Source organism: Amblyomma maculatum, chromosome 8 (genome assembly GCF_055883805.1).
Source record: "Amblyomma maculatum isolate TAMU_Amacu chromosome 8, ASM5588380v1, whole genome shotgun sequence".
Taxonomy (NCBI): domain Eukaryota; kingdom Metazoa; phylum Arthropoda; class Arachnida; order Ixodida; family Ixodidae; genus Amblyomma; species Amblyomma maculatum.
Window position 1 is genome coordinate 84,821,422 of NC_139351.1, and position 131,452 is coordinate 84,952,873.

A 131,452-nucleotide genomic window follows, 5' to 3' on the forward strand; every position below is an offset into this window, starting at 1 on the left:
TTGGTGCGCGGCAATATAATTTTTTATGCTTGTATGCAAAATGACTTATTCATATTACGCGAACGATGTAGTGCGTAGTATACGACAACAGGAGGCGCATTCTCGAAATAAGTAAAACAAAACTTTTCAAATCAAACAAGCCATAAATACCACTATTCACAAGATTGCTGGTGCCTTCCGTTTGCTTTCGTGTATAGGTATCATGCCGTGTGAATGATGCCCTAAAGAAACCACTTTTTTACAGGCGCTCAGATTGGTTCGTGCAATGTTTGGGCCCACATTTGATGACTGAGAAAGACCTGCGTTCAAGGCAGTGGTGGACTAAGGACCATGGAATACTTTTTAACCGCTTCCGTTTTATTACAGGCTGCCATCTGAATCGGCGTTGTACCGAGAATGGTGTATTTTTTCAGTGCTTTCAAACCAATTCGTCACCTCCTCCTCGCACCGCTTTTTATTGAGGAATTTGCGGGCTTGAAATGAAGTTTAACCAGAATTTATTTCTCCTTTTTATAATTTAAGACGGATGAACTTCGTCACTACCATCACTTCCCTGACTACGCTTACGCCTCTCCCGCAGCCCCCCAAGTGACCCGGCCCTCTCTTTACCCTGGCAAACATAAGTGGTGTTTAAAATTACCTATGTGAACTAAAAAAAAAAGAACTCTTCAGACATCACTGCTTTCTTCAAAAAGAAACCATGTCTTTTTGGTGGCCCCATTGTTTTATTTTCCTTCCACATGTAACTTCAGTGTGAAGTAAGACTGCTTCAATTCGATACGAGCTTGTTGCTGCCCCAGCTAGATCATATGACCAAGCTATAATACAGCGGAAATATTTCATGGGTGGCAGTGGCGTCATTTTCTTGCCCTTTTTATGTACTACTTAAACTAATGCTGGAATTACAAGTGCACGTAAAGAACCCCAGGCGGTCAAAATTTCCGAAGCCCTCCACTATGGCGTCTCTCATAGCCTGAGTCGCTTTCGGACGTTAAGCCCCATAAACCAAACCAAACCAAACAATAATTTTTTTTGCGTACTAACAGGCAACCATCGCTGATGAATTCGCTCATAGTGTTTTATTGGCGCACACCTTGCATTCATTCAGCTATGTGTAAATGTTTTTACATTCTTTAGATAGGCCGGTGTGAACGCAACCGATTTATATGCGCAACCGATTTTATAGCCGAACTACTAGTATTTTTCAATATACAGCGTGTTTCTATTATGCTCTCCTTTTTTTGTTTTTGAGCTGTTATTTCCACCGATTTCTTTCTTTGCGTAATACTTTGTTCCCGTTTTGTCGTTGCAAAAGCAGGTGACAGAGTACCCGCTTTTCTAGTAAAAGTTTGGAAATTTCGTATTATTTGAATACAAGTTTTGCTGGAAAGAACGAAAACGTTTCAAACCTGATAACCTCGCTTCATGTTCTCGATAGAATGCACATTACGTGAATAACTAGTACAGCACGCTCCTGTTATCTGCAACGACCTACTCGGTACTGAAGTTCAATAGTTTCTAAACTTATTGATTGATTTATAGGAAAGGAAAGGCGTGGTAACTGTCTCACCTGTTTTCTGTGGACACTCCACCGTGCCGTAAGGGAAGGTAGAAGATGAGAGTTAAAGTGGAAAGAGAGAAGCCGTAGTGGAGGGCTACGGAGTAATTTCGACCACCTGGGGATCTTTAACGTGCACTGACATCGCACAGCACACGGAGGCTTCCGTTGTCCACAAGCGAATGTGGTGACGAGAGAAAGCCGCGCGGAAACCGAGCTCCAAAGTAATAACCTAAACAAACAAACCTACCAAAAGCATGTGTGTTTGCATCAGTCATTAATATCAGCACAAAACATTCATGATTCTTTCTTTTTGCGTTGCAGACGAATTGTACCTCCACCTCAACAGCCAGTACGGCCTATTGGCAACGAAGCCCGTCAATTACATATCAACCCTGTGCCTTTTAAACCGTTTGGCATCCGCAACCCGTGCACCTGTTCTCTGGGGTTCGCTTTCTGTGACGTCAAGTATACGTCAGATTTGTCTGTCGGTGGGGCGTTTACAGACCGAAGGTGTACAAACCAGTCTGAGACAAAATGGCTTGGAAAGAGCTCATTACACACATATAATGCAGAGCACGGATAAAACAAACACCCTGAAACGTTCACAGCTCTTCCATCATGCTTCGTTGCAACAACCAACAATCAGTCTATACAATATTACCGCCAGAGATTTCAACGCCTCCTGTGAAATTAAGGTCTCCAGAACGTCTAAGCGAAATAGGTACAGAATTGCGAATAATTTTTGTTGGTAAGCAAAAGTGTTTGGTTATGAATCTGCTGCCAACAGCAAGTTTTTAAAAATGGGCTGCAGCTTTGTGGAATGATTAGTAGTTTCGCGACTAGAAATACAAAACATATGGTGGGCAGATTGCTTAGTGGCGCCAATGTTTCTTGCCTTCAAGAAAGCGACTACGAAACGTGATTACGAGTCGCCGTATCTACACAACACTACTCTCGAACTCGGCACTTGCAACATGGGGGCTTGGATGCTTCTTGAAATTCTAAGATTATTTCATATTATTTATAACATCTAAGACGTAAATGATACATGGTAAAATAAAGGTTCACGGATCCAAAACAAATACAAGCTTCATTGAGCGTAAAAATATGTGTCACCACCCCTTTGGGCATAACAGATTTACTTCGGTACCGCCATATATATGATCAGATAATATATGTGAGTTTCTTTTACGCCTTAACGTTGCTAGATGCGTACATGGCTGAAGCAGATGCATTGCACCCTCTGGCATTTTGTAGTTTGTGCAGCTGAATGGCTAGTGCACTGAAGTGCAGGTGAGAAATAAGCATTGAATCATCTATGTCAGAGCAGTTTCAGTGTATGGTGCTACGGTTTATTCATAGGTCAACAGGAGCAGTTCCTTACTGCATGAAAAACCTTTCCCTAGGGTCCTCTTGCGAATGCCTTACCCAGCAAGCTGACCTCTTTCTCACGGCACGTGGTTGAACTTTATGGGGTCAATGCTTATGGGGCAGTCATTTTAGCTGCACCCCGTCACGGCTAGAACAACAGCCTGTTTTCAAAGCGGTTATATGCTTGTATATAACCACGCCTCACTTTCATGTTGCATTGGTAAGGTTTTGCGAGCATGCACTTGGTTTGCGCAGCTTTGTTGAACATAGAGATTACCTTTGTTCCCCTGCCCAAACCAACACCTCCCAGATTACATCTCGGTCCGGGTTGTGTTGACTGAACCCGGTTCACTTGGCTGCCCGGAACAACGCCTCTGCGCACGTCGTCGTCCCGTGGAGGCGGATATGAAAAAAACAGCATAAAAATGATGAAGGGAAGGCCCATGTACTTGGCTCGGAGACGGGAGAATGGGTTTCAGTGCGCCGCCTCTACTGTGTTTACACAGTTGAGCCCGTCTCCGACGGGGCAGCGACTGTTTCCATCCACCAGCCCCATTTTATTCGCGAAGAATACTTTTTTCTTGTTCATTCCGCTGTGATGTCCATATCCACTACCGGTCCTGTAGGCCTGGATCTGCCATGCGAGCGTGCAAGAAGCCCATCTCTTTCAACGTGTTGCATTCTCCTAGACAAAAAAAAAAAAAAAAGTCGCTCTATGAGGAAGTGACGGGAGATAGAAAGAGCAGGATCGTAGACATAAACAAGGCCCCGAACGAGTGTGCAAACACTAGTGGAGACGCTTGGCGGTTGCCAATACATATAATTTACCGTTCCGACATCCAAGTGCAGCTTTCTTTCTTAATTCCATAGTTATTAAAGCACATAATTTTTATAAATATCGCCTCAATGTTACTTTTAAAACAGAAATTATGAATAATGTAACAAATCTTAAGAATTTAGCAGAACTAAGGAAAAAAGAATCAGTCTATCCAACAAGACGTGGAGAAGAACCGACAGGGCCGACACTTCGACTAATCTTTGTAGGGAATGCCTTCAGTACACTCTTCCATCTCTTATAAATAGGTATATCCACATTAACCTCGATTTGTTTTCTTTTCCACGTCGTGAACTACATAATTCGTTTTTGAATAACATGGTTTAAGTTTCATTATGTATACATATTGCTGTTTCGTGTATTCTCCGGTGTTTGCTTAATGTGCTTGTTTTTAAAACTGTATAAACTCTTGTGTTGCTTCCCTGCCAATAATTAGGATAGTAGACTCGTGCAGCTTTTTCTACGATTCCTGCATCTGTAGTGTTAGATGGGAAATAGACTTTGACTTTGACTTTCTTGAGATAGGAGCCGCACAGCGCAGCGCATAAAGGACGAATCAGCCAAAAACAGCATTGGAACAAATTGTGCAGTTTGATATCAGCGATACACAAACAACGCACTCTCACACGTAACACTGAGCTCTCACTCAATGGCATGTTCGTCCCATTTTGTATTTGCCCCGCCGTCGCGGTGCAGCGCTCAAATGCTGTGCACAAGTATGCGGGATCAAATCCCGGCCACTGCGACCGCTTTCAGATGGACGCGAATGGCAAAGCGCCCGTGTACTGTGCGGTGTCAGTGCAGGTCAAAGAACGCCAGGTGGTCGGAAATTTTGGTGTCCTCCGCTATGGTGTCTCTCTTAGCCTGAGTTGTTTTAGGACTCTAAACGCCACAAACCAAATCAAACTAAGCCAAACAACATTTAAGCACACTAAGGTTCACGTTTAAAGGTGTTACCGATATAACGGTAATGCCTCCTCTTAGGGGCTCCTATTGTGAATACTCATTAGGGTGATAAGCGTGCAAGCATACCAGTGATGACTTAGGCAGGGGGTCCACATCTCCCCCCGATTAGCATTTTGCTGCAAGCTTTACGCGATGTCGCTTAATCGATAATTATTTCCTTTGAAATGGCACATATGCCAATTACTCAAAGCCCTAATGAAGCTACTACATTATGTGAAAGACCGCCCGTGGCAGATTAAGCCATGTAGTATAAACAACGCACCTGCGTGGCATAATGTGATTAGGTGTCGCTGCGCTTACATCAGGCGACCTGTGAAGTTGCAGCACGGATTAGCGGCCTTCTTCAAATTGTAATATCAACAGAGTATATTATTAATTGACAGCGCATACAACTCGAATGAGCGAACAGGCGTCTCTATTGCAGTCGCCGTTATCCGGAGTTCAGGAATATATGCGGAAAAAATACGGCAATTAGTATTACAAATTTGTCGCCATAGGGATATCATATCATAGCATAAAATCAATACCGTGCAGTTTATCATCACACAACGCTATCAAGCAACGCACCATACCAGGTTGTAGATCAATGTACTGCAATTTTATTATATCCTGGCATCCTTTGTACAAGCATTTCTTACTCGCAATCGCAAGGAGAGTTGTGTCGTTTATCTGGTCACCTGTTAACAAACACAGAGCAAAAAAGACGCACAGTTGCAGAAAAAGCAAAGGTCTTCACTATATACCATCGTTTCTGCCAAAGTCTCAGTCTCTCGCGATTCGCCTTTTCTAAGATTCAGTAAATGCACAATGTGCACCCTTTATAGATTTCATTTTACTATCCTCTTTACATTCGGGTGATGGAGTTATTATGCACAGAGTCCGCACTCTCAGGCTAATTTATTGCACGGAGTCTGCCTGTGGGGTATTGAAATACACGCCAAACTCCCCGCGTGCTTGCCTCGTATATTTCCTGAACATAGCGCGCACTCAGGCGCAGCTAAGGTGGTTATTCACACGATCCCAAAAGCTCCCTTGCCTCTCCAGCACATCAAATATTGTTCTTGACCTTTCACCCCAATGCAAATGTTACAAATATTCGTATTTCGTACGAAACCTCGACTTCTACGAAAGGTTTTGGAGGGATACCTACGTTCAATAAACTGCAAAAGCTTAAAATACAAAACAAGACGCTCGTCCCGCGAGATGCTATAGAGAAAGAGAGAAAGAGAGAAATAGAGCAAACGGAAAAGCACTGAGGTAACCTTGTTGATGCCAAGTAGTCTACCCTACAAGTGGAGAAAGGGGAAAAGGTAGCAAAAGGAAAGAAAATACAGCAGTGAAATGACATGTGCTATAGATTCTTGTTATAGCCGCTACGTCAGTATGCCTACGCGTACGCCCAAATACGACTCTTTTTTTCACAGTAGATGTTTTCTTCATTGCTATCTCTGGATGGAAGGCAAGCGGTCTGACTAGCATATTGCTCCGCCATCTTCAGTAAGGCACTCACCCCTGTCTTTACTCAAGCGCAAGTAGTTGCTTCACTGAGACACAAGTGTCTCGTGGCCGAACGGGGGCATGACAGAAAGAGGACACAAACCTCTGAGAATAGTGCGATGGGCCGCAAAAGCTTTATTGGCTACCAGACCCTGCCTGCAGTGATTCATCGAATGAGGAGATGAAGGATAAAGGGGTGGAGGGCACGCATAACATGGGATGTGTCATAGAGGTCAGAAGATCTAAGGGATCTTCATCCCATTGGGGAACATGTAGTGAACAGAGACCAATTGCAGGAACCCTGCAGCAGTCTCTCATTTTCTCTAGCTTGTCCTTCGTCTGCCACCCGCACAGTAATGTCTGCAGGCACGGCTATGGACACGCTATCTTTGCTTCCAAATAAGTACAAAAAAAAATGACGAGGGCTTTTATCAGGCCAACAGCAAGCTCACGAGACGTCGCATTCGCGACAGTGTCACCGCTCACCCTCCATCGGGATTTCCGCTCTGAAGTGCTCCGGGCTTTTTGATCCGTGCCTCTTGGAATAACGCTCGAGCCTCCAAATGAGCGTCACTACCCGTATCCTTGGGGCACGGCCATTGACGACGCAAGGAGTTTCTTATAGGGTGTTTATTTTTTGACATTCCCTTGTTTGGCCTGCGTTGGTAGGGATCTATCTTGAGTCTCAGGATCTCATGCAATGCGGCCGGGCTGGCTAAAACGTCTACAGGCGGCAGACAGCAGCCTATCGGGCGTGTCGTGAATGGCTACCGTCGGAAGCACGACGTCCTTGAACATCGGCGTGAAGAAGGCTGGCCCACGTTTGCGCTCAAGCACGAAGGAGGCGAGGGTAGCTGTTGAGTTATTCTGAGGCTGCCTTGCTTTTTGACGCCAATCGCGATGTTTTTTGTTATGATTCTGACATCCGGCATTAATGACCCCTTTTGACTACTCGGCGGTTGAAATGAACTGCATGTATTGGTAAAATGGCCCTAACAATTCCATGGCCGCTGAAAGACAGAATTTGTATGCAGTCGTAGTTTTTTGCTCAAATGTTTTTTAATGCTTACATTATGCTATCACCAGTTTTGTTAATGTGTGTATTGTGTTCTAGTTCACTTGCTGGAAATTTTGTATTGCACTCCGTTTATTTTCTGAAACTGCCGCCTTTTGTTCGTTATAAGTTATGTAACCCCACTCCCCTCTATAATGCCTAGAAGGATGGGTATGTAAAATGAATAAATCAGTAAATAAATAAATTTATATCCGTTTGATCAAACAAAGAGAGGATATCTTCTTTAGTTTAAGTGCTCTCGCTTTGTCCGATTTTTTTTTCTACATCCTGATCAGACGTCACGCCCATAATCGGCCGCATATGCCCTTTGTAGCGCTACGGTATCCGTATTTGATCTTAAAGAAGTCCTGCTAAAGTAACATGTCTCTCATTGTCTTAGCCACATTTGCGCGGGTTCGCGAAGTAAGTGAGCTGTTCTGCGCCGCCTTCAAGTTCGGTTGCTTTGTACAAATCGCCATTCTGCTAATGGCGGTAAAATAACTCCCAATTACTTCGTGCTTTACTGTCGGACAGATTATTTATGTGTGCATTCAGTTGCGCATGCAACTTCCTCAGTATGCGGCAACATTTCATGCTTGCTCCTTAACACTTAAGGCACACTGAATACAGTTTCAAAACCTCAACCATGACGCTGTTAACATTCTGCATACATTATGTGAGAAGATTTGGACAACCCTGCAGTGGCCACAGGATTGGAGGAGGTCAGTTTACATCCCCATTCCAAAGAAAGGCAGTGCCAAAGATTGTTCCAACTACCGCACGATCGTGCTTATTTCTCATGCTAGCAAGGTGATGTTGAAAATACTCCAAGGTAGGCTGCAGCAGTATGTGGATCGGGAGCTTCCGGACGTGCAAGCTGGGTTTCGCAAGGGCAGAGGAACTAGAGACCAAGTTGCCAACCTTCGCTGGATCATGGAAAAAGCAAGAGAGTTCCAGAAACCCATCTACTTCTGCTTTATTGATTATGCGAAAGCGTTTGACTGCGTAGATCACAGCAGATTGTGGCAAGCTTTCCAAGAGATGGGAGTTCCAATTCACCTCATCTATCTCCTCAGGCCACAGTCAGAACTGGGCATGGTCTTACTGATTGGTTTCCGATTGAGAAAGGAGTGAGGCAAGGCTGCATACTGTCGCCCTGTCTATTTACCCTATATGCAGAGTGCATCATGAGGAAGGCCGGTCTGGACGAGTCTTCAGCTGGAGTGAAGATTGCTGGAAAACGTATCAACAGCCTTAGATATGCGGATGATACCACTTTAATGGCAGAAAGTGAAGCGGAACTCAAGAGACTTCTGATGCGCGTACAAGAAGAGAGTGAGAAGTTTGGGCTTAAACTGAACATTAAAAAGACAAAGATCATGGCGTCTTGCCCTATCAAGTCCTGGAGCATCAAGGGACAAGATGTGGAAGCTGTGACAGATTTTCTCTTCTTGGGCTCCAAGATTACCTCGGGAGGAGACTGCAGCCATGAAATTAGGAGACGCCTGCTTCTGGGAAAGAGAGCAATGGTTAGCCTTGACCGCCTAGTAAAGAACAGAGACATTAGTCTGCCAACCAAGATTCGTATAGCTCGTGTTATGGTCTTTCCAGTTGTGATGTATGGATGCGAGAGTTGGACTGTGAAAAAGGCTGACCGCCGAAGAATTGACGCGTTTGAATTGTGGTGCTGGCGAAGACTCTTGAGAGTTCCTTGGACTGCCAGAAGATCAAATCAGTCAATATTGTCCACCATAAACCCTGACTGCTCATTGAAGGGTCAAATTCTAAAGTTAAAGCTCAGCTACTTTGGTCATCTGATGAGAAGAGAGGAGTCGCTGGAGAAAGATTTGATGTTGGGAAATGTTGAGGGTCACCGGAGAAGGGGTAGGCAGCGAACGCGATGGTTAGATGGCATCCTCGAGGCACTGCAGATGAAGTTATGTGATGTTAGGAAGATAGTGAGAGACCGGAAAGCGTGGCGTGATATGGTCAATAGGGTCACGAAGAGTCGGACACGACTGAACGACTGAACTGAACTGAAAAAACAAATCATATTTTGTTTGCGACCGCGGTCCTCATAACAGCGAAATTTTTGTTTTTGTTTGTTTACCGTCTTTTAGACAGCCAATAAGATATTGCTTCACCGTTTACAACGCACAGCACACCACAATATATCGCCGATTGCGTAGCTACGCAGCCCGTCGGCTGCAGTTTGAATGCAAAATAGTTTGCCACCACAAATTAGGTCATTTGTTTTCTACTATTTGAATAGAAGTGTCCAACTCCGAAAAGCGAATTGGATTTTTCTTTTGGGTGTTTTCTTGGGTCTTCGTTTTTCAGTTGTGTTTTTTCATCCAATAAGACAATGTTTATTGAATTCCGTATTTCTTATAAATATTTGCACGCTGAAATGTTCGTTCGGAATGTTCTTGAGCAAGTTATTGACGTCTAAATTTAAAATATCAAATTTAAGGTAATTTTTTTTTCATCAGCAACAAACATTTTAGTCGAAATGGTGTAATCGGCATTCAGGGGCTAACTGACTACAGATGTATAACCGCAAATAAAGAAAAAAAGATGCGATTTCCTCTTAAAACGGAGCACTTCTATGGGTAAAAGAGGCCTATTGAATAAGTGCATCTGTCGCCATCGTTAGCCGAATTTTGCACATAAGCTGCGAGCGTGGATTCATGTCTTGTGCGCGGATCCCAGATCCTAGCCCACAACGCCAATGGCTCATAACGTGTAATCACGGGTTACGTTTCCTCGTTTCCAAGCGCATTTCGTATGTTTGAGTCAGAAGGCGGAAGAGTTAATAAATAAAACTGTCTGAACAATGACGTCCGGTTATTCTGGCAACCAGGCTTCAAGTTACTACAAAGAGCCATTAAACTGACATTTCTACGCCAAGAAACTAAAGGTGCAGTTCTGACTTTCCTCACTGTCTTACTGAGATCCCAAGCAGACTGCATGAAAAAAGATCATGAAGAAATATCTATAGGAGCTACATCTCAAAAATGTATTTCTGTGCGTTTTTGACAACACACGGAGTTTAATTCTGTTTTTTAGTTCGTGCTGACAGACTGAGCTTCTCCTCAGCTTTGAAAAGGTGTCCTTAAGTTACGCTTATTAAGCGCAATATTAAAATATCCCTAAGCAAAGAATGACTACCTGCCACTATTGTCGGCGACTTCGCTCAACAAAAATTTATAAGCACTACTCCCACTGAGTCTAGAGATGTGAAGAGAAATGCAGTGGTTTGATCTCTACTTGAGATTGGTAGAGTGAAGGAGAGTGAAGCTTTGAGCATTATTCAATGGAGCATAAATCAGGAGCGCAGGACGCACATCAAGAGAAAACAAAACAAATCAGGAACGTGTCATCATTATGAAATATTAAGGAAACATCATAAAACATAAAAAAAAATCCTAGACTACTGTGCAATCTGATTTGCAGAAATGCAAATGCCTAAGCGTTGCTGGTGCACCTGGTGTAATACGTTTGCTCTCACTACCAATTAATGCACTGTCAGTACAATTGCTAATGGTATTGTCACTAATAGCAGCGTCTTTGTCATCACTATACTATCATCCTCATGTGGTAGACAGGAAGAATTATGCTGCGCGCTACAGAGCCTGGGCGTAGAGCAGTTACTTAAAGCGCTCGGCTGGGTATCCAAGGGATAGAGGTTCGAATCCCGGTAGAAACAGGATTTATTAAAACTTTCTTCCTCACGGTAGACTGGTCTATGACGTCACCAGGTGATGACGTCACAATCCCATGGTATCCGGCGGAATCTCGCGAAGTGTGGCACTTCTCGTGGTCGGAGGAGTAAGGTCATAGCCGCAACTGCTAGCCAATAATTGCTTTCGCCTTAATAGTTTTTGCATTACAGACAGTAATTGATGTCTGTGGGTGTATGCGGAAGACGTACCGGTAATTTTCTTCTTCATTTTGACCTTTTTAAACGGCATATAACCACATAGAGATATCGGCCGATTGTGACAAAAATATTCGAAACAATCGGTAAATTTTGAAGAGTGCATTGATGAAAAACGATGGAATAAGAATTGAACAAAAACAACAAACAAAATCTTTTGATAGAAAAAAAAGATCTCGAAGAAATTTAAAACATTTAATTATGCGAATCATGAGAAATCCCGCATATTTAACCTTTGGCGCTCGCACCAAAGATAGTAAAACTGATATAGAGACAAGGGGAGGCCCAACCTGGAGAGGGGAACCTCCTGGTAAATCTTTCTCTGAAGCGCGGACTTCTGGCAGGAGAGGCGAAAATGCTGTGTAGATTCAACTTTCCCGCTAGAGCCACACTGTGTTATCGGTTTCCACCTACTTCGTCACAGAAATAAACTCAAACTGGGAATCCTGCACCTCAGCATTGTCATTGACACCGCACACATCCTTCTGTTCCTTCTTTTTGACACGTGTGGCGGGCGGGGCCGGTGGTGGTCGCTTCTTCTTCCTGTTCTCCTTGTGCCAATCAGCTTCGCACACCTACTGCTTATTCTTGACGCGCCTGGCAAACTTTACTCGTACAGGTTTATACCTCCGCAAATATGCAACGTTGCCTGGCACAATGCTGCACAGCCTTCCAGTCAAACGCCTACACTTTCCCTCCACCATCTACGCTGCTCATCTGGCTTGCCTCCTGGGACCTGCAATGTCCTGAGGTGAGGTAGAGGTGAGGTTGAGGTGAGGTGAGGTAGAGGTGAGGCTGCGGTGTCCTGAGGTGAGGTAGAGGTGAGGCTGAAGAGAGGTTAAGGTGGTATGTAGGAGTCGGTTGCGCATTGGAACCATGTTCTACGGCTGCGTTTCCTTGACGTTCGAGGACAGCCATATGTCAGAATTTAACTACAGCAAACCATGTCTGGTCATAATTATTCGAGCTTCCGCTTAGTAAACAAGGTTATCTAAACGTGTCTAACCAGGCTTAGCATACAGCGTATCCATGTATAACAGAACTGTCGCTTGAATAACCGGCCTTCGCCGAGCTAAGGCGCACGAATTCTTTTAAACCAAATGACATTTTGTATGGCGCACCTAAAAGTGAGAGAAATTAGACATTCTAAAATACCTTCTAGTATAGTCAAAATAGAAAATATTTTCAAGATCAATGCTGACTTCTAACACGAAAAATAGGCAGCCACTGGGGAATGATCTCAATACGGCCGAATGAGTGCCAACATGGGTTGATGCATACTTGTATCTATTCCCAAATAGAATAAAAAAGATGTGATCAACTAGGCCTAGTACGAATTTTGTTGTTGGGAGAGCCGACGATTTATTCATCATGTATTCATAACTAAATGGCTAATCACCTCCTCTTCAGGGATGACGGAAAGCACCAATTGAGGTGTAACAAGCCATAAATGAAGTAACGTTTTTAGCGTGCCTCGCACAACATGGTTATAGCGTTCACTGCGAAAATTATGAGAAGTGCTGGGTGCTTCTGCTGTTAGTATTTGTTAATGCTCCAGAGGGGCTTGCATGAAGCCGATCTGGTATTCTGGAGATAACGTAAATTCCTTACTATTATATTATGATAGCGTTAAGGTGTAAGCCACTTAAACATCATGCTACCTCCAAAGACGAAATTTTTTTATTGGTTGAGACTGTAATTGCGTCTTAGAGCTGGTGTGACCATAAAACCCTAATGACAAGCCACCGGTTTAGGCATGAAACACAAAAAAAATGTTCCGTTCGAAGCGCCTAAAAATATGCGCCTCTAGCGCAACCCTAGTGTGTGTAAAGTGACGTGCCAACGAATGGCGCAACAAGACATCTTCGAAGACCAACAGAAAAATACAGCTCAGAATCAAATTCTCGTTAATATCTTCATCGTTTTTTTTTTACCTGAAATCGGACGCCCTACCAGGCATAGCGTAAGGACTCTTGCGCCAAAGATATTTGCGGCCCATTTCTCGCCCATGTACCTTTTCGAACGACTGAAATCATCTATTCTGAAGCACGTTTCCTATCTGCGATCTTACTGAACAAGGGTAGAAGGGGTAGCCTCCTTTTTTGCAATGTTTCAAAACGTGTTCCTTGGCCTCAACATATCCGCGCCAATAAAGGTTTATTTTACACACGCAGCGTTCATGTAAGTTTTAAAAAGCCGGCAAGCGGTACATCATACTTCAATGCCTCGGTTCCAGAAAATGCATATGTTTAAAATTTCCTAAATGAGTGTGGCGATCAGTCACACGTTATGCTTTATTGTTTTGCTTGTAGAATGCTTTTCTATTGCAAAAGCTTGTATAAATTTGCTTGTACTATTACTTCAAGAAAGGTTTGCGACCACGCACTAAACATCAGCGGTAGCTGAAAAGGAACAGCTTCGATGGTGACCGCAGTGCTTAAACTGTTTTAACTGATTAGGCCTAACAAGAAATAGCGGGCAAAAAAAAAAAAACAAGTGAAGACTGTTTCAGCGTTATGCTCATCAAGACGTCTTGGTTAATAGGGAGGAGACAGCACTGGCATTGGCACCTTTCTGCCCCTTTTTTTCAAATAATAATAAATGTCGACCAAACATAATTTCGCTTACCTGGCTAAGAAACTGAATTTATAGGCAATATAGAAGAAGAAAACTTACATGACCATGATGGAAGCACTTTTTTGAACTCCCAGTGCATTCGCTTGGCTGGTTTCTTTCACCGAATCTCGTGACAACTCGGCCGAAACAACTACAGCTCACCTGATAGCACCTTTTTAGGTCTTTAAAAGAAGCACAGCAGTGCCTTTTTTTTCTCCAGGCCCATCCTGCTGATAGCTTGGAGCTCTACCGGAACCTCATTAAACTGTCCCGACGCCACCTGGCTTTAAAAGGAAGGCCAATTTTATTTTTAGTGGAGAACACCAAGCCATAGCAAGGTCTTTTCTCATTTTCCTCTCTTCTTTTCTCTCTTGTCTGTTTTCTTTTTCTAAAAGCATATGAGAAAATCCTGAAGAGCACATAAAAAAAAAACGGCAATACCGCAGACAATATGTTCATCCATGCCAAAAATTTCATTTTAAGCGGTGTTTGGAGAACCCTTATGTTCGGCTCCGTCTTTCAAATGAAATAAAATAATATATGCAGCCCCAAGCATGAAGCCTGATTACGGTTTTCGCGTATGAACTTGATGCACTGTCTCCAAACAAAATGGACCTTCTCATTTACAAACCTGAGATCTTGTTACCTTTTGGTAGCAGCTGGGTTAGCCGGTTCTATAAACTGATGCTGCATGATTAGCTTCTAATGATATCAATGCATACGCCTGGAAGTTTGTTCATATTACTGATAAAGCTTAGTCTGTTAGTAAGAGCCGCATAATGACATGGAAGGCATTCAGAATAGAATACATCTATGTGAATGCTAGGTTGTTTAGCTTTTTGTTTGTTTGTTCGATAGCCAACACTAAACACCAAAACGTCAACTGCCACTTCAGATTAAGATCCAGTGTAATGAGTATTGACATATGGGGTGAGATCCTGTATCGAGAGCATTATGAAGCACAAAGCACATCACAACGTAGGCGACGAATCGTTTTCCTTACGGTAAACCGCATATGCGGATGATGAGCTCAAAACACTCGGTTCTTGAATTTGTGATGTTTGGTTACCTGAACAGAATGTATGTACACTTCAGGCTATAAAGTTGTCAGCGCGAAACGCCGTTAGTGTTTATTTGGGGGTGCACGCTTGTAACGATATGAGTAGCCCTCCCAAGAAGGCTTTTATATCCAACACAACGCAAGATTGTGAGTTGGGATTTGCAGGTAAAAGCACAGCTTCGTACACGTTTGTTTACAACAGCGGTTTCTTCAAGTCAGAAATCATTCCAGGCTGCCAGCGAGAACAGTCCAAAATATTTACTATCTATCATACGTTACTCCCAACTTCACACAAGAGAGTACCTAATAGGGGCAAGCACCACAAATTTTTAGCCGAGTTGATCTAACGTAATGGTGCTACAGCAGGGAGCACGCGGAAACCGGAGGCTAAAAGAGGCGCAAAAAAAAAAAAGAAAAACATTGTTGCATCTTTTTTATTCCTCTCTCCAAGTGCCATAGCGCCTTTTCACCATCTAAAATAAGGACGAATGACGGCACAGGAAGAGTTCTCGCCCAAACACACAAAAGTATGCAAATCGCAGGCAGTGGAGTTGCTATTAGAGAAGATATCGATATTCACACTTTCGCACTGTTGTCATTATGGGTGCCGTCACAACGGAAATGATGTCACTTGCCACATAGTAGTGTCTTCAGAAACGGCATCCTAGAGTGACAGCAGGGTTTCAGCGCGACTCCTGTCCAAGCTTCACAGCATCAGAAGACAAAACACTGCACTCACAAAGGTCACTTCCTCACTTGATCCCCATTATGGCGTCGACCGAAAAAGATAGGCGCGCCTTTTTGTCCCTGCCTGCCGGTGGCGGCGCCGAGAGGCTCCCTTCCGGTTGTACTGTCGCCACCGGAAGTGGAGATTGTGACGACACTTCGGCTGGCCCTTGATGAAACAGCGTTGCTTCCGTATGGGGCGACGAGCTCGACATCCGCTGCATTGTCGGTGGTGGAGACACGTTCAGAGGTAAGGGGACACCCCTTCGTGCGGCGACTTCCGCGAAAAGAACGCTATTGGGACCCGACACTCTGGAAGCGGTCGACAATTCCGGTCTTCTCGGGTTAAGCGCCGTCCCAGCAACAACCAGGTAGGGTGCAGGGGATGCCGAGCTGTTGCTTGAGGAGGCGGCGAATCTGGATTCATCGCAGTCCAAGAACGGATACGTGGGATTCTCGCTTGTCGAACTGCTCACACCGCGGGAGCGTATGTAATTTTTCCAAGACGCATTTGGTGTTAGGGTAGAAGGGATAAAAGAGAAAGGGGAAAGGAAAGGAAGAAAAAACAAGAGTAAGGCTTGTGCACTCAGTAACGAAATATATTTCCCGTCACATGGCCTGAGAGAAGTGTTGAAACAAAATGTGATATAAAAAGAACAAATTGGGAAAGAAGAAAGAATAAAGATTTTCAAAATCTCAGTTGGATTGGGGGCGCTGAACTGCACACCCAAAATTGTACAGGAGATTTTTCTACTCCTGATCTCTTTTTCGTAGCCTTGAACCGACGCGGCGAGTGAAATATTTGAAGGAAACATCGGAGTGCATGCGTGTTCTTAGACAAGTAGTGATTAAATACACGACCTAATATACACACTCTAAGCCCAACGTTTATTTTTGCGTTTTTTGCGTTTTTGCGTTTTTGCGTTTGCGTTTTTTGCGCTTTACGATCTTAAGAAACTCTGTTTTGTTCAGAAAAACAAAAACATTCTTTTTTACTACTACAGAACGATATTGTCACCTTAAATTATAGTGTTTTTAATCATAGGACGACATCACGAATTCAAATCAGTATTTCCTAGAATTGTTACTGAAGGACAGTGCCAGTGGCTATTTAACGAGTAATCAAAATCAGTTTGGTAGGCAAAACATCATTCGGTAATCTGGCTAGAAAATTAGATGGGTTTTATAAAACACTTCTCAGTGGTAATCCACCCATCTGCTCAATCCTGCCATGGCGAAGTAAGGCCCCAAGGTAGTCGAAGCGACATAAAAAAATGTTAAATTCTTCTCAAGTCAAAATAAAACTTTACCATAACGAAAATCTTCTAAGGACTAGTTCCTGCTGGGTATGGAAACGTCACCAATACATACGCCGTAACTCATCCAGTCAACTGTGAAAGCGGTCATGCTACTGTGTCTGGCATAGTAAGTAAAATTAGATCTTAAGAGGTAAAATAACCATCATTTTCTTATGTGTGCACAGCATTTATTTTTGCTCTCAGATGAACACCGGACTCAAAAGTTGACGGGCCGACTAAGTGTATGATTAAATAGTGACTGACCAATCGATTGATTGACTTATTCAGATACTAAGCGACCCATGGATTGACATATTTTTTTGATTCTGTGACTGAATACTACATTTATTTGTTCACAAAACAGTTTCCCTGCATGGCTCTTGACTAAAGGCTTCCGCGCTCTTTCCTGCTCTGGTTTTCATTTGATGCATACTACGATTACCACCAGTACGCAAGGGAAAGCTATCTACACTTATCCATAACGTTTATTCATTTTACTAGTTATTTTTATTTAAACTTTCTTTCTTAGAGCTTCTCTAGGAAAGTGGGAGCTAAAGGCGTAGAAACGCCTGACGAGACATCGGCCCCTCAAGAGCTGGCAAACCATTAGGACCTTTTTATGAGGCTCCCACAAGTGGCTGATTTTTCACGCACTAGTCATTCATGCCAGCAACATTTTTCTTTCTTTTTTTCTTTTCAGAATTTCTAATTTGCATTGGTTATTGGTGATACACAAGCAAATTTAAAAGATTTCCTGACAGCAACCGTATACCTTTCTAAGCCGCTTACTATAATTAGAAGCCTCACCTGCCATTACCGAAAGAAGACACCGGTTCTATCATTGAGATCCCGCTTCGAAAGGTTCCAGGCCCGGCCGTCGGGTGGCGCGCAAAGCTCAGCATCCGGAAGTGATGGCGCAGAAGGGCCTCTTCCGGCGTGGGCACAGGCGGGGCGGGCAGTGTGTTCAGTCCAGGCGGCACCCCTGTCGTTAACGGCGCCGGAGGAAGGAATGCAAATCCCTGCTGGTGCTGTTGCTGCTGGGCAAGTGCTGCCAGTGCCTGTATCAGTTCTTGGTCGGCAAAGCACCGCCTCCGGCGCATTCTATCCTGAAGACGCAGTTGCTCGGCGCTCACGTAGGGACAGTATGGGGGACCTGCGAACATGAGGACAGAGTTCAGGGTGGAGTGGGTTCAATAAGCAATTACTCTATTTAGATTGAAATTCAAGCCTGTTCTTGTCCACTAATTAAATTTTAATATATACGTCCAAACAGAGTATGCATGATAACAATATTTACCGCTCACTTATACATGTTTGGATACACATTCCTACCCGTATTAAGTACAAGTATTATCTTAATACTTCCACCACTTCGCTACCTACCTTAAAATGCTGGTCATTTTGATGCTGTTGAATATTACTTGATTTTTCGGCTTAATTTTCTTTGCATAAGCTGTCCTACTCTAAATATCCAGGTCATAAATCATCCTCTGAAATTGTCTCTTGAGTTTCTTAGGAATGCGATGTCATCAGTGAATCGCTGATTGCTGCGGTTTTGTCATCAACGTTTATCTCTAACTGTTTCCCATCCAGACCTCTAAATATTTTCTCTAAGGAACCGGTTGCCTGTAATGACGAGACCATATCTTCCTGCCGAACACCTTTTCTTATAGGGATTTTCTAATTTCCTTTATGGAAGACTATATTTTCACAGTAAAATGTGTTGCGGGGCTAGTTGGTTCATGTCGTAAACTTACGTAAAGCGCTACAGAGACACCACAATCAGACAAGATAGACAGAACAGGGCGCTTCCTGTCCTGTCTATCTTTTCTGATTGTGGTGTCTCTGTTCCGCTTTACATAAGTTTAAGACTATGGTTGTTGCGCATCCGACGCAAGTATCGGCTCAGTGGCAAAAAGAAATAGCTAGGAAAATAATATGGGATACACAGCGCATTTTACAGGCATGTTAAAATTATGAATACCAGTCTGCGAGCATCTCTCAAGAGAAGACTGTATTATAGCATTAGCGTATTAATACTGACCCACGGGGCAAAAATGTGGAGTGTTACGTGAAAGGTTGAGCTTAAGTAGATGAACACACAGAGTTGTAAAAGGGTGGATATAGACGTAACTTTATGAGATAGGCAGAGTGCAGAGTAGGTTAGAGAAATAAGTCGAACTAGGGGCATTCTAGTGGAGATCACGGTGGAGAAATTGGCTTGGGCAGGACATGTAGTTCGAAGAGAGGATAAGCGATGGTCTCTAAGGGTAACAAATTCAATTCCAAGGGAAGGCGTAGCCATTGGCGGCAGAATGTTACGTGGGCGCATGAAAATTGGAAGTTAGAGGAAAACTTGGGCACAGCTGATAACGGCGTGGTAATTGCAGGAATACGGGATCGGCCATTTTTCTGCAGAGAGTGTTGGCAAGGTGGTGGTGATGATGATGATGATGATGATGCTAATGGCGTGCATGTTGAAGATGACGGCTAATAACGAATTATATTGGTATATATCGCGTATTTTTCATATTATTTAATTTTATTATTATCATGAATTTTATTATTCGGAATGTAAAATGATCCCGATAATAAACCGTGGTGACTAACAGCTTTCCAGTTTAGGCATGCCCCCTTGTTCACTGCGTCAGGGCTTCATCATGAGTATTAGATGGTGGTCTCTCCTTTCCTAAAGCACGGTAGATATTTATTGCCCCTATTTGGACATAATGGAGCTCATTATTTTAAGGCAAGGGCGGTGCATCTGCTATTCGCAGCAGCAGCTGTATAAAGATTTGAAAAAGCATACCACCAAGAATGCGCACATTGTAAATGGCTTAGAATACGCTACGGCTACATAATCCAAAACCGCACGCAATACTTGGGATTTACAATAGCATCATAGAATGGAAAATGTAAAGAAAAATCTTTAAATCAATTTCAGCAAAGAAACTATCGATATACAGCCCTGAAAAATGAATGCCATTTTTCAGGCTATACAAAGGAACGTATCTAATATCTACCGCCTTTAATCGATTACATGGTATTGCCTGCAAAGCAAAGAGGACAATACCAACGAAAAGTTTTCGGTTTCGGATGATACCAGGGAATCTTCATTATCTGTATAGTTTTGAAAAGTAACTTTAGAGGCCCCAGACCACACGTGTAGAAATAAAGGTGGACGAACTCTTGCGCTACTGAAGAAGAAGAGGAACAGGACAAAAGTTTGAAATATGCTCAGGAACGTCCTTCTGCTTAGTTGTTGAAATTCCTTATATATATGTCTCTCCTTTTACTTGGTGAAAAAAAAAAAACATTACTGGCGTCGTCGCACCAATCATTCCTTTCTCCTTGTGATAGCGAGTGCACTCCGGTCGCCTTAACCACGTGATCATTATTCGAAACCTCTTCCAAGCTCCCCTCCCACATCAGAAATCGTCTTTACGTCTTTTTGTAGCTAAATCCACAATATCACGTTTATGGAATTGTGCAGTTCGTTCAATATTACTTTTTTCATCGGTCCTTATTATTTCCGCAAATCTTTCCATGTACCTAACTTGTCTCCGTCATCTCATTCCACATCCTACGTGCGTCTATACGTGTGTAGACCACCTGTCCAATGCTGCAAATAGCTTGTATCACTTAGGACAAAGCTGGGCTAAGGAGACTCCTTTCTTCAACCTTACCTGACTCTTACCACTTCTCAGAAGTGACTATGATCATTCTAGACATCCGTCATTTTCACGCTGTAAAGCTTTGCATTGCATACTCTAGAAATAGCTCTCATTTACTGTGACCACGTTTTTATAATGATCCGGGTCTTCAGGTCCTGGGGATGAAAAAACCTAGGAATTAATAAAACGCAATCAAATAAGTATTATTTTACAGTAACGAAGAAAACGTTATTCAAGGGCACGCAATTTTTAGTGGTGGCCTTTTAATATTATTCTACTTATCCAGCCTTCACATGAAAAAAAAAAAAAAACATCTGAAAGAAATGAACGGTGGGTTCCCAATTGTGAGCTGATTTCTAGTTTATGCATGCATAGAGACCCATGTTTCCGAACTCTGCTCGGTTCGTCACAGCTAGCACTGGTATCTGTATCAAGGCCTTGGATCTCCTCATCCAAATGGACGCATTGACGAATCTGCTGGAGACCATTAAATTGAAACTGTAATATGTATATTACAGAGTAAAATAATGAAAAAATGGGCGTGTCTCTTCCAGAGCCTCGGACATTTGTCCCGATCAAAGAAAGAAAAACAAACAAAAAGAAATCGGTAGAGGACGTGTCCTCCAAGCACAGGAAGACAGACTTGTCACCTTGGTGAGTGAAAAACGGCTTCAGCTCGAGGTCGGTGCCGATATTAAAGCAACCAAAGGGCTCCGTGTCCTTGGTCCCACATATTGATTCTAGGGTGGGGTGCATAGATATATGTTCCCACGCTCTGACGCCTCCTCACTTCTTCTCACGCTGTATTTATTTTACCCAAGCAATCCTTTCCGACTGAAAATTTTCTTTTTCTTTTACCTCTACAATCCTTCCATCTTCCTGCCAAGCCCAGCCCCGTTCTTCAATTTTTTTTCTGGCATTTTTATCTCTAGACGTAATATGCCGAAAAACTTGAGATATCTATAATGCATAATTTATTGGGGTCTTTATAGTTCTCGCAAAAAAATAGCAATAAAATACGCCACTGTTTTCGACAGAAGGACAATATGGCAATATGTCTTCAGTTTGTTTAGTGCTTTATAGGTTATAATGTAGGGAAAGCTATGTAGAACATTAGAATAAATACCTCACGACTGCATTCAGAAAAATATAGGATCGTCAAAAGCTGTTGATACACTGGTGCACCCCATATTGGCCGAGCTCGGCTTCCAAGGTATCAAATGATAGATGAACAACAGAAATGAAGTGTTTACCCAAATTTTTATATCGTGACACATTTTTAGGAGGCCCTTGTCAATGCAACATTCCCTTTTTGTACAAGCGTGGTGGCTGGGAAGGCGTGTTGCAATATAGAAGCAGTTGTTATCGACCTACCTTGGCACACGCCACTCTCTGACGTCATCGAAGACGCCAAAGCAGACTTGTGTATCGTCTGCAGCCTCCGCTGGTGAGCCTGTTTTCGACGCAGTGCAGCCTCGGCTGTTCTCGTTCGGTCAACAGCAGCTGTGGCTGTTTTGCCGTGGCTTGCTGCTTGTTGCCTGCAGTAAGTACAGGGCGACAGCGAAAAGTTTGACCTATGCAAGAGACTTAATGCATGCAATAGTTCTTTGCCTTCCTTCCATAAAGTGAGAATACGTGTTATACCATGATAACGACTATTTTATAAGATGAAAAAACAACAAACAAATTAATAGATATGTCGCCATCGTGGTCGTGGTCGGAAACTACATGATTCGACGTGGGTTTTTTCTTATGTGCATGGATCACGGAGGCCCTTCTAAAGGGGTAGTTACTTTAAAAATGCAGCAAACAGCCCTTTCGTTGTTGATGTCACAAATTGGAGTCCACCAGTGGGGAAACATTTTAAATTCAGTTTTCTCGGCCACATACGAATTTTTTCTCGCCAGGCAAAATGATTGCACGAGGCCCTAACCTACATTTTGTATGGTACAGACTAGTTGCAGGATAAATTGGCATTTATTACTGGGATAATTAATTGTATTGTATCCACCCAATTAGCCTTTCATAAAACGACATGTTGCCGTGACCCATTTATCTGCGGCTCATCATCCCTCGCATTGCTCCAAAATTAAATTTTCTCGAAAGAAAAATGCCCAGTTTTTCAACCGCATTTTGTTGTCTGACATCAATGAGGGAAAGTGAAAAATTGCTATTTGTATATTTTATAGCAATGGCGGATTTTACGCTTCACTGTTCTTGCCTCGTGTGGGATGTGCTATTCTTTCCCACTATTAAAGTATACAAGGTACTCTTTTGGCTTTGTTTTTTTTTTTTTCTTTCAGAGCTTGGAAAGAAGCGTGCAACTTGCTATGGCCACACGTTTTCAGTTATGAAAATTGATGAAAAGCCTAAATAGGGGCTTTTTTCTCTAAAGTCCGAGGCAATTTCTGCTGCCGGCAAGACCTATGTGGTCAATGCAATTTCCGTGCAATGGGGGCCAAAGGCTGTAACTTCTCTACTGCGGCAGTTAAAACAAGCAGAATTTCTCACGACCGGTCTCCGCGGACGAACCTAAAATGTCAAAGCGTCATCTAATAGCGTCTTCTTGCAGTGCATGCCAAAGCACGCATACCAGAACATCCACTGCTACAAATCGGCACCTTAAGTGCAGTCCTGAGATTAAGCGATTCCATCTTCAACCGAGTCAACGTCCTCAAGCCATTTGTAATTTCACTGAGGTGCTTCGTTGGTGATATGGTTGCCTGAGGCGTATCGTCCTCGCAGGCTACTATTTCAACGCTCTTCATTTCTAGATGTAAAACAAAGGATTACCACACTGTGCATGGTATCAAAAGGAAAGGAATGTGTGCTTTAAAACGACTAAAACCACTCTGATGCGAACTATTCTCTTTATCGGTGCTAACCAAATCTTTTAACGCTTTTTTTTTTTTGGTTCGCAAAGAGCATTTCTGCTGTACTTGCTATTCAGATAATCACAACATCATTTCTTCTTTTACCTGACCTACTACTCATAAAACACACCAAAAAGAGAAAAGTGCTATCGTTACAGCTTTATCTGGCCCAGGTCACAATCGTTTGACAGTGACAGACGCCTACTCTGTGCATTTCATTTATATTTCAGAACAAGAGTATAGCATATACAATAAAAATTAAGATTTATTTCAAGTCAATATGTCTTGTTCAATTGAAATAGTACAAGTATGGAAATAATAGGAATAAAACAATAATAATAGTTACTTTTTTTTTCTTTCAGGAAATGACTTCAATATGTCCCGAAATGGTGGGCGATGCCGAAGAGTGTGACACAAAGGCGCTGTGTTCTTCCATAATTGTGTACGCACTCATTCGTCCCTTGTCATTTGATACTTCCACTTGAAAGACAACATGGCTTACGTATATACTCGCCCTTTCTTAAGCCGTGGCCGGCTCAGTAGCCTCTCCTGCTGGGAAACCAAAGATAGGGAGTTCCGATCTCCGCACGCAATTTAAAATATTGCAGTTCACACTGCATCTTCATTAATGGGTCTCTTCCGCAGAAAGCTGTGAAGCACATTGGAAATGAAGACCACGTGAGATCCGCCTGCACGATGTCTTTTGGTCAGCGCATGCGCGACATATAGGGCATCAACTTCCAATTCTCACCACCAGGCTTGTTCGTAACAGGGGTTCGAAGCAATCACTGAAGGAACTCTAAAGGGGAACAAAAAAAAAATGGTGAGTTTATTCCGTGCTTTTTGATTCGCACAAACAATCTCGTAATCTCTCGCATGCGCGCAGTGAAAGATGGCGTCCCGGTGAATGTCTCGTATTATTCCTGGAGGCTCTGAAGTCCGTCCGGCGTCGTTACTGAGGAACACCATACAACTCGTGATAGGTGCATAATAAATAAAACGCATGAAATGAAAATACGATACGGGCACAAACGTGAGGAGAACCCACGATGAAGCAAGAAAGTTAGCTTTCCAGGTTGCCGCATTAGGCAGCTATTCCATCTTTGCATCCTCTTCATCTTCATTACCACGAAAAGCACCAGCGAAACGTAAGGTTGGACTCTGTACCAAAAACGTTTTTTTTTTTTTTTTTTAGATATCACTGCAGCATGAAATCGCATACGTTAAACAATACTTTTCGCTCTGTGCATCGCTGTCTTCACCAACTTCCGTTCATGCGCAAGTGAGTCTGAAACAATGACCAGGCAGGCATTTGCATATACAAGTCGAAAATGGAACGCATGCAGCATTCGTTGGGAAGGCGTGCCGCGCAACAGGTGCTAATGGCTTTTCAAAACGCTCACATCGTTGCTGTAGCAAAGACCAGAGTCTGCACTCGCAGCCCCGATCCGGAGCCTCCTACCGCTCCACATATCTCTGCGGCAATTTCGAATCAGCTCACGCGGGTTGATGCGGCAAGCCTATAAGCTTAGCTGGAGCTTGCAGTTTCTTTACACGACATGGATATCTGCATAAAGTTAAAACGTATAAACGAACGGGGTGAGTTTTACTTTGCGGTACATATGGTGATTTAATAGTTTTGCTTCCACGCACGACGTCCCGGTTCATGTCAGCATTACGGGACATTTGAAATTGTCGCTCAAGGCCACGTGCCGTGTGGCCATGACCTTGTTGACCAATCAGGAGTTTCTTGTGAGCACGGCTGACCGATGAGGGAACAATGTCATGTTTTCCTCTAAACTGGAGTTTTCTTAATTTTATCAATTTTTTACACAGGAACATGTGGAATGTAAGGCCTACAGTGTGCCATTTTTAGAATACTTTTGCCCCGCTTTTGGGGCGGATTCATTTTCGTATCGATAAACTATCGAAATCCATCAGCGATATTTCATTTTGGATTTATGAATAACAAAATTTGGCAGCCCGGCCTTGATTACAACAGACGCCATTAAAGAGAGCAACTTCGGTGATTAACGAGCTATGTCATCCACCAAGGTGACATGTAGGCTTGTTTTAGTCGGATTTATTTCGGCATAAGATGTTAGAGCAGGTTTAAATAGACTGTTGGCGAAACGTAAAGCGCACAGTTAGCTTAACTGCACATAGAGGCATCACAAGAATCTCCAAATGGCAGATTCTTCTCCGGTTTAGTTCTGTGAAAGGACATGTGATGCTGAGTACCGCGGTGCGAACAGTTCAGGAAGAGGCAGGGAAAAGCGATTTGTTTTTCATAGAAATCCAAAACCCAAAGATATAATTGAAATAAAAAAATATTCACGCCGTCTTTTTTATAATTTTTATTTTCTTTCAGCGTTTACAAATTCGTCCCCGCCTGCTGTCACACAGCTGAGCTGATGGACCCAATATAGGTATATGGAAACAATTTTTCATTGGGCTGCATTCCTAAAACGCAAAGGCATCAACTAGCCGAGTTTAGCATTCTTGTGCTTCAAGAGACGACTGCGATGCCAAAAATAGTTTCGTGACAGCGCGAAAAAAACAGAGAATGCAGTGGTAAATAGCAAAGAGCAAACTTAGGCCTAGCTTCGATTACGGTCGGCTTCACCGACTGATCGATTACTTCAACAGCGGAATTCACATTGCTTGCACTTTCCGTTTTAGCACGGTAGCGTTAAAGGTCGCGTTACTTCGTTTTTAATTTAACCATACCTCCGCTTTAAGGGACATTTGTTGTGCGCATTCTGAGGTCCGTCGACCCAATACGACCTTTTAACGCCACCCGCCGCTACATCATGCCAACCACTACTCTCTGACACACAGCTTCATTGACTGAATTCACAAAAGTTTATCACGACACCACGAAATGTTGTTTCTCTGCCCTTGGACAAGGACACATAATCACAACGGGTGTTTACCGCACATGTAAGCGACGGAAATAGATATTAAACCACGTGGTGAATTTGAAGTTTCCCGTGCCACAAAAAAAAAAAAAAAAATCTGGTACTTTCTTCGTCGTCATTGTCCGTAAAAGAACACTCCTGACTGAACACTAAAGTTCACGAAAAGGACAGAACATTCGTATTAACACTAAATTTCTGACGAGGGTTGCTGCAATTAAAAGTATGTAATTAGTTGTGAAAGAATATTTAGGTCAATTTTGTGGAGGTGGGAATCGACCACAGAAGTCCTGGGTTGCTAGGCGCATGCGCTCTTCATAACCCACTATTAATTTCTGGTTCAAACTTAATGAAGGTTGGCCTGATTGTGCAATGCAAGTAGAGCTTACAACACAACCGCGTCCTACTGTTAAAAGGAAATCTTGATTAAGCGTCTCCATGTTTCAGGCAGCCACCACGGAATTAGCTGAATAAAAGATCACGACAATAACACGTTTCATACCATGTACAATTATTAATAGGTGAAGACAGTACAGCGAGACCTTCCAACAATCAGAAAAACCAAAGCACATCGGTAGAGGATCAAAGTAACTACAGACACGGCTTAAAAAGCGCATTTTTTTCGCCGATAAATAGGTGTGTCACGCGCTTGAGGCACGTGTTTTTGTTTTTGTTTTTTTTTTCATTGTGTTGTCCCTCATGCACGCCTGTCAAATTCATCTTTACTATGCCCTCAAGACCTATAAAATTAATTTAAAAATGAAGCGTGATAAAATATTTAGGTGTGCGCATCTTGAGTAAAATATTGCCGGACTATTGCAGGAGTAGCCAGCTTCAAAAATTTGTTACGACCCATCGACATTATTCCCAGATGCCCTCGTACCAAACTATAAGCCACGAATATTAAGACTTTCATTGACGTGAGGTTGCTCTCTGTCGTGTTTTGTGCCGAGCTTACACGAGCGAAAACCAGAATTTCAATATTTACCCAAACAAGAACTAATGTTAGAGATCCCATAAAGTTTCTTTCAAAGTTCAATCGTTCAAAGGCGGTGGGGTCTCTGCGTATGACGTCATAAATGCACGTGAGAAAATGAATTCGTTATGCGCTGGCTGCCTAGGAACACGCCGAGCTGACGGCGTGGCCGGCTACCCTCCCGGTGGCATGTACCAAACTCGCCACCAGGGACGCGGCCGTTGATTTGCACGCAACCTCGGCTGGCGAGTTTTCAGAGAGACGAAAAAGTTGAGTTTGCTTTCTCTCTATTTGAGCCAACAACGGCTTTAGCGGCCTAACAAAGCTTTCTGCAAGAAAAGGGAAATGAAAAACGACTATAAATTGGCTTGCCTCGAAGAGGCTACGCAATCGAAAACGGGTGAATAATGACCCCTCCCGTCCCCCCCAAAAAATCATTTATTTCCTCCAATCTATAGCACAAGCTTCATTAAAGATTACCTAGAGCAAGGCGTCCGGAGTTTAAAGCACTTTGCAGCAATAACTAGAAAGCACACAGTGGGAATGGCGAATGTTGGCAACTAAATTGTTATATAACTGAGCTTTTCTTTTCTCCTTTAATAATATGTGCATTGCCGCCAGGAGGAAACGAGATCACGGGTTAGAAAGCGGTCTACGTCATTAACGTTTAAGTTTTTAACAGAACAAAAAAGGAAAATGTCTACGTCCATTACTAAAGCAATATTTATCTGGGAAACTTTTAATCTCAAACAATAGTGCGCGCTATAATTTTCGCACCAACATGGACGAACATGCACTGGTCAATAAATGCTCAAAAATCGAAATGGCAAAACAAAAGTCTGCACAACAGGGAAGTCATGGTGCAATATAAGGAGAACAGCATTCACCCGTATTATATTTCAGATAAAATAAAACAAGCTGGAAGCGTCAGTAAATGGTAACAGATCACCGGCATTGAACAAGCCGTGCGAACGAGGCTGAAATAAATCTGAAAAAGCAGCGGCGAGGTAGAGGATGTTCGACAGCGTGAAATTAGTGGGATGGTTTCGCGTGCAAAAGACGATTGGGCCGGCAGACTGCAGGTAATAAAATCTCCAACCTCGTTACCGCCCACGGCAAATGAAGTCCTATATTAGGAACTAGAGTCAATTATTCTGCCCCCCTTGCTCTGGATTTTTTAACGTCCAGAAAAAGCCACAAATATTATTAGATAGGGTGCAGTCGCTCAATTTAAAGAAATCTGGAGTCGTTGATGTAAAACCAGCAGAATCATTACGACGCGGTATGCCGTTCATTTTCGGAATTAGATTAGGTGCGTTTTTGTTCGTGGGCTCTTAATATAAATGACCGTCGATACCAACCGACGTGGTGCGGTCGTTAAGTAAATTGACCGATCTTATTATGCAAGTGGGGCCGAGGACTTTAAACACAAGGGGAACAGTTAGGTGCATTAATCTTCATTGTTTGCCGCCTTATCTCACCATGGGTGGGCTACGAGTTTGGCCATTAAACGCCCACAGCACGTAGTGATAATGATGTGGTTAAGTGGACCAGCGGTTGGAATTACTAGAGCTTGGCCGTCCATGCAGAGCCTGTAGCTGGAAACAATTCCTTCGGTGTGAAACATCTTAGCGAGTTGTTCCTATTAATATTTTTTTACTGTTCACATGCCTTTGTGGCTATCGGGAAGAGAGAGTTAGTTCACTGTACCCTACAAATAAGATTTCCTACAAAATATAGCAGGTTTCCCTGCAAAATATCACCAAGGTTTTAAAGAGGACAGTAGAGCCTAAAGGAATAAAACCAACTTAATGTTGTTAAGGATATCGTGGCCCAGCGTGCCGTATCTTTTCTCCTTACAAACATAACTAATGTTTAAACGCGACTTGTCTGACCTTTCATTACTTGATTCAGGAAAAGAGTGACAATTTAAAACCCGTAAACTCTGTTAAATAACATCTTACCTAAATGTTAGCAACAAAATACCGTTAACAGGCTTGTCTACATCTTTTTTAAGAGAGCGACTACGAGACCAGCTACTGGGGCTTATATCTAATTCAGCACGGATGCGGCGCAGAAAATGGAAATCGCTCACGTTAAAAGTTGACTTTGGTCTTTGAGACGCATTACCGGAAGCTGAATCAGCTACATGCTAGCATTGGGTAATTTGTTTTTCATTGTATGTGTTATGTTTAAGGGTCGGTAAAAAAACCCTTCACGTAGACATACTTTGGTGCGAGCACTCGTTAATCTGCAAAAGTCCTATTGAAGTACTTCGTCTGTATTGCTTAGCTTTGAAGAAAGATTAAACTGTACACTAGGCTGAGTGATTCTTAGCCCCCCTGGGCAGATTTCATTGCACTTGGATACAGAATGTCCTTTTTGAAAGCATGGTTACCCTGATTAGGACACTTGGCATAACATGAAACTCGGTTCATAAGTCAGAGACCTGCAACTTAGTGACAAGAATAAGAGCCTGATTCATATAACTCTGTTTATGAGAATGCAGTAAATGCTGATGTGCACTCAAACGCATTCTTAACAAAAGAAATTTATTTCATAACGTCAAACTACTCTAGTATCATGTAGCATGCATATGTAAAGCTTCTTTCAGACTTTTCTCAACACTCCCAGATGTGAACAGTAATAATAGCAAACCCACCAGCTACACAGCAACCACCACAAATATAGCATGCACAGTCCTAGACTCCTCGAATACAACCTCAAAGAACTCATTGTCAACCTCTCATATACACGTCTGGCTACTACCACCACGTATCTCAATCCTTGAAAAATTGGTAAGCTCTCAAACTCAAAAACAACTCTCACCAACAGTCACCCCTCACAAGTGTTAGCTTCGGAGCAATGCTGTCCAGAACCCCTTTAGTGCATGAAGAGTACGAATGCAATTCAAATAGTACTTCTCGAAATAAGGGCGATTCTCCTCCCCACCTGCTATTTGAATTTGAAGTAAAATTTACAATACGGCGAAAGAACACGACAAAGTAGGGGATAACATTTGTAATGCTCTTTTTAGAAAATCATTAAAAAATCAATGTTTCAAATTTCTCCTGATATACGAAGACTGGCACAAAAGCTACCGCTGGCGTTAACCTCTGAAAAAGTGAGCAAGAAACAAAACAAAATAAAAAATGGGAGCACGCAACGTTAACAAATGTTTATTCGTATAATAAACATCTTATACAGGCATAGTTTTAGCCCTAATAAAAGCTTTCGGTGCCATTAAGTACTTTGGGTTCAGGGCCGATTTCATCAGTGTTTTTTTTTTTTTTTTTTCAGAGTTATTTCACAGAACGGTTGCTGTGCGTTAGAACTGCGAATAAATACAGCTTAAAGAAAGCAATAAATTTCTATGTTCCGCAAGCAAGCGTGCTGGCCCCCTAGAATTCAATATGTATATCTATAAATTGGATTTCGAGAAAGGAACGTCTCGTCAAGAGTCTTCTAGTATGCCGATGATGCAGCGCGCCCCTTATTTCGCTCACTTTTATGTCGGGTTTAAATATTTTTCATAAGATATGTACAACTTAGTAGACTGGATAGTACTTTCATATATTTGAATGTACAAAAAAATAAAACAAAGCTTATCTGCTTCAGAAACCCACGCAAACGATTCCTTTCAAGTAATCGCTTGTTTTTCATAGCTCCCCCCAGCGTAATCCACAGAAAATAAAATACCACAAAAAATATTTGATGAGAATACAACAATAAATATTCTTGCATATTACATCTGCTATAGGTTTCGAGCGCTGTTGATCATAATTTAAAATTTGAGGCGTAAAATGATGATGTATTTAACGCGTCATAATACAACGCTTTGGATGAATCCTTTCTTACCTATTTTATTAAATAATATGACACTTGTTTGGATTGCACATGCAAGTTATAAATCGCATAATTAAAGGTAGTAAACAGTGCAAAATATGTTAATACATTGCAGCCGTTTGTCAAATGGAAGAGGCAATGCAATAGGTTTGGGATACTGGAAGTTCAGTAAATATTTACTGTTCATTACTGGTACATTATTACTTTACAAAGAAAAGTACCTGTTAAAAAAACTTCGCACTTCGGAAGACCATAATATACATCAAGGCACAATACTTTACCAGTTACGGCAAAAGGTCAATGATTATTACATGTCATAGATAACTAATACACTTGGTGAAGATTGTGACATTAAAAAAAAATGACAGGAGAACATCAATGAAAAAATGATTATTTTCCTTACAGACAAATCGCTGGCGGTCGTTTCCAAGTTTAAGGTCGTTGTTCGATCCCGTTTTCATACCAAAGAGTACATATTCTGTAACTCGGTTGTCATTTTTCTCATGTAAAGCAAATATTATAAAGTTTTTTTTCTCTCGTCTTCTTCTCCAGGCGCATAAGTCATCATTCAATACTTCGGTTGTTTATAATATAGTGCACTCGTAAATAGTTATTCATCCAATGTGATTATTTTCTGCCAAAATGTTTTAACACTTGGTGAGCACTGAGCTGCATGGAAAATCGACAAGTATTCTACGCCGAGGTTGAACATGAAATAAAACTTGTGTTCCAACAAAAGGCGATTAGATGTTAACCTGATGCGGTGCAGCGTAAGAATGAGTAAATGAAGGTATGTTAGTATAGTAAGGTAGCATAGTGACTGTTTTACACTGGACAAATGCAGCATTCGCCGTAGATGTTAAGTGCTTTCTTGTCCATGTAACATAGCATGCCAAGCCTCGACCATGCCAAGGCTGTGACTCTAAGAACCAGTCTGTACTATACTTAAAGTGTAACCTCTCAGCGGAAAGCTCGATATTGTCTCTCTGCGCCAATGATCCAATCTGCGGTGTCCTATCAGCGTAGGCCCTATTCATTTCACGCCGGTCGCACGCGCGACCATGACATTAAAAGCATTTCAGCGCATCACGACGCGGCTACGAGAGGGGGATAATTCAGCTGTGTACTACAGTGTCCGACTTTAGTACGAGAGAGCAATAATTCAATTTTGTGGAAATATTAGATAATGGTCCGTGCCCCAAAGCATCGCGGAAGTGCTTTCTCTCCAGTTCATCTCTTGATGGAAACAGGGTAGAGAATGGGATTAAACTAGAAATCTTAAACTCCCATGATGAGTGTACGGTGCACTACCCTTCGGTGCAGGGTTTAGTGCCTCAGCTCACATCATTATTGCAGCTGTCAGAAACATCATCATCATCAGCAGCAGCAGCCTGACTATACCTACTGCAGGGCGAAGGCCTCTCCCATATTTCTCCAATTAACCCGGTTCTGTGCTAGCTGCATCCACTTGCCCCTGCAAACTTCTTAACCTCATCCGCCCACCTAACTTTCTTCCGCCTCCTGCTACGCTTTCCTTCCCTTGGAATCCAGTCAGCTGTGAGAATATATATCTGCAACGCAGGTTCCACTTCGACATCAAAGCTTTTAGTAAATATTGTCTATATGGCCTAAATAAAGGCAATCACAGGATAACTGCAAAAAAAAAAAAAAAAAAAAAAAACGTTTGTAACTATGGAGTATTGTCTGTGGCGTCCTGTGCTGAGTCGACGATCCGAGCAGGAAACAAAAACAGCTTTCTAATGCTTGATTATATAAAAAAAAAGTTGTATAAAGCAGAATTTTAGTCATCATAGATTGCTTTTGTCCGCTTTTCGATGGGGCGAAAGAATTTATTTTGGGCATCGCTGCAGACTTGAGTTATATGCGACTACAGCATCTATATTCACGCTGGCAGCGGGATAATAGCAGGTTAAACTGACGACTGCTTCTTAGTCGTTACCACCAGGTATCGTGGCTTTACCTTCAGCTGGTCATTGGTTAGTAATCACTTGCGTGAGACGCGTGATGTAGCATTAACTAGCCACTCATCAATTTCAGGGAAGCCATGTCATCGGCCACTGCAGGGAAATCTCCCCCCTGCCTCTTAGGCCAATAGGGTGCAATTTACGGAGAAAGCGGGTGTTGGGGGAGGGGGGGGGGGGGGAGTGAAGGGATGGACCGCTGCCACTCATTTCGCAAAACAGGCAACAATGCAACTCAAGCGAAAACTCAGAAGCACACAACTAAAACAGGTAGTTCCAAATATCCAGACACCTGTGTAAGACAGTATACTACAACAATTTTGATGGAGATTTCATGCCATTATTTTGGTGTGTATTTTACATTTTATTCTTTTTAACAGCCGCGAACTATGGCATCATTTGGCAATTCGTATTTCAGTACAGCTTAAGTTTGTAATTTTTTCTTACAATTTCTGCATGACAGGCTTTGAACAGAAAACTTTCAGCTGTCTTCACTCTATAATCTTCATGAAGCGTGAAGACCGAAACATAAAGGCGAGGGAAACGAAGACACTAGTTCCGTCATTGAGAGTCAATGCAACAGACTGAATTCATTGATTGCAGCCGACACCATTATGCAAGAAAAAAAAAACAAATAAAGACAGAACGCGGAGACAAGAATGAGAAGGGCTATATTCCCCAGAGCATGGCAGCCAAAATAAGAGCGAAAAGTTATAAAACAGATGGAGCTTATGGCAGCCGACTCGAGGGAGTAGTGCCCGAGCAAAGAGAACTGATTCGTTTCCCTCTAGACTCCTCTGCGTTTCATTACGTCTCGGTTCGTCCCGTTTTGCATTTCAAAGCACGCACACTCGGACGAGAGCAGATGCGTCGTTAGCGAGATTGACCGACCTCATCATTCCCAACAGCAGCGTAATGAAGCCCAGGAAACACACTTGCTCCTAATGCGGCGCCGTACCAGTCGATTTACTTTATTTCTTTGTCTCTCTCTCTCTCTGCATTCCCTGCAACTAAATCCTTACTGTACTTTTATCTGCTTTCCTGATAATTTATTTGCTAATGTGCGCGTGGTGACAGGAACGGTCACTGCCACAAGCTATCCGCAATAACGATCAGTCCTGATGTTAGACCGGTTCATTTGATTTGTCGCTACGTTCGCTCCTATTGGTGGGATTAATTGCTTTTCGCGCTGATGTGCTGTTTCGCTTTTCCGGTCTTGCGCTTATGATGGACGTACTTAAAAGCCAGATTTGTTCGACATAAACCGGCTTCGGTTGAAAAAGGCACAAATTATGAGGCTTTTACAATGATCGGTGCCGGATTTGTCCTCTTTAAATCTGCGAATATTGAAACGACTCCTGTTACCTAGGATTTAGAACCAGAGGGTGTAAACAACAAATGGTGTTCCTGAAGGCTCAGTTATCGCTGAAAACCTCATATAAAAGCGAACTTTTTAAATGGCAGCAATTTTACCCTAAAGCATATATTCGGCAAACCAATCTCTACCACCCACTTTTAATAAGACGCCAACCTAAGCTCTTGCCTTGTTTAATTTAGAGCGCTTGCTGACGCCGGAGACCTGATCTTTGTGTAGGCGGGCGCGCGAAACTTTAAACTTTTATTGTGCGCGTGCTTCATTTCGGCTTTAAGCTTCATCGGATTTAGGCTGCCAACGCACAGAAACCTCCCAGGACTAAGGAATGTCTACTTCCTTCAAGCAATCCAGCTAATTTAAGCGCCCGTCAGGGAAGATGTTAAACAATTCTCGAATGCATGGTTCCATTACCATGTCTGAAAATGTTTGAATTGCACGATTTAAACTTACAGGCATTGTTACCTGAAGAAATTGCTCAACGACAGCCATAGACAGGCGCTAAATAACTACGTTCAACTTAAACTGGTTTTTAGCTATAAACATTGCATCTTTTATCACCAGTATACAAGCCACGTCTCTCGGCCTAACAGTTGGTTTGGTTTTGTGTGGTTTAACGTCTCAAAGCGACTCAGGCTATGAGAGACGCCGTAGTGGAGGACTCCGGAAATTTCGACCACCTGGGGTTCTTTAACGTGCACTGACATCGCACAGCACACGGGCGCTTGCTTTTCGCCTCCGCCGAAAAGCGGCCGCCGAGGCCGGGATTCGATCCCGCGTCCTTGGGAACAGTAGTCGAGGGCCTAACAGTTGGAGCTTCTGTAAGCATATGTTGTCATGTGGTACCGCGTGTGGTCAGTGGTCATCACGGAAGCCACTGGTTTGGGTGATGAATACTCAGAAGGTTAATCGAAAATGATGTCTTGTGAATAAAATTAGGACAAAATTTCTTTAGTCATATCTTGTGGTATGTGGATAGCAATATTGTGCAGCGCTCTGCTATGCAGCAAGACAGGTAATGAATTCTAAAGTAAAATAATGGTCGTTTCGGGAACGCGTTATGGCTTCCACTGGCTGGTATAGTTGATATTCCAAATGAGAAAGTTTATAAGGAAGCGTCAGCGACTGATTGCTGTTGGCCAGCGTGGTGTTCGGTCTAATCTGCATTGTTTTTGCCCTCTGACAGACTATGACCCTTGCCGACATAAACTGTTCATTCTATGCCGAAACTGATACTATTCTCGTAGTACTGAGCTCGGCAGGAATACATTTTGCGCCTTAGTCTGTATTTCGCCGCGTGCGGTCATAGTATGACGGGGATAATAGACGGGGGATAAGCGGTATATGAAAATGCAACAACGCTGCAGACTTCATTTCGTAGATACGTCCCAGGCAGTGACTCTGCTAGTCTCCAAGCTGTCTACGTTTAATCCTTAGCTCCTAAGAAAATGTTAACATGCAGAGAATGTTAGCATGAGAATGTGAACATGCAAAGACATTGTAAATAGCGAGGGTGAGCGACTTCTTTTGCAGTGTAGGGCTTGCACCAATATTGCATACCACGATTCTGCGACGTGAGAATCCTAGGTAGAGGCGAGCATCAAATAGCTCGTGAAACTCTCGAAGTCATACATAAAAAACCAGTTGCGAACTGTATCCGTGACACATCGGTTTTCCTTTAAGAGGCTGAGCAAACATTTCTGTCACGGCTGCTTTTGATAAAGTAGGTACTTTTCTTTGTTACCTTGTGCGCGTAGGCATTATCCCAGAAGGCTATATATGTCAGCTGCTTTCACGAGTTTAAACAGGTGGGGTAAGCGCTCGCGTTAAACTCGCGCGCGTGTTGAATACCCCGTTATGGCAAAAATCACGTTACACGTTCCATTTCACATCCCTTAATTGTAATTATACCTTTATGTCTCTTCTAGAGCACCTTTGTGAGGGAGATAATCACGCTGAATGGAGGTTGCTCAAACCTATTATCAGCATTTGCCTCCCGATTATACCGAAAGAGACTGTCAGACGAGCATGCATTGGAGTAAAGGATTATATGGCATTTAGTGCAACATTTTCCGCAGATTGTAAAACTCTATACATCGTGCACATTTTAATATATTTAACCAGTCTGCTGCTAGGTCTCTTGAGCATGTCTTGCAAAACAAATTGCGCTCGTTCGCACCTAATTTTTCTTAGGTACTGACACACGCTGATGGAAACATTCAGAAGGCGGCGCTGCATATGAACAAAACACGATCTCACTCTATGTGGAAAGAGCAGAGATTCGTGCTGTTCTGTTAGCCAAAATTTACACAACTACGGCATCTCTGCTGACGTTGTTGTGTTGTGAGCACAAGTATTCTTAGGAAACAGCAAGAGTCTTTAGTTTTCTGCAATCATCTTACTACTCCCCGTGACAATGGCACATATATGTTAATAGCATGACATCGCAGGAGACGCAGCCGCCAACATTTTGACTCATTTGTTAACAACCTTGCGCAATTTCAGGGTCAGCTGCTGTGGAAATTAAAGTGTTGAAACAACTAAATAAAGAAAATGAAAAAAGCCGAAATTCTCTTCAATATCTGGTTCACATGCTTTTTCCGCATAACATTGAGGACCCTTGGATACAGTTCGGATGTTTTGCCATAAACAATTAGGATAGATATACAGAGGGATTTAGGCTGTCCCAGATTCTTTTCATGGGCCTCAACGTTCATTATGAACATTATTTTAAATGTATATTGTTGGAAATGCAGTTACGTGGACGTTACGTGGACGTCACGTGGACGTCACGTGGACGTGGACGTTATTAGGATGAAACTTCCGTCACCGACCGAAATGCCAAATATTTAGATTAGGGTTTACCACTGTTGCTATGAGCCTAGAGTGAAATATTTGACGGGCAGGATCTAGAATTTTACTTCGCCTGCACAAAAGCAGGGTTTTCGAAATAGCCTAATTTGAAATCACCTAGCCATGCTTGCACTCCCCGCTCCTCCCCCCACAGCCCTGAAAGCACAGAGTGACAAAAAACATAACCACAATCAACATTTAGTAAAATTTTTACTGAAATATTGTATACACGGTTCATGGCAGTCTTTATATAGAATTTGAGTAAAAGTGCCGCTAAATTCACTAATATATATAGTGTGAATCAAGGCTAAAATAAACATTTGGTTATCTCTTATCAAACGAATGCTCCTAATCTATTCACTAGAAGCGAACCTCCCATCTGGGCATCTAAGGGCTTTTCGGGTGAGTGACTCCGATTACACCGCAAGCAACAATGTGTCCAGAGCCGCCTGTCATGCGGCTTTCGGGCGAATTACCTCGCCCCAGGTCATCCTCCAAGGCATGGATCTGCGCAAGAAAACAGAGCGAAGAAGGGGTCACGGAAAGTAGTGAAGTATCAAGTGTACTGCATTGCAAGAATGACACGGAAAAAAAAGTCTCACTGCAAAAATAATTTTATGCTGGGTAGCGTGTGTCAAAGCACGTCTAAAGCGATGGCATGAATAAAAAATGCTTAATCGCAGGTGCCATGGTTATTTTAATAATTTTCTGACAGTGAAGTTTCTTTTTTCTATCAGGCGTGCACAACAAACCTTTACATATCTTGGGCTAGCAAGACAGAAATGGGTTCGCTGCATTTCAACTCCAATATCAATGTTGACAACAACTTGGAAGTGATTTTGTATTCTGTTTCTCCGTGCTCACTCAAAAATTCAAGAACAAGGAAAGGGATGATAATGCTAAATGTTCGTTTCACAATCTAAGTGCATGTAGCAGCAGGCATAAATTTTTTTAAGACAATTTTTCTACACTAATGAAGGAAAAGATTATCAACATGGACCACATATCACCCTTGGGATACAAGCTCAGAAAACAACTGAAAGCCGTGGCACTCGTAAGCATTATCGCAGAGTCCTCACTTAAGCCGGTCACACCTATGGGCGATGGCCATATCCAGTCTGCATGATAACCAAGTATGCGAGCATGAAAAGGCTTAGGGCGACATAGCAAATATCGTATGACAAATAAAAGTATGGCAAATAGCCCTGCATGCACAAACTGCGGGTGCGAAGAGACTATAGGCCACATTCTTTGTAAGTGCCCCATATACAGCGAGGAAAGACAGTGCCTATGCCGTGCGCTGGAGCGTCTAGATGGGCGCCCACTAACTGAAATTAGGATCCTAGGTCCCTGGCCACAGCGATCGTCTGCGATGAAGGCCTCCCAGGCACTGCTCCGCTTTATAAAAAACACAGGACTGATCGAAAGGCTATGATTTTTTATGGTTTGTGATATGGGACGTGACATGTATGATGTAACTGTACTGTCCTCACCCATCCCTCTCTCACCCACAACTTTTATACCCATCTACCCCTCTCCCCCAGTGCAGGGTAGCAAACCAGTTCCTTTACCGGTTAACCTTCCTGCCTTTCCTCCTCATCTTCCTCCTCCTTAGGGCGACATTGACACACGCAAGTAAATTATGACCACAGCCGGAACAATTTTTTTGCTGTTTACGATGAGGTGCAGATAATTGTTTTGACATTTTACAACTCATTTCTCTGCTGACATAGTACGACACACTGAAAACGTAGGCGCTTTGTTCCCAATATTGTTCCTGTCCAATCAACTTTCTTGAGAGACGATGAAGGACAACAACAAGCAAGTCTCACTGCTCGAACCTCAGACAGGCTTCGCGTGCCACCTAAGCTCTGCTCTATTCCTTAATACCTGCCTCGTTCTAATCTATTTCTGGCATTTGGTCTTGCCTGCGCAGGCTAGATGGCGACTGCTAGCTAATGCCCCTGAGTCTCTTCCTCTCCCCTCATTCCTACTCCTAGACCATTCCGACCAGCAGCGGCCGACCGCGATCTACTGTGAGCACAACCAACAGGGGACGCCTGTTTCAATTACGCGCCCTGCATGCGAGGGCTTAAGTGTTGTACTGAAGCAGGCATCCAAACAAGGCAGAGGACGATCCCCGGTGGTTTCCAGAACTTGTTAGGCGAAAGGATTAGGGAATGAGAACCAGCTCATTTCCGTCGTTGTCCTCATGCTTATGGCCTTACTTTGCTTGCGAGCCAAAGAAAGCCAACAACTGGCGATATGTGCGTCACAAGATAATGTTGTGATTGTGCAGAGAACCAACACATTGAGAAACTGAGAAGGGTCAAACAAACAAAGAAAAAGAATAAACAAAGCACTGATATTTTTGTCACCAACAAACCCAGCGAATCGGGAATGAGTCGCTACCTTTCTGACTCATGGAAAAAGATTCTGGCACTATATTTGTTGCGTGCAGCCTGCCCTAGAAGAGGAGCGAAAGTATGACACGTGTCGCATTGCTGGAGAACTGGATGGTGAACAACAACAAGAAATACTGCTGAAAGTTTAAAGAACGAAAGTGGGCGCATTTTATACAGGCTTGAATGGCATGGGCAATGTAAAAAGTGAGATGATAAAATATGCACTTTCTAAAACTGTATTCGAAAGCAATTGTATTTAGCCTGTCTCGCACAGCAATTTCTTACAATTGCACCTAAATTATCTACACTTGTTCTTGCGTAGTCTTAGAGATGAAGTAAATGACATTTATCGGTAATTAAATTGGCCAACGATCCTATTTTTAATGCATGGATTGCATTATCTAATACATGAAGATGAAGCAAAGGATAAGAAACAATCCGCATACGGGGTGCTTACCGAGAGCTGCTCCCTGTAATTATAATTTCAGAACCAGCTACTGCCTGAACCTCAAAAAGGGTGCGGTCCAAGCAGAATGTTTTTCCTGAAAACTCTACCTCTGCTGCTGGTCATGTTTCACTACAAGCTGGAGTTTACTTAAGCCAGTAGAATGTACGTGAGAATCGAGTAATAAATAATTATTTTTTGACATTGAAGTTTGCAACCTTGTTTGAACGATGAACCGGAGATCACATCCCATGGAACCGATTTATCAAGCGCCTTATAAGAGCGGAAGCCAATTTTTCAATCCACTGTCGCGCCGCTGAGATTGCCTGCTGTCAGCTGCCGTTGGAAACTAATATTCTCAATCTCGTTGTTATGTTGTTATATTTTTGTTATTAGAATGGGTCGCAATTTCTTCGTTGTCAGGTTAATAACTTCATACGTGCTGTCTCTAAATCGATGTTTTTATACCACGTAAGCACGTGTTCAAATATGTGATATTTACACACCGACACTAGCTGTACACAGAATGTTTGAGTGTCGCCCAGTCTCTAACAAAAGCTCCCTTTGCGCTTCCACTCTCCACTGCTATCCAATTACTATGTGCAAAGCTGCCAGGTGCGGCGCTGTCCTCGTTAAACTTGGTGAAGTCGTCCGTAGTTCTGATGTTCTTATTCCTGCTCTTTAGCATAAGTTCTCGCAAGCTGGTGTTTAAGACCTCACTGAGTGGCAATGTCAAAAGATGTAAAACGCCTCCGTCAATAAATACATTCTTCGTTAAACCTGAGCTAAAGAAAGATTGTTGCACTGAAATTCAATTACCTAATCAACGGAAGCTTTCAAGTTGAAGACCTTCTGTTCAAGCGAGTTCTCTAAATTCGGTGTGAAGAGCAACTTTTCTTAGAAACGAAACTACTGGTGTGCGAAAACTCGTTTCGTGGTTAATTAGGACCTCTAATTTCATGGGCTTCCCGTTGCTAGCAGTCTCAACATTGGGAAGGCTTCAGACGAGTACTGGACCTGAAGGGACGCGATATGGAAACATGACGATTTCCTGGAGGTTGCCAAACTCATTACTTAACCCAAAATATTGATCCAGTATCAAAATACAGAAAACGAATGATTTCTTTCAGATGATGCACACCGATAAAAAAACCTCAGATGGGACAGCAGCCGCAGGACATCAGTAAAGCATACTAGAGATTTTCTCTGCTTTTGCACGCACCTCTTACTCTACTCATGGCCATAATCTCATCGCACGATTGCAAGGCATTACATATGAACACAATTTCTCCAGTGTAATTTTGCGGTTAATAACAGGAAAACACTCTTCGTATCAGCCTGCAGCATTTTCTTGAAGTTACAATGAGATCCCGAGAGAAATCGCCATTTGTCAAAGCCTTTTTGTGTCACGGAGTTTGGGACCCACATACGCGAGCATTACAGAAACTAGTCGTAGCACGTGAACACATAGTTTACAAAATCCTTACACAATGAAACCACCGACGAGATTGACTTCGCCGACCTAAATGTCATGCTGGAAACAATCATTGAGAGCTGCTGTTTCACAGCTGAAATAGCCTGATGCGGCAAAAATTTGTTTGTTTTTTCTCTTTCAGTTTCTGGAAAGCAAGAGGACGCTAGAATTCTACAAAATGCTGCCAGAAGTGATAAGATAAAATGCTTGGGAAGGAAAAGCTACACTTCATTACAATAGATTTCAGCTGGCAAACATAGAGAGGGGGTGGGGGAAGGGTGTATTTGCGAAAAAGAAGAAAGACTCACGTAGCATGCAAAAGCTAAATAATGAGAGCTTTAGAGAAAGAGCAGGTAATGCTTATTCTCTTATCGCGGAAGGTAATGAAGGCAAGGTAAACGCAGCCAAGCAAATTATCCAAGAATCGCCAGAAAACCATTCAGAGAATATTACACCCAATAAATAAACAAGTTAGAACAGTATTTGCTGTCTACAACGTATCAGCTTTCTCCTAAAAGGCCCGAAGCATTTATTACCCGCCTTCTGCGGTCATAGGTACATAATTGGATATATTAAAAATAAGGTTATTGAAGTCACCTAATTACTCAAATAAGAAAGCATGTTGCTGTTCGTATTAGGTTTAGAGCTTCCTCGGCTCAACAAGCGGGCTTATTGAGTCTTTAAAACGAAAAGCTCTAGAATCCTGGACAGTCATGGGGGCATATATAAAAGATTATGTTAAGAAAACGACGATTGTCCCTAAGATTACAGTCTAAATTTTCTTTCCAAATGATCGATCACCTGCTGAAATTCCGGCGACAATAAACAGGGCAGTATTAAGTTATCTTGCATGGTCGACCCACGGTGCACGTAACACTGCTTGTACCTCGTACGCTAATCCTACATACGTACAATGTCGTAAATAGCACAGGACATGTGACAGGCGTTTCACGGTGTTAATCACTTACACGGACATCTGATAGCTGTGATACTGGTGCTTAGATGAGAGGGTGGCGAGGAAGGCCCAAGATGTTGCCGATCATTTTGCTCTCTCTCCCTCTCCCCCTCTTTATCTCTCACCCCTCTTTATCTCTCACCCCTCTTTATCTCTCACCCCTCTTTATCTCTCACCCCTCTTTATCTCTCACCCCTCTTTATCTCTCACCCCTCTTTATCTCTCACCCCTCTTTACCTCTCACCCCTCTTTATCTCTCTCCCCTCTTTATCTCCCTCCCCTCTTTATCTCCCTCCCCTCTTTATCTCCCTCCCCTCTTTATCTCCCTCCCCTCTTTATCTCCCTCCCCTCTTTATCTCCCTCCCCTCTTTATCTCCCTCCCCTCTTTATCTCCCTCCCCTCTTTATCTCTCTCCCCTCTTTATCTCTCTCCCCTCTTTATCTCTCTCCCCTCTTTATCTCTCTCCCCTCTTTATCTCTCTCCCCTCTTTATCTCTCTCCCCTCTTTATCTCTCTCCCCTCTTTATCTCTCTCCCCTCTTTATCTCTCTCCCCTCTTTATCTCTCTCCCCTCTTTATCTCTCTCCCCTCTTTATCTCTCCGCCTGACGATTTTCCTGGTGGAAGTAGGGGTTTGTCTGAAATGCCTTCTATCTGCTCTGAATTTAAAGTTGGCTTCTTCCAAAGCACGCCTGTCCAAGGTAATGCACGCTTCTCAGTGCGGTTCTCAGTGCCAAAAATGAATACGACGCCACTTACCCGGTCATTTGATATTCGCCCGCATAACAAACAGAATAGAACACCTTCAGGCAAGAAAATTTCTAAAAAGATTCTGTAGTACTCGCCTCAAGCTTATGAACACTACACCAAACCGCAATTCAATATCACTGCAAGTGGAGGTGTATCCTAGTTCCAACATGTACGCTAAAAACGTCGGCACAAGGTGTTTACCTGCAAAATTAGCAGAGATGGGAACTCGCGCATTTAATTTGCAAGTCTATTCCAGCTTTAAATAATTCACTCTTCAGTTAAAACAGCTACTCTGCGCTGCAACGTAAAATCTATTGGCAGTTGGCAGCTTTGCGTTGTCCTTAGTCGCCACCTAACAAACGCGGTCTGTTAATAGGCGAGTTAAAATGCCTGAACACATTTTAGGCATGCACACTGCAAGCAACAATCATTTCTCTATTGAGAAAAGGCTCTAAGTACTCCTCAAGCTTTTTTAATTAGCATTCTGTGCAAACGTTTATGCCCCTTCTCTTTACAAAGACATAATTCTATCCTCCCTGTAAATGCCACATAAACTTAACACCCCCCCTCCCCCACAAAAGCCTTAACTACAAACACTAAGTGGCATCCCATCAGTGGCCGCTACTGTAATTGTCTGGTGCTCTTGACAACTGCATCGTCTTGATTTGCGAGTGACGCCCAAAGCGTCCAAGCCAGTTGCTTAGTGGGCAAGGCGGCCGTGCTCTTTAACTGAGTCACTGAAACTTACAGCGCTAAAAGGCGAATTCCGTAGCTTCAATTTTTGTATATTTGAGTCTCGTAACTTCCAAAAGTGGTCGGTTAAACCTGCCATCCGGAACTGGATTTGTGAAACGGTGGAGGAGGAACAAAGCCAAGCGTTTATTGAAATGTACATAAAGGGGATAAGGAACGGTCGGACCGAACCACTTTACCTAGTCGGAATAAAAAGGATAGAGGAAGCTATGGTAGGCACCACAGAAAGCTTTTAACATCGCTCGTTATTGAACACTACGCATCGGATTATTCTGTACTGAAGCATGACAGACTTTTCTCGGCAACTGCATTTCACCTTCAAGTAAAAAAGATTAGCTGGGGTTTAGCTTTAGTTAAGCCCGGTAGATTGCGAAAGCCTTAATAGTGGCTACGCTATAGTTCCGTTGTCATTTTTCTGTTTCTTGAACGCGTCGTTGCCGCATAGTTGCATTCCTACGTTCTTGACTGCTGAGCGAATATGCCGACAAAGAGTCTTCACTGTTCAAAGCGTCCATAACATTCCATTCGGAGTCGTCAGCGGTTGAGGACAGTTCAATAGAAGCAGGCGCACTCGTCTAGCTGCATCTTGAGCCCGCCCGTCGAGCAAGACGCTGTTCCCGTTCTTCACCTGTCTCTGTAGCCCGCTGTCGTTTCCTGGCTGTCATATGGAGACAATTACAGACGGGTTCATACCCAAACCTACTCATACTAAACAAAATGCACCCTACTATATATGCTGACAGATGTCCGTGGTGCGATGAAAAACCAACACTATATCACATCACATGGGCATGTCAAAACCTAGATGTGGTCCCCAAAATTCGAAACCCGAGTGCGGAACAATGGGAGACTCTGCTGTCCAGCGACCGCTGCGAAGACCAGCAAGGTCTGGTACAGCGAGCCCAACGGGCGGCGGCACCCAGCGGAGCCCTGGACTGAGGACAACCGACCATTGTGGAAAAGTGGACGAAGTCGACGGAGAAGACTCTTGTGGATACAATAAGCAGACATCTCTGAAGACGTCCAAAAACCGCCAAATAATATAGGGCTAAATAAAGTTTTCCCTCCTCCTCCTCCTGGCTTCATCGAGACGGCGGGACTTTTCTTTCTTTTTATCAGGACGCATAGCGAATGTCTCAGCTGAGCAAGCGCGAGCATTTTTATACCCATCGTTTTCCTCCTCCTCCTCCTCTCAACTTTGAGAGAAGAGGTGACAGCAGTGCCTCCACTCGGTAGCAGCGCGGTTCCAGCTGCAGTGCGCCGTGCCTACCGACCGCCACCACCCGACGACTCGACTTGGTAGCCCATTTCTCGCAGCTGGTATGACGTCACAGTGACGTCATCATCTCATCCGCGGCGCACCGTGCCTACCGAACGCCGCCACCCGACGACTCGACATGGTAGCCGATCTCTCGCAGCTGGTACGGCGTCACACCCATCTGGGGTCATCAGAGGTCAAACGTGCATACCGACCATGGCTACGCGAAGGGCTTAAAATAGGAGTAGTAATGCTTTCGCTATAAAAAAATCACTTATTTACTCCCATGTAAACTTTACTTGCTCCAACGAAAACCTAACCCTTCGCAAGGCGTTTGGTCCTGTCTTGGAAGCACACGTAAGGTAACTAACGAGACTATAGCCTCAAAAGAATATGTATTTATACGCTCATACGTTGTGATGTATGGTATTTCTCGTGTGGTAGATAAACAAGTTTTGTCTGTGGGATGACAGTATTTAACTTGGGAGTGGTGCAAAAATTAAGCATCACTAAGCTTCACGGTTGTACTGAGTGTCAAGCTGCGCATGTATCTCGCGTCTAAATACTTACTATGGCAGACCTTCCGACAATAGAATTTGGCCCGTTCAGAGAGACAAGCCGGTCCTTGATGGTAAAGAAGACTTCCCCGCGAGAGTCTGCCTCGACGTTTCCCAGGTCTCCGACGTGGCGAACAACGTCGACACGAGCTCCGTGCCAACTTCCCCGGCCCACGTCAAAGTGTGGGCCCGTGCTTACGCAACCTGCGTGGGCAAAAACGTGAGGTTGTGAGACTGTCCCTGTCTATTTGTAAAACGTGGAATAAAAAAACATGTGGATAAAACAAAACAACTGAGAGTTGGACATTCAGGGTACCCTGCGTGCGCGTGAATATGTGTGTTATATAACTGCAGTCATGTTTTTGAATACTGCCGTAAATTTAAATATAGAGAATACTTTTTGAAATAAATAAGGCATACAAATATATTGGCTATCTATTGTAGTTTATTACGATGGAGGAGAAAAGGGCACAGATGCATGTGTTTCACTCTCCTTCCATGCTCCTTGCCCTCATCAAATTTCGAATCGCGACCGACGAACATGTTCAGGGTTTCATGGTATATATGTGGCGCCACCAGGCTGTTTTTCTTTTTTTTTCATTTTATATCATGAGCAGTCTTAGCATCGGCTGTCACACGCTCATACATTGACAATGACGAAGACCGACTTTTACGCTTCTTCGAGACCATTGTAGCCAGGTTAACTCTCTTACACTTAGAATTACACTGAGCCCTCCGCTACAGGGACTCTGTTGTAAGCCATGGGTGGTTTTTGGACATTATACTTGGCACATCAAACCAGCTTTGAGTGCCCTCGAGCGCAAGCGAATCTGACACCTCAAAAGTAGGGAATCAAAGATAATTGTTGCCGTCAGCCGTCAGTGCATGCATCTTTACAAACTTTTATGCAATTGCCGACTTGTACTTAACGCATTCACCTGCTAGCGCAAAGATTCGTTCGTATGGTTTCCTTCCAATGCCGGCGTCATCATGAATCCCAAGCTAACCAGCAATCATTGCATGTGAGACATTCGCAAGTAATCCTGGGGGCCTTGTAGTACTTGGTGTTTCACTGCAAGCAGCCCTATCTCATCAACAACAAAACATCGTGTGACCCAGCGCACTCAGTCAACTAAGGCTCTCCTTCCTGGATCGAAGATGCTCTCTCTGTTCGCTATCTCACGCTACATGCGACACAGGGGGCCATGATTGATTGTTCCGCAGCTATTCTCGGCGTCTTCGTTGAATGCACGCTACGAGGCGATGAAAACTTGCGTCATAGTCTCAATATTTGTGCCAGAGTTCGTATACACAAAGTGAAGAGGATGCGAGAAAACGGCGCTACTTCAAGCACCTTTTTATTCTGAACTTAGGCAAGAACCTCTCTTCTTTTTGCACGATTGGGGATCGTGCTAGACCGTACCATGTTCCGCTGTAATTAAATGGCAACGAGACGAAAGGCTCCCGAAAGCAGCCAGAGATGTTCCTGGGCACTCTTTTGTTGCAGTCGCGTCACAAGTTCCGCAATCAGCGATCCTTCATCGCGCGTCTGTCTGTTCGCTTTCTCATCAATCTTCTGAGCCTCGGAGCTTGAGCGGAGAGTTCCCTTCGGAAGCCTGTCTAAGCTTAAGGCTAGAGGGCATGCAATTAAGGCACGTAATCTAGCGAGGTGCGACGTCGTCGTGCTCGCGTGATCCGTGTACACATCTGTGATGAAGAACCCTTGCTCCGTGCTTCTCTCCTCGTAGGTTCTCAGTAGTAGTTCCCTGTGTTCTTTATCGCGTGACGCTATGCCCTGGTGGCCTCCGGTATAACGTGCGCAGTTATGAAGGTAAACATTCTAGTTTATGGACAATTATAAGAAAGTTTCTGTCGAAGGAAATAGTTTGCTGTTATACGGAACTGATTTAATTTACTTTTGCGTGGTAGTATATGTACAGAGGAGATCACCTGAGCTAACGGTCCAGCATAAAAGCAGTGTGCCATCACCAAAGCCTATCACCTTCTGGCCGCAAGCCAACGAAAATGAATCCTTTGCAAACATTTCAGCTGTCAAAAGACGAATCCAATACTTTCTTCATTGATTATTGAAACAAATGCTGTATGTAACCTCAACCTTGTTCGAATCGAATCAAATTATGCTATGAGCTTCTCAAATATTCTTCCTCTCGAAGTTGAGTAAAGGTACATTGCTTCCCAGCCTACGCGACGGTAGACTCAACCAAGTCCTTCCCCACCCTTCATGCGTTCCTGTTTGCCCGTCTCATGTCCTGAGGTGTTGCCATAGTGTTTCTTTTGCAGTAAATGTGAAATAATTATTTTACAGCACGCTTCTCTTGACGGTTAGAGATAACACCTGATTTCGTCTTGCGACACGTTAGTCGATACAGGTGTTAGTTTATTAAATCATTTACTGTAATCCATAATTTATAGCATATAAACACAGCCTCAGTGTTGACGTTTCATTATTTGTGATATTGCTCATTTTGTAAATGTACTCCCGCACGTCGTGAATATTATTGAATACATTCGATTACTGATTAAATCGGCTCTATCTCTATTCGATTGGTATTAAATGCGGTTGCGATATTGCATATTTGCATTCGATTCGCTCGTGGAACTACATTAACTACATTATACGTGTACAATTCTGTAGCGGAGATGCACTGTTCGCATTAAATTCAACAGCGGAGTCCGACTATTCATGTTCGGCGGGGGAATGACGCTGCATTATTTGTATTCGATTAAGGTTCGCAAACAGTGCTTTTCGCACACATCTATTAACGGGTATGAGCCATGAAGTAACATCTGAGAACTGAATTACCGGATCATTGTTCTTTCGAAAAATTCAATCCAAGCAAATTACTATTGTGAGAGCGTAGCCGTTTACTAGACTTTACCTCTTCCGTGAATACCTGTGATATTCCAAATCTACGGGGAGCCTAAGAATCTAGTGTCTCGAGCCATGACATTTTTTTTTATCAATACACACGCTAAATAAGAAGTAAAAGAACAGCGCTATGCTTTTGACACAGTTCTCGTGGATGGTGCTTTTGTTCGTGAGTAAAAAAGATGAGTTGGACCTCAAGGCAACATCCGAATAACTCACCGTGAGTGAGGTCCCCGCGGAGATGAATGTGGAATCCGTGGAGCCCGGGAGACAATCCGGCTAGGTCACCCGTTATGGTCACAAAGTCTTCAGAGTCCTGCGCAGAACGCGATGTCCTTGTTGTACTGTCTAGTCCAAAAGCGCTTCCAAACACGTGCAATTCAGCATCTCAATCTTCACTCAGTCTACTATAAAATCGCTGCAAAATACGGCATTCCTGCTGCTGCGCAATTTAGTTAGGAAATGTTACAACCTCAAGCCCCGTGCCAAAGCGCCCTCTAGCTCTATGAAACTACGGTCATCAAATGTCCACCCCAGGTACAGTGGTAACAAAGTACGCGCTTGTCGACGGACGAATGCTTCAGAAACTGAGTGTCTGAAAAAAGTTTGTGGGGGATGCCACCGAATGCCAGAAATCACGAAGGAAAAAAAAAGTTCGGCGGCGATCGTCCCTAGGCACATATTTGAAAAGGTTCACTTAAATTGAAAGCAGGTTTCACGAAAGGCTTATAAGACCGAAGAAGTGAAAACGCCCCCCTCCCCCCCCCGCCCTATAGAAATAGAGGCCGTCAAACTTCCGTGCGGATGGTACAATAAAGGTGAAGTACTGGACAAATTGTGTTTGCAATGTACCTGCCATAAATGTGTGCAATATGATTAAGTAACCCTGTGTCGAGGCTTTATGTGGGCGCTTCTTTTAATCGTTACATTCTCCTTGGACTTCACATTTTTTTCATTTATATATATTTAAAATACAATGCTCAAAGTATATCTATCTTCTTCATTTATGTAGGCAAATGATAATACAGGCCGTCTGATAAGCTTTAGGTCCCAAGCATTAGCAGAAATATTTCGTTTCCTTAACGGAATCAACTTACTTGCTAAGAACTACGAGACGTTTCATGGACACACTTTTCTCTTGCGCCACAATGGTTTCTTGTACGCCGCAGGCAAGCTTCCGTTGCCTGGAAACCTCACGTCATGCCTAACTCGCAAAAACGGTTTTAGCGCAATCCAAAGCACATAATGTCACTAAGGAGAACAAAAAACTATACCATTTAGAACCATCTACAAAAGTTCTTTTTTTTTTTTTGTCCTTCGACCGCTAATCCCTACTCCTATCCATCACTCGAAGTCTTTCGCGAATGTGTGTCTTGCGACCGTCGTAAAAACAACTTTTGGTTTCTATGGTAACCGAGTAGCTGCTTCCTTTCATTAGGGATGCTTTCCACCATTCCCGTCTTTTCTTTAATGTCGCAATCTCGTCCCAAACTTTCTTCGGCTAGGAATTTCAGCTATTTAGCCAGGCCACACTTGGCTCGATTTCCTGCGGCTTTGCTCCATCTTAAAGTGAGCAAACGGAGCATGAGCTGCAGCCATGAAGAAAGTACTTGCCAACTGTGAAAGTTCCTTAATAAGCGAAAAACTCGTGCTAGAGCAAACCGAGATTTTATTGTCCCTTAAAGTCCCCTGAAAAGGGGGAGGGACATCGGAGTAATGCAAATGGGCACTAATATATAATTACTGTCAGTCACATCAGATCAGGATACCGGAGAAAAAAGGCTTCATTAACAACCATAACAAGCAGATTCCTCCATGTAGTTCAACAATAGTTGAACGCTCGCCTGCAGTCAGACAACAAAAGTCTGAAATGAAACCTCGGCATGAATCTGAACAGTCAAATAAGCCGCAAAACGGCTCCGACACACATTTACCCCCGTTGTGGCTTCCTGTCTAAAAGTTTACGCTGATGTAAGAAACAACTACTATGCACACAACTTTGGTGAGATCAGACGGTACATCTATACGCTAGTGGTATCGTGCATACTGCACCCAACTACGGATACGGAAAGTGGGTTCTGTTGCGTTAGGCAAAGGGCGTCGGCGGCTTAAAAAGCATCAATTGAATTAACGAGCCGTGACGGAAATTTCTTCCGACGAGTTATGCGTGGACTAAGGGCGAAAAAAAAAATGAGGACGCGGACGACATGGCCGGTCGGTATTCCTCGAAAACTTCAGAGATAAAGTACCTAAACTAAAAAAGGCACTTTGTTTCGCCAATCTAGGCGTCGCCTATGCCATCAAGCCAGAAAAGAAAACATTGGCGAACTTTACGATGTCGTTGACCTCGTTCGCGGGGATTTTTTAGAAGTTGGTGGCTCTAACCTCGGCCCAGAGCATGCAAGTTTGAAAGCTGCGGTTAGAAACGAGGTTGCCTTCCCACTGTTATCTTGATACTGTCGTTTTTTTGCAGGGTCGCCTATTTTTAGCCTCTCGAAAGGGACGCGGAAGTGAAAACGGGAGGCTGTGTCGATTAGAGCTGAACACTGTAGTGTGGACAGAAAGTGCTCTATTTTTATTCGCAGGAAAGTTTTTGCTTTCCTTGGTTAGCTCAACGCGAACAATGGGCGTTGATTCTTTCAACGAGAAAATATGCGCATCTAATTAAATTATTATCGTACAAAAACGGTGGCTTCGAGCGGCTCGACAGCAGAGCTTGTGATGCATTATGTGAACAAAGCGCAAAAGAGCAGTGGGCAATAGAAAAACGAGAACAGTCATCAACGTCCGGCGCTGCCTTTTTTTTTTGCGCTTCGCATATGCTCTGCTTTGTCGCAGTTCCGTTTGAATGCGCTGATAGCTGTGACGTCAAGTGCCTAATTGTTCCCGCTAACAGTGAATATAATAGCAGTCTCTCATATGCCTGTAGTCTTTCTGCGCTTAGCATAAGCAAAGGCTGACTGTTGTCGGTTATCTTAAGATCAGAACTGTGTGTCAGCGCAAACAGCTTCAATTTTTTGTCACTGATGAGCCGAAGCAACGATTAAAATCTCTCAAGGCAGTGCAGTAAATCAAAGCTTATTTATGTAGAAATTACTCATGCTCAAACTGGAGCAAAGGTGTTAGGTAAAAACTGTCCTCGCGTTCGCAAAACAACCTAGAGCTAAAGCGAATTTTTAGCCGTCGATTCGACAAGCAGGTGATCCCTAATGTATTGAACAAAAAAAAAAAAGAAAAAACAGTTTCCACAATGAGAAACCAGCTTGCCTAAATAACAAAAGCCAGTACCCATGTTTCAACCACTACAGCTGCCAATATGCCAAGAAGAAAAAGAAAGGTGTCATACGTGCAGTTAATTTGAGTATGGAATGACAATCATCTGTTATCACTGTCCTGGTTTATTTCCGACAGCACGAGGCTTTGTTAGAACAGATTCCATATTAAATGTCTGTTTTCGTGTTTCCCCACTTTACTTATGCTCACTTGCTTTCAAAATAATATACATGGCTCAAGGTGCAGGTGACAGGGGCGGCTGCGGGGACGCACCCGGGCGCTGCTGGCTACGGAGTACACTAGGCGGTGGTATGACTAGGGACTAATAGACACTCTCGCAGGCTACTACGTGCATGGCCATGCGTAGTGAATTTATTGCTCAGGTGCTCTCTTACTGACGGTTCCATGGCCCCCAACTATACCGCAGGTTTCTGCCACCCGCTTACGGAACATGTCATGCCTGAACTATTAAAATTGCTCACTGACTTTAGTACTGGCAAAGGAATAGTCGTGCTATCAAGTACGCGGGCACTTTCAATATCACAGCTCGCCGGAGGATCAATTTGCCCATCTCTTAGGCAATGTTCCGTCACTAGTACATTCTTGCCGTCATTAAAGCAGTCTTCGAAAGAAGGCCCGCCAGCTATTGTCTCAGAAACAGCAAAAGTTGGAATGAACAAGAGTCGAGATGGTATCAGGCAGCCATACTACGCTTGGGAATAAGGAATAACCCTCCTGATGTCCTAATTGAGAACTATTATCGTAACACTGACCTCGGAAGTGGGACGTTTCTAGGTACTTGTTCATTTTATCTTGCGTGAGCGCCAATTCGATGCCGAAGACGTCTCGTAGCAGCTATTGCGAATTCCTTTTAATAGGAATAATAAATTAAGTAACCCTTTAAACATCAGTTACAATGAACACGTCATATGAATCATATATTTTACGTTTTATTTGTCCACGTGCAGTTTTAAATAACATGGAAGAGATCTTGGTATTGAGTGTGGTTCGGCTCCCTTACACGCGCGGATTTTCTAAACGACGAATTAAACAAAAGAGCAACATGATTTGGTGTGCGCCGATTTGTTATTTCACGATGACTGGCCTTTAAATTGTTACTTCTCTTGAAAATTTAAAGCCCCATTATACACTACTTTTATCGGCGCTTCTTTCTGGCATATTCAGTCGCTGGAGGCACACTGCCAGCTGTCCCCCGTGCCTGGTCGCGCGTTATGCTTAGTTTCAGCACTACGCAGAATGAGGAAAAAGGTACTCACCTTCTGATGAAAGTTGAGCACTCCAGTGACGTTGCTGCCTTGGGACTGAGAGAGGACGCAAATTCCGTCAGTCACGACCGGCTCCTCTATACGGCGAGCAAAAAGGTGGTAGTCGGGGCCAAGTAACATTGACCGGCAACGTCCCGTCCACAGTAGCGCTAACGAAACGAAGGTTAAAGCGTAGAGCATTGCGACGGGACGAACGACTAGTCGTGCGGAAATCAACGTTTCAGGGTGAAGCTGGTTTTTGAAGAGGATTCTTCAGTTCGCCTTTCCAGAAACGTCCAGAGAGGCGCTTTTCACGTTACTAAGACAGCAGTCAAATACGCTAAGCTTGTCAGTTTTGTTTGCACAGGCTGAAGGAGCCACGCCCACCAAAGAATGCGCACTCTCCCGGACCGTCGAGTCACAATGAGAAAGCGTTCCGAGGATAATTTCTCACCGATTTGTTTTCTTTCTATTTTGAATGTTTAGAATTAACGCGATCGCTATCTGGTTAAGGTGAGACTGCGTAGCCCGCGCTGGAAGCGCTATGTGCATGAATCGCACTGTCATTGATCAGGGGTGATTTTCATTCAGTATTGCTATCACCTGCTGCCGCATATGATAGCTAGGCTTTCGTGCTATGTTGACCCGCAAACCATACAAGAAACTACATAACTGCACATTTCAGTAGTGCAATGTGCTGGTCGTGTGTTTCAACACTTAGCGACACAAGAAACGGCTGGCTGAAAACTGGAAGCAGGACCATTACCTAGACTTTTAACCAAATCTAAATTTGGCGAAAACGTTTGTGTTGCTTGCTGTGGTTCTGCATCCAGTTTTTGGCTGGTCATTTTTTAGGTATGCAAATATATATGGAAAATCATTTCGGTAATAACCCAAAGCGCATTCAGAGTCCTGAAATTTAATAAATATTGTTGCAATGGGCATGATTTCTTCACGAGCAAGAAATAAGTAGAACGATTTGTGTGAATGCGCTCGACTAGTATTTCCTTGGGAAGGATTGATGTAATCTAGGGTTATACGGGACGCCATCTGGTCAGGCAGGCTAGAAGTAGTCTCGGGTAAGAAAATAATTGTCAAAAATTGTCAGAAAGATGCCTTGAGAAAGATTGAAACAGCCAATTTTGTCGCAGCACTGCTCTATTATCTAAAAGCGCCATATCTTTTAATTTCTTTCAACGCAATCCCAGTGAGTTCATTTTTTTTTCTAGCGCGGTGCTATTACAGCAATACGACCACTAGAAAGCTGCTACAAGAAGAGTAGGAAGTGACGGTATTTTGTTTTTCTCTCCTAAGAACGGGCAGGTAAGGGCGCGAAAGTATCATCGGAAGGCTTTCAAGTTATTGAGAGTACGAGCCTGTTTTTATGCTATTTCTTGTACATTTCACAAATATAGATAAGTATAAATTAAAGCACGATGCTAGCAAACTTTGGCTTCGCAATTGTGTTTTTGCATCCGAGCATCCTTTCATGCCGATTCTTTGTGCAAAGCCGCATCTGGATCTGCGCTCAAATAAGGTCGAAGTGCCTTGCGCAAACCAGGCGCAGTGTCGCCTAGTAAACAGTGGGGAGTTGCAGTGTTCGCCTTATAAAGGACCCTAGAATAGCCGGGAGCCACAACAGTATTTGGCTTCTATTTATATTATAGCACTTTGTTGAAACAAGTGCACTCTGCATTTTGTTTTTGTTTTTTTTTGCGTGCCACATTAAGTGGCGAAGAAAAAGTACGAGTAGAATGTATGATGTTATATGTTTTCATGAGGGATACACTGTTTCGATAGCATGACACTAATGTAACAGCCGTGGTCTAGAAATAAAGGCGAAAGGTGATAGTAGACAGCGTACAGTAGACAAATATGTATCGCTTCGTCATTCACTCGGGGCCTTGAAGAACATATTTGTAGAGAGCAGCATAAAATGTGGCACAGCTTAGTATGTTCGCACGGTAAGGTATAGTACGGACATGGTATATAGTATGCTATGGTATGATATGATATAATACGATATGATATGGTATGGTATCTCTATGGTACGGCACGGTACGGTACGGCACGACATGGTTCAGCATGCTGTTGTTCGGTGCGATGTGGTACGGCAGGGCATGGTTGCTATGTAATGAAGGGTTTATGACAGATGTCCTAGTTAAGGACTCCGTCTTAAATTGGTTGGTCTGGAGTTCTTCTAAAGTACGCGTCACCACCGCATAGTAATCGACCGTTTTCAAATTGATCTTTCATCCAAATTTCGGTCGCGATGACCCACACTTCATACCGCTACTTGAGGATAAGTAGCCGAAAGCTCAATCACGTAAGCTTTTTCGGAGAGTGGACAACAAAATAGCTGATATTCATTAAAATTCACATCTTCTAAACACTGATGCAGCTAGCATTGTACATTAAAGCGGCAATGGGTTTGCAAGAACCTTACCAGGAATATATTTTACAAATTATTGAGGTCTTCTTTTTAAATGAATTGCGCTCAAATCGTTTTGACACTAGAGTGTAAAATAAAAGCCACGAAGAAATTATTGAAAAAAGAAACTTCGTGAAGACCATGTGCTAAGAAACGTTACCGCGAATTTACTTGGTGCAAAGGAGGAAGCAGTTTGCAAGCTGGCTTCTTATATTAGTGGTCATACATTGGTTTTGTTGCTGACTGTTGTAGAACTGTTCTTAAATAACATATTTATTGTGTTTTGTACGCATGCACGCTGAAAGGGTATACATGACATTGTTTTCTCAAAATTTGAACATTTTCGTTTTGAAACAGTATCTACATGGTCGCAAATAATTAACAGAGCGGGACATAACAGAACAAGGTGTGGAGAACGTAACTCTCAATGGAACCTATCCTTGATAATCTGCCGCAGTTCTAGAAATATGCAGCGAAACCGCGTTTAAACCCAACAAGTCACACGAACAACCAAGCAAGACCGAAAGCGGTGGTCTGGCCACTGATCATCAACGTCGGGGTGCATTTTGCACCATCTTAACTCCAAGAGCAAAAATCGTGCCAGTTTTCTCAATAGTATAACGAAACCCATACCTAGTTTTGGTTTTTTGTTTTTTTACTGTGCAAAACTAAGACTGTTTAGGAAGGACCTCAGCTGCCAAAAGTAAATTGCGTGCAAAAGCACATCTGCGTTCATTTCTGTTCCTGTTGCTGCTTCGAGTAGCACATACCAAAATGCATATTGTCGCAGTATACTACAATATGTTAAACACCATCCGAAATATGCATGAAGGCCGCCCAAATAAAGCCGTACGAATGTGTGCGCAAAGCTGAAGAGTAGCACTTCTGGCTTCGTAGACAAGGATCGCAGTGAGTTCCACTCCCAGCCCACAAATACCGGCGTTGGCAGTTCCTATCAGTTCGGCCGTAATGCGACGTCTCAGCCCATCTCATCACTCACTAACTGCTGACTTTGACACATCACAACTCCTTTCTCTAGAAGCACCTACCACCCAACTCACACCATGTTCACTTTCATACAGAAGAAAATTTCTGTCGCTTGTGTGAAGCCTCAGCTTGAAGTAAAACCATAAAAACGTCCACTCGGGTAAATCCAATTGCGTGCTATAAACACTTAAACTGGCAAAGTAAATAAACTGCTTACGCCTCTGTGAACCTGTAAAGATAAGCTTTATATTGGTGAGCATGTTATCGGCAGGATCTAATATATTCGGTGGCCGTCATATTGTCACTACCACAGCCACCGGTGCCGTATCAAGGTATACATGATGTAATTAATGAAATCGGACTGATTTATCCGTATATGTACAAAACATATATAAGTTAAAGCTCCGAAAGAAAGAAATTAGCAAAGTTTCATACAATAGCGCGCAAAAATGAGGTATATCCAACGTAATATACAAAGGAGCACACCAATACTGAATGAGATTTTCAGCGATGTTTTGGTAAACACCCCTCAATGTTTCCCGCTTCTCCTTCTCTTCCTCTCTCGTTATCGTGTTCTGACGCAAACTCGCCTATCGTATCATAATCCTCCGGGTGAAGTCGTCAGCTATTTTCTAATTGTGTTTCCAGTAAATTGAATAGGTAAATGTGGTTTTATCCTATGCTAACCATAGCAGGCTATTGAGACTTTTTCCTCAAGAAATCCCCAATCATATTTCCAGAGCACCCGTCCGACATCCGGGCGCACGGCTGTCTATACAATACGAGAAAATGGAATGTTGTCCAATCTCTCAAACTTGGCCTGCTCTTTGAGGAGGACTTGTGGTCGACGTGTTTTCTGAGCCAGCTAGTTTACCAGCGGAGAAGATATAGCATCGCTGGTTTCGAAACAGTCTCCATGCCTCGCTACCAAAGCATGCCAGCCATCGCTCTGTTTTATTTTTGGCAAGCAATCGTATTTCAAAGTCCATTCGCCTATCCAGGGAGTCAGTGACACGTGAATGCGATCTCGGAGAGTCGGTGTATTGAGTTCAAGTAGCGTCGGCGCACGGTTCCGCAGATGATATACAGGCCTCGTCCAGATGGGATATGCAAGCTCGGAAGTAACTTTGAACAAATACGCACCATGTTTATCTAGTAAGCCCAGCCTGAAAAACGGCCACCTCTCCCGTTCCCTTGTTCTATTATTATTCTTCCAGTTGTTTCAAGAATGCCGTTTTCTGGTTCTCACGAGAAAACTCTCATCTTTCTTATGGCTCCGGTCATTGAAGTGCGGCCCAGACCAAATACGCACTCCATCAAGCTGTATTGGGATGTCACATATGCCGGTACGCTTTATTTTCGACCACTGACGCAATCTTTGTTTCTCTTTCTTCACAGACAATACGAACACACTGTCCTATGCAAGCTTTCAGGGTATAAGAGTCACATGGTGTATGCCTTTGGTTTGATATATAGGCACCCAGATGTTTCGCATCCATTGTCTTTAGGGAGTTCTAGAGGTCACTGTACGTATCCGCCTGAATGTGGTATGAGCAGGAGTAGGACAATTGAAATGGTCCTGTGGTATTTCTTTTTACTGAGCTGCTTATTTTCGGTTGTTTTAACTTCGTTTCAGATATGTGCTTGGTTTAGCAACCAAGCTCAATTCATCATAACACTAGTAAACAACATGACAATGCTTCAAAATATTCTAGCATTTGAAAAAACGTCATTGTTATTTATACTTTCTTGATTATTAGAAAGCCGACATTTTTTCCCAGGGTAAAAGAAGGCAACTCGATTCGGAAGGTAGACTAAACCTTAGGCAGAATAGCAATAAATGTTCGTCGAGAAAGGCGCAAGAACTAACCACTTTCCGATAAGTTATTGATGTTAGAGGACTAACCTAGCAAAACTGTTTAACTTTTGTTGATCCGCACGTAGTGCTTTGACACTATAGACAAACCCATCGGAGTTGATTGGAACCATTTCACTTCGAGGCTGAGTATTCGGCTTCCATGGACACGAATCTTAACAACTAATCCACAACGATGTTGTTGTTTTTTTCGTCAATGGTGTTTGCACGTGGTTAGGTACCAAAATACTATATATACACACTATGTGCAGTGATCAAAGCCGCTGTTGAGCTGCACTATCTTCACATATAAGACAACTAAGAGGGCGGCAAGGATAAACGCCGTGTCAACAGGGGAAGAAATTCTAGTCGAAAGGAAATTTGTCAGAAATTTGCTACTAAATTTTCCTCCTAAATCTCTATTAGTTGCTCCACCGCGACGATTGCTTAGCTCGTTGAAACCAGATTTAAATAGGGTTATATCACCGCCATTTTTCAGCGTGAACAGCCGCACTAATTTTGTTAGAGATTTTCACCTGCTGCTTTATATTACACCGCGGTGAACGATAGTTTTTGGCGTTTTCACTTGCTCAAAAAATGATTTAGGCAGCGTTCCTTAAATTAAAAAAACATTCAAATCAGCAGTGCTACTGCCTGCTTTTCGTCCTGTCCGTCTGCGTTGTATCAAGCTATAAATTAATATAAGCTTTCTACAACGGGGTCTTACTTAATCACAAAGATAGGCGAAATAAATAATGGTCGTTGTTCCTTTGTCTGGAGGCGTAGCGTACAAATATACCGCGCGTATACGGGGCGAGCTGAAAGCTGCCGCATACTGAGTGTAAGTGTCATGGCCGCTCTCTCTTGATGCACTGCGCCATCGAGGAAACCACGAACTGCCAATTTCCGCAGACATTGAATGCTATCCTGTTAATGGTGGCCTTACGATGAATAACTGCTATTTCACTTGCCTTCGAAGTGCAACTTGAGCCGCCATGACCCTCTGTCGTTCCACAACCAGGAGGCAATTGGGACAGCGGCAGTCCTTCCAACGACAACTCCTCTTGTGACCCTTGAGGCAAGACACCACGCCGTGGTTGCGACAGCGGGCACACTTGGGTGTCCTCAGGGCTCGACCTGGAGGCCTTTGAAGCGGCGGAGGTGGGGGAAGACAGACCTGAAGTGCTGGTGGCTCACCGCAAGACGATGACGAGCCAATCGGTGACGTGGTGGATATTGCTGGTGAAGAGGAGGGGCACGAGGAAGATAGGGACGCCAGAGGAGACAGTGCACCGATGGCTGCTTCGACAGCACCAGAAGGTGTCGAAGAAGATGTCTTGGAAAGGTCGTGCGCACGTCCTCCCGAGGAGTCGGGTTCCCTGTAGGGAGACGTGGAACTGGGCGTCGACAGAGACGACGAATAAGCGGTCACTTTGTCCGCTAATGGCACTGAAAGAAACGGAAGCAGAAAAGAACGTATAACTTTTTTTTTGCAAACTGAGTGGTGGTCTTTGCATTTCATCATTTATATCAATTTTGTAATGTCTCGAGGATATTTAATCATTACTTCTGTTGTAAAATCAGCGCTTGTATAGATGTATCTACCTAACTAAACGCAGCGCGTTGTTCTCTTCTAAGCGTTACCCCGCCCCTTTTAAAAAAAAAACTAGACAACATTATCTTATCCACGCAATACGCGGCGCTGCAGCGCTGGATTTAGAGAATACCTAAATTATGCAACACAAATTACTTAGGGACTGTCACACACATGATAAGAGGCTAGCACAGCATCCTGACTTACTTAGATCATGGGCAGGCACGTACAACGCATAGAACATTAAATCATGAACTTCTTATCCCTGACGAACAGAGGTACTATAGCAGCATGGTCCGTACTCTTTCTCGTAGTCTGGTAGGCTTCCAGAAGCTTCCGTTTCGGCTGCGTTCTTGCCTCCAGCAACATTCGTGACGTCACAAAACTGTGCAATGTTGTTCTTGGCATATTAAGTTATGCAACTGGCAACGCGCGGTGATTATCACTTTCTGGGTGTTACATGGGCCTCGAGGGAGCACTTGCTTTTCCACAAGGTATATACATCGGACATAACACCCAGTTTTACGTGATATTAAGTTGGGCTAAATCGATGTCCTTAAGAAAATTCCTTCTATGGGATTCAAACTCAGGCCCTCTGCATGGCAGAAAAGCACGCAGCATAGGGAACGAAGGGTGCTTGTTTTCTTTATTTCCTGTTCACAATGAAGATTACAGTATGGTAAAAGTAAGGAATCGCTGTGTTTGGAAAACGTTCTAGGTTAGCCAGATGGATCAAAACTGTCATCCGTTCAAGTTCCTCCCTTTTACTTCAAGGCTTGCTTCGAGTTAATACATTCAGTGAAATACTCCCTCCCCCTGAGCGAGCATATACGTCAGCGTGTCTCACAGCCTTTTTCAATTTCTATACTCCATAGTAACATGATTATGTCGCTTTGCATATCACCTTTATTGTGGACAGGCAAGAACCATATACCATACAGAGTGATTGGCAGGTTCTTCCTTGAAGTATGGGGTCTCGCATGTTTACAGGGAAACCTAGTGAACATGTCATCGTGCTCATGGCTTACTAACATTGTTTTTTTAGTGATACTGTAGTAACTACATTTTAAAATTTGAAATAAGTTATGAGGAATAGTTTCAAAATTGTGGAACAAAAACGACAGATTTAAAGGCGCTATCGCGTCAACTCTTTAAGAGCTAATCTATTGCCGGACACGAGCATTAAAATATAGGCATATTCTAGCAGATCTCCCCACTTAGCGGCAGTATTGAGGGAGAGACTCGCGGTTTGCTTAGGAAGATTTATTTGAATTTACCAGGAAAGTAAGCTGATTTAAACCTATTTGGAATCAAAAACATCACTTATTGCAACCTAATGGACGGCATGCCCAAGGGAATATGGTAGCAAATTATTTCAACATTGTCAATTGCACAAAGGAAGATTTCAGAAAAAAAAATAAAAACGTCGTGCAAAGTCTACTGGAACTGGTGTTTCGGCTATAGGACACGTAGTGTTACTTCACTGCGTCAAAAAGAGTGACGGGAATGCCAGGCTTTAAAAGCCTGGCATTCCCCTCTTATTCCTTTTAAAAGTATCTCTGCTATTTGTCGCCAGGTGACGCTGCTCAAAGGACCCTTCCTTTGAGAGAACAGATTCATGCCATACAGGCAGGTATTTGTGTTCATATCAGCTTTAGGCTACATAGTTTTTCTTTTTTAGTAAATTACTGCTACATTTACGTTTTTTTATCTTCCTCGTATGTTTTTTTTTTTTTAAATGAGTTAAAAGTTTAAACTCACAAAACCAAAGACGCCGCCATACATGCAAGCAAAAACGTTTGATGGTATCTGCAGTAAATGTCGCCGTATATATTTTGTTTAATTCACCTCACTCTATTTCAAGTTAGTTTGCTACTCTCAGTTATAATTTGAACAAAATCTGTGCATCTTATCTAATGACACATTCTGCATGCGACGTAAACGGTGCGGCAGTCGTTGTGTTCATAAAACTGCATAGAGTTACTGTATGCTGTATGCCGTGTGAACAACGTTGCCGACACAAACTATCATTCTAGTAAACAATTCGCCATATGAAGAAAAGAAGTTTTATATGGTTCTGCAGCTTTGCTCATCTCCACAGCCGGGTATTCATCAATATTGAGATGGATTTTTCTAATGAAGCAAACAAACCTTTTTGTGAAGATCAGTAGACTGTCCCTTTAACGCGAAGATTAAGCATCCTCCTGAGTTAGGTCTAGTGTGGCTTGTTGTGTTCTTTTACGCTGGTTTCTTCCATTAAACGTAATGAACAAAGTACCCATCCTGGCACGCATCAGCATTAATTATTATTAAAACCTTGCTTCAGTTTTGGCTATAAGTCTCAGCATGTGTTTTTTCATTGACTGGCAGAAAATAAACTATAAATATAGTAACTAAGCCATAGCACTTGCTCTTTATTCTAGCCACATTTCCATATATTCTAAACCGCAAAAATCTCACCTACTGCACAGGCCGCTGGAAATATTGGCTGGGTGCTTATTACTGTTTCCGCAGCTCTTAAAGTATGTTTTCAGGTTTATATAGGCTTCACCATGTAAAATGTTTGTACTGCTGTTCTCCTTCATTGGAAAACTGCTGTCAGAGCTCTACTGCAATATAATGCGATAGTTACAACAGCATTGATATAGTTTATTTTCTAAAACAGACTGAAGACCAATAAAAAAACATGCGGAGGAACGATACAGACATGCGAAGCCCCTTTGCCCATTCGGTATTCGCATTTTATGACTTCACTTTAAATGTAACATCATCGACGATACGTTTCTCAACGACCTGTCATGCCTTTGGTGTGATTTGCAGCCTGGACCGCTTCATTTAAGCGTTTACGTGCAACAAGATTCTCTGATTTTTCAATGGATCGGGGTCGCGTCATGACGTATATGATTTTCAGTATTCGCCAACGTCGTCAAGTTCACGACCTCAAGAGATTGAATGAAGATTCCATGTCGCAGAAAACCCGACTTAAGAGTTGTCGTCGTTGTTAATCTGTGACAAGGAGGAAGATGAGGAGGAAAGGCAGGGAGGTTAACCAGTAAAAGCAACCGGTTTGCTACCCTGCACTGGGGGAAGGGGATGAGTGGATATAGATCTGTGACAAAAATCTCAGTTAGTGGGAAAGGTCAAGGGTTCACAGCCAACTTACCTATCGCAGAAATATCAGGGAATCGAGAAAGGTAACATGAAACGTGACGTCGCGCTTTCAATTAAAGTCATTTAAACAAGACAATGATTAAGAAAATATGGCCTGCCGCATATGTTACGCACGATTCTTTTGTAAAGTAAGAAACCTAGCTGAAAGAAAAACATTTGGAATTTTGCATTTTTACAGGGTTTCGAGCCCGTGGCTTGTAGGTTACGAATCGAATACGCCACCACCAACGGCACCCAAGCAACGCCTGCTCTGCCCAGAAATAAGCGGGTTTATGTGTGCGTCTCGTGTTGCCTCTCACGTAAAGGGCTATGTTAGGAGGGTACGCCAAAGAATATGTGTGTACCTGGAGAGGCGCACAGTCCGCTATCGCGTCACGCTCATCCGGCAGAACTTTGATGCCGCCCTAAACGTTTTTGTTTCTTTTCGTGGTCCCTTTTCAAAACTCACTGAAAACGCTACAGCTCATGATGAAGTCTGCAAGTTTGATTACAGGAAAATGCTATGTGTTTTTCTTTACTTTATGGAGCTTGTTTTGTGTTAAGTGCAGTAATGTATGCAGCAAATGTATGAAAACATTTCCCATCACATGACCGAATCTCACCAAAGCTGCGAGCGCCAAGTAAGCAAAGCGCACATACGGCAAAGCGGCACTCTCCCACCAGAGGAATATAATTCCCGAACGTCGTACAGGCGCTCAGCTCATAAGCTCGAACACTATACCGGACGTGATCGCGTAAGAATGCCGCCACCCGCCGAACCCACGGTTCTCGAGTTACTCCCAGAAAAGGCAACACAACGCGCCGCCAGACCAGTACGCGTTGCAGGTTGTCCCCACCGCCATGATTGCCGTCCCCTTAGCCCAGGCTATTCCTTTTCTATTTGTCGTTTGCAGGCGAGAGTGACGTGCAGCAGCGATAACCTCGCTTGATAGCATAGCTGACCTCCACCCGGGTTCCTTTCCCCCTGCATTCTGTAGGTCCTCGAAGGCAGCTATGTCACGTTCCTAACATTCCAGTGAATCCCTCCCGCACGTGATCGGGGCCTGTTGCACGTACGGCTAGCAAATTTTCCCGGCTCGAGCAATAGCCACGGGTCGGTGTTACAGTAGAAGTGCTCGGATTCCTGACGTAACTACGGCAGTGGCCTTTGGGGGCCCTATTCGGCTTTCAGCGGAGTCAGTAGCATTTCCGGCAGGATTCGCCTTATCTACTGTAATTACTCTAAACAGAACAATGTGTCTGGCAAAACGTCTATTATATCTGTATGAAAAACTACCACTTTCTTTCAACAGCTAAAATAATGTTGTTCATACTGGAAAAGAAATAGTGGTTATGTCGACTGGAAAAGAATAAATGCATTGAAAGATCTAGAAGCATCTATTTTGTGAGCGAAACGGCGGTTGGCAGCACTGTGCTCGGTAGTGTTTTTTTTATATTTCTATTACCTGACTGAAAAATTTTTAAAAATATGCAAGTAATGCCTATAGGCAATCGTCATGTTCTTAAACAAATGTAATGCTACGGTCAGCAGTGACGTCTAGGTGTAGACAGAAACACAGAATTCTTGCTTAATCGCAATTCCAAGCGTAACTGCTTTCGAATCTAATTCACTCGCGTGATTCTTTTTAACTGTAAGCTATGCTCTTGCTAAGAAATATCTCTGTTTGTGCCTGGACAGTAGCATTTAAGTAGAAAGCTGGGTATGTTGTTTGAATTTTGAAAACCGTAGTTCAGTAACCTTTCAGCCTATGTGCCAGATAGAACCACCTGTGGGAGAGCTGCATCGTCTTATTTCTCCCCTCCTGTAATGGTAGTAAAGGGAAAAAATGGCGGTATCAACGTAAGCTTTAACCCAGAAAGGCATGCGACAGTATTTGCGACAGCATTTGCGCCAAAGCATTTGGGCGATCTGCTGGGGCGATAACAAGGACCTTCCGAACTCGCTTCCCACAAGTCAAAGGGCACAGCAACAACAACAACAACCACAAATAATTCTTGCGTTGGAATTCGCTCCACTTTAGCGCTATTATTTTTAGTATGAAAGGACTACAATCTAACATACAAGCGTCTGATGGCTTTGCTGGGATCTATAGAAGAAGAAGAGTATACACCTAGGCCGTCTCTGAATACGAATAATACCAGGCTGTTCCAACGACTGTCAATGTCCCAACATGGCGCTCAGTATCTCCCGCGCGTCCCAGTCTCCAACCTTGTCTTCCTTCTCGTGGTTCTGTTTGCAGATTCTTGCCTGAATCTACAACAGTACCTATCCAGGTTGCAACCTGATTAGTCCTATGATATCATGTGAAAGCACCGTTTGAACTGCACGCGCAAGGACACGTCAACTGTGACGTCATGATTTGGTGCGCCAACCAGGAGTGAGGCACAAGCAAGATCATTGCTCGGTTCTGACGATCATATGAGTGCTTTCGCATTAATACCGATCGTCTGCACTTATCAATTTCGGAACCGATTGCTGGCGCGTACAAAGAGGACGATCCTGTCGACCACGTGGAACTGTGGACCAGTCAAGCACAGCATCACGTCATGTATCGTATTCACTACGGCATTCTTTTTTGTCCTCTATCGCGACCACCTCTCGGTGGCCCCTGTTATGGTTATGGACGAGAAAAAAGAATCGCGCAGTGGAATGGGGAAGGAGCGCTCACGCTGAGCCCGCCGACATTCATTGCAAAGCCATCTCTCATCACCACGGGTTATGTTTTCTTTTTCCTGTGTTCATCGGCTCACCATCTTGTTTCACTATTTTGCAGCATTGCCCTCCTTTAGAGCTGCTAATCTTCAAGTCGTATTTTACTGATGACAATCGCACATTCTTTCAAATTACTTTCATTATCTAAAAACCGTACTAAAAAGAGATAATAGATGTTACGGCGTTGACATATTCCGTTAAAATATGTCTCATTTTTCTTACAGATTTTCTTACAGAACAGAAGAACTGAAGTACCTCGTGCTATAAGAAAACTAGTTGTACGTCTTCACTTCGTGCGATGGTAGGATATTGGTTGTTTTGATTTCTTCCTACGTTTCCCTGTCGTTCCGCTATTGTTGATATGAGCAGCTGCTGTTATAAGCGACTGATAGTTCAATAAAATACATGAGTTGTTAGCGCTCTGTCTTGTCTCTTTGTTCTTTCCTGTGTTTGTCTGTTTGCGCAGTGAACCAATTTCAGTATTGCACCAACTAGCGCGCAAAACGTTCTCGCAATAGTTTTCCCATACTGCACATAACCAACATCTTGGTTACAATTATTTTTTTTTCTCAGCAACGCGTTCTAAACATCCTGATTTACCTTCACACAGTGTTTGTGCTCTACTTGCATCTGTTTTCAAATGGCAGAAAATGTCACCTATTGAAGTTTCGATTGTGGCAGCAGAGCTCTTGCTAATACTTCTGGAACTGAAGAAATACAAAACGTTTGAAGTCGATATCGTGGATGACATGCTCCGGTATTTATATACTTTTCTGTAAGTTTCATTCTATGTATTAGCGTTTGTGTGGCAGTTCTCTCTCTAGTATATCTTGCGTACTGTAGTTGTCTTTTGATGTTTATTGTTTTGTACAGTCATGGGGCGACTATTTACAGGAAGCAAAAAGGAATAACCGTCGCAGTGGTTAGGCCTCAACCTCTGCTTACCAAGACACATTCACGTAAATAAAAAACAACCAAACGATAAAATGCTAGTGTATACTTCTCCCGCCCCTATGTTTCCATAGCAACATCGACTGCAAGGCACTTGTTTGGGCCAGATTCGTCTTTCATTCCGTGACAACGAGTGTGCTTTTCTCTTTCGCCCGAATTTGAATGAATGAATGAATGAATGAATGAATGAATGAATGAATGAATGAAAAAATTCGCCCGAATTTGAACGTCGCTGTTCTTGAGTCCAGTGCTAGAGTCCCAAAGGAGACGCCCTATCCAGTGCAGAAGGTACTCAGGGCAGCAATCGTAACGGGGTTATAATTTATAAACTTGATGTTAGCAACCCCCTATGTCTACTAAAAACACTTTCATGGCTGGAAGACTTGTTACTAAGCCTAGCTGTACATGCATATTTGCACTCAGAAGAATAAAAGGCGGGAAATAAGCCACAATACCTATTTTAAGCGCGGTTTTTACCTGTAACCTCCTTTAGACGCATAACGTCTAACTTGAAATTGTGAACAATACCTTACCTTTTACATCTGGGTTCGCAATGGATAAAAAGTTCGGAACACCGCTGCCCATATCTCAATGTTTTCTAAGATATTCGATGCCCATTTGTTGTCAAAAGGTGCGGTGAAATTTCCGCAGCATTTAAACGTGTATTAGGATGCGAACAGCAAAACATTATAGTGATGGTAATAAATTATTAGGTATTAAAATAAATAGGCCAATTTATTCTCTTTTGAGGCGCTTTCCTTGAGCTTCATTTGCTCCCTTAATATACGAAATTAAACACTGTTTCATACGCTGTACCTCATACGTAGATATTTGTACTTTAGATAGAGATATAGAGCTGGAAAATAAAGTTTATAAAACATTTTACGTTGATTTTAAACTCTGCCGATGGGTGATTTGGCGTGACTAGAATAACAATTGAGGGACACAGTTATGCAGCTTATGTGCGTTATGACGTAGAAGGCGTCGGTGTTGTTTCCAATACCGAACGCATGCAGCGAAACCGTACCACCGTTGAGCAACGAAAAAAGGCTTAATTAAAAAGCGGCCAAGATTATCTTTATCACTTCAATACCTCGAACCCGGATGCTGCATCGGATTTTGAAAACTTGGGATATATGTTTTTGACTTTGAACTTTGCAATGTAGCCTTGTGACCTGGAACGAAATTTAATAACGTAACGAACATTTCGTGTCGTTGACTGCTTTAAAATAGTCCTTTATCAATTAATTAATGATTGTATTATACAATAACCGCACTATCTTATATCCGATGAAGTTTAATGGCTCAGTGTTTAGGGCGCTAGAATACTGATTGAACCTAGGGGGGGGGGGGGGGGGGGGAGACGCTGCCACCAATTTTTAATGGAGGCGACAGGCAAGACGCCAATGTATTATGCAAAGTCAGTGCGCGTTGAAAAACACCAGCGGGCGATCGAAAATTCCGGAGCCCTTTACTACGGCGACCCTCGTAGCTGCAGTCGTTTTGGCACGTTAAGCCTCATAAATGAATTCCAAAAAAAACAAAAAAAACTTTTTGATACGTTTGGAATTGCATGTTTGGCACATTTGTGTCAAACAGCGCTGTTAATATCAATTGTTAATGGGATTACTTCAGAGCAGATTCCCTTAACCAGCCGGAAACTATTCGGGTGATCTGGGCCGCTTTACCATTTTTTCGGTCAGCTAACCGCTGTTCCTGTAAGAAAAGATCGCGTCTAAAATATGGCTCGCACGGGGGTGCCGTTACACTCAAATGTCATGCGCCAACCTCACTGCTGGCGAACGTTGTTTTCGGGCTCCCGTGGACGAATTCAATGCATGTGCCAGCGTGGCCTGCGCAGTGCTCTCCGCAAGATAATATTGTCACAGAAAAAATAACTTTAACTGCAAGCGACGTGATTCTTGTTTATGATCCTTAGGGCACATTGGTTCTTTAATTTCAGAGAGGCAAGTTCGTTTTCAGTTTTCAGACTGCAAAATTCCTTAGAGCAGCGTAAACCACGTGCAAACGTTCTCAATATATAATATCATTCTAAATATCAAGTATTGCACCATCATTCGTTTTTTGGCCGTGTTCTCTTAATAAATTATTCCGGTGCCGCTGTTAATAATTCATTATAGACGCGACTTAGGTCTGCAGCCGGGCACAAAGTTTTCAGCAGCCAAGATATGCACTTGTATCCTTATCTCGGCTGCTTTACTGAACATGTTATCTTTGGGAATGGTTTCTTCAGAAGATATCTCGCGTGATTTCGCAATAGTTTTAAAAGCTGACTATACTGTGGCTCTTTTCGCCTCAGTTTTCTTCAAGAACCGTTCTTGCGAAGGCTGGTATAACAGGGTTACAGCAGCCTTCCTAAAGTGATTTTTACACATGGTTGAGTCGATGGTGAGTTTACTAGCCTTTAATCTGTCACTTTTAGAGAAGCATCCGCAAGCCGTTAAACGCAGGAAGAACTAGCATGCTGCATTTTAATGTGCAGCTTTCAGTGAAGCGTCAACAAGTATTTACCAGGAAGCGAACCTTTCACGCCGCCACAACGAAGTAGAAATTTATAGAAATGTCTCGTAAACAGCTGCAGTGTGAACGACGTCTTCGTCTTTTTCTCCAAATGAATAGGGGAGAACTTGCTAAAGAGAATCAAAATAATTGTGAGAGTTTAAAAGAAATCTGGCTGCTGCTGACTCCATGAGAAAGCAACAGAAGAATGCTATACCACCACACCTATTTGTCTTGTGCATCCGTTCTTTATCATTGTTATCAGAAGCAACGACTCACCTTGACTTCAAATTACGTCTCTCTATTGCTATGGTTAAGTTAAAATTCCACTTCCTAAAATTATTATTGAGAAGCACGGCTGTTCTTTATTGTTTGGTCTTTGTTCTAGGCATTGCATGTGATATTCAAGGCAAGCTGAACGTTTCGCGTTTCAAATACGACCAGTTGAATAGTTTCTCGCGGGTTTTACATTTCTTGTTCGTATTCATGGCCACAGTTTGAGTTGTTCACTCCCTTTCTAACCTGTGTAGCCGAAGTAGAAACTGAGGCCTCTCCACACTGGGTGGTAAAGATTTATTAGCTAAGCTCTCCGTTTAATTATCCATACGTGTGCTCAGAGCAGTGCAGTGAACGCTGTTTTACCGCCCCCATAAAATTCGCAAGTACTTCTATACAGTATAAAACTGTACAGCTTAGTTAGAGCTATAAAGTTGGCGTCAAAGAACTGCATAGCTGCCGCCAAAAGTTGTGGCCATCTGAAAGTGTTCTTTGTCTCTATTAGCTGGTTTAATCATAAGTCTAGTAAAGCTACACTAAATAGTCCAGCAGGCCTAACTTCATCAAACCACTGACCACGTTTTTATATACTAACAGCTCTGATAATCTTTGGCGCTTTCGAAAGACTGGATGGTTTTAGTTAGGTAGCCCAATTTACTGTCAGATCTGAGGAGGGACCATTCAAAGCGTGCCGGAGCAGCTAGGCTTTGTAGCGTCAGCCAAAGTGAATGGAGGGAAAAGCCAGTTTGCAGAAACGAGCGATGACTTCAATACCTTGGTTCAGAGCCTCAAGTGGAGTGCGCACAGATTCTGCAGGCCCGTTTGTCTGATAATAATAGGAAGAAAGGATGTTAGAAAATGGTGGCAGTAAAACTGTCCGTTCGGTAGATAAGTGCCCATGAATTCTGCCGCTTAACGGTTAACTCTCTGAATGTTTTTTTACTGAAGGAAATGCAAGAACAAAATTTATGAAGCTTCATTCTGAATCGCCATAATACGTGACGTGGCGTCTCTGCTTCAGCTCTGCTTGCTGCCATCGGTAAAACCAGGCTCGCAATCATCGTACGTAGTGCCATCTATATGATAGTGAGTTTTTGCTTAGGCTCGGCAAGCCCAATAAATTTTGCTATGGCGTAATGGTCACTGACTCTCCAATACAGATTACGGTGTGGAAAAGCAGAATAAAATTGCTTATTGATTCATGTATTCCCCTGAGCCTCGTTTTCATAAAAAATCGATTTCGAGATTTTTATTTCAAAATTTTACATCTAAATTTACTACATTCCAAAGCAGTCACGTAGTAAACCTTTTACTCTGCATGAGTATGTCTATGTCAGCTGTCTAGCCTGTTATTCTTCCAGTTGCTCAAACTGTGTAAAATAGGAGGTGTTCGCCTACTAAATTTGGAGCTCATATGTCTTGTATCGGTTCTGGGTCGCATATTTGCGTACATCACTTAGAACTGTTTGTGCTCGGTGGGAATCCTGGTGTTTTTCTACAGAGAAAACAAACAGGCGCTACTTAGTATGCTTCCAGTTACTCCAAGCCTAGAACTCGAACTTAACAGCAGAGTTCCATAACGGCTAAACAATTAGAAATACTAATACAGTTACAATCGATCTGGAACGATATTGAATATAATGCGACGTATTTGTGAATATTCTAGATTTCACTGCTCATTTGGTCAGTACTCCATTTCAAGGAAATCGGAGCTACTTTGCATTATAAATCAGGGAAGAATGATCCTTTTGACAATTGAGAACATTTAAAATCGCCTAACGCACCACTTTCAAAATCATACCGCGGAGCGTGTTGCCAAAGTTTCGGTGCGAAGTGCAGTGTTCTCTCTTCAGAAAAAAAAAATAATCTGCGCCACAAAATATGTCAATATGCTCCTGGGTCAAAAGCGGCAGTGATTCGCGAGGCATGTCAATGGCTTGGTCGTTCGAATGTTCCCCCCAAGGATGTGGGATTGCATCTTAGCCGAGGTGGCCATATTTTTACGGTTAATAAATAATTTGGCTCCGCGTGACATGAGTCGTAAGTGCGCATTATGGACCCATATTTAGCTAACATTCTTACCCAGCTTTCCATATGTATTGGACCTTATAGTTCTTTCCGAAGTTTCACGTCGTGAACCCGTTACAACAGCTAATGAAACTTTACACATTTCATTCTGCCAGCATGTTCATGTAATTGACAGCATAGCAGCAAACGACTGTATTGCATGTCTCACCATAACTATTTCTACTGCGTGAATAATTTGCCACACTCACACAAACTTTTCATCATTTTTGGGGCGCATAGTGCACCTAACACTGTACATGCGTTAGTGATTCGAAACAGAAGCTTGTAGCGTGACTAGTTCCTTCTCCGTGGGTCGCCATCTGTAGGCGTTACATTTTCCCCACCCCACCAGACAACAACGTGAGATCTCTTTCCGAGCTTGTCGGCCTCTCCACTTAAGCCTTTCAGCCTTCCGCTCCGTGTCAAGTTCCAGGCGCATCGCAATCAGCCAACATGTGCTCCGGTATCGTGTTACACTGTTCAGGCAGTCGTTTGTAATGCTAGCCTGGATTAACTCATCCTAGAGCAACCGAATAGCATCGCGTAATAGAGGCTGCAACATATCTCGAATTTCTTCCGCACGCTAGGTCATCGTTGAACGAATTAGTTCCGGGAAACTATCAGCGCCATGAGAAAATCAATCCGGTAAGCTTTCCTTCCATTTACAACTTTGAAGCAGGTTCTAAAGCTCCTCGGATCATATTTCTTCTGTCAGCCCGGTCTTTGCAAGCCATTAGTTGTTCGAAACTTTAAGCCCTCGAAGGAGCACAGCAGGGTTAGCAGAGCCTCTTCCAAACGCACACCCCTGAAAGAGCCGGGCGCCGGGCCGGGGGACGCTTGTACCAATTTTAACGTTGGGTGTTCGGGGGCGGGTTTCGAACTAACCACCTCCCGCAGTCGAGACGGGCACCCAAACAACTCAGCCATGACTGATTAGATTCACTTCGAAAGCCTTTACGTATTATAGCGCAAATCAACATACAGGCCAAGGTTCACGAACTATGTGCAAATGAAATAAGTTTTTTGTTACAGCATTACAACTAGTGGGTAATCAGAGTGAACATGTAGGACACTGAACACTGGAAAAAAACTGCTCTCTAAACAGAGCAAAGTAGAGAATCTAGACTCGCATTGCAGTTCTCACAGCAAGCCACCACTTACAGACGCAGAGGGAAGGCAAGATCGTCATATTTTCTCATTCGAGTGCAATAGCCAGAAATGCATTTGATTTGGTAGCTTATGACAGTTTTTTAACACCTAGCTCCGGTTTTCCCGAAGTTGTAAGTACCTAGTCTGAAAAAGTTAATCTTAATTATCTATATATCGCATTTGACATTCCTTCATTATTTGGCAGACCGTCATATAGAATATCTCTTTTAAACTAGAGATAAGAAATAGTGTGGCTCACTTATTTGTGCTTCTCCTGCACGGGCGTCTCCAGTTCGTTGGTCTTCAATGATGTTGGACGCGAACGCCGCCTTCTTCTCACATTGCAGGTAAATATCTTTGAACGCTTTTGCTGCTGCTGTGCGGCCGATATGACTTCAGGTTGAAAGCTGACTTCTTAAAGTATCGGTGGAAACTTCTTACTGTCCCTTGGAAGTGTCTCGCTGACCCCGTGTATTCGTTTTCTGAGTGGTCGCAAAACTTGGAAAGAGTTTTGTTGTGGATGCTTTGCCAGAGCATCGGATGGTATGACCATGTGACAGAACGTTGGCTCCTTGAAGACGACGTTCCCTTTTTGTATCACTATTTACACTGATTTCACATTTTGTTATGGGCCATAAAGACCCACCACTTCTGTTTGTCGACTAAACACATTCCAAAGAGAGTCCTTCGGAAACCAACTTGAATCCAGTCGTCGAAATCGTTTTTCTGCGCGCTTCAAATCGCACTCTTGTTAGATGTCTGCGCAAGGAAAACCGTCACGAAGGGTCTCGTCTTGTACTCCTTTTTGATGCAACAGGATAGTCAGCAGTACATAAGTGATTCTTATTTCCTGCTTGCCAATGACTTCTTGCTGTAGACCGACCACCGCCGGTAGCGTTCTTGTGAGTAAGTGAACGGCCAGCGTACAATATGCTGATACAACTCGAATACTGTTCTTTGCTCGGAGAGCTGACTTTCTTTTAACCCTGCTGCTCCAACAACTGAAAACTTCTTCGGATCGTTAGCGCACTCCAAACAACGCAAACGCCTCGTTGAAGAACAGTCCCGACTCCTGGTCTCTTAACGAAGAACGCTGCTTCACCGACGCAAAGACCCTTTTAACTTGCACTCGCCTATTTGTGCCGTCTCTATCGCTATGACCTATCAGTACTTACACACTGCTCAACTCAGCACTTCTTCACAGTGGCAAAAGTCTCGTTACGGCTGACTCTATCATCCGACTCGATCGTCTGGCTCACCGTTCACTTAGCGTCAGCTTGGCGGTCTGTCTTCTTTTGCACATATCTGAGCCCATCTTCGGGCTCCCTCGTCTGCATCCTTGTGAGCTGGAGTAGTCGAAACCTACAACGACTGCGTAGAGTCTTTTCCAGTGCGCCGTCTGCAAAGAGTGGCTAATGACTCCCTGCTGTCCTGGTAGCGTCGGGAAGGTCCTCGACTTGCCGCACACTCCTTCCTGTCATGGAACCCTCTCCCCAGAGCTTTAATCCTGCCACTCCAGCACTCTCGTGGATTTCTTCTTCTGTAACGGACAAATGGTTGGACCTCAGAGGTGTGCACCTTCCCTCTCCGTTGTTCTCTTCCTCATTCAATCTGTCTCGGCTGTATGGTCTTTCCGCTTGCCATCACCTCCTCTCTTTATTTCTCGGTTCTGCATCGTCTGAAGCCGGGACCCGGACGCTGACGAAAGCGCGTTATTTTGCGACAATCACCGGCCCCTGTGGCAGACGGCAACTTTTTTGGCTAGCCTGAGAGAAAAAGTGCTCCCTCTCCGCTCATCCTTTTCCCTCGTCTCCGCATTACGTGGTTTCTCCTTCCACAAACACTGACAGTGTACTCGTCTAGCGGTGCATCGTTTGGTCTAGCCGCTTCTTCTAGGAGCACGGCGAGGTGATACACATGGTTTAGGGAGTGTAGCCCCCGCCTCTGACTCCGAGTCACATCTTCAAGAAACACGGGAGCAGCGGCAACGTTGAGTCGCAAGTGGAGGCCCTGAACCGATCTGTCATTACCCTCCCCGCTCCTCCGTTTACCGTCTCTGTTTTTCTACGGTGTGACGACGCTTTTCTTCGCTTTGCGCGCCGAGCCTTTTTACAACGGGCCTTCACTGTGCTCTCGCCTCTGTTCAGGGAGCTTAGCGGCCCAGGAATAGAACACGTGGAAGAAGGGCTTGATGACTACTGTTACTGATGCTACCGAGACGACGACGACGGCTGCTGCTTTTCGTGGGTCTTGGGGACGCCGGCGCGTTTCATGAATGGGACAGCTTTGTCGCGTCTTTCGGTAGGCGGGGTGTTTGCGTTTCGCCGTCGTCGGTTTGAGCTTGAGGCGTGGCTTTGAGTCCGCATGGCCGGAAAGGGGAGGAGGTGAATGTCTCATTGGTCGCCCGATTTCATGAGGCAGTAGAGAGGAGGCTGCAAGCCGAGTCGGAGGCGCTAAAAGGGGTGGATAATACTAGCGACGCTCATCGAGGCTTTACCCGTTTCCTGCGGCATCATGCTGACAACGGGAATTCTTTAACTGGGGTCACACGGCTTCGGAGCTATCCGTTGGAGCCGAAAACTGTTTTCAGAGCCAAAGATCGTGCTATTTATCGGTGCGCCTAGGTCGCAAGGTAAAACGAAGAATCCATCAAGCTTTTCTCGGTCAGAGGTTACCGAGTGGAACCGCCGACTCACTGTAGGTAACTTGTAATGTTAAAGACAGGTTGTAGGATAAGGAATCGGGCCGCAAGTTTATTCCTTCACCATTGTCCCATCATGCGTGAACGTTAACGATAGCTTTGGCACGTGTTACGCCATGCAAGATAGCGTAAATTTATATAACGAAGCACGCACTCATTCTGCCTTTTTCGCTTTCATCCTGCGCTGCTTGTAAGGTAGCCATTAGACCCTTAGGGATTAACCTACCAGCTTCAATACTCTTCAGCCTCACTTTCACTGATTTCAGACCATTAGGTCTCGATCAGTACTGCGCAATGTGTCTACCTATATATCACACACGCCTGATATGGATGTGCTGTGAGTTGAGGTGAGCTGATCTATTAAACAGTGCGTTCTGTGGCTTCCGAGTTCCGCGCGTACTGCGAATGCTCCACAGCACGACGCAATAGCCAACATGGCGATGTGCATAATTCGTACATGGGCAGTTTGTATTGTCTGAGCATTCCGGATCGTGTGGCTATACCCCATGTGGTCACCTGATCTTGAAGTTATGTTTGAAAAGCATTAAGAGGCAAAAGGTTGTCTGGAGCTATTGCTGTCATTTTCTGGTCCCGAAGGAGGACGATACAGTGAGACAGCGTTCTTGTCGTACCCGTCTTAGCAATCAATAATTCCTGTTATTTTGAGGGCATACTGAATTCGCTCTTTTTTGTCCTGTATAAGTAAAAAAAAGAAAAACAGCACTGAGCGAAAATTGGAGAAAATTTTACGGCGGCGAGCTTTTCAATGTAACGTCCATTTTTTTACTATGAAGCGTGTATATACGGCACCTAATATTTGTAATGGAAAGATTATTATTTTTCTCAAAGGCGTGTCTAGCTGAGCAGCACCGAACAGATAATGACTAGTAAGCTGAGCTGCACGACACATGCTACGTGAGACAAGTTGTTTATGCGTGGTAATAAACAGGTACAGCACAACGTAAAGTGCCAGTTTTACAGCATTCGCGATAATAGAAAATGCTTGCAAAAAGTTGGCGTTCCATTCGGGTAATAAATCATGGTGTCAGCAGAATATCGGGAAAATTTTGTAATATCAGCGCAGAGGTAGGATGAGGGCTTGACTGGGTGCTTGAACTTGTTAATACTGCGGATAGCAAAAATTTATCGCTCTCCTTGATTTTTCTTTGACTACTAAATTATATGCTTTAATAATTATTTTCTTGCTTTCATTACATCACATGATGAGTCTGAAGTGTGCCCGTCCCCTACACTCTACCCACGAACACACACGTTAAAGAAGGTCGGTATGACATCCACAGACATTGAAATACATTGCTGACCTGACACCTTTTCTATATATTCCGAACACAGGTCAACCAACTGTTTGGTTCGGGCTTGAATAGTTAGGCTAAAAAATTTAAGCTTTATATCTAAGCAGTGAGGGGTGGCAGCAGGCTGGATTAATCCAGAGACGAGATGCAGGTTGCTAGACTGTATACGGATGTACCATGAATAACATTTGATAAAGCTCATTTATCTACAAACAATGGTCTCAGCGTGCAAGTAAGAATCTATTAGAGAGTGTTTTTGCACTCTCATTGCGGACAGGCCCTGGATAAACTCAAATCTTGAATGCGAATTTCAATCTCCCCACACGTGGACGTAAATGTAAAAACGAAAAAAAAAAAATCTCCATGCCGCAAAACCTAGCATGAATTCACCTATAGTAATGCACGTGAATGACCAAGCAATTTATTTTTTTTTTAAAGAATTGTTCAACTCACGTTTATTATATACCTCTGATTGAGCTACATCAGATGTCTGCTTGCTTTTGAGTGCTTATTTTCAAAAATGAGAGCTTTAAAGAATTTAGCATATGCTAGTTTGTTCCACGCATTATTTCTTGTGAATGGAATAACCGTAAGGAAGTACAACTGCCACTTATAAAGTGGGGTTCCGTAAAATGTGCCAGTTTCAGGAGAATAAATAAATGACATTTTATATCATCTTGTTGGGAGAGGGTGTGTGTGGGGGGGGGGGGGAGGGGGAGATTTTCCTGAGAGCTATTGCTTGGTTACTAAGTTATAGCATTTTTTTTTTATTGCAATGTTCTGAAGGCTTGGACACAAATAATAATTCCTGGCATCTATCTATAACGATATCAGTAGAGGTGGGAGGCCCCTTTTCCTTCATTTACGAAGAACCACATTACCACAAATGTGCACTCTCGAAACCAGAACCCTTTCATCATGCAGTTTGGGTAACCACTTCGCTTGATAACTCGGATATTCCCGGCTACCACTTCGTGTACATAGCAGTACATTATGAGAGCTCTGAGCTAATGAAAGGGCCTCAAAGTAGGATATTTCCTTATGCTCGTGTTTCAAGGAGCCCTAAGCACTACCCGTAACTTCATTTAACCAGTGGAGAACTAGATGTGAGATTACCATCAAGTTCGGCGCAATCGGAGGGGCAGATCTTCTCCCAAGAGTCCTGCGTTGAGACATCAAACCGATGCAATTACAGCGTCATACTCGTCATCCCCAGTTTTCCGACCAACATGGCCAGTTGGGTTAGAGTACGGTTTAGTGATCACATAGCTTGTTTAGTTGGCTGCGGAACTCATGAACGGGCAAGGCCTAATCTTGATGACGACTACACCGTTTCCCAGCCGGAGTGCGTCCACCATAAGCCCCACTGCAGACAGATCATATATTTGTTAGTGTCCGCACTTAACCGTACATCCACGTCGGCCCCTAAGTGGATGGTAATGTCCAAATCGTCGCTGTATAAAATATCGTGTACGCTTGCCTCAAATAAACTTCAAACGTACTCGGCACCTATATGAAACTGCACTAATAGCGTTCAAATTCCCACTAATTATAAAGCAAGCTTGAGAGTCGCTTCGAGGTTTTAGCCCGTCAAAACTATAGTAAGTGGACAAAACACGCGACTGCTGAACGCGGAGACTTGGGATGAAATACAGGCAAACTAAAGCCGATCGAGAACAAATCCAGAGCCATCCTGGAGGATTCCTGATGCCTACATGCAGGTTTGCGATTTTAGAGCCCCAATAGCTATGCATAAATAATTTAAAATGAGGTGGCATAATATAACACATAAAAAAAAGCATGACATGACTTTTATTACGGACACCTTGACGTAGCAACATGAAATGAGGAGGTTGTGCCCCATAATAAAAAAAAAAGAAGATAATTACTGGAAAAAAGGGTTCGGTCTGATTTGTGGGATTTAACGTCCCAAAGCGACTCGGGCTTTGAGAGACGTCGTGATGGAGGACTCCGGAAATTTCAACTACCTAGGGTTCTTTAACGTGCCCTGGCATCGCAAAGGGAATAAACCACAGAGAAAGTCAAGCGCTCGAAATAAGACTAGTGTATTTGTTATACCGTTCCCCTTTTAGACTTTATTATTTCTATATTAAAAGAATATTAAATCTTTTTTTCCAATTTTATTTCAGAACACAATGGTCATTTTTCTTTTCGGCCAGTATTATCTACCGCTGGGGTATTCATCTTCCCTTTTTGTACGGCAACGAAGAAAAAATACGTCGATGTGTGATAGAAATTCATGGAAATATATATATATATATATATATATATATATATATATATATATATATATATATATGAATCAAAGAAGCCAACAGTCGGCGAGGCCAAGGAAAGCATTGGGGATTGTACTTTGCCTTATTTTTTTTTTATTTTTACTTCGAGAATCACATAAATTAGTGATGTAGTCTGTTCAAGGGAAAGATAATTAAACACAAAGTAGAAGAAAAAACAACGTGCCGATGGTGGGATCCGAACCCACGACCTCCGAATATCGGGTCCGGTGCTCTTCCAACTTAGCTACATCGGCCGCTGTCCCCCCTGCTACTTTCTTGGGTATTAATGTTGTCTGTATACCAACCTTGAGAGTGTTCACCAGCGCCACCCTCAACCAAAGCGGCGGACGTGGAACGCTCTGTGTTACCTCCAGCGTCACGTAGAACGTGATCAATAGCGAGGGCGAAAGCTGTGCTAGAACCCTCTTACGCTACCTATGGCTTCAAGACTGCCAGAACCGAGACCCCCGTAAGCTACAAGCAGATAAATGAAGGGGAAATTAGGGTGCTCGTTGTAATACATGAATGAAAGAAGCCAACAGTCGGCGATACCAAGGAAAGCATTTGGGATTGTACTTTGTCTTATTTTTTTTTTAATTTTTACTCCGATAATCGCATAAATTATTAATGTAATCGGTTCAAGGCAAAGATAATTCAACACAAAGTAGAAGAAAAAACAACGTGCCGATGATGGGATGGTAGGATCCGAATATATATATATATATATATATATATATATATATATATATATATATATATATATATATATATATATATATATATATATATATATATATATATATATATATATATATATATATGCTTTTTGTTTGCACGAGCAGTTGACGGCCTTTTGCGCAATGCACAGCTCGGTGTATTTAAAGCTTGTCTTCCAGAATGACTCCCTGCCTTCTTAAAATAATGTAAGAAGCACAAGGGATCGAAGCGTAAGGAAAACACTTAAGCGGAATTCCAGTCCTGAAAACTTTGCGCTCAATTTCTGGCTGCATTTTGTTGAAAAAGCCCGCCTCGCAAACAGGTGTCCATTGTGATGACCACAGTTATTAAGATGCTGCCGAGCTTTAGCGGACGCAAAACATAACACTTTTAAATGGTGCCTCTTGTCTGCACCATTTAAATTTCTTATATGCAATGGTAAAAGATACAAAGGCAAACAACAGCGTCAGGCGGGTATTGATGGCGGGCGAGACAGACAGCTCTTTGATGGGGACTTTCTGTCCTCAGTGGCATGACTTTGGTCATGGAGAGTTGCTTCAAAACAGGTAAGCGCGGTATTAACTTCCGGAACTGGCGACGATTTCAGAACATTCGGTTCATTCGACAAACTTAACGTAATAATACAGCTGATGCCGGGACTCCTGTATCTCCAGTAAGACGTGTTACCCATAGGCCGCGCATGAGCGCTCGTGTCGTTTGATAAAAGGCGACTTTTATGTATGCTACGCGGACTTTCAAAAAGTGTAATAGTTTACGACTGCGTAATAATTAGTGCGCAACTGGTCATATAGGGCTAACTGTGGAAGTGTTTATTAAGTGAGCGCAGTTAACACTACCCCACGATAAACTTCAAAACGGACCTTCAGAGTGCCCCGAACTTCAAATTCAACTTCGCCTTTACCTCAGTACGCCCGCATTTTCGGAGATAAGTCTTTTGCTGTTAGAAAGTTTGAGAGAGAGAGAGAGAGAGAGAGGAGGCAGAGAGGTTTAGAAAGTTTGAGTTCACAAAAAATTATGACGTGCGGCGTATGTGTGAAAAACGTTATGAATTTTACTGCTAAGAATAAAATTTCGGTTGTGACTTCCCCTACATTCCTACCTTCGTTTTTTTGTTTCGTTATATTTTTTAGGCGGGAGGCGGGTGGGGAGTAGGGAGTAGGGTCGAAGGTCTAAAGTTCTAGCCTTAACGCAGAATAAGCTTAAAAGTGTGTGTTGTCGGGGTAGTTGGTTCTGCACAATGTAGATGAAGTTAGCCCAGAAACTTTGACAAAGGCCAGAAGATGCACATACGACGAAAGACAGGCTCGTAAGACAGATTAAGTTTCGATCTAGAACTATCCGCGGAGAAGCAGCAAAATCTATATATTGACCAGTCGGCCATGTAGATCTTATACAGGGTTGTTTAAATAGAGAAAGCCTATAGTGGTCACATCACATCACGCGAGGTTTTGGTAACCTTCTGTTGCATATTTCAGATAATTTTATAGATCCGAAAGGACAGGGAACAGAAGAACGATTAAGTAATATAGTAAAAAAAGGCATTACTCTGGCCTTCAAAATAAATATTTATTGAAGTTGTTCCTCTCGCTTATAGCAGGCAAAGGGAGGAAAGCTTGACTGTATGAGCAAAGAAAGAACTTACTGAACAGGCATGATGGTAACGTTCGTATCATGTCACTGGAGTATAAATAGACTGCACGATCTAGTCAGAGTTCACTTTAGAGGATTTGAGAAGCAATTCTCGCCAAATATTTCAGACCTGGTTTAGGCTTCGTTTGGCTTATGGGGTTTAACATCCGGAATATTTCTGAATAATGTGAAATTTTGTTAGATCTGACAGTAATCGAGCGGTCCATGCTTAGAACAAATCGACCTCCCAGCCCTTCTCTTTAAACGTTAAGTTGAATACTACTCAGTTATGCATACAAATCCAACACAATGGACACATAATCGAGTTTTCGCCCATGTAGAGCACGAAATGGATATCATCTTTATGATAAGTGAGAATCAGTGCAATATACTGTAACTTTCCGCTCCCCCCTCCCCCTCCCCCCCCGCCCCTTTGCGCTTCATCGTCATTTATATAAATCACTGCTTTATTGTAGAGTTCAGTCCGCTCTCATGCGCTTATATATGTCGTGTTGAAGCAACTACAGATATCTGCTTAGTACATGTCATGCAAAACGGATGTCGCCTCTCAGTGCTCCAACCAATATTTGGTCTGCATTCATATAATGAACATTTTGCGTACAAGCGCTTCAGAATACCATTGTGACTTATCAGCCAACAAACGTTAGAGATTAAGGCTAAAATTTAAAGACAACGATGCCTCTTGCTGCGAACAGTCAGAACTTTTCACTTGTTCTCATTCTGAGAAACTCTTTTGCAGAGTCTATGTTACGTCGTCATATAGCAAACCAAAATTCTACTAGTTGCACAATATGAGAGGTGTCCGGTTACGAAGCACTTGATCCAAAGTGTGAAACACTGCTACAGAAATGGCATAAAAGCAATGTTATCGCGTATTAGATACTCCTAATTTCATTCCGTTTTTCACTAGAGCATAGTTAATTTACTGGCAAAGAGAGAGAGAGAGAGCAAAGCAAATTGCAGTATTTTTTAATTATCAGGTCAGAAGATGTACGTTTTATTTGCAAAAATGAACGGGATCACTGAACGGGATCACTTCATATTCAACGCCGATAGACCATATCAGTCATAACACAGATTCGCTTTAGTGTCTATATTCTCTTCCCCTTGCACTATAAGTGGGGTTGCTTAGACAAACTGGCACAGCCCAACAATAGAAAGACTATTTTTTCTTTGGGGGAGGGGGGAGGAGGAGGCTAAGGGCATGGAAAAGAAAATGGCTCGAGCACGTTTTACACAGTTCAGAGCAATTAGGAGCGATGTAACAAAAGAACGCCTGCAAACATTGCCGCGCCGGTTCGGAGAGTGCGTGGGTGGGGCGAGCCCGCCAGAGCTCACGTCCGTAATGTCTCAACGCGCGCAGCGTTTCCGCGTTTCAGCGGACGCCCATACTAGAGAAGCTTAGGGTGAGCACTGGAGAGAAAGTTGTCGCTTAGCAACAGATTAGCTGGTCAGCGGAGGTTAAGTCAGGAATGGCGCAGATGCTCGCCGCCTTTGCTTTTAACGTTAAACTAACTTCCGCCGTAATCCATCGCTTGGTCGCCAGAGAAGCGCGATTTTATGCAGGAAATTCTTAAGGCCCCCCTCTGCTACACATACAGGTAAAAGGCATCTAGTGGCCGGTGCTTAACCGAATCCCTAAACAAACTTCTCCCTGACGTTAAACCTGAAACTGAACCTTTAAGAAACACCGAACATTTTCATCCGAATAGCAGCTACGAGAAAAAGCTGCGTTATACCCAAGTCTCGAGCGCACTTTGAAATAACACCGATGCCTAAACATAACGGTTTTCTTCCTAATTTCAGGCACCTTCACTTGTGGTCACATTCTTTTTACCGAAACGCTGTCTTATTGTGGTTATATGATACTATATTTCAAGGATTCTTTATTAAGCCTTTCGGATGTTAGGTTAGCAGATTGTGAAAACAAAACACGCCGGGCGTTGTGCAGCCCAATACGGAAAGCTGAATCGGTTGACTGCACAGTCTAGGCACCCTGAGCAGCTGCTTGGAAGCGAAATCATCTATCCAGTTTAACAAGAAGCGACTGGCTGTGTGGCTCCTCAGATCTTTCTAGTTTGAGACAAAGCACTCTGCGTAGCTCGAAGGAGAGATCCGGCAGTGCACTGTGTAGCCGATGGACCTGAATGATACCTTTGTGCAGCTACCATTTCTGGTCCATTCTCTGAATTCTGAATTCTTGGTTTTTGGAACATGCTGCCGAACTCTTTGATTCTGCTAGGGTTTCTGTACTATTCTTAGAATCCCCCGAATCGATTGGTTGGCACAATTTCTTTAACGGGGTGAGCATGAACACATTTGCTTTTTGTTGGGAGATGAAATTCATGGCGTATTTTATACCACACAGGTTTCACTAAGATGCATTACATAACGCTACGTAGCCCAACGGATGGTGCCGAGACAGGTGAAAATTGTGCGCCCGTGTGAACACACGTCACTTTCCTGCAATTCTTGTCTAAAATGATCTAAGTTATGTTTCAATGTACCTCAGTGAAGCTTGCTTTCATGGAAAACCTCCCTGCTGCTATCGGTAATGTTTAAAATGATGCGGGTTATCCCTTATTCAATGCATTTGATTTAGTACACTGAAATCGATGTGGGTCAAAAAGAAGGCGACGCGATGAAGAGGCGCGGCGAAAGCGGTCGTGGGTTGTTTTAATGCTCAGTGGACAACTCCTAAGGAAGCGGAAGCGACAGGGATGTGCTCAGCGTTTTTTTTTTTTATTATCAGCTCCACTGTGGCGCTACTACACAACACGCCCGTAACCTGCTCTCTGTTCTCGTTTTTCAGTGCTCATGGGCCTGCCTGTTAGCAGGGAAAAATAATAAAAATTTGAGGTCGCTTAAGCTTTGCCTTACGATTGAAACGGGACTGCGCCTTCTCTGCGGTTCTCACACAAACATTACAGCACATGACATACTACGCCACTGCAAAACTTACATACGTGCTACTATAACGCAATTACCAGAAAAAAATTAGCTGTGGTTTAGTATGTGGTTAAACCTGGAGCTGGACGAGAGCTGCATCTGCATGGCTATGCTTAGGTTCGTCATGAAAGTAAAGACATGGCTTTAGCTCTTCGTAGTTTATGGTTTCAGCTTTATTAATGCTATAGTGGAATCACTTCACGTATGAGCACCCCTTGCCTGTCGTCGCTGACCATTCTCATTCAGGTGTAGAAGACTTCTAGTGGTATGACATTGTCTCTACGTCGAACTCCGGGGCACACCGCCGTCACAACGTTCGAACGAACCTTCTGTCCTAGCAACTCGCTGTTGTTGTTCGCCTCTAGCGACTACAGAGTTATCTCAAGAGCACAGATTGTTGGGCACAGTTATCTGTCTTCTTCTTCTTCTTTCTTCGCTCCTCGGACAAGCACAGCGAAATGACGAGACTGTGGCCAATGTATCTCCCGGTAGATAAATTCAGTAGGTCTTTCCCTAACGGGCAATTCCAAGCAAACCTTTGAGGCCGATGTGCAGCCTATGGGACGCAGAGAGATGTTCTATTTTCCCGTAGCACACATGCCCACCTTTCGCTTCTTGAAATATTATTTCCGATGGGCGCCGAGTTTTTCGTTGCGAGGAGCTCCTTAACGCTGTCACGCTAATGTTTTTTTTCCCCAGCCGTGGTGCGGCAGCGCCAATACACGAGCCGGTGCACTTACGAAAGCTTACGGACATCCTGGATCCATGGGGGAAGTGCACCCTCCTGTGGTGCAGCGTAATCCGGCTTAGCAAACAAATCTGTAGACTGTTTCTTGCCCTGGTTGTGAGAGGGTAGCCTATGCGCAAATCAGAATATGCACTGCGAGTGATTTGGCATCTGCAGGCAGTGCGCAGCGACACTGGAAATCCAGCAGCCGTACCGCCTTGATTTGCATATCGCCATGGTGTTCTCGCTCGTAGCACACACCATATTTTGAGCCCTCTGCTACCGGCTAGCCCGTGATTTCCTTTATCCCCTCACAGCTAATCCGAAACTCTTCTTCAACGGTGTATCGGAAATATAGAGATGGCAAAGACGACGCGCTTGATAAGGCGAAGACGTAACTTGAGGGGAGCAGCTATGGAACAAACCGGTAACGGCCAGCGAGGATCTGATTGGCTAATCGCGCTACCACTTCGGGGCGGCAAGCGATATCTTCTCATTCAGAAGATATGGGCGATCAAGCAAGCCACCAATGGTAAATTCTTTGTGCCACCGTCGAAATCGCGTAATTTCCACGCACATAAAGTTTAGCCTCTATAAAGTGAGCAACGCTCAATCAGAGACTAGGAAAGCCAAAGAAAGAAACACGATTTGTGAGAAACACTCGCTGAACGAAAACTAAAGAGAAACTCTAATTTGAAACCCAGAGCGGAAGTCACATTTTCGTTCGTGGTTCGCTGAAGATGGTGGCTTCTCAATATTACTTAAAGACAGAAGTGGCGTCACAGTCTCTGCGGTTTTCTTTAGGAGGGCTTCATTCAACGCAGGCAAGAGATTCACTGACAACGCGCAGGAGGCACATTTTCTCCAGATATTGGTGGTTGTTTCGCGATTTTCTACTCTGCGCGCCGTTTGGATATTTCTTGAATAGTGCACATACCCCCCAAAATATTTGGACACTTGTTTTCGGAAGATCTCCTCAACGTGGTATTTTTCATATATTGATTGCCATCACGATAACAATAAATAAATACGCAACTCATCCCCCATCGCTCTTGTAGTTTTTTGGTAGGCCCCTAAGTTTTTTGTACTATGTTTTTAGATATTACCCCATTCATTTCTAAAAAAACTTGTTTATAAAAGATTATCGAATTATTGAAGGTTTGTCTCCCGATTACATCAAAACCACACCTCATTAATTTTCTATCGAAACTTCAAGTACTTGTTTTAGTTCAGAAATAAGTACACAAGCATGAATTTGCTACGTATCACTAACCTACAGAATTTATGTCGACATGATTATAAAAAGTATTCTACCAGTGCTTTACAACCCTTATAAATATGTTGGACCATTGGTCTTCTATTGACTTTTACCTACTTTCTGCTAATGTTGAAAAGATTTAAAGGGAAATTTCAGGCACGCTGCGGAATCTTAGATCATGGTAAGGATATGTACACAAAAGTCGTACAATATTCCATAATTGCCTCTTTATAAAAAGGTTTCTTAAAATTCTAGACTTCCGTTTCCACTTCTTCGGTAAGTTTACTTCAAGTGAGAGTACAATGTTAAGCTGGTATGGGAACTCTCCCAGAATTTCTACGATGTCTTCCACGAGAAGTCGAGAATTACTACGGCTTAACCCGGGTTTTACGCCAGCAAACGTCAAAGACACCCTAAGCCCTATCTTACTACACTTCTTATCCCTCTTCATGGTGGACAAATTGTAGCCCCGCCACCTTCCTTAACCGCTCTATGATTTGGTGCCTTAGAAGACAAAAAGGGCTGTTAAGATGCAGCGGATGAAAATGCAATTCATCACTATGTCGTGAGGTGTTCAGAAAATTCCGAAGATCAAACGTAGCACTAGTGTGGTTACGAAGCTTAACGTTAAGCGAACGCATTAGCACACCCACGTAAGCGCATACAGAAGCATATACGCGCGCACCGTTCGCAAATTATAATGACCCTTTTTCAGTGAGTTACCGCGCACACGGTACCTACAAGCCGGCGTTGGACATAAAAATACGGTTTTTAAACAAACTGCTCCCGCCATTCCCAGAATCTTTCCGGTTCCCTTTTGAAACCTCCCGCATCACACATCTTCATATCCAAACTAAGCAAAACACCAAGAGAGGGCCGTCGTCGCTCTCTCTGTTCGCACGCCACTTCCGTTTGCGGCTCCCTTCTTCCGGCGGCGACAAAACAAGGTGCCGCCCTTATCGTAACGAGACTCACACACCCCTTCTCGCTCTCCTCCCTTCCCGCTCTCCTGTGCGCATGCCTGCTTCCTATTCCCGTCTTGCAAAACACTCTTTTCTGCCTCGCTACACCCTTTCCACGCCGAGCTTTACGCTACAGGCATCCGCCCTCACTCCGAATCTCATCTGTCGCCGCCGCATATGAGACCACGTACTGTGAGTATGGCGCGCGTGTCCTAAGCGCACCCGGTTTCCGTCTTGCTGCGAGACGTGCTCCCCCTGCTCTCTTTCTCTCTCTCTTCCTCTTTCTCTCGACCGCCTCCTTATTCTCTCGAAACGGAGTGTACAAAACCACTCGTAAAAGGGTAGGTAAAAGAAAGAGCGGTTCTACACAGAGCCGTAGTCGTTTAGCGGCTGAGTCGTATCTTATTTTACTTTGAGGACTTCGGGAAGCGAGACCGGTGAGGAAGCCGCCGCAGATGTGGTGGTGTATGGTGTAGGAAATTCGGGCGGGAAGCGAGCTTTGGTATTCAGAGCCTAACTTTCACGTAGCTTTGAAACCGGTTGGTGTCGAGAGTGCTTAGAGAAAACATTTCCGGTGGTTAGTCAGTTTGTTTAGTAGCCACGTTAGGTTAGGCGCGGCCCGACTTGAGCGGTGGTGGCTCGCGCTTTGTATACCATCCTGCGCATTGGAGGTGTCTCCTGTCTACCGGCGCTGAGCTATATTGTGGCGCGCCTGCCTTGCCCTTCCCCTGCGGCCGGAACGGCCGCTTGCATGCGAAGCGCGTTGACGCTTTTAGTCTGGAATCTTGGTTTGGTGCGCTGCAGGCAAATTTTGAAATAAACAGCTTGGACATGCCTGTGGCTGCAGGCTTGCACATTCTTCTGCGGTTCTATGTTATGATCCTGTTTGTGAGGACGGTAATGAAGCCGTCTGCTGCCCTGAAGCGAAGCGCACGCCTCAGAACAGGAAGACAGGCTACGATGAACGAGCCGCTGCAAGTACACCGAAAGTGGACAGGAGTAGATTGTTCACACTTGCTTTAACAGAGCCTACAGCGCGCCAGTGGTCACCCGAACTATCTGACAGGCCGAGGAGCTGTCCGAAAATGAGGAACACGTCTGGAAGCAAACAGAAACGGGTTCAAAGCTGAAACAAAGCCACGGCTATAGCTTCATTCAACATATTCAATATAGCGCACAAAGCTCAACTTCTACTCCCCCTCGCTCGATCAATAATGGAAATTAGGTGCAGAATTCAATGCACCGTATTGAACAATGTGAGCAACGAGGACAGCATACAACGCGCTTGTTCGATTTCCGGTGGCGAACGGACAAGCAAAACCAAGAGTGCTCATGTGTTAAATAATCTGCGTTCCTGCAGCAATGTCAATATATTTCTGACGGTTAAAACGTATGCTATCTTCTCTATACCATACGAGAAGCAAGGCTGCAGAAAAGGCAACTTTTCTGCAACATAGCGTGATTGACGTTAACCTTAGTCTATCTTAGTTTACTTCCAACACGTAGTTTCTTCGACACAAAAAAAAAATATGGCATAGACTCAGGTTTACAGATAGCGTTCCAAACGAAGTCGTACACTATAAGAAATAACGAGAACTTATACTGTTGCCTGGTCGTTGACTGAAAAACTCTGGCAAAAAGATATCATAACTGATAAACATGCAGTTAGTTGGGGATGTCCCTGACTCTATGAACTAAGTATCTTTCCATGCATGACGAGAGTATCGGATGCTTATCTAAATCTCTGGTGGTTTATGTTTCTCATGCCGTATCAAAAACATTGGCGTACCAACCTTTAGCTGTTCGGCAAGAATTAACTTAAATATAACAAATTAATTAAAGTGCTCCGCCACGTACCCGTTTCTACGACTCTAATTGGCAATGGCCCCCATCTTCGTATGAATATCCCCAGACCAATGGACCGCGCAGCCACTCTCCTGCTTCCGAACGAAGTGTCTCACCACCACCTGCCTCTTCTGCGCGCCGCCGCTTTCCGTCACCACGGCCACGACGGCGGTCGGCATCGCCTTTGCCGGAAAACTAGTCAGCGCGGCCGCTGGAGGTCAGGTCGCTGGAGACTGTGCGCTGCCTGAAGAAATTCCCCCATCTGTTGTTATGTTAAAGAACACGGTCTATGTGCTTGTGGATGGTGTGGCAACAATGGTTTTAGTGGATACCGGGGCAACCATTTCAATAATGAGTTTATCGTTTAAGAAGCGGTTAGGACGCAAAGTTATGTTTGTTTTGGACAGAAATGTGAATTTGCATGGCGCGGGTGCTGAGGTGTTGTGTCCCCTGGGAATGTGTAGTGCTTCGGTGTCCCTGGGTGGAACGGTATTCGCAGCGAAGTCATAATTCACGCATGTCACGCATGTCATAATTCTAGGTATTGACTTTTTGAGAATGTGTGGCGCTACGGTCGACTGCCGCTCTGGGGAACTCTGCGTTGATGGTTCCCTTCCTTCTGGACTCAGAGAAGCCACACGTGCGTGAGGATGTGTTCTGCGTAATAGAGGATACCAATGTGCCAGCCTTGTCTGTGGTGTGCGTCCCAGTTAGGTGCCCCAGCCGTGCTTCCGACACCTTCGACGCTACAGTGGCACTGCTTCATTCTAACTGTGCAAATAAATACATTCTGGTTCCTCATTGCCTACTGTCGGTGGTCAAGGGCTGCTCACGGCTGTGGGCCATTAATTGTTCTTCGCAACTAGTAGTTTTGCCTGTGAATATGAAGACTGCGACATGTAGCCAAGACGACGCCCCGTCGGTGGCTTTGGTTACTGATGCACCTGGCGAAAGTGCTGCCGCTCCAGCCCCTGACTCACAACTGCATCGGATGATCAGCCGCTCTCTAACCAGGGACCAGCGTGACGCTTTGGAGGCCTTACTGGTCAAGTATTCTTCCATCTTTGATTTTTCGGAGCCTTGCGGCTCACGGTGCATTCCCGTGACACGTACCCGGCATCGCATTGACACAGGCTACTCACACCCAATTCGACAGAAGCCGTACAGAGTGTCACCAACAGAACGCCAGATCATCAGTGAGCAGGCTCGAGATATGCTGGAAAAGGGTGTTATTCAAGAGTCATGCAGTCCCTGGGCCGCCCCTATAATTCTGGTGAAGAAGAAAGATGGTACATGGCGCTTTTGCGTCGACTATCGCCGTCTGAATGCTGCAACAAAGAAGGATGTGTATCGCCTTCCGCGGATCGATGACGCCATAGATTGTCTGTTCTCGGCATCATATTTTTCATCTGTCGATCTGCGATCGGGATATTGGCAGATCCCTATGCACCCTGATGACAAAGAACAAACGGCTTTTATCACACCCGATGGCCTGTTTGAATTTAATGTAATGCCTTTCGGGCTCTGCAATGCTCCTGCAACATTCGAGAGATTTATGGACGCTATCCTAGGGGGCTAAAATGGCAAATATGTATGTGCTACCTCGATGATGTCGTCATTTTTGGCCGGACATTCGAAGAGCACAACGAATGCCTCGCGGTCGTGCTCACTGCTTCAAAAACGCCGGACTTAATTCGAAGAAGTGTCGCTTCGGTGAGCGTCAGATTTTGGTACTAGGACACCTCATCGATCGTGAAGGCGTCAGACCTGACCCTCAAAAGACCGCGGCCGTTGCATCGTTTCCAACACCTCAGAATGTGAAGGAACTCCGAAGTTTCCTAGGACTGTGCTATTTCCGCCGCTTCATTCCCCGTTTTGCGGACATTGCTAACCCGCTTACGTGCCTTCTCCACAAAGACGGTCCCTTCGAGTGGACATCAGAGTGTGACTCTTCTTTTTGCCAGCTCAAGTTTTTACTAACATTACATCCGATTCTCCACCATTTCAACCCTTCTGCTCCAACGGAACTGCACACGGACGCCAGTGGTGTTGGCATTGGTGCTGTACTGATTCAGCGTTACGGCGACAAGGAACATGTTATTGCTTACGCCAGTCGTTCCTTAAGCAAACCTGAACGCAATTACACAATCACTGAGCAGGAATGCCTCGCGGTAGTTTTCGCCGTTCAGCGGTTTCGCTGTTATCTATACGGGCGGCCCTTCACAGTGGTCACTGATCATCATTCCCTGTGCTGGCTGATAAACCTCCGTGACCCATCTGGCCGTCTTGCACGGTGGGCAATTAGTTTACAAGAGTTTGATTATACAGTTTCGTACAAGAGTGGACGCCGGCACGCTGACGCGGACCGTCTCTCACGTTTGCCGCTTCCCACAACGGAATGTGACGCCGACAATTTTGATCATTACATCGCTGCGGTTTTACCTCCATTCCCCGATACCCGTTCGTTCCGCACTGAGCAGAGGAAAGATGAGAATCTCCAACCATTCTTTACCGCTGCAGGGGACCCTGCAGATTCCAGTCCCTATTGTATACGGAGTGGTCTTTGTACAAAAAGGACTATTCTCCCACTTCTGGTGGTGCCCGTCAGCCTACGCTCCTCTGTTTTGCGCGTTATGCACGACGACCCCACTTCGGGACACCTGGGATCTGCGCGGACACTCTATCGCATCCAAGAACGTTTCTACTGGCCCCGGATGCGTGAAACCACTGAGAAGTATGTGGCTAGCTGTGCTCAGTGTGCGAGTCACAAACGCCCCGCCGGTACTCTTCCTGGTCTTCTTCACCCGGTGACGCCTCCAAGATCCCCTTTTGAGAAAGTCGGGGTAGACCTCTTGGGACCCTTTCCCAAGTCTCATTCTTCCAATCGCTGGATCGTCATCTGCACTGATTACCACACTCGTTACTGTGAGACGGCCGCCCTTCCATCGGCTACTGCACACCAAGTCTCCCTCTTCCTGCTGCACTTTGTTATACTGCGCCATGGGCCTCCCCGAGTGTTGATCAGCGACCGAGGGCGTCAGTTCACCGCTGATGTTGTCGAAGAACTCCTTCGTTTGTGCCAAACGCATTTCCGACATTCTACCCCGTATCGTCCGCAAACAAATGGGTTGACCGAGCGAACCAACCGGACACTCACCAACATGCTTTCAATGTACGTCGCCGCCGACCACAAAGACTGGGACACTGTGCTACCATTTATAACATACCCATACAATACCGCCCAACAGGAAACAACAAGTTACAGTCCATTCTTTCTCCTCTATGCCCAGTCTCCTCGACACATCCTCGACACCATCCTCCCGTTCTCCACCGACGACAAACCTGAGATTGCTGAGATCCTCTGCCGGGCTGAAGAAGCCCGCCGGATAGCCCGCCTGAGAACTCTCGCCTCACTAAAGCGCTCGAAATCCCGCTACGACGACCACCATCGCCACGTCACCTATGGTCTGGCTTTGATATGGATATGGATATGGATATTGATGGATATGGTCTGGCTTTGGCGTCCACTAAGGAAGCGTGGCTTAAGTCAGAAACTGCTCGCGCACTATATCGGTCCCTATGTTATCCTCCAGGCAATTAGTGACCTCATCTATCGGATTGCGCGCCTTACCAAAAGTGGCCGACGTTCTTCACGAACTGAGCTTGCCCACGTCGCGCGTCTGAAACCCTGTCATCCTCGTGCTGACGATTGACTCACCCGGAGAGCTTCGCCTGCGACGGGGGAAGTGTTACGGACTTGTTCTCAAACAGAGCACGGAGGAAGAAAGAAGGAAGAGGAAGAAGAAGTGTGCGCGCCCGTTCGACCTTTGCCTTGTGGCACCTGTGTCGTTCCCCCTGGCCGTGTGTGTACCTAGCGTGCTGAACCGACTAGAACGTCTCAGTCGCGACGCTCAGGGCGTAACAATATATATATATATATATATATATATATATATATATATATATATATATATATATATATATATATATATATATATATATATATAGCGGCGTTAGTTCTTAGTAATATGGACTGTCGACACAGCGCACCCTTCAAGAAAGTCCGCATGTACGGTTAGACAGAAAACCAAATTTTGTAGCTATTGAGTCGCACATCCCGGTGCTAGCATCCACTTAAGCTTGCTTTAGGACCTTGTTCTGCTGGTTGCTTATTTTGACATGAGCCAGCCTTCGAATCCAATTTACGAACTGCGAGAGATCAGTATACAAAATAAATCAAAGTAGAGATTCTCCATTTATGCCTTCAATATATATTATATATTTAGACGATTTTTATGAAAGGGGGGAATGATTTTCTACCTTCTTGAAGAACATATGTTACCACTCATGAAATTCATGAACAAAATGAACTCTCTGCATTGTTTCTTTTATATTTCGGCACCCTGATTCTCGCAAAAGTATACTTCAAGACTACGCACCAGGCGTGCACCGGCCCTGGTAAAGGACACCAAGCGGCCAGCAAGCGGTCAGCTCAACTGGCATTTGTTCTAAACGCCTCAATGCTTACAATAAATCGACCGGAAATTCGGGGGCCATAAATCCTAAGCTGCCAATTTGCTTGAATATCTGTACACATTTAGTGCAGAGCAAATGGCTTGGCTTCTTGTACTCATAAACCTTACGCGCATGCCTCCCTGCGCGCGATTAAAACGATAGCTACTGAGCAAGTTAGATCTGTACCAGCAGATTTTGAGATTCATGGCAAAAAAAAAAAAAGAACATGTCTTACCCTTTTCATTTGGTTCTTAAATATAAACATGTTACCAGAGCGCGTAAAAGATTGGAAGACTGCGATTAAGTCTGCTTAGAGGCGGGTAAGGGCGAAATCCGCGTTAGAGGACTGTTTTCCCTAAATGCGTCGCCCTTTTCATCCCTGCTATCGTGATCATCAACACTGACGCTACTACCCTCATTATCAACTAAATGCACCGTCACTGTCACCAATGCTATCATCATAATTGTAACTAACTGCATCGTCATGTTCATCCCTACTATCATCCTCACACTAGACAATATTTCTGACGAGACCGGCTGGGTATCGGAAGGATAATGGTTCGGCGCCTGGTGGAAAACCTTTTAAATTTGTAAACATTAAGTGGGTATGATTTCAAGGTCATGTCAATGTCAGCAGAAGCTTGTCGGCAGGATTGCGTTCTAAAGAAACGAGTGATAAGATAACAAATGGTTGAACTCGATAGAAGATGAAAAATATTGCTGGGAAAAAATTTTCGGCTCACAGAGTTATTAGTTATTTGATTAGAACCAATCAGGCCAATCACACGTCGAATACGTTCGAACGAAACGAGTGATAAGAAATGAATAGTTACACTAGGTTGCGGATGCAAAATATCGCAGGGAGAAAAATTGGTGCGTGCAGAGTAATTAGTTATTTAATTAGACACAATTACGTCAATCAGAATTCGGGTATGTCTCGTCACCAGAAGTTTGTCGGCAGGATTGCGTTCGAACGAAAGAAGTGGAAAGAAAACGAATGATTGCGCTAGATAGAGGATGAAAAAACATCGCTGGGGAAAGCATTTGGTGCATGCAGAGATATTTGTTAAATATTTAGGCCATTGATACAACTTAGATGTCAGGCATGTTTTAAAGGTTGCGTCACCAAAAGTTTGTTGGCAGGATTACGTTCGAACGAAACGAGTTATAAGAAAAGAAATGGTTGCACTAGATAGAGAATGAAAAACATTTCCCGAGGGAAAAATTTTGGTGCATGCGAATTAATCGGTTAATTAAATAGTAAATTGAGTTGGTCAGACCGCCAGGTAGCCAATGGGGGCAATATCGACGCCCAATTGGTGTCACATGGTACCCACATTTTATGGTCTGTTACGAAATAGGCACGGTCGGGGCATGTAGTGCTAAAGCAAAATACTAATAGGTGACTAATGGTAAGCGAAAACGCAAACGTAGCCGGGCGAGCACAAATTTAGGTGAGCGGATGAGGTTAAGACGTTTAGGGGGGTCAAGTGCATGCAGCTAGCACAGGCCCTGATTAAATGTGAGGATATCAGCGATCCCTTTGTGGAGAAGACGGTGTTCTTAGTAAGGATGAATGAATCACTATCTGTGTGTGATAACCTTTCGTCCTTATTGTTTTCGAGCTGCTTACCAACCGTGGTTAGGTGTATCGAGAAAGATCATCTTAGACGCCTCAAAATAGAAAGGTTTCAGTGTAATAGCCTTGATGCAATTAAAGGAATGCTGTAGAAAACTACATAAAGCTTAAAATATTTAAAGATTGCCCTAGAACAAAGACGCACCTAAAATAAATAAAATATACAGTGCAGAAATACGAGACATCCAACAAGAGGGAATATAATAAACATAATATGCAAAGGCGTGTACTTACAATTAGCAGTCACAGCAGCGACGCAGATAAAACAAAGGTAATTCAGCCCAGTACTTCGTTCAGCAGTGAAGCCGTGCACATGTTTGTCTCGTATTTCGGCGTCATCTCAAGACGCACCGTCATCAAAACAGCTCAGATTCCTTCTTTAAGCTTCACTTGCGTTATGGAAACCGATTTCTCCTCGGGCGAGCTACATCGATTTGTCCGCTTAATTAATACTTCAGGCCAGTGAACCGACAACTCCTAGAGGGAAGCAGTGAATGGAAGGTTATTAGCGCTCTCTTTAGAATCGTAACGTGGTAATCTTCTTGTGAAAATGGAGGAGCGTGCTTTGAAAACTTTCAATTAGGCGCCATGCTTCTGGCAGAAACCCGACACGGGCAACTATATATATATATATATATATATATATATATATATATATATATATATATATATATATATATATATATATATATATATATATATATATATATAGATATATATATATATAGGTTGCGAGAACATAACGTACTGGACTGCTAAAAGAGTATATAGCGAAGTATACGCTTCATTAGTGAAATGAAAAATAAAAAATGTTTCCTTTACAGAAGCGTATACTTCGCTATATATATATATATATATATATATATATATATATAAACTGAACTCTGTTCAAGAGAGGGGTACGCGACAGGGCATCTTGAGCGCCAGGAGAAAACAATGTACAGTCTTTGTCAAAAGTATGCAGCCCAATGACTTTTGTTCTAAGCCCAGTAATGAGGCTAAAAGCAACTCTAGCGTTTGAAATCCCGTAAATGCCAAATATCGCTGTCATTCTCCTCTAGGTTACATTCAAATTCCAGTATTGCTCCTAGCAGCCACGTTAGAGAGCTTAGAAGCCAACCACATTGACCGTATACTTTTGACAAAGACTGTACTCGTAGTTTATTTGTATTTCCCTGTTTGTGCTCGGTGCGCACGAGTCCAAGGCTGCTTTCGGCCTTTCACGTACCCAGGATATTCACCCGCTCTTCTATGACTTAGTGAGACGTTCGGCTTCATGTGCCCCTTCCCAGATTAGTTTCCATATTCTAGTCTCACATTAGTGTTCATACAAGACACAGATGCATCGCCAAAATAGGCATGTCCTGGTATATCTTCTTGGCTCACTGGGCTTCACTGCACGGATAACATGGTAACACTATTTAGCCTGTCATTTGGAGGCCGGGTATGAACGAATAAAAAGTGACGACGGCCGCAGTTTGGTGCTTGCTCCTCCGCTGTGGCGCAGTGATAAGAGCGTTCGACTGCTGTGCCCAAGGATGGGGGATCGAATCTCTGTGGCGGCGGCCGCTTTTCGATGGAGGCCAAACGCAAGGCGCGTGTGTGCTGTGCGATCACAGTGCACGTTAAAGATTCCCAGGTGTTAGAAATTTAGGGAGCCCTCCACAACGGCGGCTGTCATCGCCTGAGTCGCTTTGGGACTTTAAATGCCATGAATCAAATAATTCAGTGGTTAGCGTGTGTTCTATAAAAGTAACCCAGTCGGAAAAAAACTACAGAAAGTTTTCAGTTGTTACGACAGAATTTTTGTGCTGTTTTTGACGGGAACCCTGTTGTGACAACAGAACATTCTGTAGTAATATCAGAAATTTCTGTATTACAACAGAAAAGTGCTACAGAATTACAGACAACAAAATTATACTACAAAAAAAAACTACAGAACTACAAAAATTACTACAAAACTGCAGAAACATCTGACGTTTACGACAGAACTACAGAACATTTTGTCGCATTTTTGACACGGTTCTGTTGTTTTTTTCGACTGGGAAGCACTACGGCAAGTGTCGCATTGTCTGATGTTCCGGAAAATGCAGTTGCGCTCTATGCGCTGACGTTGGCTTGAAACATAGTGCCGACACTGCGATAGAAAGTGTGGAGACAGCATTTAAAAGCCTCTTCCTTAGAAACTGCAGCGTCGGCTTGGGAGAGAAAACTCACGAGTGTGCCATTGACAGGCGGCAGTCGAAATGACAACTCCAAAAAATTACCCAGCACTGATTGGTCAGCGGGTTGCCTGACGTAACGAAGCCTTACACAACTCGGGATGTTCCTGGGATATTGTAGGCTGCGACAGGAATTGAACCCATCGGGGCCCTTCGGTCCAAAGTCAGAAAAACTGCTGCTTGGCCCTTCGGGCACGTTTGTGTGACCTGAATAAAGCGTTGCTTATTTATGTCTGGCGGTCTTTCTCGTAATGTGGCCTGACACGACGGTGTGCCAATGAGTGTGTGTGTGTGTGTGAAACAACAGGGTACATTTTTAAGAAACAACTGACTAAGCGACAGGCAACCGATGATCCGCAAATAGCACTGCAAACTGATGTCATTGCTGTTGTCTCGTCTTACTCTTGAAGACGCAGTTTAAGTACCCTCCAAATGTTCCTTCTACTGGACACTACTTCGACAGAAAATTTTCATGCCAGAACTTCAGCCTCTGCGCCGGTTTAAGCGTCTTTTTTTTGGAGCAACGTCCACATGCATTCCTCTGCAAACCGTGCAACAAGCACACTGCCAATTTATGACTACAATCAGATAAAAGACTATTGCACTTTTGCAGTCGGCAATGAAGTTTAAAGCAGCATTTTATTGCAAGAAAATTGACCTATATCGTGATACAATGACATTAAGGTTTTCTTCTGTACTCTTTTTTTTTTTTTCGATTGAAATGACATATGAAATCGTATGCAATCTCCTCCTAGTACTGCTTAAATTTTATTGCATCTGCATGCACTGTTTCTATCGTCGCAACGAAGTGCGTTTTTTTTTTCTTTTATACCGCCTCAACCCTAATATTTTTCTCTATCTGTGCTTTGCTATGATATGTATTTTCTCTCACGCCCCTCTGATGGCTTCGGGCATTGAGGGCATTTTAATAAATATTTAATAGAAGACCTTGCACAGGGCGCTACGCCGTGAACAGTCAAGAGAGCGTTCGGCGATCAGTCGTAGAGCTTGTGTCAGCACACGCGCGAGCGTCGGAGCGAGCGTTGCGTCGTTGCCTTTCTTGACCATCAGGCGTTGAACATGGTGGTCGCCGTTCTCTTCAGCGTCAGGCGCTGAAGAATTCAAAGCCGAATACCTGTCTTACAAATATATTAAACAACTCATCATCATCCTCAGCCTGACTATACCCACTGCAGGGCGAAGGCCTTTCCCATATTTCTCCACTTAACCGGTTCTGTGCTAGCTGCATCCACTTGACCCCTGCGAACTTCTTAAACTCATCCGCCCACCTAACTCTCTGCCGCCCCCTGCTACGCTTTCCTTCCCTTGGAATCCAGTTTGTTACTCTAAGCGACCATCGGTTATCCTCTCTTCGCAGTATATGTCCTGCCCATGCCCATTTCTTCTTCTTGAATGCCATTAGAATGCCAGTGACTTGAGTTATTTCCCTGGCCCACTCTGCACGTTTCCTATCTCTATAGATACTCTGCGCATATATTAGATTCTCTGTGCATAACATACCAGCCTTCAGTTTCGTAATGTAATCTAAGGTTGCGCTCCTTCGATTCTCTCTTTAACAGCCTCGTCTATGAATAAAGCTCTTTGTTACATTTGGTTTACGTGCTCACTGGTTATTTAATTCGTTTGTTATAAAAAACATTACGTTTTGTACTGTTTGCAATTTTTTTTAATATTGCTATTCCTAACTTCCAGAAGAGGTATTGTGACATTTTTTTTGACGAATTGTTGATTACATCTTACTTTTAACAATGCCAATTTCGGTTTATCTTAAATGAATAAATATCGGTGAAGGCTACTGTCGGTAGGTGCATTGCTGCGGGAAAATGTGACTGCATTACTGCTGAATAGAAAAAAATATAATTATTGCTGGCTTGACACTGGATCACGCACTCGTGTTCTCCTTATCGAACGCTTTTCTTCCAAGCTGATTGTCTAGATGAAATTTCGCAATGTAATAATGGCTAGTAAAAAATTATTTAATAACCGCAGCGCGAAACGTGCAGTACAACTTGAAGACATGGTGCGTCATTTAGGAAGAACTTATGAACTCATTGCTTTGAGAGACTTACTGAGGCCTAAAGAAGCAAGTAGTGCGGTTCTAAAAGCTTCCTATATTACAAGGTATTAAACTCGCTATTTTAGATTAATGCATTATATACTTGAGAGCACGGTGGCTAATACAACGGCAGGAAATTGTTTTTTTCATGCGCACCATTCCTAATTACCCGACCCGTGAGCTGCAGCGTTCTGTGGGTGTTATTTTTATATCTCCATTTCGAGCACTTTTCTGTTGGTCTGTACTGTTGGGCAAGTTCGTTCGAGGTTTTTGAGAACAAGTCCCCAAAGTCAAATCGCAGACAAAGATGGAATTAGATGCGTGCACATGTTCATCTGTGTCTGCCCTTTAATGCTTTTGCTTTTTCCGCAGGATGTCTATATAAAATTTCACCTGATTCAACGGGATTTAACGGATGCGGCTTCTTTTGGGAATCTATTTTTTCCACTAAGTAGCGTTGAGAAAAACGTGATGTCATGTAAATGTCTCACGTAGTCATGTGGCTTCAATATTTTCTACGACAAATATACGACCTATTGTATTGGACATGGCTTACCAAAAGTAATCTACAAGGGGATAAATAAATAAACGTGGTTGTCCTCAGTAAAAAAAAGAATGCACAAATAATTATCTGGAATTTGCTTTTTTCTATACCCAATCATCAATCTTCTATCTGCTTCATTATTTATGTGTGAGTCGTTGATTGGAAACCGTTTTCGTTTTCATTCACAGTTATGACGCACAATCGACATTGTGCGTAATGTAAACTTTACAGCAAGTTTCGCCGACATTATAAACCTTAAATGCCGTGTATCTCTCGAGCGCAGACATTTCGTATCCCTTTAATGTTTTGTGGGCAACCTGCACAAGAGCACAGGTTGCCAGGGGGTCACTAAACGGAGACGAAGCATTTTATTATTGCGAAAGCACTACTACGCTGGGTAGAACCGCTCTTCCTGTAGCCCGCGGCCCATCGCTCCGCGCGCCCCTTGACCTTGAGCCACCGCCGCGCTTCACACATGGCTCGCCGTCGCCATGGCAACGCCGTTGCCGTAGCAACGCAATGACGTTGGCTCGCTCTCTCCTCCGCGCAGAGCATAGAGTTTCTTACTCTTACCTAGAGGGAAAGCTGTGCTGCCGTCTATGGGCGTTTACATGGAGTTTCCAGACGGCCAGTTCAGCCACCATGGGCGCTCAAAGCATCGTGGGCCGGTGAGCTACCGAGTGCAGAACTACAACTTTTGGCCAAAACTAATGTAAAGATAAACGTTGTTCTACCATAAATAATGTCCTAAGATTGAATATTGTGACTATAAATTACAAAAAGAGAGAGAAACAGAATGCCAGTGTGAGATTTATCCAATATAAGCGATGGCCCTTTCTCCTATTGGCTTAGTTTTGAGCAGCACAAATACCAATATTTCGCACTTAATAGGCAAACTTTGAAATAAAAAAATGTTAGGAAAAAATTTATCGTTGTGCCATCACTTAAGGAAGTTTTTAGTGGCATTTCGGGAAACAGAAACCATTTATTGGCAACGTCTGCTTTTGCGCCTTCGCTACTATGGCTTTCGCGGTCTATGTACGCACCTTCAGATGATGATGATAACGAAAAAAAAACATTGCAGTAACGCCACTCCACGTACTCGAGAAACACCGACTGTCCCGCAACAAGTAGCACACCGGCCCATGATTCTTAGCGCGCCCATGGTGGCTGAAGTGCAGCGCCCTCAGCTTTCCCTCTAGTTAGTGTAAGAAACTCTATGGCGCAGAGAGCTGTGAAGAGGCCTAGCTATGGTCTCCTAATAAAAAAAAAAATTGCCTCCACCAGGAATCGAACCTCCTTTCCTTGATCCTCGGATCCCCAGCCGAGAGCATTTTTCTTATTCACATTGTCATTCCCAGTTCAATGACTCTGGGTTCAGCCCCTGAGCATTGGCCACAGCATCCGCGAGGACCTAACAACGACGGCAGCATAATTGAGTCTCCTTTCTGCCCTTTGATGCCAGTGCTTATTGTATGGAAGACTCAGCTGATTGAAATGAGAACCACGATAATCTAAAGTACCTTGAACAATTTTTACATCTTTTTTAATCGGTGTGAGTGACAGACCTTCCTTCAGCAGCTGCGGCTTTGGTGATATGATAATTATGTCCTGCATTGGAAAATTTTGATGGCTTCCCGCTAACGGAAGTGCAGGTTATCGTGTGGTATCAACAGCTGCTGAGGTCGTATTTACCTTCATTTCTTATCTTTTTGAGTGCCTTGCTCATTGAACGACTTTGACACGCTAGCGTTGGGTGCGGCCGCTAATTGCAAACACTTATTTGTGATTTTTGTCCAAGCTAGGGAAGTGTTGTGCAGCATTTTCTTATGTATGTCTTTTTCATTATTTGCGACGATAAATGTTCAACTACTTGTAAGAAGGCTGTGGGCTATAAGCTCTAAATGTTTTATTGCATCACTACCTCTTTTGAGGCTATGAATCCCTCCATCTATTATTTTCTCTAAGTTGAGATTAAAAAACTTCCTGATATAGAAGCCCGAAGTTAGGTGGATAGACTGCGAGCCTTCTTATGGCTAGCTTTGTAGACGTGCATTTACGCCACTTTGCTAGGCACCTTGAAAAACCGTACAGCGCATAAAGGCAGTATCAGTTCTCTAATTGTTCTACAAGCGCTGTTATTTTTCATGAGCGCGATACATTGCAAAGAAAAAATAGATTTATTTTATGAGCACTGTGCACCGTTTGTCACAAGTACATTTAACTAAACACCAGCCGCTACAAGAATTTTAATTTCTGCTGCGAAAAGGGGACAGACTAGGCGCAGGTTTGAAAAAGTGTACTCAGCGGACTAAGGGGTGTGTGCCTACCTATGTCCGCCTTTCAGGATAGAGTGCGTGCTGGCTTCCACTAGTCTGTACAGGCCGCATTACTTTGGCAGAATTCTGCTCACCATCATCTCATAGCATAAGGTTTGAACTTTGGAGAGAAAGGGGCCACCAACAAGAGCTAACTACCAAATCAGGTTTATTGAAGAGTACGAAATAAATGTATTGGCATACACAGAAATTGTCAGTGCATAAAATGTATCAAAATGACACGTGAGAAGAAAGGTACTTGAATTCCCTCTCAGATAATGCGGTGGAGGGACTGCTGATATGCGTGTAGTGATAAGGGTATAAATGGAGAAAGCCTCCATTACCTCGCGTGTTACCTTACCTTGGTGGCGGAAGAGAATGCGCGGGTTTTTGCACTTTGGGGCGCATTTGCACTTTGTGTATCAAAAAGTGGATGGGGCAACAGGGTTGCCTTTTGCTCCCCGTTCCTTACATCCTCTTTTATGTTTGTATTTGCATCCCTCCAGTGGATGGCTGCGTGTGACAGTTTATCCTTTTGCTTTGTATTTTCATAGTCCGCCAGATGCTGGTTACACACCTCTTGTCAGCATAGACGTAGTGGACCTTTATTATTCGTTGCCACACCACGACCTGATAAAAGCTGTTAAGATGTGCAGAACGCAGGACTATGATGTACGTTCTTTTATTGACGAGAGTGGTGTGTCAGCGGAAACGTTTCAAGAAATCTCGACCTTTTATTTATTGACAACAATGATTGATTAGGACAGAAATTCTTTTATTCGAGCGTCCGCATTTGTATAGGCTCCAAAGTGGCACCTGTTTTGGCCAACATCGTTTTGAGCAGCATTGTTAAGCCTTCGGATGGATTAGTCGTTGGAATTTTTGTGTGTTGACGACTGCTTAGTGTTTACCCAACCTGACTACTTTACTAGAAGCTTGATTAGTATTCTTAGCATTTTAATGAATCTGGATGTGGACTGATTCACAGCCGATGAACCCAGCCACAATGAACTGCAGTTTGTGGATTTGACCTAGTTTAGCGAACACAAATGCTTGTGCTGGTGCTATCGTCCATGGTTTGCCAAACCCTTACTAAACTTGTGGTCTGGCCATTCTAAACTGATAAAGGAGGGGCATTGTTACCTCATGCCTAAAATCGGCTCTCAGGAAATACTGCCATGATAGGATACAAAAACAGTCTTTCAGCCTAAGTGGGGTGGTTGTGCGCGAAGGGCTACCCGTTTCTAGTCATTTTGAAAGCCGCTGAGAAACTTCTTAGAGAGCGTCAGAGAGGGGCTCGGCCAAAAGCAGGTAAACAGAAGAACTTTCAGGAGTTGCCTACGCACATTGTCTCATGTGCTGAAAAGATTAGCCGGAAAATACGATATTGAAGTTGTGTTTCAGCCCCTAAGGAACTCCGTTCAATGTAAAAGAAGTCATGCAGAGGCAAGATAGGAAGACAGAGGGTTGTCAGTTACGTTATATTTCATCTTTTATTTCCTATTAGATTCCCTTTTAATGCGGCGCCACGTACGTCGGCCAGACCGGGAGGTGTATAAATAAGCGTCTTATAGAACAAGACCACACAAGATGAAAAGGTAAAATATCTCACACAGCCATGCAGGAATTAAATGCAAAATTGAAAAATGATATCAAGAACGGAGGGCAAAAAGAAATCCTCCTGTATAGTCCACTTTTAGATGCAAGAAGTGCATATGCGCACCAAACTAGAAAGACACCAGCATTCTATTCCGCCGCCAAGGTAAGGTAACACGTGACGTAATAGGGGCTTACCGTATTTATTCACTTGGCACCACATGCATCAACAGTCCTTCCGTCCCGTAATCTGGGATGGATTTAAGCTATCTTTCTTCTTACGTGTAGTTTTGATAACATTCATGCAAGGCCATTTTCTTTATATGTTTATATATTTGTTTCCTTTCTTCAATATGCCTGAGTTCGTAATCAGCGCTTGTTTGAGTGCAACCTTAGTCGTTCGTTTCGTCGGCATGCGCAGTGAGCGAAATGATTTCGTACTAACTCGCCCAAACTTCCGCTTTACTCAAAGTCGTACTGAAGCCCCTGCGTCTGTTTCTTTCATGTGAGAGCTACTTGGTTCTACAACACAGTCGTGCAGCGCAACCGAGGTGAAAAAAAAAAAAAACATGCACACAACAGCAGATGGTTTGTCCTGCAAGGTCTCTGCTGTGTTACACTCCTTACGGGATGTAGGTGAGCACCTAGATTTGCAGCTACCATATTTTCACAGCACCAAGACGAACACTCAAAGCTGCCCTGAGTCTTCGACTGGACTGTGACCTCAGATTACCAACTATATTTGGACCGTGCTGCTTGATGCTCATAACGTCAATGCCAAAAAAACTTGGCTTTCCATCTAGGCCGGCGGCTTCGACTAATTGGGGTCCAGGACTAGGGACACCACTTAGTACGTGCCCCCCCGCTCGGGAGTGCAAGCCCATTAATATTGTTAAACAAATGCCCCCCCCCCCCCCCCCCCCTCCTTCCTACCGCCGTGACGTGAAAGTGCTTTAGGACACGGGTGTTTTCGACACCTCGAAAACATTGTGGGGTGCGAACGTGTTTGTGTGAATGTGTTCTGCCCATCTTTAACACCTTCATCGGCAGTATCCTCCCACTTATATCAACGGGAAAACTTATGTTCCCTAAAGGTGCTACCTCCTCTTCCCCTCAAGCCCTTCTCACGAGATATCGTTAAAAGGCTCGTTCCTCATAAAATCGGGTGTTGCAGTTGTCGACGGTGTCGACGTTTTTAGCTACAAATCAGGGACACGCTTTTCGCAGGTGGTAGCACTCTCTGGTGGTCGGGCTGTGTGGCTTTAAGAGACAACGTGACGTGACCGAACTACCAGCTGCTGCCAACTCGAGCTTCGCGAGTAGGGAGTTGTTATACACGATCCAGCCTTCCAGGAACCCTAGGCCGCATAGGACCATAGAGCACTCATTACGCATACCCACTAGCCCGAACCATCAGTCCGGATATGAAGGTTCGAAAGGCTTGTTTAAAGCAGGGCTTTGTACATATATTGGATAGGGCTCCATATTGATATGGTGGCCTAAGACTTTATACTAATGACTGCATGTTGGTGCATGAAAGCAAAAACGCAAAAAAAAGTAATTAAGCGATTAGTGAAGCACGTGGGAGGAAACCGAGAATCCGCGGGAGGAGCCAAAGAACGAGAGCCATTAAGGCGTAGCTTAATTAAGTGCACGAAAACATTTACTAGGTGGTGTCAGAATCGCCTGGCAACATGACTAAAAACGTAGAAGTGATCGACGAGCTCTCAAAATTAGACCCGCATCGTTACGCGCTTGCTTTATCCGTTTATATAATACTGGGCACAGATGCAGAAGACAAAGCACGCGTGCTTCATTAATTATTCCCCCGGCATCGGTAAATCTGCACAAAATGGAGAGAAAGCACCGCGCGCAGAAATGCTCGCGAGTGAAGTTACACGGCGCTACGCAATTTTCTTCAGCATTACGAACGCATAATGACGCGGGGCCCGAGAAAATGCAGTCACGTGGTCTTGCTTCATTCTAACAAACAGCGGATTATTCACGCAGCTATGGAGCGACTCAAGCTCATTACCGAAGGCACGTGCGCGCGCGGATCCTTGGAAACAGCAACGCACGTGTGGATGCACTCGAAGCCCTCCGCTTTGCTGCCGATGCACTCTACACACACACAAAAAAAAACAATGTGATGCAATGTTGATCTAAATATAGAAGCGGAAATTTCCCCATAATCTCGACATAGTCCACGCGGCCTGATCTTTGACGAAGTGAACTCATGGCGGCTTCATCCGAGGCGATGCACGTTCCCTCTATGCACGCTATTCCGACATCACCATTGTGACAGTAGTTTTTATTTAATAAGCATCCACGAATAGCACTCATCTATTCTGTGCATAAGGTTTGCTTGACAGCGACTGCCAGTTGGGTGAGCTCTGCTTGACAGTAAAGCAATGACAGGAGACAGTGCAATCAAATCATCCTGTAAATAAAAAACCTCGTTCCGCGCCTTCTGATTTCATATTCATTCTATCAGTCCTCTCAGCACCTTTTCAAGTTGGTCTACCTAGCCTCGCTTTAATAAAAACGACCGGCAATCGTCATCGCCACTGACACTGCTGAAGGCATAACAACTGAATGGGACGAAACTGTTAACATTTAATATGTCATTTACGGCTTATCCACGCAATTTTGTATTACTCCTACGAAACATTAGGAAGGAGGAAGAAGATGAGGAGGAGGGAAGGGAGGGAGGATAACCGGTAAAAGAAAGCGGTTTGCTATTCTGCACTGGGGGAAGGGGTGAGTGGATATAAAAGTGGTGGGTAAGAGAGAGATGGGTGAAGTCAGTATAGGCACATCAAAGCCTTATCACGTGACAGTCGTATCACGTCACATGTCAGCAAAATCACAGCCTATCGATCAGGCCCGTGGTTTTCATGAGGCGAACCAGTGCCTGGGCGGCCTTCACTGCCGAAGATCGCCGCTGCCAGTGACCTAGAATCTTGATTTCAGTCAGTGGACGTCCATCTAGATACTCCAGCGCACGGCATGGACAATTCCTTTCCTTAGTGTATACGGGGCACTTACAAAAAATGTGGCCTATATTCTCGTCGCACCCGCAGGTTGCACATGCAGGGCTATTTGCCATACCTATCACAAAAGATTAAAAGTTTGTGAATGCTACATCAACCCACAGGTGGCACAGCAATGTTTCTTCACGTCGGGGTAGGCCAGGTGGAAGCCGAAAATTCAGGTCAGGGTCTAGGGATTTTAAGCGGCAGTTCGCAAACTGGCCAGAATTCCACAAGGCGAGTGTGTGGTGCTGCGAAAATAGAGGCAAGCAGCAATAGCTTTTCTCCCTTTCCAGTCCACTCTTACTTTATATGCCAAGTGCAAGGTCCTCGCTTTAGAAATAAACTTGTTATCATAAGTGCTGCTTTCTGTCAAAATTCACGCTTCTGTTAAAAGCACATCCCAAACGATTTTGGACTTCTTTCGGTCAAATCAGCCTCTTCACAAACATACAAACCTGCAAGCACAGCCAAGAATTACATATAAAGTTATCTCAACACTAGTGTATCGCGGCTCTCTTTATCCCAACCACTCACTTCTTTGCATCCGATATTCGAGAAGGTATGCCGTATCTGTGTCCTCTGAAAGATGTCACGAGCACGTATTGCCGTGAGGATCCGCATATTAAAAGGTTTGGTTTGGTTTGGTTGGTGGAGTTAAACGTCCCAAAGCGACTCAAGCTATGAGAGGCACCGTAATGGAGAGCTCCGAAATATTCGACCACATGGGATTCTTTAACGTGCACTGACATCGCACTGCACACGGGCGCCTTGCTTTTCGCCTCCATCTAAGAGCAGCCATAGACAGTATTGAAAGCCCTTGAAAGGGCCTGAAGCTGAAATGCAGAGAATTCCAGAAGGCATATCAGAATCCCTGATACATAAGAACGCTACAACGTTCTTACGATAAAAGCGACCTTTATACACCGTGTTCAATGTCGTCACATTGAACACGGTGGCGCCGAAGCAAACCACGGGGTTCTTTGGCAGATCAGAGCCCCTGAGGTCCTGTAGCACGATGTCTTTGTAATGCAGTGGTCTGAGCGAGATCCAATTTACCGGCATGGAGCTGAATGACATTCTCGTGAAAAGTTTGTACGGAATTCTCAGCACCGATAACAAAGTCATATACCATGACGGCTCATCTAAGCGGCCGGGAGTCCACTGGGTCCGCTGTTCCGGTCCTCAGACTGTCCTGCCACCGACCATCTTTCAAGCGGCACAGGAACTTCCAGAGACATGGTCACTACTCGACCCAATAACGTCTATGATTCCGTGTAGCTGGTGTAAAGAGCATCCTTCCACGACCAGCCCGCCGCACAGGAAACACGCCAACGATGTGATGACTACAGACCACAGAAGTCGAAGTGAGGCCTCAGCGTAATTCTTTATTCCGTTCGAACCTGTTCTGCCACTGTTGCGTGATGCCATTATGGGAGCGTGGGGCTTTCTCAAGGTGTCCTTGAGACACCTTTTTCCTCGCGCTTCCAGTGCATATACACAATGTATGTGATATGATGTGATATGATGCAAATAAACTTCAATTCAATTCAATTCAACCTGCCAATTCCTGAGACATTACCACTGCGCCGCCGAAGGCAACTGTCGGCTATAACAGGTATTTTTTCATGGCCTATCGACCGCGCCTGGAAGATCCTCATGTAGAAGGGGGTTAAAAATATTTAAGGCTGGTTAATAATAATTACAAAAAGAAAATGCAATATTCTTTTTGTTTTAGTCGTTAATATGCTCCAAACCTTATTCCGCTGTCTTACACATGAAAATTTAAACTAATTGTGATCCTATTCTAAGTATGATTTTATTCATGATCCCACGTCTATTCGTGATTCACCATTTAATTCACTTTGGCTGAGTCCTTCTCTGTACGACCTTTCCCTCCTCTGAAATACATGTGGAGAGCGCGCGTTCCCTCCCTCTGCTTACCAGAGTTAGCATGTCACAGACTAAAAGAGACGCCACTACCCTGGGCGGACAGTTTCCGTCTTCATGACTACCTATTACTTACCTATGACCCGAGTTGAAAAATTTCGCGGATAATATTTGGTATATTCCGACAGATAGCTTCTATCGCACTTGGCAACGGCGAAGAACTGCTTGTCCAACGTTTATTTGGAGGAATCCCTCAGGGTGAAGCACATTTGTAATAAGTAAGTAATTACTTATTAGTGTGGGTGCTTGCGCTTTGTGTTCTGTTGTTCGAAAGGCGTTTTCTGGCGATCAGCAGCGGCATACATGCTCCAAAAATAAACGAAGTATATGCCCTTTTCAGGCGACGCAACACCCGTTTTGGTAAAACTTTCCTCATTCAGTAAAATAAAGCGACAAAATTTTACAAAGAACTGAACCGAACTATAAAGCGTAACAAGCAACGTAAAAGTAAAAAACGAAAGAAATTTGGATTATTCCACGAACAGTTATTACAGATTTCTATTGAAATTTTTCTGTCTAAATATAATCTTACGAGATTGACAGATAATCATATGAAAATATAATTACATGAGATCGCGAGATTCCTGATCAATACTATTTCACATGCGAAATGTTTATGATTATAGTACTTTATTTAAACTTTTCATTTATTGGGAAATGTGCGTGAAACGTAAAACGTTTTGAAGGGCGTCGATTTATTATCACTTTGAAGAGCGCTTTTTTGCTGGTTCCTAAACCTTTTGCAGCGAATTTTAGGACTAGGCTGTAATTATAATTGGCTTATCCTTTCTAATCGGACAGACTCTCAGTTAACGACAAAACTTCTTGCCGAACACTTTTCCCGTGTTCCCTCTGATGCATGCAATTCTTATCATTTTTATTGGGTTCCGGGCAGGGCTTCTCTTCACTGCCACTCTTCAGTCCTAATTCAGATCTAAGGTGTCAGAGTCTAATTGCTTGAAAAGATCTTATAGTAATCCAAAACATTTTTCAGGAAAAGCGCGTATTGGAGGCAATTCTCAATCGAAGGGGCATTAATTGAACAGTTAAAGACCGAACACGGCTTTGCATAAAAGTAGGAAGAGATGAATAAGTAACGATGCGCCATCAGCTGTCGAAATAAATTTTGCTCAAATCGTAACACAGCCCATTAGTTTCTCGAGGCCCGTTAGGACCTCTGTATTATCGAATAAGTGTACGTCTCTCCTACTTAATATTATTTCTGCCGAATGACAAATATTATGACGAAAAAATAAGAGAGTGACACGATACCAAGACAGAGTGCTATGGGACTCATTTCCTGAGTAATCCTATCCACGCGTAATAGATGTAACTTAGGTCGGAAAGACGTGCAAGCAAGCGACCATGCTCATGGCGACAGCGGGTTATTACCACGCCGCGGGCGAGGCGAGGCAATCACCACTTTTAGCGCAGCCTGCATTTCTGCTCCTTGATCCGTCGTCAGACGCCCCAAGGCTGTGTCGAAATGACAGAAATCCTACAATTCGGGTGCGCCTAATGGTGCGGAAGGTTGTGTGGCAAGAGCAAGTCTCCATCATCGTCACTGCATACGGCTGAGTCTCGATCCTGTTGCGACACCTCATTGCGACTTATTCTCGCCGCCTTTTCCTTTTGTTTATTTTGCATTATTTTTTTATCGATGCAGACCTGCCGGCACTGCGTCTTCTCCACCACCCGGGTGTATTGTTCGCCACTGGGTACAGGGTTTTGCTACACGAGCAAAGTGCAGTTGCCTGCTCGCGTTCGGTGACATAGCCGTCACTGCCTTAGCTTCCGAAGTGGGGTGGTGGTTAGATCGGCGTTGGAAAAAAAAAGGCATCTATTTGTGCACGGGTGGCTGTTTGGTTAATGAGAGTGGCAGGAGCTGTCAGCAACGCCGAACTCAAGTTGGACACGAGCGACGAAAAGACGTCTGAGCTACTTTCGTGATATGGAGTTATATAGTACACGGTAACGAGGACGCCATTATTTACGCCTGCCACAGTGTGACTTACTCCGCACAGTCCTCCATCGCCTAAGGTAATAGACGTCAACTTGTTTATATAAGCGCCGAGTCCCAACAGTTGTTTGTTCTCGTAAAAGAGCCCGTATGCATTACAGCTCTAAAGTAATAGTACATTCGAGGCACTGACGCAATGTCTGGTTCAGTGCAACATACCAAAAAAGTGCTTACCAAACAATCTCCGAAATATTTTAAGGCCGCTTTCGCTGTGTACAACTTATACAGTTATAAACCTCTGTAGTAAATGCAAATTATTCATGTATTTATACTGGATCTCAACAGTTTTTTTTTATTGTACATGACCCCCTGTAATGCAATTTTAGTGTGCAATCACTACACTTTGCTGTATGATGGATGGTTCGTCATTTAAGTTTTCTATATATATTTCTAACATTCTGCCTCTGAACAGGCTGTAATAACTTGTTCTTCTTTTTGGTTGAATAGTATGAGTTTGTCTCATTTCTTGTTGTGTTGTTCATACTGCACTTAAAATGTTCGCTAATGTATTTAACAAACATTTCCACTTTGACATTAATTGCGGGTCCCTTTCTAGCTTGTGACTGTGTCTATTTTTGTGTCTTTTGTCTAGCTTGTGTCTGTGTCTAGCGTGTGTCTATTTTTGGATGTCTATATTACCTGCACACATTAGCAAACTGCAACACGCTGAGCGGGGAGAGGCTGGTTGCTGCTGGCACTACAGGGCTGGGACTGGTAGGTCACTTCCGCTTGCGGCGGGGGCTAGCCTTTCACCGTATTTTTATCTGTTGTAGGCCGCCATTGCACCCGCTGCAGTTTCGATGGTGGACGACGGCTGTTCCGACGCGCGTCTTTCTCCCTCTGCTTTTGCTTTCTTCTCTATCTTCTATCTCTTCTGTCCGCACGAGGCAGAGGAGATGGCTCCGCCGGGGTGGTGCAGTGGTAAGACGACCGACTACTGTGCCGGAGTACCCGGGTTCGAACCCGCCTTTGGAGGCTGCGTTTCGATGGAGGCGAAACGAAGAGGAGTCCGCGTGCTTTGCTATGTCAGCGCACGCTAAAGACCCCCAGGTGGTCGAAATTACGCCGTAGCCCTCCACTACGGCTCCTCTTTCTTTCTTTCCACTTTCACTCCCACCTTCCTCCCTTCCCTCACAGCGCGGTTGAGGTGTCCACAGAAAATAGGTGAGACAGTTACTGAGCCTTTCCCTTCCTATAAATCAATCAATCAATCAATCAGGCAGCAGTGGTGGCTCGGCTACAAAGCCAATAGCAGGCCCATGCATTTTCTTTTTCTTCTTTCTTCAGTCGCAACAACAACACGCTTATAGCCTGACGGAATATGTTACCGCCCAACATGTAGAAACTAGTATTTCGGCAATTAAAGGTAACCTGTCTCGTCTTAGTTATACCATTACTATGTTTCTTTTCTTTTTTTTTTTTTTGAGGAGAGGATGCGGGGCTGCGCTTATTTGCGATTTAAACAACCCGGAACATTTATTATTCTCATTTCGCTCGCTCTGAATTACGCATTCCTTTTTTAGTGCCTTTAGGTGAAGTGTCCCCCACCATGTTTATGCTCTATTTTGCGTGGCTTTTCCATGTGTCATAATGAACTTGACTGATTTATTCACTGCTTCACTCCTTAATACAGCCTTAATACACTCCTTAATACTGTTTAAGAAACCAGGCAGTAGATATGGGATAGCATAACATGAAGAAAGAAGCCTTGCGATCATCCAGGAGAGACAGACGATTTCATCTGGAAAGGATAACGATGAAATTACGCGTGACGTCTGAGTGTCACAACTGTTCTTTGGTGCTAATACCATATATATATGGGAAGATCCGCTCATGCCATCAGAGGCTCTCCTTAGTTCACCCAAAAGGAAGTATAGCTTTTCCTCCATTAACTTCCTCTTCCCCCCTTCCCCAGTATGTAGTAGCAGGCTAGGGTCTCTTTACCGTCGGCCGAACTCTCCCTCTTTCTTCTCATTAAATTACTATCTCTATCACTTTCTCTCATTCAGTAAGTAACCGACATATCTTTTAAGCAACCAGCGTGATAAACAAAATAATAAGCAAAAAACTGTAAACTGTAAACATGTAAAAATGTATGAACATTGTAACTGTTATTTGGCGCTAATAATTATTTATATTTCATACCAACGGAGGCTGCTTTAGTTCACCCAAAAGGAAGTCCATCTTTTAATCTCATTCGACGAATGGCAGCTCTCAGCACGTCATTGATATATCGTTTGCGTAAAAAACACTTAAGCAAAATATAATAAACTAGGAAGAACACAGTAGTAACATACCTGACGAAGGTATTTACTGCTCAAAAAGAAAAGACTAGTGCACGCTTACTCACGTGAAGAAAACGCACAACACAAACAAGCACTGCCAGAAACACCCTAGAGGGAGTGATGACCCCCTTCCACGTGTCCAATAATTCTTTGCCAGGGTATAACAGAACAGTGTACGGGGTTTAAAACGAGCTCCTTCGACGAAGAGGTTACATGTTTAGGGCTGACTTGGCGCATACACTAAGAGGAGCAGCCATCCGTCACTGCTTGAGATAGCCGGCGCACGCCCAAGTACAATCTCTCCCTCACTCCTTCAGTGTAGAGCTACGAGGTTTCCCTCGTAGAAGCCAGGGAAGACGTGCTGCAGAGAGCAGTAGTGTATAGAGGCTCGGAGGTTCATGAAAGAGCTGCTCCTCATGATCCAAGCAAGCTTTACGTTATATAGAAAGCTGAACTATATACTGCACACGCTTCCCCCGTTTGCTCCCTCCGCGGTCGGCTGTCGGTGTTTCGGTTTTATGAGGGTGCTCGAGCGAAGCGCTGGAAGGTTGTCGACGAACACAAGGCACAAGTACTGTGTGCCTGAGATTTTTTCTTCTTTATAAATGAATGCAAGCTAGCGCAAAGAGGAATCAACGGGTTTTGTACGCTTCAGAGGACTCTGATATAGACGGTACGTGCCGTAAGTGCGCACTTTTTTACCGAGAGCGCGTGTAACGACCTTCACGTGCACCAACGTATGCTTATTTCCAGCACACTGGAAGAAAGAGCGGCAGAGAATAAAATCAAAGTGGCACTTACAATGAAGCTTAATTACAAGGAGACAAAAGCTTAAATACGCGACTGTAAATTTATAAAGTTTTCCTATGAAAAGCCCTACCGTTGAAGTGCCAGAATGTTTCATCAGTTTAACTCGAGAAAACCTCGAGGGCGATGACACTTCCCTCAGGCATTCGTATCCCTTTAGTCCTAGCTACTCCTTATGCGTCAGCATTAAGGAAAGTAATTCCCTGTAAATAAACCACTCAAAACTTTATTTGTTGTTTTCAGCAGCCGCCAACAGGCGTTATTATCCCTGCGACTTTAGCGCACGGAACGATCTTGCTCATGCTCGGTGCCGCGAGACGCTTTTTTGTCACTAGCTTTCAGCTAACCACAGCTGTTTCGATATCGTTCCAGAGTTTTCCAGGTTCATATGGCCGGTTATCTAAATGGCTCTTCAGGCACGTTAAATTGAGCGCTACCGAATTCATCGGGCACTCGTAGATTGGCGACCGATGAGCACTGTTCTACCGATGGCGCCCGTGTTTATTTTTCTGCAACACCTGTCTCCCCGGTTGCTTCTTTCGACCTTGTACAACCAGGTGACACCAGCTGACAGTTTCTAACTACATTTAAGCAAGCAGCCGCTATGATTTAATTTATCCGAGTGAAAACAGTAACGAATTTTAAGTATAGTGAAACTAGTGGTCGTGCCAAGGCGGCTAAATAGGGCGTTGACAAGCTTTCAAATCTGGTCATCCTTCAGCGTGGCAGCCCTTTCATCGGGTGTTTCAGAAGCCCTCACAATTTTCTGCCTATAACATTCTCCCTTCAGTTATCCGTGCCGCTTAGCTACCTTTTGAGAATCGATAGATTCCGATGGACATTTTTTCTTGGCCGTTCACTGAAGCGTTGAGAGACTGGGCAGAGAGTTTAGCTATTTAAGGTCTTTATTTCACGGCGCACTATTTGTGGTACATAAGACGTTCCGTCACAATTTTGTTACGAATTTTTTTCATGTGGCTTCACATGAGCGTCTTTTAGTGATGTCTGACAAACAAATGGCGAGCGAGAAACAGTAAGCAAGGGGCCCAACCGCAGTGGTAATATCAGTTGTGCATGTCGCCGTCTTACTCGCCGCTACGTTTGCTCGATAAAGGCTGGTGTGAGAGTTTCTATGGCAACCATTGAGGAAGCTGACGTTACAGTTGCTACAGCAACCATGCATGGAGGCATCTGTTAAAGTTCAGGAGAGGGATGGCTAGATAACTTGTTTCGCACAAAAACCTGCGTACAATTTACGATATATTTCATTTGTGTTTACAATCATCATGTTTAATAACCGATAAACTTGTTTCACTGCATACGTATGTTTCACAGCATACGTATGAGACACTTATGCGGATTGGACGCGTCACGTAGAGATAATTCAAAAAGCGTGCAAGACCATTTCATCAAGTCTTTCAATTTGGACAAAGAAATAAAAGGAATTACCGCGAAATGATGTTTGCGTAGGAAATGCGACAGCTCCACGAAGTGTGAGACCTTGCAATAAAGGCAGACAGAAGGGTAGTTGGGCTCGGTGTTACTACGCCGCATACTTTTGACGAGCCGGGGTAACGGACCAGCAGGTCTCGTTTCCGCACACTGCATTTGTATCGAATTATAGAGAGCTTCAGTAATGTAACAGGTAATTAAGCTAAATGTTTACGCCCAGGGCTCTGAAGATTGAGCAGTCTCATTGACGCCCCAACAAACGTATACCCTCCGAAGCTCACAGGGCGAACATAGAAGGTATTTGCATGGTCACCCTAAGGGACACAAGTAATATGACCAGCCCAGCCTGTTTTCAGCCGCGTGACATAGCTCGAATGTGCTTCTCTGCTTACACGGTGCCTATTGTTGGTGCCCCTATGCTTGATCCTACCACAGAGAAATAGCAGAGCTACGTGACCCACGCTAATAAAAAGTCACGGTCACGAGCAAGTAGCATGCGCACGATGGAGGATTTGTAAAGAGCTCTACAAACGGGAACCATAAAACGTTTTCCTCTCATACCCATAATGGCAGAGAATTTGTTTCTGTTTCTCGAAGTTTTACATGAGGCTATCTGCAGTATATTCTCCGAACCAGTAGGGATTATGTAGGCGATAATAACAGCCCGGAGCATAACCGCGAGTTTTTGCAAAGTTGTTTGATAGTTGTACCGAGCGCCCTAAAAGCCATGGCTGAGAATCACACTTCAGCATGCAAATTCTTTTCCGGGGTAGCTTAGTTTTTCAACTTTTCAGTTAAGTCAATGGACCTCGAGACGTGAAAAGGTAGATGTTAATGTTTTCAATCATTAAAAGGGTCAGCCGACGACCACAAACAGCGTTGCACTGAGCGTAACTTCAACTTGGTGTCAAGCCTTGAGAGTAACAACAGAACAAAATCGTTGAAGGCACCTAAAAACAAAAATCTTTCCTGCGGCTCCTTGCACTCATATGCCGCTTTTACACTCATCTGCTCCTTTATTTTATTTTGTTTGTTGTTCCTTTTTCTCATTTTTGCTGTTTTTTACTCCCTCTACTTTTTATCTTTTCGTTATTTTTCGCTTTCTTTAATGTTTAACAGTTGTTTCAGTTTTATTTTCTCTTTTACTCTTGACTTACTGTTTTTGATGTTATAACCCAACGACGAGGCCTGACATTAAAGCTTTGCAACGTTGTTGCACGTATTTTGCACATTTCTGATTTATTTGCGCAATTTCAAAGTGCGTAGCGGTTTAGACGTCTGCAGGCTATATCAATATCCTTGACTATTTTGATGTCGAATTGAACTTTTTGGCTCTATATAATTAACTAATCAATTCACATTTACGAGCTTTTGCACACAGGTATAGTTTATCCCCTTCCACATCACACAACTAATATTTTATTGATCTATTAAATCGTTTCTCTGCATTTACGGTGTGACTCCTTCCTCGGACACACAAATCTTCTCCAGTCATAAACCTCTAAAGAATTTCGCCTTAAAAAGACGTCCGTAAAAGTTTTCCATGTGCAAAGCTGGAAGTTGGTCGGAGATCGAGACTAGTGGGCGGAAATTTGAAAGCGCCATGCCTACACACTCTATCTCATTGGAAAAAAAAATGTGCGTGCCCTGGGCATTGCCTAACAATATTAAAGTTACGAAATAATCTGAAAAAATGCCGCATAATTTTATTGAACTACATGCCTACCCGCTTACACAAGAAAAACTCTGACACGTGTAATAAAGAGTCCAATATGTTTCGTCGTAAGGAGAGCCGTATAATTAGGGCTTGATTGTGATCGCGCAGGACATAGGCAATATGGAATAATTGCATCCGTGCATGTTGCCCGCAGCGGGCGCCCTAATAACGGAAAAAAATTAATATGCAGCTAGTTATTCACAATAACATTAGTCGTCTCTCCAGGCTACGTGATAAGAAAGGCAAAAGGCTCATTGTTTCGCACTAAAAATGGTCTTTATCAATGGCGCTGAGGCTGAGAAGCATGCCTGGGCGGAAAATTTTGTGAGCCATATTGAACGCCAGAGAGCTTTCGCCCTTTCAACATTAACTTTTTTCTTGGCGTTGCAAAAGCTTATCACACGAGTGCTTCAGAGTTCCATTTTGAACGAACTGAAATGCATGTGCACGCAGGGCCATATGCTAAGGTTCATTTATTCGTTTGTCAGTGGTCGTACGGTTCGAGTACGGTTAGGGGTACCATAAGCACCGAAAGGGCTGTATCACGAGGTGTGACTCAAGGAAGTATTCTTTCCCTCACGCTCTTTAACGTCGTAATGGCTGGCCTTCCCAATTCGTTGCGAAAAAATTGCAGGCAAGCACGTATGTCAATATATGCTGACGGCATTTGTATTTGAATTACTGGCTATCAATACAAGCGACTATCCCTATTAGCTCGACAGGCTCTACTTTCGGTACAAGCTTACCTTCAAGTGTGGTATTGTCTCTATCGGTCGAAAACTCTGGCTTTGTTCTGCTTACAGGTGTAGGGAGATGTCATGCTCAGTTAAAGATAAACCTTGCTCACTCTTTCAATCGCGAATTCAATGACACGCGTTTTCTGGGGATCATTATTGACTGTAGGGATCATTATTGACAGTGGCGAAAAGCTGTCGACGCGATTGTTTCATCTCTATCTTCGCGTCTCAATGTGATCTGAGGAATTGCAAGTGAGCGATGGGGAAACCATCCTTCTTCAATGGTCACACTTTATAAAGCGCTAGTGATCAGTCGCATAATTCACCAATTACCTTTAATTTCCCCCTCGGCATCCCAGCTTGAAGGTCTCGAAGTTTTCCATAGAAAGAGCATACGAAAAGCCATTGGAGTTCCTCTGGTGGCAGCGAACAATGCAGTGCTTTATGAGTCACTATTGAACCCTCTTAGCATTGTCGCTTCACAGAGACTGCTAATACCACTTGGCCGCCTCATAGAGACGTAGGTTAGCTGGGCAATCCCTTCTTCAGTAGATCCGCAAGAGATCTCAGTCGGGCGCCTGCTTGGCACTTAATACTCTTACTTCTCTAGGCATTAATGTTCGAAGGCAAAGAAAACGGTTGAAACCATCCTGGTCATTTCCGACCCTCGACTGTAAGGTCACGATTCCCCATGTGAGCGCAAAGCGCAGTTCTCCTTTAAGGTGGGTTCAGACGGGAGGACCAGAGCGCGGACGGTCCGCACGCGTCAGTGCTACCCGCGCCTCACGTGACGCTGACGTCACTCCTCTGGGCGACGGCAAGAGAGCAGCGTGGCCGCCCGGGGCCCCGGACCGCGGAACGAATTGAATATGCCAAGCGCCTTTTTCAGTCCGCGCGGACCGAGATTGTTATTTTTCTTGTTGCTTTATCGTTGCTACCTCCGCGTTGCTACGCCTGCCCTTTTCGTCTCGTATTCAGTTCGAGCGGGGTATTGTTTGTTGTTCATGTGCTGCGTCATTCGCTCTGTGTTTGCAGCAGTGTATCGTTTTTTGTGTGTTTGTGCTTTTGGGTGTACCGTTGAGGCTTTACTCGGTTTCTAGTGCTTTACTTCATTGGGCATCACTACATTTCCATTTCAAATGGGTGCCCCCACACATAGGTGTCAGAGGCAACGAGGTGGCAGACAGCCTCGCCCATAAAGCACTGTCAGGTACTTTCTTAAAAAAAGTCCCTCCCGATAAAAAATTATTCTTCAGAGAAACGGTACTCAACCATTTTAGTACCCTGTGTAGTGTGCCCCACAAGCCATGTGCGACCAAGGAACTAAGAGTCATCAGGCCACTCTACTACATCGAATTCGCACGGGCTCTGCTCGTACTCCTGCCTGAATGCATAAGACTGGCATGGCATCGTCTCTGCTCGGTTCTATATGCGGTGTTTGCGGAGATATAGAACATTACATTGTGTGCTGTCCAGAGTAAAACGCGGAAAGGTGTGTGATGCTCGCTTCCTTCAAGAAGACAGGAGCCCTTTATGGTGCCCTTCAGGACATTATCTACCCGAGTGGAAACCAGACATGCAGAAGGGCGGCTTCACGCCTTCTTTTACAATTTCTGCAGGACACTGATCTTGGCTCTAGATGCTGACAGCTAGAATAGACTATGCTCCACTGAGTGAATCTGTGCATAGATGGTCACTTCTGGAGGGGACTATGTTATACTGTGAGTGAATGTGCTTATAGAATGTGGCAGCTGGAATGGACAGTGTTTTACTGTGAGTGAATGTGTGCACAGATGGTGAATACTGGAGTGGACTATTTATGCTGTGAGTGAGTGTGTGCATAGATGGTGACTTCTGGAGTAGAATATGTACTGTTATAAGTGACTTTGCGCTTAGTGGGGCAGATTTCACAGATAATATTACTTTTTTTTCACATATACGTTACGCTATGGTATAGCAACTGCCGGCAGAATAAGCAAGGCTAATCACAGCTGTAGCATACAACCACTCAACTCAACTCAATACACACGAACAGCGCGCACATGCATACGCTCACAAATGTCGTGAGACAAACCACACATACATCAATAATGTGAGTTTCACAAACTTAATTTAAGCTCCCGAAACACACGTTACTAAAAGATGTTTGCAAACATAACTCATTGTTGTCAAGACGTGCATCGAAAATCAGCAACAAAGAAGCACACAGTCTTTCAATGCGAAGCCCACAACCTCAAGGCACACCTTCGCCTATGTTTCCATACACGACTTGCACTTTCTGCTCGAAACAGATTGGTTCCTTTTGAATTTTCAGATACGCGAGTTTTGTTTCTGACAAAGTCCCGACTTTTCTTTCTCATACGAGTCTTGCTCTTTTTTTCTTATATGCGCTTTGATCTTTTGATCTTTCTTCTCTCTCTGCTTATACTATCTGATTTCCAATCGGGATTTCGGCCCTTGTTTCTAACACTGTCAGCAGGACGCTTGCGAACAGAGCTAGCGCTAGCATGCCTAATACCGCTTCGTGCAGGCCGTCACATTTCTTCTCGGCCTGTGCTGCTCTCTATGCGCTTGTGCTTCCAGTCTTTCAGGCGCTTCTTCCTTGTTTTTCCACGTGATATTCCCCGACCTGCTTCACCTTCCTTGTCAGTTGAATTTTTCTCTCTTCATTTTCGCTTTCTTTCGCACTGCTGGCCGAGGCACGTTTGCTCCGGTTTCACTAGCATAGTTTGTACATTATTTTGGTGATGGGGCTTCTCGTTGAGAACCACTTTGATCTCCCTTAATTATTTCAATTGTCTTGCTTTTCGCTACGACCTTCAGTCGTACCTTCTTAGAGCAGGGCTCATTTTCAACTGGAGATGCATTCTCCTCATTTTTAATTATTTGTTGTCCTTTAAAGTTTTCCTTGAACTCTTTCATCTCAGTGCAGCCCTCGCTTTCTTCCATCTCTGTATCCTTAATACTATGATCTGCACTGTCACCTTCATGCGAGCTTTCGTGCTCACTGTTATTTGACAGCTCCTCATCTCGGACAGTCATGCACTCCGACATAGTGCAATATAACGTGGAGCTCGAATCCTTCCCCTCTTCATATTCGAACGATGAGTAATGAGGTTCCTGGCTCGTCAACTGTCTTCAGCGCTTGTGCGCAACCCGTAGTCTCGGAGGATACATTCTCACTTTTATGCGATGTCTTAGCTCCAGTTAAGTCCTCTCCTGAAATTTCTGTTGCAGGAACGGGTTGTTCCACAACCTCATTCTCACTTCTGAAGCTAGTTTCAAAAGTACCTGCAACTGTCAACGAAGCAATCATTTCACTGTGCTTCCTAATATAGGGAAAGGTAACCTCCAGAGACTGGGTGATACCCTTCAAGCGCTGAACTTCAGCCAGTTTCTTCAGAAGAATATCTGTCTCTGTTAAGAATTCTCTTTCTTTCTCCATCCTTCGTTTGTTTCATTCTCTTTCTTTTCTTCCCGCTTCCTTAGCCATTTTTTCTCTCGTTCTGCCTGCACCCTGAGCCATTCTCTCTCTCTTTCTTCTCGTTGTCTCTTTGCCTCTGCTTGTTTCCTCTTCCATTCTCTCTCGTTCTTTTTTAACCTTTTTTTTTTTGGTCCACGCAGTCTTGCAATTCTGCTCCTTTTAGGCCCTTCTGCAGGCCCAATTCAATAATCTCTTTTAGATTCATCGTAAGTCTGAACTGCCCAAATTCTAACGCATAACACTACTCGGTGGACCATATATAACCGCTTCCGAGCGGTACCTCTCGCTATCGCTCTGCTGTTATACAGTTTACGACTTGTTCGTAAACTCTTCCAACTCGTTCTCCGTTCTCTGAGCCTGATTGCACCAAACGTCCTGCGGCGGACGGCAAAATAATCGTCACCTGTTAATAAGCATGAGTTATTAATGATGCGCCATTAATGGTGCGCACACTTCCAGACACACTTAGAGAGAGCAGGGGTAGCCGTCCCTGTCACAAAAGAGATGCCCTCGACTTGCGTGACAAGCTCAGCCGAAAGTCAACCACCTTGAAGGGATCGAAGGGGGTGGCCGTTTGGTGGCCAGCTTTCGCCGGCTCAAGCCAGAGTAAGGGTCAGAGTCAGAAAGAACAAACAAAAACAAACTTTATGCACAGCAAGAGACGATACGGCGGAATACACAATAACACTTAAAATACAGAAACCAGAGGTTCACAGAAAGGCAGTTCTAAGCGTGCAACTAAAGAGACATTCAATAACACAGAGGCTTTACAACAAGACCAATACACGAGAGAGTCAAGTAAAAAAACACCAAATTGTTCACCAGACACTGTCGTAGACTGACGCCAGGAGAGTCACGATGTGCCCTCCCAGTACGACGGGCGCCGCTCCCTCACAGATCTGGGGCATGCCAGCAGCGGGTGGACCCCTGGAACCGAGCAGTAGCACTTGAGAACTAGCAGCAATAATCGCTCAAACAATGCTCGACTCACACAAGCGACGCCACTTCAATAAATAGAGCGCGCCGCGTCTGTCTGTTACAGCGCGCCAAAGCCTGCGCGGACATAGACTGAACTTCGCTCATGTAAGTCTCCTCTCTTCCTCACGCCGAGCCACGGGTCAATGTTTGGTTAGGCACGGCCGAAACTTCTGGAGAAGACGAGCACCATCCGACCGGGTGAATCAGTTACTGCCGGGTGACGAGAAGGAGGGGGAAGCCGATGCTTACAAATTCACGGTCCGCCCCCCTCCGCTGCGCCGCGCTGGCTTAATAAAAATGTGCTCTGTATTCATGACAATGAACCTCTTTAAAAACTCTTTCTTTTTAGAAACATAGTTTGTCAGCTCATGTCTGCCGCGCGTGATGCTGCCGATTTTGAGCAACGCGTGTTTCCTCTCGTCTGAGATAGTTTCTTTACGCTTCTTATTTTTCCTCTCCTGGCGTATATAATTTTCACCTCCTATTCATATCTCTATGTATTTTTCTCTTATTGATTCTGTCACCTTTTATTCTAGGACGATGCTGTTTCAAAGAAATTCCTTTTATCCTATACTGCCTTAATGTCTTTGGCGCGCATGCCAGAATCTTTCTAAGGATTGTTATTTGTTTCGGTTGTCAGATGCTTGCTATTATATTCTTGGTTGTTATATTTTGTCCACTCTACTTGGTCCTCGGGCCGCAGCAGTGGTGAAGTGTCTAGGGCGCTCGACTGCTGTGCACAAGGATGCAAGACCGAATCCCGGCCTAGCCAGCCATTTTTGAGACGAATATTGAGACGCCCGTGTTCTGTGCGATGTCAGTGTGCATTAAAGAACCCCAGGTGGTCCAAATTTCCGGCGCCCTCCTCTACGGCATCTCTCATAGCCTGAGCCGCTTTCAGACGTTAAACAAAACCAGTCAGTGCATGCAAGGACTCAAGCTGGTCGAAATTTCTTGAGTCTTCTGCTACGGTATCTCTGAGCCGACATCTCTTTAGAACTTTAAACCAGTGAAAAGAAACCAAATATTGATGTCCCAGTTGCGTCAGTACCATCCCTCAGACGTAGATCATGATGACAACACATCGCATCTTAAATTCAGACAGGTCGTAACGTGACATTGCAATGACGACCGGTCTCAATATATATATAAAAAAAAACGCAGGTGCCTTTCCTTAGCGACGGTTAACCATGACGGATACAAATGTCTTCATAAACCGACGCTCGTTTACTACCGTTGCTTCAAAACCGTCCGAGCGGTTGTCCAAGGGATAGCCATGAATAAAATATCAGAGCCTTTGTAGACGTACTTCTGGTTACTCCAAGTCCGCCGTTTTGTGCGCGAAGTCTTTATGATATTGTCTCGTTGCCATTTATATCCCTCACTTGCCGCAAAACGTGAGATTTCACCACCGGCGGCCGAGTTGAGCAAAAAGAAATGAAATCCCGTGGCGGAAGTTCGCAGGAAGTGAACCGTTTCGAAGCCAGTTAAACCTCCTCCTCAGCCTCTTCCCGTTTACGTCACATAATACCCGCCTCTCTCCCGCAACCCTCATGATTACGGCTATCTCGCGTCTTCATCTTTTCACGAGCGGGGCTCTTTTAAAGCCGTCTTTTGAACTGGGCGCGTCTCCTTTTACCCGTTTCCGCTCTTTCAGGCCTCAAAAGGATGTAGTCAAAGGAACGTCACAGAGTTGTCGCGGCTGCAGTCGGTGCGTCGGGGAGTGTATTACGTCTTCACTGCGACGACGTCGTGTAAAATGGATCTTTGAAGGAAGCGCTGACGGCTCCCAAAAACCGTTTGTGCGGCTGAAAAATGATTCTGCGGGCGCGCACCAAAGAGGGACCAGAGAATTTCCTGCGTTCTTGGCGTAACTGGGCGCAGCAGACGACGGAGGCAGCGTCGTCTGCAACGGCAGCAGGAGATTGGAATCACTGGGCTTGTGCGCGTTCGTCTGCTTCCCAGAGTGCTCGTGCGTGGGCGTCTCTACTACGTCGTAAACTCTTCGTCTGCCATTTATCTGGGACCGTGGTACTGCGGCCCTCAGCTACTGAGATTTGAGAGCAGCTGTGCAGCTTACCGTGCGTTTGAAATCGCCGTTATGACCATAAACTTTTATTTTCTGCTTGCGTTTCGTTCAGTTACATTTTTCAGTCCGCCTCTCGGCATGGATAAATTGAATTCAGTCTATATTAGGGTTTCTTCCGCAAGCAACTGAGGCGCGGGACATTGAGACTTCTCTTTTTTTTTTTTTGTCCACAGTCATGAAGCAGCGGCATCGCTTTGAGTTCTGTCGTTTCGTAGCCCTTGTCGCCGAAACCGCCTACGATGTAACAGGGGAAGAGCTTCCTCGTTTTGCAAGAACCTGAGAAACTTAGCTTTGTTTCATTCTCTGTTTACTCTTTTCTCTCTTTTTTCCCTTGTTTTTCTCTTTTTTCTTTCTTTATGTTTTGTTTTTTACGTTTTATTTCTTATTATTTTCCTACGTTTACAATTTCTTATCCTTACTCGACCTCTGTGCAAGTAAACAAGTCTCGTTATTGTCCGTGACGAAAGGTTAGATCTTTCTGATGGTTGAGTTACAACGGCGGTTGCGTTTCTTGACCTACGTGGCCAGAGAAACTATAAATCTACCATTTATGGTGGCCTTATTTGCAACAGCGCTACCCGTGGTAATATCAGTCTGTCAATGCCAAATCTAAGCAAAATACTATGAACAACCGCTACAAAAGAGGGCGCACCAAACATGATCTCAAACTACATAGTGTCTTGACGCTGGGACTAAGTCGACCCGGCCTTCACTTGGTAGCGTGCAGATGACTCCGGGTTGATGAAGGATTGAATCTTCGAAGTTTGTAAAATATATACAAGCAGGTTTAATGGCACTCTGAGAAAACGTATTTACATGAAAAAAAGGTATATCAGCAAAGTGGCAAGCGTTAAGAGTTTATAGCGAGAAGCGTCTGGATGAGCCGTTTACCCAGGGCTCAGAGCGTCATTTCGTGCTCTGCCACGTCCTTAAATCCCCTATGTCCAGCCCCTCTCTGAAGATGCTGACCAATCAGTTCCAGGGCACAACCCTCAGATATTGGCAACCAATCGAACACATCACTGCACTGAGGGTCTGATGCACCGACTGGTCCAGTATTGTTTCGTCGGGCGCGGTCACTTGTTGTAGGGTAGAGCTTGGGAACGGCGAGGAGGTAAATTTCGAATATTCTGCAAAGATCCGCTATGTTGGTTCCGACAAGTGGATTTCCTTCTAAGAAACCCAAGTGTACGTGCGCGCCACGAATACTGCTCCCAGCATTGTCCCTTTCCGGCAATTGCAACTCTTTCCTGCATTCACGGGAAATCCTCTAATGGCCGTAATCCTCATGCTCCTTTCTTCTCCTGTACGTCAGCGGACGTGTCACTCCGATCGTCTCCTTTGGACAAGAGGCATTCCTCACTTGAAAACAGCGCTTCTCGACGGGAAGGGTGAACAATTGAACAAAAGCACATCCGGCAGTTTCTCAAAGGGCGACGTTTGTTTGTATTTTTCTTGACGTTCCCTTGACAGGGCCAACTTGGCAGTTGTAGGGTCACGACAAAGCAAAGCATGCTCACACAAAAAGATTCATGTGAACACGCCCACTTACAGCCCTCGCACAAACAGCACATATCAATACCATGCCCACAGGCGCACAATAGTGCGCGCAAGCGCGGACCATGCACGGTCACAACAGTAGTCACATATATCGTCAACAGTGCCGCCACTGGACCCTCCGGGGAAGCTGTCTTGCTGCAGTAGACACGTCGAACGAGAGTCGGTACCTTGCTATTCAAGAAAATTCCCAAGTTCGAAGTTATATAGTCAAGTTTAACTTGAATGGTAAGAATAAATAAAAGAAATGTCCTGTACTTCAGACCTTTCATGATATTATGTCTTTAGGGTCCACTTCAAAGATTCCCTTCACAAGGCCAAAGTTATATAGTGCATTTCAGCTTGAATGGTAAGATTAAAATTATTGCCCTGTGCTTCAGACCTTCCGTGATTTTATGTCCTTAAGGTGAACTCCAAAGACTCCATACTTCTTTCTGTCTCCATCTTCGATCGTCGGTCATTTTCATCAGATAGATTGGTAAACTAAATTTGAGCCCTGCAGACGCCTTGGGATCAGCCATCAATGGCAAATATAGCGCCACGCTCTGGCATTGCAAAGGCAACGACGTGTGGGGAACGCATGGGGTAAAGTTGCTCCAAATGTACAGGGAAGCTGGCTTTCTGCGTTTGCAGAAGGTGTTCAGGGACCTTGTTAAGGAACGATAAGGAAAATAAGCCGTGAAGAACATTACAATGATGATTAGCGTGACGATGAAAAGACTAGCGCGTATTATGCAGCCGTGGTTTCGCCAATACAGAGCACTAACTATAAAGGAGATGTCAAAGACTTGCAAAATTGCAAACCGATGAGCTTCCTATCCAATGCTTACAATGTATTACAAGACTAATAGCTAATCGAGTAGGGCCATCATAGACTTCAATCCGCGAAAGGATTAAGCATGCTTTAAAAAGGCTACTGAACAGCTCACCTGAATGAAACTCAATTAGCTAGAATATTTCTACAGCGATCGCATTCCAATCGTTAACTTCACAAAGTAGTAAAATTTTAGAACGAAGTGCGTATTAGGCAGTTAGACACAATCCTTTCACTGCAAATCATAGCCCGCAGTAAGTATTCATAGCCCTGTATTTGGAATTGTTTGAGACGACAGTTGATGTATGCGATTCTCTGGTGATATTGCCTGGCAAAGTAACTCGGGGGATCAATTGCAGAGCATAATAAATAACCCTAGGCAGACAGAGCAAATTTTGTTCGTCCAAAAATCACTATACGGAAAAGCAAGTAATTTTTAGCAGTCGCGGCAGAGAATCGTAATTTTTGATAGGCAGCGATGATTTCGAAATGATAAACGAGTATATATACTCAAGATTAGTAGTGACCACAGATCTGGACCATGGCAGCGAAGTGGCCAGAAGAATTTGCGAATTAGGCAGGCACCCTCTTTCTTTAAAGGCAGTTTGCTAGCATTCGTGAAGAGGAAACTATACGCCACCTACCCTTACTGGCGCATATCTGTCGGTTAGAAACGTGGAGGTTAAAGAGAAGATTGCAGGTAAAGTGAGGCCAAGGCAGCCAAATATATAAATTAAACCTGTACGTGTAAAGTTAAGCGGCAAAAAAAGCTAGTGGGTCAGGAAACAAAAGAGAGCTGATGATATTGTAGTGGAAATAAAAAAGAAACATTCACGGACAGGGCATAAGGCGCGAAAGCATTATAACCCACGGTCGTTAAGTCTAACCGAGCAGTTCTTCAGAGCGAGTTCAATATGGAGTAAATGGGCGGATGAGATAAAGTTTTCTGGTATAACATGGCGCAGCTGTCCCTTCCAGGGTCAGTTTGAGACCCGTCATCCTCAGCCCGGCTACTCCCACTGCAGGCCCAATAGCTCTAATATCTCTCTCTCATAACCCGGTCTTGTGCAAACTACATCCACCTGATCCCCACAAACTTACTTATCTCATCCATCGCCGAAGTTTCTGTCCACTCCTGCTACTCTTGCCTTCCTTTGCAATCCGATCTCGTGCCCTTTGTAGCCGTGCATGTGTTATTCTGCTTTAGCATTCCATGTCTTTTCGATAGCTTTTCCGTCTTGCTTTCGACAGAAATACCAACAATTCGCGTTTGTTCCTTGACCCACTATTCACAATCTCTATCTTCTAAAGTAAATCCCATCATTTTTCTTTCCATGACTTTATGCGTAGTCCTCAATTTAAGTACAAGCGTTTTCGTTAGCACCCACCTTTCTTTCCGCCGATAGATAAGTACCGATGAGGTACCGCTGTTGTATACTTTCTTCTTGAAGAACATTGATAAGTTTCCGTTCATAAGCTCACAGTGAAGGCTAAATGCGGTCAATGTCTCAGTTTTCTTATTCTTGTTATTTTTGTGCTGTGCATCGGTGGTCACTAGCCGGCCATATTTGATTGGCATTCGAAGCGCGTCACGACTTATCAAAAAGGCTACATATCAAAGGGACATGGGAGAGGCTTTTCGTACCGCAGTGGAAGTAGGTACGCTGATGATGATGACTGAGGGGCTACCGCCTTCCTTGTAATGCGTCTCAAGCCGTGGTCAGTAAATGCAAGGACGCAATGTCCTCAAAACGCATCGACAGTACTGCAAGGGAATAATGCAGTGCCCTTTGCTGTTCTCCAAGATGTCGGTGAAATTACTGTCCCATGAATCTCTGGCCTGGTGGCAGTACTGGAATCTCACCTTAAGATATTCAGCTAGGTGGTGGTCCTAGGGCTCAAGCTTGTCACGAGAAGCACTTCTTTTGAGCACTACGTCACCTGGTTCCTGTATGCTGCCATTCTAGCAGAGCATCTTCACACCGGGCGAGAACGAATAGACATTTCCCTGGCCGTTACTCTTTAATGAGATGAAGCCCCTCGCATAGGCTTAACGGTGGCCCGAATCTGCAATGTAGTACATCTGGTCGTCCTCACACTGACAGCAGCTGCCCTTCCAGATAGCCGCTTTTTCAAATTTTTAACCCCGTATTTACAGCACCATGACAACACTGAAGTATAGGAAGACCACTGAGCACAATTTTGAGGTGCTGCGCGAGATCAAATCCGGGAAACTTTCAATAACCGGTAACGCCACTCGTCACCATCGCTCCCGCTTTTGATTATTTATATGAATTGTTTTTCTCTACACTGAGAATTATGATACCGCATCTAATTACATGAGTCGAAGTTATGTTACTATGCAAAACTACAGATGTAATCTTATTGAAAACTATTTTCCCACTTCGATCCGTCATATGCTAGGTTTCCTGTGCCTTTGGAAGCAAACTTAGCGCATTTTTCTCACTTTTTTGATGCTATACGCACGGTATGTACAAGACTCATCTTTAATTGCTAAATATATAAAGTCCATATTCAATATTTTCATTTTCTTTTTTTATTTAATTATTCGCGTCAATTTGGACCTCATGGCACAAGCCGCCAAATACATTTTCTACAAAAAAAAAAGAGCAGAGATGACCTTCTTTTAGCCAACATGAGTACAAACAGCGCCCAGGTGTGATCGAAGCGTTCAAAGTGGCCGCTTCTGGCAATCTGATGCGTGTGAAATGTTCCTGCACGGGTTGACATTTTTCGCAGCCTTCAACGTCCTTTCATCGACTTATAGTACTTACAACGTTTTAGGCACAAATCATTTTCTTTCTACATCTCTTTCAAGTAATGCACTCTGGCAGTCTACTGCGAAAAAGCCTCCGCTTGGACATTCCGAATGGTAAATCCTATTTATTGCTGCTTTAAAACCCGTGGCCGACTTTAAAGTTCTGCATAGAGAGGCGCGACCGGTCAATATTTAGATACTGACTGGCGTTAGCGAAGCTCTGAATATCGACTCTTTCGATTGGGATGAAACAAGTGGACGAACCCCATCTCTGTGGGCCACCTGCTCGTCTATGTGACAGAACACAAGTCTGTTTTTTAGTTATGGATGAATGCAAAACTTTATTTTCGTCAGAGAGCATGTGTGGACGATTCCGTGTTAGATGGTCATCAAGCCATGGCTGACGGCGACCTGGGTGGCCCACTCCACGGCCCTGGTCTGGACGACCGGGTCTGAGCTTGCCAACACGGCCTCCCACTGCTCGAGGGAAGGATCATGCATAGTATCCGCCGGTGGCGGTGCTATGCTGCAGCTCCATAATATGTGGTAAAGTTTTAGTAAATAAGGCGACTTTAACTAAAAAACAATTCCTGACACCATTTGCACTCCGGCTGAATGTCCAGGTAGATTTTGCTCGGACATTCAGCCGGAGTGCAAATGGTGTCAGGAATTCTTTTTTAGTTAAAGTCGCCTTATTTACTTCTTACATTACCCTCGTCCCGGACAAGCGAAAAGCGTCTGAAACAAAGTAATCATACAAACCAATAGAACATTTTTGTAAATGCAATTGCGGAAATGGACTTCCTGCGTTCTCCATCTAACTGCCATTAAGCATTGATCCTTACTACATCCCATTTCATGCGTCCTCTCTTGTGTCTATTTGTCACACGTCACTTAAAGGGTTTGACTGCTGTAACAATACCTGCTGTCCTACTTCACCCTCTATCAGTGACAATGCTTTGCTGTTTATTTTCATTCGCTCGCCTCGAAACACCATCCCCTATTACACTGCGTCCCTCGGGTCTCTTTCACCAGAGAAATAAAAAAAATTTACATCTCTAATATTTTATTTTGCTCTATAGTCTCCTTTTTCTTAGGCATCCATTGGTTGTTCTTTCTTGTTCATCCCTCAAAACTCCGTCATCTTCTAGCTTCTGTGGATACTAAGCCTTGTCAACTTTGTTCAAAACTTTATTCCCCACGAGAAAACAAAATAAGGGCAAATAATGAGCATCCTAAAGAAGCT

General features: G+C 43.9%; 2 protein-coding genes across 2 annotated transcripts; both read right to left on the minus strand.

The window, feature by feature from the left end:
* Positions 1-15,335: 15,335 nt before the first annotated feature.
* Positions 15,336-121,559, minus strand: LOC146181684 (uncharacterized). The gene is made up of 6 exons (XM_084575830.1): positions 121,335-121,559; positions 85,553-85,640; positions 59,685-60,162; positions 21,973-22,136; positions 17,732-18,077; positions 15,336-16,043 (listed from the first exon to the last, which is right to left on the minus strand). The coding sequence occupies exons 1-6, from the start codon at positions 121,557-121,559 to the stop codon at positions 15,653-15,655; spliced, it is 1,692 nt and encodes a 563-aa protein (XP_084431956.1). The 3' UTR covers positions 15,336-15,652.
* On the minus strand, positions 37,617-53,829 carry LOC146181685 (uncharacterized). The gene is made up of 4 exons (XM_084575535.1): positions 53,453-53,829; positions 49,122-49,218; positions 46,026-46,216; positions 37,617-37,925 (listed from the first exon to the last, which is right to left on the minus strand). Exons 1-4 carry the CDS (start codon positions 53,639-53,641, stop codon positions 37,806-37,808), a joined length of 597 nt encoding a protein of 198 aa, XP_084431661.1. The 5' UTR covers positions 53,642-53,829; the 3' UTR covers positions 37,617-37,805.
* Positions 121,560-131,452: the final 9,893 nt, after the last annotated feature.

Excerpts from the sequence above, each read along its gene's own strand:
- LOC146181685 (XM_084575535.1), bottom strand. The coding sequence starts at position 53,641 with ATGCTCTACGCTTTAACCTTCGTTTCGTTAGCGCTACTGTGGACGGGA. Across the intron at positions 49,219-53,452 it reads TGCTCAACTTTCATCAGAAG|GACTCTGAAGACTTTGTGAC; the intron begins GTGAGTACCTTT and ends CGTTCTGCGCAG. Across the intron at positions 37,926-46,025 it reads TTGTCGGAAGGTCTGCCATA|ATCCATGCCTTGGAGGATGA; the intron begins GTAAGTATTTAG and ends TTTCTTGCGCAG.
- LOC146181684 (XM_084575830.1), bottom strand. The coding sequence starts at position 121,559 with ATGTCGGAGTGCATGACTGTCCGAGATGAGGAGCTGTCAAATAACAGT. Across the intron at positions 22,137-59,684 it reads GCTCAAGTTGCACTTCGAAG|GCAACAAGCAGCAAGCCACG; the intron begins GCAAGTGAAATA and ends TACTTACTGCAG. Across the intron at positions 16,044-17,731 it reads TCTTCTTTCGGTAATGGCAG|ATTCGCCGCCTCCTCAAGCA; the intron begins GTGAGGCTTCTA and ends CGATGAATCCAG.